Source organism: Diplotaxodon limnothrissa, linkage group LG7 (assembly GCF_057381915.1).
Source record: "Diplotaxodon limnothrissa isolate DT_005_m linkage group LG7, D_limnothrissa_male_GT1.1, whole genome shotgun sequence".
Lineage (NCBI taxonomy): Eukaryota > Metazoa > Chordata > Actinopteri > Cichliformes > Cichlidae > Diplotaxodon > Diplotaxodon limnothrissa.
The window spans coordinates 49,404,558-49,517,217 of NC_140602.1; the positions used below are offsets into that span (position 1 = coordinate 49,404,558).

General features: G+C 40.4%; 3 protein-coding genes across 5 annotated transcripts; all 3 read left to right on the forward strand.

Annotated features, from left to right (window-relative positions):
• Positions 1 to 24,236: 24,236 nt before the first annotated feature.
• On the forward strand, positions 24,237 to 26,551 carry tmem250 (transmembrane protein 250). Its single transcript, XM_085358329.1, has 2 exons — positions 24,237 to 24,421; positions 24,676 to 26,551. Exon 2 carries the CDS (start codon positions 24,833 to 24,835, stop codon positions 25,250 to 25,252), a length of 420 nt encoding a protein of 139 aa, XP_085214455.1. The 5' UTR covers positions 24,237 to 24,421; positions 24,676 to 24,832; the 3' UTR covers positions 25,253 to 26,551.
• A 5,732-nt stretch (positions 26,552 to 32,283) lies between these two features.
• On the forward strand, positions 32,284 to 65,634 carry nacc2 (NACC family member 2). 2 transcript variants are annotated; one of them, XM_085359816.1, is made up of 7 exons: positions 32,284 to 32,798; positions 57,464 to 57,645; positions 57,753 to 58,523; positions 59,994 to 60,170; positions 61,519 to 61,624; positions 61,853 to 61,950; positions 62,045 to 65,634. In XM_085359816.1, the coding sequence occupies exons 2-7, from the start codon at positions 57,534 to 57,536 to the stop codon at positions 62,566 to 62,568; spliced, it is 1,788 nt and encodes a 595-aa protein (XP_085215942.1). In that variant the 5' UTR covers positions 32,284 to 32,798; positions 57,464 to 57,533; the 3' UTR covers positions 62,569 to 65,634. The 2 variants fall into 2 exon arrangements, with proteins under 2 accessions (XP_085215942.1, XP_085215943.1); XM_085359817.1 differs by lacking the exon at positions 32,284 to 32,798 and adding an exon at positions 57,001 to 57,058.
• A 2,933-nt stretch (positions 65,635 to 68,567) lies between these two features.
• On the forward strand, positions 68,568 to 100,549 carry nup214 (nucleoporin 214). Of its 2 annotated transcripts, none has more exons than XM_085359818.1 (36): positions 68,568 to 68,723; positions 69,416 to 69,611; positions 69,759 to 69,913; positions 70,043 to 70,241; positions 70,335 to 70,405; positions 70,499 to 70,562; positions 70,768 to 70,871; positions 73,207 to 73,313; positions 73,485 to 73,551; positions 74,036 to 74,159; positions 77,329 to 77,487; positions 79,316 to 79,832; positions 79,923 to 80,050; positions 80,167 to 80,255; positions 80,706 to 80,792; positions 83,355 to 83,504; positions 83,750 to 83,908; positions 84,043 to 84,146; positions 84,261 to 84,434; positions 84,716 to 84,798; positions 84,903 to 84,989; positions 85,325 to 85,633; positions 85,804 to 85,968; positions 86,315 to 86,426; positions 86,997 to 87,060; positions 87,802 to 87,871; positions 87,993 to 88,077; positions 88,599 to 88,651; positions 88,746 to 90,245; positions 90,940 to 91,007; positions 91,126 to 91,300; positions 91,504 to 91,656; positions 96,127 to 96,298; positions 97,463 to 97,641; positions 98,509 to 98,542; positions 100,081 to 100,549. In XM_085359818.1, the coding sequence occupies exons 1-36, from the start codon at positions 68,682 to 68,684 to the stop codon at positions 100,115 to 100,117; spliced, it is 6,042 nt and encodes a 2,013-aa protein (XP_085215944.1). In that variant the 5' UTR covers positions 68,568 to 68,681; the 3' UTR covers positions 100,118 to 100,549. The 2 variants fall into 2 exon arrangements, with proteins under 2 accessions (XP_085215944.1, XP_085215945.1); XM_085359819.1 differs by having other exon boundaries at positions 80,709 to 80,792; positions 97,496 to 97,641.
• Positions 100,550 to 112,660: the final 12,111 nt, after the last annotated feature.

Consider the following 112,660-nt stretch of genomic DNA (forward strand, 5'->3'; position numbering starts at 1 on the left):
GGGTAAGGGTTCAAAGTTCAAGGAGCAGTCTTCCAAGCAAATTTATTTATACCACTAATAATAATGAGTGGATTGAATAGATTGTTTGTCCCTGACCTTGGTCATCAGGAAACCTTATGCCACTATATCAAAGCGGACAGGCACACACGTCTGTGCAGTGTGACGGCTGCCACCAAGGTAGGGAAGGAAGGAAAGGGAGATGGAAGGAGAAAAGTATGTAGAGCAGCGAGATGAGAGGTGAAAGGGCATCTTCTTTGCATTTTGCATAGAATAAGAAGGATGCCTAAGGATGTCTGAAGGACACTTGCTTGTGTTTGTTTGTCTATATTCACATTTGCATAGACTTCTACGACGGTTTTATACATCAGTTTAAAAAAAAGTGAAAATACAAAAAGCACTTTCTTAAATCTATACACCAGTATGTAGTATATAAAACTTAAAACTCTGGTTTCATTATTTAAAAAATTATATTTGGTTTGTTTTGGTCAATCTTTGGCCAGGATATGGATGAATTTTTATAGGAAATGGTTTTAGTGATTTTAGTCATGGGTTTTTTTGCATATCAGCTGAAAAACTAAAAATCTTCTTGTAAAAACACGTTAAATGAAATAAATAAATAATGCTCATTGTGCAGTTGATGCCGGCATCAACCCGCCAAGCTTTCCCATCAAATAAACCAAGTCATCACAAAATGACGTACTCAAAAATCTCTTCGGCAGTGCATCCCTCTAGAGAGAAGGCCATCGGTTGAATCTTGAGCGTTACCCATCAAACAGCCATCCCCTGCTACATTAAATGTATTTAGATCTTTCAAAGTGCTCCCCCTTGAGTCCATCACTTCTTTAAATGACTTAAGGAGCAAAAAAAGGCAGGAGGGGGGAGAGGCCGGGGTGAACAGGAGAAAAGGGATCTTGGGGATTTACTGTGACAAAATGCCAGGGTCAGGCAGGATGTGTGGCAATAGTATTGATCAGCGAGGCATGCAACGCACACACAGCCTAAACCCTGACCCTTAAATAGCAAATGAATCTCAATCCAATAGACTGAAGTGTCTGGTACAGGTTACACACACAGTAAGAGACGCATAAAACACACACACACCCCACAAATATTTATGTACAAATACACTCTTGGTCTCACTGTCACACAGCGCACTAACCCGGCAACCTCGATCAATACCAGCAGACCATGATTTCCACATTATAGATTGGCTTTTTATTAATAAAAGAAAAGGTTCGGATCTGATGTTTGTGCTGTGGGTTTTGTCCTTAGGCAAGCTGCTGACATTCAATTTCAATTTTCAATTTCAATTTTATTTCTATAGCACATTTAAAAGTCACAGGTACAACAAAGTGCTTCACAGACATTGAGATGGTATTTTTAAATGCCATAATGAAACATAAAGGGGACAAAAGCAGAGTGGTTTTTTCTAAAGATGCAAAATGAGCAGGTTTTAACAAACACTTTAATCTAACAATGCAAGAAGGGGTTAAACTGCTGTTTTCCCTTCATACTCTAATTCCACTAATTGAATAAAAGACCCGCGTGTGAGAAGCAGAATAGCATAACGAGATAATAACATGCACCCACAGGGGCAGGCATGATAAACACACACTGGTAAATTCTGAAGGATTCATTAATCGAACTCATCTACACACAAGTTTTCCTCATTTTTATTAATGGCCTTACAAAAGCTTGAATTTCATGCAGCTTTCTTGAAAGCACATTCTTCTTTTGCATTTGCATCTTTGCTTCACTGTGACGTTCTGTACATGACAAATAAAAACAAATACAGAGGATTAAACACAGAAAACGCATGTATGCGGTGTATGAAATCATTATTACAGTAAACACAGCCATGTTAAACGAGACTAAAAATATGTCATTCTACAAAACACACAACACTCTGATTGCATGCAGTTCTCGGCATTTCGAAATGGTATTATTAAATCCCATAACAAAACGTACTTAACGAAATAAACCACATTTCTAATCTTCACTTATGTTTCTCGGACGGTTTATCACAGCTGAGGTCATACCACATATTTCACATTACTTAGAGTATTAGAAATTATTGGTGTTTGACCTTTATGTTTTGGCCTCATATGTAAATGGGGCGCAAGGCAAAACTCTCCAAACAAAACCCTGCTTGGATTATTCTAATGCCAATGAAAAGCTCTCCTCTTTATTTAATGCCTCTGTCCACTTTGCATTTCCGAGATCTTGATGCTGACACACATTCACCCTCGACCCTGTAAAGTATGCGCAGGCGGGCGCAAACAAACATACGGCGTTGCTAATAATCACTTCTTCTTCTAATCCTAAACCTCATCCACACGTCCACTTGCGTGCAGACACACACACACACACATCCCGCTCTCCAACAAACAAAAAACCCTTTTACGTAATGAAATTACACAGAGCCATACGTTACATCATAGGCGAGAGTTATGGGTACGTTTTACATAAAATTCACATCTGGGGTTTTGTCCGGGATGCATGTGTGCATACGGATTTACATTTTAGAGGGTGTTAAATAAATGAGCAGTGTGCAGTAAAGAACGGGTGGGGAAAAAAGGAGAAGGGGAAAAAAATTAAAAAGCAACCCAATTTCCAGTTCTATCATCTCAAATCCAGACAGCCATAAATAACATGAACACACGCACACTTTCTCTTTTAAAGACTTACACACCAACATAGAAACACACACACACGTGCAAGAGGAAAGAAATCAAAGACGCATCTGTCTGGTGTGTGTTGACTGTCTCCTTTTATTAATGACATGCATTTGTATTTTTTAGCTAAAATTATTTGCACATTTTTTGGCCCACAGGAGTTGAACTAAAATTAAAGAAATATTTAAAAGACTTTAAATTTGAAGACCTCACTGTCTATAAGTATTACACTTTCCACACTAGCCTCTCCATTCATCCAGGGGCATGAGCACCAGGGGGGCACAGCCCAGGCCCTTCTTAATCCAACATGTCTCGCCAGATTCCAACAAGTAAATCTCATATTTCTAAACACAGGATTATTCTTTTTCTTTTATTACTGCTGAAGCTGAAGGAGAGTTTTGGGTTAGGGGGGTGAGGCCGAACTGATGGGATTACCAGAAAAGCCAGCGGACTTAAATTTGGAAGGGAGGGAATAGTAATAACAATAATAAAAATATATATATACGCGTTCATTAAGATGATGACTGTATGAAAAATCTGAACAAAAGAAAGATCAAAAATAGTGATGGAAGGTAAAAGTAGGTCTGGCACAATAATAATCCAAAGATAAGCTCAAAAGCAGTTCAGCGGCGACACAGAAGACAGCACCCACCAATGATTACACACACAGAGAGTGCAGATTTTGCACACACACATGTATGTCTCCAGCACTGGACTGTGCATATCAGCTGAACCAAAGGAGGAAGGGGGGAGAATCCGACAAGTACACAAACACGGGCGCCCAGTTAAACCACTGCTCCAGATAACCTTGTCAATGTGCAGCCCTCTGCCATTGCTCCATGCGTATATTTTCCCCATGTTCACACCTTTATGGGTATAATAACAGCACCGTGCATCGCAGTTACCGTGTTAAGAACAGCAACAAGGGGACAGAGAGGGAGATAGACTGCAAAGATCGAGGGTTGCGGGCGGGGAAGGAGATAAAAATGACCTTGCTGGGAATAACAACAGCAGCCCTTAATGTGTTGCATTACAAGATATGTGATAAAACACTTTTATGTGGGGGGCTGTAAATGCTGTGGTCTCATCACACATGGTGCCCACTCAGTGGCCCATCTTGTGCTTCTGTGTGTATGTGAGTGTGCGTTTGTGTGTGTTGGACTGGAGAGGGGTTGGTGTCCAGTGCCAGAGCCAGTTATCCTAAGCGTGGGGGCAGCAGCACTAACTAATTGCCTTTTTTCTCACCTTGGTTGTGGATTTTTTGGGGGGGTGTTTTTTGTAAATAATGTTATTTCCTCTCCTGAGTTATGCAAACCATGCTGCCACATACTAGTCTGTGTGCTTTATATTGAAGGTTTCATGACAACAATGGGCTTTTAAAATTAGCTTAAGGAGGGTTTGTTATGTTGTTGTGTTCTTTCCTTTTTCTTTTCAGGACTGTGCGTGGAGAGCTGATGAGAAACAAAAAAGAATGTGCACTCAGCGCCACCCCCTAATGGATGAGTGACGGAACAACAGCGCCCATGGATTTGGCATAGACTGGAGGCTGTTTGGACAATTTAGTTATTCAGTGGGCGGATAAATTGAGGCAACAAAAATTAGATCAGATTATCACAATACACTGTTGGAGACACCATAGAGCACCTTTTTAGATTTACCCAACGCACCAAAACCTAAAGATATCAAATCTGCTGTCACAAAAGATAAAGAATGAAAACAAACTGGACCAAAATAAAAGGTTGATTACTTAGAAATCATTTTATGATTAACTCATTTCGAACTTTTTTACCTCTTAACTAAAACAATCTGTTATATATTTGGTGTATTAGATCTTTCTCTAAATCTTTCTTTGCAAATAATCATACATTGCTCCTGCAGTTTTTGTGTTTTTCTCTTCTTTAGAAAATGCAGACTCAAAAGCTTCCCCCATCATAACAATTAAGTACACTTCTATGTGGTTGGTGTTTAATTTTTGCAGTTACTGGTATATCTTCTTATGTTCATGTGCAGATTAGTGATTATCTTTATTAACATTAATGATTTTGTTTGATGCCTCCTGGCCATATCAATAAATCTCTTCCATCAACAGGATGTTAAAATTCAAACAAGTTTTCCTTTGGTACTTCCTTTCTGATACACCAGACACTTCGCTTGAGCTGTCTGAGCTTGCAATTGTTATTTCTCTATTTTTATTTCTCCTTTGCAACATATATTGGATTGTCATTTACTTTATACTTTTAGTCTTTGAAAAAGAAGTCTATACTGCTTCTCACCGTGTTCTTCTTGTCTGGGAGTCTTTCCTTTTATTTTTTTCTTGAGCATTCACCTTTTCCCCCCGTTTGTGGAGCCTGACACCCCTTCCAGCCCTCATATCCAGGTAGTGGAGATGTTAGGCCAGGACTTATCGATCAGACTATAAATTATCCATGCATCACCTCTCCTCTCCTCATTGCGTGTCTCACAAGCCGTCCGAGGCCTTATAGAGAGAAAAAGAGAGGGGAGGGATGGGGAGTCAAGCGAGGAGGGAGAGAGAGTCTCCTGCAAATTGTTAATTAAATACGAATCAATCCTCTGCCATTTATCAGGACGCGCGTCCACTTCACCTTTAAGAGGGGGGCAGAGGAAAGTGTGGGAGGGTGGAGGGATAAGGAAAATCAATAAGGCAGACTGAGGGGAGGGATAAGTGTTTAATCCAACAATCAAACTATATCATGGCCATTATAGAGAGACAACTGGACATTATGGGGTGAACAGGGTGGGTTCGCAATCTTTCAACATCTTTTAGCCTGCTATGTTATGCTGGGCTGGGGCAGATAAAAGTACTTACAGTACATTTAGGCTTAAATGTTGTATTTTCATAAAACACTTTTTAAAGTTTATAGGCTAAAATCTCCAACCTAAACTGCTGAGCACATACAGAAAATAAGATTACAAGGCTTAGACCCAATAGTAAAGGACATGCTTGATGCAAGGCCTGAAATTGGTGGAAGGAGCCACCAGTCACATAATCACAGGTTCATCTTAGACGCAATGAATGCCAGATAACTGAGTTTATGATCATGCAGATTTAATTCAGAGAAATTTCATTAGGTAATTGTTAAAAAAGCACTATTACTAATACTTGTATATGAATACAAGCACTACTATTAGTGTGCATTCCTTCAGAACACGATCAGGAAGTGAAAACATAGGGATCTACCTGCTGTGGCGACCCCTTGTGGCAAGGAAGAGAAGCTTTAGCTTAAAATTTTAATGAGCACTAAAACACTGTGATTTTTACTTTCCACGAAAATTAAATAATTAAATCTGATAAAAAAAAATTCATTTAAAGGTTTAAATACATACCATAAAAGAATTACAGTAAACATATACACAGGTGTATGACTGTGTGTGTTTCACTAAATAAGCACATAAGTGTAACTTACTGTGGAATTTGCGTCTGTGTTTGTATGTGCCATGTGCCCAGTGATGTGTTAATTACACACTGATTGTAAATCTGTACAGACTTTGAATACCAAGGCATCTAAACCCCCACAATCTGGAGAAGAGTGCTAAAGATAGCAGAGGCAGGAAAACATCCCTGATAGGGTTAGCACATTTACATCGACTAAATGTTTTAACACAGTAGGTCATTCTGTAGTTTAAAAAACAGCCAAGCAGACGAAAAGAATGTTATCAGTTTTTCTGCTTCTCTGTTCTGCCCCTTACACAGATGCCTATATCACTTTTGTCCAGGGAATGTGATGAAATGCTTATCCTTTGACGTAACAGCTAACATTAGCATGCTAACGCCCCAAAACTACAAGCTATGTAGGCGCAAAATACTGAAATATCAACATGCTCTTTCTGTATGTCTTCAGTTTACATTTGATTAGGCTTTGTTAGCCTTTCTAACCTTTTGTCATACTTACATGTTTGACTGGCACAAAGCTATTTTCTTAAGTACCGCTAAACCATAGTCAGCTTTCGCTTCTCCTCTCCTAAGAACCCTGGGAGCTTAACAGTCATCCAACATCTGTCTGGAGCCCAGGGAAAGGCAGAGGCCCAGATGTCAGAGAGATTGGTCTTATGGGAGTAGGCTTCTTGGCCCCTTCACTAGGCAGCCGAGTTAGTGAACTAGGATTAGAGTTATCTTGGAGCCAAAGATAGATGAACTCTAACCTCAGATTTAGGGTATATAAATATAAGTAAACCTCAGCTGTTCTGTGATTCTTTACATCACTGGATTAAAAAAAAAAAAAAGATGATATACATATGTTTTGTCCTTTTCTGATTTTCACAAATAAACTCTGTTTTCATGGTTTTCAGTGATTCATTACTGAAGGTAAGATGACCAAAAACGGATTTATATCATTCCTAATCTGGTGTCTTTCTCTCAAAAGATTTTAGAATAAATTCTTTAAAGCAATTTAAAAACTACTACTTTTAAAGCATGTTTTAGTGTGAAGCTTGTATCTCCCAATATCTGTCTGTCTTTTCCTTGTTTTTCCCCGGGTGGGTGGCAGAGCTCGTCCCAGGCAGCTGGATTGTCCTCTATTAGTGCTGCTTCTGTTCCGCCACCGTAATCCTCTCCACCGAAGCCTCGCCTCACTCCTAATCTGAGCCACAATCTCTCCTGCAGATGGTTCTCTCCTTAAGCACAGAAAAAGAAGTGAGCTCATCCCTATCTCTCCGGTTATTCCCCCGTTATCGCTCGACTCCGTCATCCCTTTCTCCCAACATTACACTCTCATTCCTCATCCTGAACACTTTTTTTTTTTTTTTACTAAATAACTACCAAGTTTAGAGCACTTTCAAACATTGCCCACCATCTGTTGGAATGTTTTGATTTGTTTTTAACATTTTTTTTTAATCCTTAAGAAATAAAAAATAAAGTCTTGTCCACACAGTATGTTGATATAGATTAAATTTCAATACTTTACTGACTACATCTTGTCATTATTATTATTTTTTATCTTTATTCTAAAATGTCACATTTGCAAACCACCTAAAGCAATTGCTTTAAGTCATATTTTAAGAAGTTTGTATTCAAGGATTCTGTATAGCATTGCTTTCCCAAACTCTGTGGTTCTTTTACCAACTCAATTAGAGAGTAATCTCTGTCTCTCTGGAGGACTTTTACTTTTTCTTTCATTCCCTCCCAGGAGCTGGAGCAATAGCTCACAACTGATAGCCCACTCTGATCGGTTGGTCTTAATGCTGAGCCAGGAGGGGCACAGCAAAAGAAAGGGGTAAAGGATGAGAGGTGTTGAACAATAAACTGAGGCAGGGTTTCTATGGCAACAAGGAAATGAAGGCCAGGTATGCAATGTGAGTGGAAAGCCAGGAAGCCGGGGCCGTGATCAGGTGCTGTCAGAATACTTGGAAACGAGGAGTGAAGCTCGGGGTGTTAGAAATGGATTGCAGGGCATGATTCACTGCAGAGGGAGAAGCCCAGAAGAACGAGAGAGAGAGAGAGACCAAAGAGGGTGGGGTGTGTGGCTGGGGGTGGGGTGGGCTTGGAGTGGAGTGGAGATGAGAGTTGCGGCACCATTTTTCACAGCAGACAAAAACATTTGCTGGGATATCAATTTGAAGCTGCAAAGCAGTCTTCCCCTCCTGCCCTGCCATCCATCATCTTTTCGTGCTAACCACCACTTGGGCACTCCACCCCACCTATACGCCGCCCCCCACCCACACACATGCACACTTAAACAGCCTTACCCTCCATCTACCAACAGAACACATTTCAGCACACTTTCTGCAAATTCAGGCAGTTGCACAAACCATGCATGTAGGAGCTTGGGGTGCATTTATGCGCAATACACATAAAAGTGTGACCCATAGATGCTGCATGAAAAGAAAATGCAAACTAGAGTAAAAACACAGCACCTTGCTGTAGCTGGGGCTGAAAAGGCGGAGCTGGGCGGCTGCTACAGCGGCCGTCTCTCCTAGTCTTCTCCCATTAACACCAGTAGGGGAAACCCCACCCTCTGGCTGCCCCCTTATTGGCACCTTTGCCTGCACCCCATCACTCATCTCCCAGCCATCATCCATCACCCATTGCGATCAATAGGAGGCCACGCATTCATCAGTCCCTGGGTGCTGATGGGAAAGAGGAGAGTCGGCGGGGGGAGGGGGAGGGGGTGCAGTGAGAGAGCACATGGCATAAAGGAGAGGCGAGAATACACGAAAGTGAGGAAAAACTGAGGTAAAAAATGAGAAATAAAAGAGGAGGAGGAGGAGTCACGTAGGAGAAAATTTGAGAAAAGACAGGGGCAGACTGTTATAGCACCGAGACAGCAAGAGAATTCTGAGGCATCAACAGGAAAGACATGAACATGGTTGGGTGAATAAGATCTAAAAATATAGAGCCACGCTGAAACGTACAAATAAAAACGCCGTCTTGAGAAAAGATGAGAGTCAACACTGCCGCAGTGAAGGTTTGTTTAATATGGCACAGTCACATTTTCAGGTGGCAGTAATGAAGGCATCATAATGATGAGTGGCAGTCTTTGCTCTTTGAAGACTGCAGGAAAAAAATTAAAAAGATCCTCTGGGGCAAAGGCAGAAATATAACTTTAATTACGGGAAAGCAAGCACACAAACGTAAGCACACACTCATATGCAGAGCGGAGATGATGGTGCAATGTCACTGTCAGTCATTCGGCGGTTGTCACTTTCCGGCAAGGCTCTGCACTTTGTGCTGACAGCCCATAAGTTGTGCCGGCACACATGTTGGCTCAGCGGTCCCCACCCCTTCACCTCGGCTGAAGGTGGACCGGAATAGATCGCACTTTAAGATGATGGATGCTCCCTCTGCCCATAAAGGTTAGGGACGGGGCAATAAGTTACTGAGCACCGCATTCAGGGCGAGTCGTAGATGTGGCCAACAAATATACAGTAATTCTGATTGCTTGACAGCTGGGACATGAACTTGTGTGAATGCTGAACCACAGCATGGCATACTTAGGTATAAAATGTTAAAAGGAGGTTTCATTTTGCAATTCCCCGTGAGGATTCATTGATTGTATATTTCATTAGGCCTCTTTTTTTTTAAGTTTGCTGCGTGAAGTAATTTTGGATGTCTGTTGGCATTTGCTTATTATTTGCAAATACAAATCAAACACTGCATAAGAAAAATATCAAGACGTTTCAACCAGAGCAGACACTTTCACTTCAACGCCAGGGGAGAGAATATGCTTATACCAACCACTACTTCTGCTCCATTTAGTCTTTAACATGGAAACCCAGCAGGGGTCAGGGAGAGTTGTGGGTTAGGTGACATGTCCAGAAGAAACGCCACGGCCACCAACCACCTGAAGACATTTAGTCCCCAGATCCCCTGTGTGTGTGTGTGTGTGTGTGTGTGTGTGTGTGTGTGTGTGTGTGTGTGCGCGCATGCGTCGAATGTCACTCTCAGGTTTCGATCCCTAGGTCCCCATCTGCCGGATGCTCTCATTATTCAGGAGAGGCTAAACGCTCTTTGTACCAAGCTGACTGAGACAAAACCCCACCTGGGTAGGATAAGTCACAACAAGCTCTGAAGTGCACTATAGTTGCATGAAAACATACAAGGAGAAAGACCTAATTGTCATGTTGGTAAACAGCTCTGAAAATGTGGCTTCTGGAGGCAAAAAATGTGTAGCTCTAACCTTTAATTACAGAGAAAGAGCTGGAGTCTGAGAGTTTTTTTAAGTTGTCTACGCTCAGGAAACTAAAAGTACAAGCTGATAAAATAATAAAATGAGAAAATTGATGTTCTTTTCATATTACAATATCTTAATTAGAACAAAACAGTCCAAACAACAGCATGCTTAAAACATGCTTAAAAAAGAGAAAGCAGTTTTCACAAGACTTGATCCAGTCCTGCGAAAAATAGCGAAAAGAAAATCAAATGAATTAAGAAGGTACGTAGCAGCAAGAAGCTGTGAATCAAATGCACTTGATTAATAGATCATCAGCAAGTGTGAGCGCCTCTATAGAAGCAGACGTTTTGGCAGTTTGCTGGCTGTAGTATATGTTAACACAATGCCAAAGTCTTCCAACGAGTGGTCATCCCAGCAAGGTCAGACTGTGTAATGCTCAGAGAAACTGCAAAAAAACCCAAACAGCTACATCTCACACTCTCCAGGCCTCAGTTAGCATAACAAATGCTAAAGTTCATGACAGAACAATTAGAAAAAGACTGATAAAGCGTGGTTTGTTTAGAAGCGGTGCCGGGATAAATTTTCTTCACTGTAAAAAGAACATGGCAGCAGAGCTTAGGTTTGCAATGTTACATCTGAACAAACCACAAGACTTCTGGAACAATTTCATTCGGACAGACAAGACCAAAGCAGAAATGCTTGGCCATTATCCACAGCACCGTGTTTGATGGAAACCAAACACCGCACATCAGCACAAAATCTCATACTAAATGCCAAGCACGGTGGTGGAGGGGTGATGCTTTGGGCTTGTTTTACAGCCATGTGACCTGGGTACCTTGCAGTCAATGAGTCAACCATTAACTTCTCTGTATACCAAAGTATTGTACAGTCAAACGTGGCCATATGTCCAGCAGCTAAAGCTTGGTCCAAATTGGACCATGTAACAGAACAATGAACCCAAGTGCAACTGCAAATCTACAACAGAGTAGTGTAAAAAGAATCCAGGTGTGGCAAGTCCAAATTTCAGCCTCAATAAAATGCTGTTGAGTGCCCTTAAGAGTGCTGTGCATAAATAAAACCTGCAAACTTCAGTGAACTTCACAATATAAAGTATTTTGAGGTGACTACAACTGTGATTTGACACTATGTGAGTAAAAATGAATTGAACTGAAGCAACATTGTTAAGAAGGGTGCTCCTGAGAGACTGTCATACAGAAATTGATTACTTCAAGTTAGGCTGAGGGTGGTTCCACAAGCTATTATAGCATCTTAGCACAGTTTTTAGATGCAACAAGTTGGTATTTTCTAGGATAAATAACTAAAACCTAATTGCATGCAAGCAGTTACAGACCTAATTAGCTATGAACAATGTGATTTAGAAGCCAAAGACCAAGAGATTTTCCCAAAGGAGTGGGTGAAGATTTTGGATTAGGGACTACCGTGACAGAATTACCAAGGTGTACTCATAATTTATAGGCTTAAAGGGCTTCAAAAAATTTACTAACCTGAAAACCTCAACATTTAACTTCTTCGTCTTTTTTTTATTACAACATATGGAGTATATCCCACCTTTCACTAAAGTCTTCAAGCCCCTAATAATCAGCATTGGATTTGTTTTAGCATATGAGGTTGCTGTGTGGCTTAAATGAAGTCTAGTCCAATACTGCATACAACTGGCTATCAACAGCTTAGCAAATTAACAAATTAACATAGAAGATGATGACTTCTCCGACTTTTTACTTTTAATTTCAGCTGCTTTCACGTGGGCCAAACAATTCAGAGGCTTAACCAAACCAAACTGGACGTCACATATGCTGTCAGACTGAAACAATCAGAAGATACTGAGAGCTGTGCAGGAGTCAGCTGCAAGATGAGTCAGGCTGCTGGGTGTACTGCTGGAGTCGTGCATGGACTGTTTGGTTTGGTTCCTCATGCTGTCCAGTTTAGTTGTCCATGATGGTGAGTAGCTATGGGCCTTTTTTTTGGGGGGGGGGGGGGGGGGGAATATTGAAATTATAAAAAGCTCAAAAATGTCCTAAAAGAGTGGTATACAGGAAACACAGAATTTGACAAATGTAATAAAGGGTCAGTGTGAATTCACTACAATTCAAACCACTGTCATCCACAATCAAGCCTAAATTTATTTACTAATAAATCATGTAGTTAAAAGCTGCTGTGAAGTGGAAATTCTCACAAATAAATGCTGCCTATTTTCCAGCATAACCACAAAATTCCACTTTACCTGCCTCATCTTTTTTCCTCCTCCTCTTCCTCCTGATGATGTTTACCGCAGGCACTTTACAGGCTATGTGTTTCTCTCCCCTAAATATTTTATTTTGAGCACATTCATTGTCTTTCGTTCACATGTACACACCTACACACATGCACATTGCATGACCAAAGAGAGCGCACATGCACATGTGAAGGCACATACTTGTGTGTGCGCACTTGCACGTGTATCTTGCATTATCTTGTATGTGTTCCTGTGTAAATGGAGACCAGTTACAGATAATAGATGTCTGTGTTTAATATTGGAGGAGTTTGAGGTAACCGCAAACCTGCAAACCTGGGGTCACCGTGTGTGAGGCTGGACACCTGATCTGCAGCGCTGCTGAACAGCTATTGTAAAAACAGCAGACTTGGTGACTGATATCCTTAACCTGATTTTTGTTTCATTTATACTTTTTATGTCTGTGTGTGTTTTATTACCAGTGAGTACTGCTTTTACTATGTGTCAGAATTTATTCCTTAGCATATGCTAAGGAATAAAATGCAACGCTGTACCTGTCTTTCAATAAATGGCATACACGTTTGCGGGAATCCCATAAACACCAACTGACTTTATGAGTCAGCAACTAAAGAAATATGAGGTGCTGCTTACATCTGGAGCAAAAGATGGAGATGGGTGGGAGGTGTGGACAGCTAAGAAGAAAATAAGCAGTTCCAGCCAGGTTGAGGGATTAGTATACACATATAGTATAAACATCTATATTAACAAGCAGCTGCAGCATTTGATTTTTAATGCTAAGCTTATAAGAACGTAAAGGTGCCATAGTCCATACTTGCATGCATGTTTTTTATCTCACTAGATTTGTTTTATGTTCATGTAGTTTTTACTCTAAACCTATATTATAAGTCTAACTGCAAACAGGAAACTGACCTTTAATAGTCAGTGAACCAGATATTTAAGAATGGGTGTAGACAACATGTAGATCAGACTTTGCAGTATTAGGTTGAGGTTAGCTTTGAGTTAGGTCACCTGGTTTCATGACCCTTAACTTTTTGACCCTGGCATCATGTCACTGGGAAAAAGGTGGAGGTATTTCTTTCTGATAGCCCAGGCTTTCTGGGTTTGGCCAGTTAAAGGAAGAGTGGTATCCGAGCTGGGGTACTTTTGTACTTGCTGTATCATTAATGGGCCGCAGATAAAGATACGCAGGACTCCTGGCACTTTGTTACAGGTTAGGAGACGGGCTTAGAAAACCGATGCGTTTATCTTGTCCTTTCTATCTAGGCTTCGTTTTGGTCCAATTCACATGTGGGCCTGGCAGTAACCGATACATCAGTGAAGTTAGAGATAGTTGTATGTTTTGTTTTGTTTCTTAAACCTATCTTAGAAAGCTCACACATAAAATATAATATTTCTTACTTACTGAGCCTGGTTTCAAAAATCCAGCACAAACACGCCATTTCAATGTCACATCTCATGCACTCGTATTTTTTCCACTGTGAAATGATTTGCGGCATAAATCTTCTTGCATTAAAATGTTTACACGAGCTGGTCAAGAGGCTTGACAAGGCAGCACAGTCCAAACGTAAATCAGCATAAGTGATCGGATAGATTTTTCTGCAGTAATGTATCGTAGCCTTGGTATGCACAATAACTCAAGCCAAGGGAGAAGGAGCAAGTGTATCCAGCACCCAGCCCTCTGTTTGCCAAGCCAATGTGGTTGGGTCATCAAATCGACAATGTGATTGACCCATCAATTGACCCCGATGACCTTTCAGGCCAATCAAGCTAATGGTGGCTAGTGGTCCGAGCATTACTTTACTAGTTTCCTTTCACTTGAACCATATATTTGTGAGTCTGTTTACACAAAAACATGCAAACACAGGCTGACATCCAGTCAGATCACACATCCTGGGTTTCTAACCCATCTCAGTTTGTCTGTATCGACACATCCCCAACTCAGGGGCTCTCATTAGTGCTGACCTTTTTCTCTTTGCAAGCCTGTTAAAATCAAGAAGCCTTATGGCAGTTTGCTTTATGGCCAAAGACTGTTCCTCTGATTTGAAATCATAATGTTTTTTGGTCTTTTTAACAATTCCCAGGCATATGGGTGTTTGTTCATATTAATCATAACAATAATAATGACTCCCCACATACAATCCAAGCTACCTCATCTGGATCGATATGTCCCTGTAGACTAAATCTCCATAAATCAATTATATAGTAAAATTCTTAGACTGGGTGTGTCCAAATTTGCTGACTGGAAGTGGGAGCTGTATTGATCTGATCCAGTATGTGGTCACTGTATCAGGTTTCCAATTATTTGATGTAATGATAGTGTATGGATTCTTAATTGACAACAGTGTGTACATCAGAGATGCCGATGTGTGGTGGACAGGCTTGTTGACTCAAGTAGGGTAACAAATGGAGACAGTTCTAAAGAGTCAGTATAGATGGCCTGTAGCAAGAGTTTAAAATGACTGTCACCTCTTCACCACCGCCATATGACTATTTCTGACACTTCTACTTTCCATTCTGGTGCCAGGAAAGCTTCATTGTTGAAGTGCGATCCCCACAGATTAAATAACAGCCATATAGCACACAGTAAACAGAGTTAAACAGCAGGCAAGGAGGAGGTAGGAGACATGTGGCAGTTATACTACAGTCAAACTAGGGAAAACTAAAGCAATTAATTTCTATTAGTTCTGTGATAAATTGACAGAAATTGCAAATCTGTTGCCATCTACATACTAAGAAATTCAAATATCTACATTAATTACTTAGATTAAGAGTCCAGACAGAACCTCATAATTTTGAAAAAGAAATTCACACGCAAATAGTGACGTAGAGGCAACTACGTCACTGTGGAGGAATTTCATAGTGATTTAACTGCAATATGACATAGCTTCTCAGCACCTCTGCATTTATATAGGAATCTAGCTAGAATACAACCAGCTGGAAATCAGTTGAGCTGAGTCCCCTCCTATAAAGGGGTATGTTGTGGATGATTTTTGTTCATCATTGCAGATTGATACAGCAGTGTGTTGAGGATGTGTCTGTTTATAAATTCAATGACAGGCATTTTGATTTTGTTTTATCTGGACATGCACTTCTTGATTTTTGTAATCTGTCATGTTGTGCCACTGCTAGAGCAGCTGGATTGAAGACACAAGTGCATGGCTGTGTTAGGTTTTACAGCCCTTTTAATGATGTATCATTAGAGAAGCTTAGAGATTCACAGAGAAAGATGTTACAACAGATTGAAAACACGAGACTTTATGGAAAAAACTTTGAAATACAAACACTCTGCAACGTAATCCTGTTTTAACTTTTTCCTTTCATATATCAGTCCTCAAGTGGTGGTATTGTCTTAGTGGCAACACCTATCATTTAGGGGAGTTCTGCAGCAGCTTCCACCTGAGAGCATAAATATAAGTCATTGCGTGATGACGTTAAGGCAGCACGCAAAAAGACCAGTGCGAAATGTATAATGGTGTCCTAACAGCCTTAACCTTAACCTCAGTCTGCAGCCATACAACTCTAAGCATGTGTTGCCTGAAAAAAAAAAGCTGAAGATGGGTGTGGTAGACACACAGTGTGAAATCAAATCCAACCAGTTTTCTGGCTAATTTTAAAATTTTCGTTATTTCTTTCTTGTTTTAAACTGTTCTCCTGACTAAAAATCAATTATGACGTAAACAAAGGGACTCAACATATGCTCAAAATTACCAATCATTTATTTAAACCAGTCATTCTTATGTTATTTCTGCTTTGTCCACCTTCAGAAGCCAAGAGGGTTCACACAACCATTACAAGTCAACTGTTGGCTATAAAAATAGATACATTTCAGTAAAATAATGGCCATCACAAAATCATCAAGGATATTGTGGCGAATGTAAAAGCCTTGTGATAAGAAAAGCTCCCAGTTTAACTTGCTTTTAAGTAAAAGTAAAGTTCACCCTACATCAGCATCTCAGCCCTCACTGTCCATGCCAATCAATTCTGTCTCTCTCCCTCCCTCTCTCATATCAGCTGAAATGAACTGCACATCTTTTCCAAACAGAGCAATTTCTCTGCCATCTGTTCTCCAACATAAATCAGGGCTTGTTGATGTAAACCTCCTCCTTCCTCAAACTCTCCCAGTATGAAGTGAAGCGGGTCTAATCCCTCCAGTCTCCCCTGCTCTCTAAATCATCCATGCATATTTATGTCTGTGCATCACAAGCTAGATAGAAATGTCTCTATATGCTAAACACAAACCCCAAGGACATGGTCTCATTGAAGGTTTGTGATGAGCGAGGACAAAAACAGATTTTTTTAAATAGATGTGTATGGTAGAAAACTGGTAATATAGTTTGATTTGTAATATGCAAAATTTCAACATTAAAACATCCTTTTTTTCACTTTGGCTCTTACAGTTATCCCGATGTTTCCAGAAATCTGTTAGTTCACACAGCAGCTGTTAGTTCACTCAGCATAACAACACTGGGCTACCACACCACTAAATTTATTTCATAATATCATCTAAACTAGCTGCTTATCTCATGACGAGATAACAGTTAACATCATGTTAGCTAACGATTCCTTTGTTTCAGCCATTTCATTAGAACTAGAGATGGACCGATCCGATATTACGTATCGGTATCGGTCCGATACTGACCTAAATTACTGGATCGGATATCGGAGAAAAATAAAAAATGTAATCCGATCCATTAAATATCACAAAAGCACCTCACAAAACTTGCAACACGCCGTAACTCGCCTCAGAACGTTAGCACGTCGGAGCAGTATGCCTCACGTGATAGAGCGGCTGTGGCATGCGGGACCTGTCGGTGGTCTGGATAGCATGTGGAGCTTCGCTAGCAACCCGGCATTTCATCTCCGACAAAGTTATCCCGAGAGAAGTAAAGCAAGTGTGTAAGTCCATCTCTGAATGTTTGTAAAGCATTCCTGCGTTAAGCTTAACAAACGATATATGGAGCGACTGCCTCTTCTTGCTGCTACTTCAATCATGAAACTGCTTAATGATCAGCTGATCGGCTTTTCTGCATTTTTTTTTCACACTGCATCAAATTAAGGTTGATTACGTCGATTAAGCATCATGAGGTGGAGTGTGAGGGGTGGTTCCCTATTTTTTATTTATTTATTTTTGTTGTTGCTGGGAGTTGGAACCCTATTAGTTAGGTTGCTTAATATTTACGCTAAGTACTCTTTAAAATACCAGAATAGGGAGGATGGTGTAGGTTTGAGTTTATTAGATTGATCAGTATTGTTGAACTATGAAATTTTTTTTTTTGCATACAGGTATAACAGAATAGCTTTAGTGTAGTTGTTGTTTTAAACTTGAGTATGAACTTATACAAAATGCAGCAAGATATTTAAAAAAACAGTTTTGTTGATTAAAAAACACTATATCGGATTCATATCGGTATCGGCAGATATCCAAATTTATGATATCGGTATCGTATCGGACATAAAAAAGTGGTATCGTGCCATCTCTAATTAGAACCAAATATTATTTATACTATACCTTGTACAGCTTGACTAAAACTTTAAAGCATTTGTGTATGTGAAATAGATTTTTTTCCTTCAATTAGACTCTCAGCTTGTGAATAAAGGCTGAATGTAGCCACAACAACCACTACACCAAGAATCCTTGATCCTACTTTTAGAGCAATGGCATCTAGTTATTTTAGAGTAAGAAGCATTGACAAAGTGTTGTTAACACAAAACCACAACAAGTATGCAAAATAGAAACAGTGGGAGGACAATCAAAACCATTTTTAGACTTGAGGATGCTAATTTATCAGCTAATGCTATCTTATTTGGTTAGCAAGATGCATCCACTGATAGCATGTTCATTACAAAGTTACAATATAAGAAAATGCAAGAATTATACTTATCAAAACTGTAAAACACACCTCCTTGTATGTGTTATTTGTATTTTCTAAAAGGTACCAACTTCACAAATATGGTGGAGTGGTCCAGACTACTTATCTGAATTAGCTGAGGTAATGCATGGGCTAGCAAACAGCTATTAGCTTAAAGTAGCCACCTAAAAAAACTACATGACTAATAATGCCAGTGTGTAGTGACTAGTGAGTTAAACTCTACTGTTATTACAAAGGTGGGAAATACTCATAGAGACAAAATCCATTTTTGTGCCAGTTGTAGACATGTTTATTGCTATTTAGAAAATGGATGCATGGATAATAACATGGACTCTGAACCTAGCCTTAGGTAGCTATTTAAGGAATTGCTGTTCTTTGCCCTTGCAGTCAGCTATATTTTTATCAGTTGTGGTGATCAACAACTCCTTCCTCATGGTACATTAGTTTTCATTCACGCTGTCATTTTTGTCCCAATAATTAATTAACACAGAAGCGATTCTACAATCTGATTCTCACTTTCCCTCCACACACACCTGACGTAACTTCTGGTGCTGTTTCACCATGCCCCCTGCAGGTCATCATACATGCAAGAGAGCCCTTTTTTTCTATGTCTGAGCCTCCTGACCCTCTCAGTCACCCATACAGATGTTTCCACATCCGCTCATAATCCAGCCTAGTACACACATGCCAAGGATTAACACCAGCCTGGACCAATCCAGCCACATGTGTCTGAGGACAGAGAGCAGGACAGGACAACAGAAAGGTGTCAAAGTTAAACAAAAACACTGCTTCTGACACATTAACTTTTTAGTGGTTGCGTTTTGGATGTTTGCTCCAGTGGTTACGAAACACAACTCACACAACTTTGAGATACAATAGTTCAAAGTAATATCTGGCCAAATAAATCTGTACCGCAACAGGAGCAGGTTTTAATGCTAACAGATGGTTTGACAGGATTATGAAAGACACAAAGGATGCATGCACTTAAGGGACACACATGCACAAGAGATGATGAAACACCGAACAAGCTTGTAGCTCCTTGCTTAATAGTAATAATTCATCTTTATATAGCAAAGCAACTTGGAAGCAGCCGTGTGACCCAGCTGCGTGTGTCATGTTTTATTTTAATTGGTTTAATTGGGTAGTTACTTTTCTCTCTCTCTCTCTCTCTCTCTCTCTCTCGCTGAAGCTTGGCATCCTGTACTGTCCTGGAAGTCGGTCGTTTGTTAGGGCCTTTTATCACATTTTCATTTATTACATTTATTTATTTATTTATTTATGATTTGCATTTTTCTAGAACTAAATGATTACTCAACATAAACACATCCTCAGACCAAGGAACAACTGCACACACATTTTGTCTATAATATGTGGCCAAACTTTCATCTGACAGGCCCAATAGATCTTTCTATAGAAGATCCAATGAGCTTCTTCATAACACAGCACAGTGCAAAAAAATGGCTTTGATTAAACTTTCACTAATTAAAGTCTTCCTCATCTTATAGGCCCGACTAATTGATTTAATTTGTCTTAGCCCAAACTATTGGCTGTGACCTCTACTTAGTTAATGAATTAATTGATTTAGACCAAGAAGTCAAAGAGGATTTTTGACATGTTGCCCCTTTAATCTTGCTTACTCTGGACACTCTTTGGGTCATAGAGGCAGTGTATTGGTGGAAGGTTTTGAGGGTGGGAGGTGGAGGGCGGATAGCTTCAGCTGTGGATTATTTTTTCCACTCCACCAGGATGCAATTACAGAGTAGATTGGGCCTTCTGCAGTTTGTCAGTGGATGAAGGAGTAGCCAGAGCGAGGACATTTTAAAAGCACCATCCCTCAGGTACTTGTAAACTTAGAGGGGGGGAAGCAGAGAATATTACCCCTGACTAACCTCCCTCGTGAAGAAGAGGCAGCGCTCTACCTCTTCTTCGTGGTTTGGAAGAGAAAAATATGAGTCAGTAACATTGCCATAATGCAGCAAACATACATTACAGAGGCTTTTGAATGTCCTAAATCAGTAGCATCTACTTTATTGACATCATTTTTCTTGGTAATGGTAAGATACATCGGAGCTTCCTCAGCACATGGGAAGTTATTAACCAGATGCGGGGGGAAGCCAACATCTGAACTTGGCACCATTTGGTGGGTGGCATTTGCAGCTGTAATGGCACTAAATGTACTAATTTATGAAAGAAGGCAATAACATAGGAGGTGGGTTTGTTCAGAAGAGCCTCGAGGAGGAAAAGAAGAGATAGCTAAGTGCCGTGCCCTTTAGTCAGCCATGCGAGGGGAAACCTGGAGAAATAGCTCCCTCCAGTGGTGGTAAATTAAAATGTTTTCCTTCTTCGGCTGAAATCCAAGCTGAAAAGTCTCATCCAACAAGGAATAAATGTTTCAGAAAATAAAAGCAAAGGAATGAAAAGTGTGACACACATTTATGTAAAATGATCAAAAAAGGTTTCCAAACTAAAACTCTGCTTGCTCTGTTTAGTTTGATTTGTAGTTTAAGTGACTGATATCAATTAAAAATAAATGTAAATTGCATAAGAGTGAGCTGAATAAGATTTTGAGAGCTAGTGAATGTGTTTAAGATGCAGTATACTTGGTTTTCCACTAATGAAAGTTTTATTGTTTTCATATTTATCTTATTCTGCACTTTAGTTTTCACACGTGTCCCTTTCTACTGGGCCAGTATTATTTATACCCAAGAACAGGATATGTCTCTTTGCTTTCAAGACCTTTTTTTTTCTCTAAATGTTCACAATTTATCTTTTAACAAGAACCAGAGAACCAAAGCGCATTAAAAGTTTAAGTCTCAAGAGGAGTTAGGGAGAAAGATAGGCAGGAAAGTTTCTCACCAAGTGGAATCAGTCCAATAACCTGTGCTGCAGGTTTTGTCCCCAAAGAGATCCAAAGACCCATTTCAAAGCTTGGTAAAAAAAATAATAAAATTTTTTTTAAAAAGCGTGTACAGCTAAAGGCGAACTATTGGATACTTATATGACTGGGTTGTGATAAAATTGTCCATGAAGAAAAGTGTGGATTCAGCCTCTATCCCTAATGGGAATAACATGCAGATTTAAGGTTCACATTTCCAGGGGGTAACATTTTTTTTCTATTAAAAATGAGAATTATCCTTGTTTTTCACCTGAAGCTTGCACAGAAGTTGTCTCTCGCTAAGCCAAAGGTCACATTTATACATTAGCGCTAATGATTACATGAGCAAATGATGATGAAATGCAGCATTCAAAGCTTCGCTTCCAATAAGCGCTACGGCAACGACCCTGAGCTTTTAAGAGCTCTTTAAGAGAAAACGTTCTTGGTAAATATCTCACTGAAGGAAGCAATATAGGCATCTGTAGAATACAACAATACTGTCTGCAACATATAGAATATGAGTGGGTTTAAAGGCTGCACTAACTTATCTATGCCCACACACAGTTGTGATACAGACGGAGATTATACACAACAACTGAAATGCAGGTTTTGATAAGAACAGATTTTATTGTAATTACAGTGTAACTTTTATCAAATATGCGCACCATGGCACCTTGAAGAGTGTGCTGTAAAATGTATGGTGCCGTTTTAGATTTATTAAGTAATACAGAGAAAAATTGGGGGAAAGGGAGATCGGCGAGAGACATTTTTTGATTCAAGGAGTGAAGAGAACCACTACAAACTTATAATGGAAAGCGCTCCGATAACATTTTGTGCCAGTGAGCACAGAAAATACTAATTTTAATAAGTATACGGCCGTTAAATTTGTAAGGTCAGAGCTGACTTCAGACTTTGGCTACCACTCAAATTATTATGCTATGGCTTTCATTACTAAAATCAATCATAATGCAAAAGAAAAGCACACAGATTCATATATTCAGCCTCGGTGACAGCTTAATGTTTGTTTGATTAAATATTATAGGTTTGTTTTTCTAATGTTGCATAATACACCTTTAAATTCTTAGCAAAGTGACCCAGATCCCTATTAACAACTGTAATAAACGCCTTTAAAAAAATTTAAAAAAATACCCCTGCATTTATTATGACTTATGGTCACCTGCTGCCATCTGGCTTGCTGACAGATACCAGAGATGTAATCCTTGGGCTGACCAATAAATCTGCCCAGTGAAGGTTACGTGATATACAGAGAGACTTGACCATGTTTATGTGGCACACAGCTTATGAGGACGTCCAAATGGACACGCATAGCAACAGTGTGTTTGGTTTGCAGACTGCCCTTTACAGCGTCTTTTTACTAAAACGGCCGAAAGTCACAGGACTCCAATTTGGCTTCTCTAACACACACGTAGGTTTAATAGGTCAAGGTAAACTAATGCAGTCTAATGCAACAGTCCTAAATGGTAGCTTTTATTGCATTTGGTGTGGTAAACAACACACCAATCAGATGTTATTGTGATTTTATATATATATATATATATATATTATTTAGCAGTATTCAGAAAGGCTGAAAATGCTTTTTTTAATGCACTAGCTGTGTTCTTGCAGTTTTATATTTTCATTGACATTACATTACTCACATTGTTATAACTTTGATTATAATAGGGGGGCATTTGTCAAGGGCAAGATTTAAGGAATTCAGAATATTTGTGAACGGATCTGATTAATGAGACATCCAGGTGACTGTGAACACACAGTTAGATACAGCATTTCTTGCAGTTTTGCTCTATAAACCACCACAGTGGATTTCAAATCATACACTATGTGACTGTGATTGAAGTGCAGACTTTACGTGTTAATTCAAGGAGTTTTATGCAAAATTCTGCATGAACTTTTTAGAACTGCAACCAGTTTTATACACAGTCCTCCATTTTCAGATGCTCGAATTTAATCGGCCAAACTCACATCAATGTTTATCTCTTATGATCATTTTGGTGTTAGTTACTCTGGGTTTCATCTGTCCAAAGTTTGTTTGTTTGTTTTTCAGAACTGTGCTGACAACGTTTCCGACAAATACAATCTTACCTACTTCCTTCCTAGTCTTGAGTGTAACCAGTGGTTTGCACTTTGCTGCAAACCCTGTGTATTTCCATTCATGAAGGCATCTCTCGACTTTAGGCATTGACAATCATACGCCTACCTCCTTGTAGGAGTTCTTGACTTGTGCAGTTGTTTTCCTTAACCATGGAAAGAATTCTGTCATCATGCACTGTAGTTACCTTCTGTGATCTTTCACACCTTTAGGCATTGCTGACCACTTCTTGAGGATGTACTAAAAAAAATTTAAACTTGGCCACTCCATATATATATTTTATGTAAAAATAAAAAATAAAAAAACACCTTGAATTAAAACCAAAACACTGCACTTCAATCACATATTATCATTGCTAATTTACAATCCATTGTGATGGTGTACAGAGGCAAAACAACAACAAAAAAGAAAGAAAAACATAATAAAATGGTAATGTGATATTTCCTGGATCTTATTTGCACACTGTAAGGACTGAAACATATCCAGGAACTGTGTGCTGCTTTTCTAAACGTTATTCATGCTGAAGAAATGTGGTCTAAAGGCCAAATGGTTGTGAAACTCTGACCCTTGAAGTTAGCTTAAACTAATACTATTAGCCTTCGAGTTGTAGTAGGCCTACACACATATCTACAGTCGACATATTACGCAAACCATACGTAATACTTGCCTAATACGCGGTTGCTAAAATAACTGCAAAGCAGCTGAACGTTACATACGAGCAAACAAGCACAAATCTAAACCAAGCTCCTTTTCTTGAGGAGCACTTCCCCTTTAAGTCGGCTTCTGCCGTCACAGCAGGATGACTCGTATATTTTGCGACAGGACGTAAACGCGCCGGCTCGCTGCCGCCTTCACGGTTTATCTTGAGAAAGAAAAAAAAAAATAGGAAAATAAAGCTTGTATGCATGTTGCTGGAAAATTTAAATAATGTGACGCAATCCTCTGGACGTATGCGAGTCAAACAGCCTTGATATTTTGTTTCGTTGTGGAGGAAGACGTCTCGGTGTTTCATGTAAGATTCTGCACTGTTACTTAGCTCTAGACCACAATATGAAGAAAGGATGCTTTGGGGTTGCATATACTATGCTGTGGCTATGTTTTAATCATCCAAAAATGATCACTAGCTTAAGTTTTTTAAATATACATAGGTCTTTTTCAACGTGCATATCTATGGGTATTGTTTGCATAAGCTTGCCTTTCTTGTAGGTGTGTGTGCCGTTTGAATGTGCATTTAAAAGCATGTTAACCATCTTAATTTCTCCACAGAGCCTTGTTCCATTTTTAAAGAGAACCCCTGACTGACAGCAGAGGGAAGCGAGCACCCTGGATCCCCTCCCCATGAAGCTGACTGCCTCCCCTGAAGCAGCTTTCACATCTGGATCAAGGACTCCAGTGCACTTTGTTGGGCTCCTGTAGCCCATCCATGCCTGTGATCCCCATCCCACGGCGGGTGCGCAGTTTCCATGGCCCCCACACCACCTGCATGCACTCAGCCTGTGGGTCGGCACACACTTCCAAGCTAGTGCGGACTAAGTACAATAACTTTGACCTGTACCTGCGCTCACGCTGCATGTACAGCTTCCTCCGCTTCTTGCTCTACTTTGGCTGCAGCCTGCTGACCTCTCTGCTCTGGGTGTCGCTTTCTGCGCTCTTCTTCCTGCAGTACATCAGCGTGCGTGTGCTCCTGCGCCTGCAATACAAGCTGTCTGTCATCCTGCTTTTGCTGGGGCACCGGCGACTGGACTTGGGTGTGCTTAATGACCTGATTATATACAGCATGCAGATCACCATGTTTCTGGTGGGGGGACTCGGCTGGTGCTTAATGGTGTTCGTGGATATGTAGCTCTGTCATGAGAAACATGAGAAATGTGGCATGTGATTGGAATGTTTTGCACTCAAATACTCTGTTTTATATTTGACTCTGCTGTAGTCAGAAAGGTGCAAAATCTCATTTGGTTTATTGTAGATAAGGTTACAATCCAATAAGAAGCATCAGAAGCATTGATGCGATCTTTAAACCAGCCTGCGTGGCTTAAACAGTTAAATAGTTGTTCTTTTAAAAAATGTCAGTCCTGCATACTTCAGAGAAGTTAGAAATGTCAAAAATGAGAGTGAGACTTGTGACTTTATATAAGTTATTGTTGTATTTTGTGCCATTTGTAAACCGTCTTAATGGACTTTAAAGGACATCTCGTCTAGGAATGTGTTTGTTTAAAGTCTGTTGCATGGAGGAGTGACTTAACAGATGACTGATGTGCATCGTGACTGTGGATGCACGTCAGTGATCTGTGCCACAAAAAAGTCATGCTGGAGCACAAAGAGGATGTCATGATACTGTGTATGAATCAGTGCATTTAAATGATGTTGTGTATAAATAAAAATACAATGTAAAATAGAAAGCACAGTTTTTAAAAAAAAAAGAAGTTAAATGACTCCACCTGATGAATAAAAAAAAAAAAACTTCCCTGGATTCAAATTTGGCCACTGTCTGTTGATTTGGTGCTTGAAGCCTTTGCACACTCCTGTGATTTTTAGAATGCTCCCTGGAAGTCTTGTTCCCGCCCGAATCTGGGATGTGCACTGGATCTTCTTCACTGTGTCAAAACAGTGACGCTTTACTCTGAGTTAGAGTTTAAGGAAGTGTTCAAAGTAATAAAAATCCAAATCTGGTGAGGAGGGCAGATGGAAAGCCACAACTGTGTTGGTATGACCAAAAAAAAACCCCCAGCTTTGAGGTCGCTTGTGCTGAATGTCCTCCCTTAGACAGTCTGACTCCTGGGGGAGGGGAGAGGAGGCGAACTGATGGTGCACAACCTCGTGAGCGACAGGAAATAAGCAACACCTGTGCTCCTAGTTGCAACCAGCCTTCAGACTTGGTCTCATAGCTAGATGACAGATGATGACACAGGTATTGACGTTCCCTTTCTGCGCGAGTTTAAAGCCCGTGGAGGGGGCAAGTGTTTAAAACGTAGGACTTCCAGAGAGCAATCTGAAAATAGCAGAAGTCCTGTAAGTGATGGAGAGGTGAACAAGGAGATGGCAGTGGCCAAATTAAAATCAGGTAAGATGTTTTGGGAGTTTTTTGCCTTGAATGTGCTGCATCGGAAAGTTTTTGTTGTGTTTTTTATATGTTTTGGGCAAAATAGGGCAAAGGGTATAGCCTGAGTCACAAACATTTTTTTTTTAAAGCTGTTTAATAAATTCTTTTTTTTCCATGAGCTGGTTTGTGCTTTACAATGCATGGCCAAATGAATGTGTTTACTGTGTAGTCTAACACTCATGACGGCATGCCTCGAGCTGTGTCATAAGAGTGTGTGACAGTTCAAACTGAAAACGGCTTTGGGTCAAGTGTTCCATCAGTCGTTCTTCACATGGTCTTGGAGCTGCTCTGACAGACTTCTCTGTTTAGCTTCCTCCAGCACGCAAACACCAACCACAACTAGATCCTGCTGTTTGTGCCAAGCATAACAATGGAGATGGCTGTGCCCCAATCACCTTATATAGCCTCATTTTCACATACTGTGAAGTATGCCTTACTGGAACTAATGAAGGCACTGAAATGAGCACTTTAATTCTAAACCTGGGTTTGCTTTGAAGATTTTAACTATTTTTTGTTCTTGTCATGCACAAGCATCAGGTTGGATAGCTATGATTAGGAAAGCATGCAAAAGAGGCTGGAAGTACAGAGCGCCAACTTTAGATTTGAACTTTCAACACAGTGGCTGGTGGGCTGACTGAGACATGCTTCAGACCCACAAGGCCTATAAATGGCTAATCAGAGCAACAATAAGCTTTTGTTCATTGGATCAACACATCATATGCCTCATGTTCTGAGCCAGGTCAGTGTGACAGCCCGAATTACACAGAGAACTAGAGAATATGAATTGTCCCATGATGCCAACATACTCTTTAGGTGGGCTTGATGATTAAGTCATTCGCTGTTCAGTTTCATTTCTTCATTCTGTATGAAAAGCTGATTTATTTATTTTTTTTGCTTAGACTGAATGACTTCTCAGTTTCGCCGACATTTGCATTTGTTTCTATTTTTTCAGCTCTTATCTTGAACTTTTAACCCGGCCTTTGTGAGAAACGATAATATGGAAATGCGTACGAAACACAAGATCGGGTTTTGTTGTCGGTGCAGAAAGTAAAATATCGTGTTTCAACATTCAGCTTTGCAAAATGACAGTTTACTGGAGCAAACAGCAAAAGCTGTCATTTAATTAGGCTACACTGAACAGGATGGAGGTGGACCCCTGCCTGGTGGCTTGGATCTCCGACTACCTCACCGACAGACCACAGTACGTCAGGCTGAAGGACATCACGTCTGACACAGTGGTCAGCAGCACAGGAGCACCACAGGGAACTGTGCTGTCCCCTCTTCTCTTCACCCTGTACACCTCTGACTTCTGCTACAACTCTGAATTATGCCATATTCAGAAGTTTGCAGATGACACGGCCATCATGGGGTGTATCTGGGATGATCAAGAAGAGGAGTACAGAAGTCTGGTGAGGAACTTTGTCGCATGGAGTCACACAAACCACCTGCAACTCAACACCTCAAAGACTAAGGAACTGGTTGTGGACTTCGGGAGGTCCAGAGAAGGTCCACTGCCAGTTCAGATAGAGGGGGAGGAGGTGGAGGTGGTCAACAAGTACAAGTACCTCGGGCTGTGGGTGGACAATAAACTGGACTGGTCATGCAACACAGAGCACCTGTATAAAAAAGCCCAAAGCCGACTGTACTTCCTCAGGAGGCTGAGGTCTTTTAACATCTGCAGGAAGCTCCTGAGGATGTTTTACCAGTCAGTGGTTGCTGGAGTACTTTTCTATGCTGTGGTGTGCTGGGGGAGCAGCACAGCAAAGAGGGACTCATCCAGGCTGGAGAAACTGATCAGGAGGGCTAGCTCTGTGGTCGGCATGAAGCTGGACACTCTGGTGACAGTGGCAGAGAAAAGGACATTAAAGAAACTGATGGACATTATGGACAATGCCGGGCATCCTCTGCACACGGCCATTAACAACCAGAAGAGTCCGTTCAGTGACAGGTTGCTTCTCCCAAAGACAAGAACTAACAGACTTAAAAACTCCTTTGTCCCACACGCCATCAGACTGTTTAACTCCTCTCTGGAGGGGAGAGGGAGGGGAAACAGGAGGACAAAGGAGGGGGGAACAACTAAGCTGTAGTGCCTCTTCACCTCACTGTGCAATACCTTTTGTGCAATACTTTTGTAAATAGTCAACAGTGCAATAGACCTCAATACTTGAAATGTGCAATTCACTTGTATTTTTATTTTTTATTTTTTATTCCTATTTATTCTATTTATCCCCTTTGTATATTTTATTTATATTTGTCTCTGTATTTATATATGTGTGTGTGTGTGTGTGTGTGTGTGTGTGTGTGTGTGTGTGTGTGTGTGTGTGTGTGTGTGTGTGTGTGTGTGTGTGTGTGTATATATATATATAACAGTTCTGTAACTGTAACTTTGGTCGTTGCTGTGCTTTTTTTGGAAGTCGAATTTCCCAGAGGAACCCACCCGAGGGATTAATAAAGTTCTATCTTATCTTATCTTATCTTACTTAGGGCTTTTACTGGTTTGGCTGGGCAGAAAGCCACAACTGGGAAAAACAAAAGTCCTTGTAAAAATGAATGACAATAGGTGTGTGCTTAAATAACAAAAGATCATTATACCCCTAACCTTAGGAATATTAAAGTGCTACCACAGACTTTTATAACATATATAAACGTATATACCTTTATGCTGAAATAACACAGGACTAAGTTATTTGTCATCATGGAATAAGTTAGTGTATGTAGCAATGATTGTTAAGGAAACTAATTGAAATACGTTTAAATACTTACACTAACTGTCCTCTTTACTAGCTAAATCTTGCTAGTGCTAGGTTGGGCCCCGTTTTGCCACCAGAAAATGTAATTCTTCGCAGTACAGATTCAACAAGGTGCTGGAAACATTTCTCTAACTGTCATGAGTACAGTACAGCAGTCATGACTACTGCTCTATTGTGCTCATGAAAGTGAGTACAGTGAACTCATTGTCATGTTGAAGAAACCAGTTTGAGATGATCTGAGCTTTTGACAGCGCTGGAAGCTGCTTCCAGCAGAAAATGGATACACTGTGGACATCATGACCAATAATACTCATGCAGGGTGCATCATTTAAAGCATGCTCAACTGGTACTAAGTGGTCGGAAGATTGCCAAGAAAATAACCACTGCCCTGTTAAACCACCACAATTTATACATGATAGGATAGATCCATGCTTTCACGTTGTTCACGTCAAATTCTGACTCTTACATCTAAATTACAAAGCGAAATCGAGACTCATCAGACCAGGCAATATTTTTCCAATTTTCTGCTGTTTAGTCTATGCCTCTGTGCTTCAAGGTCTGATGTGTTGTGCATTCAGAGATGCTCCTCTGCAGAACTTTGTTGTGACAAGAGATTATTTGAGTTCCTGTTGCAGCTCCCTCAGCTCGAGGCAGTCTGTCCCACTCTCCTCTGACCTCTGGCATCAACAAGGCATTTTCACCTAGAAAGCTGCCGCTCGCTGGATATTTCCTCTTTTTCAGAACATTTGTGTAAACTCTTAGGAATGGTCATATGGAAAAATCCCAGCGGTTTCTGAAATACTTAGACTAGCCAACAACTACGCCATGTTCAGAGTCTCTTAAATCACCTTTCTTCCCTATTTTGATGCTCAGTTTTAATATGCCTAATTATACATGTCATGTGATTCGCTAATGACATTTGCATTAATGAGCGGTTGTACAGGAGTACCTAACAAATTGGTATATATATCTATATCTATATATAAATACATACAATACTATCCCGTAAGAAAGTGAAAATAAAAAGAAATATCAAATGTTAAATTTACAAAATGCCTGCATGGATAAACATAAAGAGTTGGGTTGATAGAGATGGGCAAAAAATGGGGAACGGGTAAGCTGATTTACACCTGTAGATATTTATACAGCTGGAAAAAAATGCCCAAGTGCTGACTAATTTAATTAAGTGTACGTTTTTGTTATATAAGTATAGTGTAAGATTTTACAATTAGTGGAATCTGGTCAAATGAAATGTGCCTGGTTGGTATTCTTTCAGGTTATAGCAAGCACATTTTCCTTAATGATTTATTATTGAAATAAATAAACCTTTGGTTTTCTATGTTTCAGGTGCATTTTACTCAAAATTATAGTTTAATGTTTATTAAAGTTGACAAATCCATTTTTGAGGGCAGCAGTTAGATATCTACACTTGTTCTATCCAGTTTCACAAAGACACGTACAACTACTGCATTAATATTTTCTGTTTTTCTGTCTTCTGACCTCTAAAGATAATCCAGCCAACCTATAAAATTAATTAACTGGTTGAAAAGGGAGAAGAACGACTGACTCATATGTATTTTGTAAGTAAATGTAAACTCATTTTACATCATACAGCCCTCTTTGAAGTGGACCAGATCAATAAAACTAAATGATGGTGGTTGAATTGAGGAAAGAGAATATGAAAAAGATAGTTCCAAGTAGTTTGAGATATTTATTCATGTGTGGGTTATCTCTCTCATGCTACAGAGGAAATACAAAAGACACAGCCTCTCCACATTTACATTTGTACCCGCTGTTGCTCCATAAATCTGGTACCACAAAAGGTTATCTCACAGAGAGCCTCCTCTTTGCTAGGATCCTCCTGACCTGTACTCTCCCAGTGATGCTGGTGCCATTACAGAAACAAATCTGTCATGTATGCTCACATACAATAACAGCTTTATTACAAAAAACAGTACTATATGTTGACCCTGCAAACATGGCCAAAGATAGAAGCTCTTCATACGTCCATCGGTATGTGCTTGGCTCACATGTGTGTTCAGGCCTGTGTCTATGCTGTGTTTGCTGTGCCTGTGTGAGGTTATGTGTGTCATGTCTGTGGAGTGTATAGATGAGGTGCACGTCTCGGTGGCTGTGTGCTCATGCCTAGATGAGGTTATATATGTACCTGTGTGTGTGTGTGTGTGTTTATCTAAAAATAAAATGTGAAAGAAAACTCATCCTCATCCCTTTCCACATAAAGGGTTCTGGTAGATCACTGCACAGACTAATTATACTATCCTGTAATTATAAATTAATATATAAAGTTTTCATTAACTCACAGAAATGTCCTTGGCAATCGGTGTGGGGTCTTTATCATTAGGAAAAGCTGTAAAACTTGTGAAAATACAGTTAAAAGTTCAAAATCTATGCAGTCCTTTGCATTTTCTAAAGAAGTCTAGTGGGCCGGATTGTAGTCTGTGCCAGGCCAGTTCTAGCCCCTGTGCCTTATGTTTGACATCCCTGATATATGTGTGTATGTATAAACTACAGTTAAAATCACTAAAATGCCCGGTAAAATCACTGATTTTAATTGCTATTGCAGTGTGTAAATTTACAAGTGAAAAGTAAAAATGTGATTGGACGATCATAAAATAACTCAAATCAACAAGGTAAATATAGTATAACATTGTGAAAAAATCTAAATAAACGAATATGGCGATTTCATGTGGTAGACTGGAGGCTCCTGCAGTGATTTATCGTGCTGTGACACCGTGATACAGGCCTGCAGTAAAGAAAAGTTGACTTGAGGTCACACCGCCAGCAGTTGGCGCTTATAATTTAGCAGAACGGCACACATGCGCATCATGTAGCCCGGACTGTCATCGCATAATGACACGTGAAGTAACCACACATGTAGACGACACCGAATGGGGTCTCACTGAGCCGTGCAACCCTCCCCTGCCCTACTTATAGCCCCCCAAATGTGCTCCCAAGTGTGTTGTCTTTTCAGGAACACGTTAGTGGCGGGGTGGAGGCGCGCGAACCTGTCCGGTGATCTCGTTAAAAAGTGTTCCGCAGCAGTCTACACCTTTAAAGCCCGCAGAGTGCAGCGAGTTCATGTGTCCGTAAAGGCGCACGATATGACCAACCGCTGCTGCCGACTGCCCGTTTGCCGCGTAGACTACAGTAGGACAGAGTACCTACAGTAACCTGGCGGGTCCAAAAATGTCTGTGTCTTTAAAAAGAACTATTTGCCGAGTGCTGCATGATGTCAGGCTGAATGCAGTCCGTATACTGTTCATGTGAGCTGCGTTTACTTCCTGCAAAGGGACAGAAGCGGGCAGAGAAAGAGAGAGTGGGATAGAGATGGGGAACGAGCGGCCGGAGATAAAGTGAAAGAGTGAGCCAGCGGACGAAAGGAACCGGGGCCTGCTTCTTCTTCTTCTTCTTTTTAAAAACAAAACAAAAAACAAACGCCTTCCAAACTTTATAGGCTATAAGAAGAAAAAGCCTGCCACATCTGGGCCAGCTGATTTTATGGAATAACGACGCATCGGGTAAATATACACCCCCCCCCCCCCCCCCCCCTTTCTGTGTGTGTGTGTCTCTCTCTCTCTCTCTCTCTCTCTTGGCTTTATATTTACTGAGCCTGATTCGTATGACGCATAGGTTTTACCATGCAGTACTCCCTCGTTTCCCCCTCTCTCTTCATAGCTACATTTAAAAAAATATTTTATCTATTTATTTTTGCCAGTCGGAATTTCAGTTATTTCGGCCACCTAAAACTAAGTTAGCGCCTTAAACTTCAGTCGGAAAATGTGTAACCGTACCACGCGCCTCTGAAGGAATTTAATCAGGTTGATAGTAGTTGTAGTTTTTCACCCTAACCTCTTCTACACCCCCCCCCCCCTCCCTCCCCCCAAAAAAACCCACCCAAAATTTGCAGTCTAATGATAATTTTGGCCATTGCTTTTAACCACAGGAACTGGTGTTGTCATTAGTTTCAACTGTACTGAGTGGTGAAAGTGGCAAGATATTATCGGTCTTGCGTCACGATGAGGTAAAAAAAAAAAAGGAAAAAAGATAAATCTCCACCCATAGTGCATCTATTGTAATGCTATAGATTTGAGAATCACAGGACGGATCGAGGTACTGGTGTTGCAGATATGATTTTATTGGTTGTAGTCGCTAAAGAAAAAGTCTATAGGATATCAGCTTACATTTTCATGACTGTTGTTTCAAGGTTTTCTTTTTGGGGGTTTATTTTTCGGGTACAGTCTGGTTAACACTTGGCCTCTTTGGCTGACTGGCTAGCTTAGAAAAGTACATGGCTGTTAAAAAAGGTGGGGATGAGGGGGCTCTGAAGTTTATGTTTGGCATATATGGATTGAAAAAAAATATATGTTTATATGTTATTTGTGCATGCTGTTGAATCAAATCTGTCAGCCGTGGTTCCATTTACCTTACTTGAACCCCCAGCAGGAGCCATCTGGCTATACATACAAAACAACACCACCCCCCTCTTCTCTCTCTTCTCCTTGTGTACATGGGTGCAGTGTGTGGCTACCCAGCATGTAGCTTGTGGTAGTTTTCTTCATTTCCTGTCACTTTTCCTCCCCCAGTACACACGCTTTCTCTCTGTCGCTGTAATTATTATTGTCTAGTCCACTGGTGAGTCAATTGTTTGTTTCTTAAGAAGACAAAATGCTTTTTTTCTTCTTTTAAAAAATCTTAGATACATTTTATCGTACTTTTATGGTAACGTGGCAACAAGTTAAGCAATGCAGCCTACTTCATATTAAGCTTCCATGTCCTCAACAGGTGACACTCAGGTGGGGTTATTAGGTGAATGAACCCTTTCAAACTGCAGTGTAACTTTATGTTTTAACACCCATCTGTTTCTGTGTATATATAAATATATAACCTGTGGATATAAGAAGGTGTGAAGGTGCATTGCACTAATTTTAAGCTGCCCTTTTAAATCATTATGCATCCATAGGTGTACCTGGTTGCCCTAAGACAACACAGAGACAGATTTTTATGAGGGCAGTTCATCATACCCTCCCTTCATTACGAGGAAATCGGTTCACAGTAATGTTAGCTCACGCTGACAAGTTTTTATGTCCAGCCTTTAAGATAACATACATGGAAAATGGGAGTCTCCCCCCCCCCCCCTCGTTCTCTATTTCTCTGTGAACGGAGGCCCTCCGACACCAATGGTCTTTGATTTGGGCATCTGCCAAAGGGTTCTGATGGCTCTCAACAGCTGTATTTGTCTGTGTGTGTGTGTATGTGTGCATGCGTGTGTGTGTGTGAGAGAGAGAGAGAGTGTGTATGTATTTGCGTGTGTCAGTGAGTGGGTTAGTGTATGTATGTGTGTGTGCCTCTGTGTGTGCTCTAGCTGTGTCCCGGGATGCCCTTCCTCCATAGGCCTCTCTCTATACAGCATTCCACAAGGGGGCCAGGGGCTGTGCGGGTAGGGAGTGTCAAGGAGACAGCGAGAGAGATTCAATAAATAAAACTGATGTGGACACGCTGGCAGAGAAAAGGCCGAAGGAGAGGGGAAACGGTGAGACTGTTTCCTCATCGCTTGTCAGACCTTTAAATTAAAAGGTCCTCTGCAGCAAAGTAGACGTTCCCAGTAAATTCTTCTGTAGATTTGCAAGAGATTTGGGGGTGGCGTTAACTTCATCACTTGATCAGTGTGTAAAGCAGTCGTAGAAAGCCACCTGGAGGTGATTTCCCCTGTTATTTCTTACACAGCAAATATTTAAGTAGGGTTAATCCCAAATGTAATTTACAGTAGCACGCTGGCTGGCTTTAAAGATCATCTTAACTGCAGATTTGTACCCTGGCTTTAATAAAGAAAAACTAAACAAGGGCACTGTCGACTACATGAAAAATCAGCAACCATCTCTAGTGCGGCTTCATTTACTGTGTGCGTGTGCGCGTGTTCACCCTCATGCTTGGCGCACTTTCCTCTGTATATGCGTGTAAACTTGTGTGGGGAGTGTGTTTATGTGTCTATGATTTTCCTTTCCTGAGACAAGCATGAGTCATTGCTGATGGTATGCGATACCAACAGTCATACATTGTATTCTCATAGGTTACTTCTGTGCTTTCTTGGTAACACACATGCTACTTGTTCGAGTTAAACCCTGATGGACGAAAAAAACCTGCTCCTACTGGTATGTTCAGGCATGTAGGCTGCTGTTCATGGAACTGAGGTTTAAACAGTTAAGAGTAACTGTGAAGACATGGCATTTCTAGTAAGCGTTCAGGAATTCTGGGAAAGATACGCATCGGGTGGTCACATATACATTTTTCCTTTAGCTGAATTTATCTACATACACCAGCACATGGTGACATGAATTAAATGTGGAGGTAAGCTTGTTTGTGCTCAGACTTTAACATTCATGCATGTATTTGGATCTTTCTGGGGAACATGCAAATATTTTTGCCATGTAGTTTCTCCTTTTTGTGGTGTTTCTAAAGAATACTGGAGTAAAATGACTCCTTCCTCCCTAACCCAGTACTGCTAACACTGTAAAATTGACTTTGGTGTTTCTTGCCAACTAGATGTGCATGTAGAGGGTAAGTGAGGAAAATAATGTCCTTATGCTAATAGTAAGTGCTTTAAAATAAGCAGTCCCTCACACTGATTCAGTAAGGGAAAGCAGTGGTCTATTTAGGGGCCGGTTAATCCCCCCCTTTTTTGGTTTTTGTTCAGATTCCCTATCTGTTTGGTAAGTTTTATCCATACTTGCTCAGGAAAGGAATCGCCTGTAAATTGTTGGTAGTTAGATGCATCTTATGTTAGACTGCACCCCTTCCTCATTGTCTGACTTAAGATTTCACCCTTGATGCTGGCGGACCTTAGCAGGCTCCTGCTTTCAAATGTAAAGCCTCAATTAACGTTGCACACTCCAAATGCAAATTATACCTCAGCTAGGATGACGGCATAAAATGTGCTGTACGGCTAAACAATTTAAATACAGTAGAGGAAACTTAGCATTCGCTGACTTCTGCAGAGGCAACTGCCACATGGTAACTCGCTCATTCAGTGTGCCATCCCTCTGGTTTTTAGCTCTGCCCTGATACAGCTGTCAAAAGCAGCATGGGTGATTAAGTCAAAGCAAATAATAAAAGTAAGCCTGTAAAAACAGGAATTGGGGAAAGACGTGGAAATTCTAAAAATACAGGCAGGGCATGTATGATTTGTAAAGCTACGTGTATACGTAGTGTGAACTTTGTTCAGACACGCCGGTGCGATCCGCCAAATGCACTGATTGTATTGCCACTCTGGATCAGATGACACCATAAGATGTGAAACTTCCATCAAAGACGTGTAACAGCCTAGCCCGTTTTGACATCACGACCGGCTGGAAAACAACACGGCTCATTCACAGGCACTCCTAATTTAAAGGAAAGAAGCACGAGGGACAGGATTTTTTTTTTCTTCTTCATAGCTTGTGGGTATGTAAACACATGTGTATGTGACAACTTATATTTGCTAAAAAGAAAGCGGGTTATGTTCTCTTTTAGGGATTAAACAGAATGGCAGCAAGGCGATGGAGCCAGGGTTTATGTAATGTGCGCAACTAGCGCAGATAGTGAGAGTAAAACGTGCCGTCACAGTCAGCGCAGACTCGAATGACACAAATAAACACTAGAAGTATACATTCTGAGTTCACGAAAAGCAGGTAAATGCTAAGCAAATTTGTTGGCCCCAGTGACCAGGCTTTGTCCGCATACTTCCTCATCGGGGAGAGAGTGAAGTTGGGAGTTTCATACATTACGGTGTGTTTGCTGTTAGCTACAAAAGGCATTTGCTTAAGTTGTTTTTCTCGTTATGTTCGCTCCCAGTGCATGTGAAGACCTTTAGACTTCATGCTAAAGTGGGCACAAGAAGGTTCACATTTCTTGTCTTGCTTCACCGCTGCTGTTTTACAGCTCAACTATTAGAGTGCCACACGTTTGCAGCACAAAAGGTATTTGCCAAACCCACTAAACAGGGTTGGGCAGTTCCTCGAATCTCCTGCTCATTTCATATGTAATGAGGCCAAGTTTTTTTCTTGGAAAACACCAGTAGGTTTGGCAACCTTCCTGCCTCTCTCGAGGAAAACAGATTGACGGATAATATATATCTTCTGGAGGTATGTGTGGCGTTTTTCTTTCTTTTGTTTTTCTTTTGTGCTCTATTACTGTACTAAATTTATTTTGTTATTCTCAAAGTGCACACAGAAGTAATAATGCAGCTGAGAACATTTTTCCACACCTATTGTCATTTCCTGTGAAATTACACAACATGCATGTTCGCACAGGGCGAAATAATGCGGGACCAAATGAGAGGGAGAGAGGATCAGCGAAAGCCATTAGGAATCTTGAAATGTTAGTGATTTGGGCTGCTCTGGCTCACTAACTGCTTTTCAGGAAGCCTTCCAAGAATTTAGACAATGAACAGTAAACATGGCATGTTCCTTAGAACAATTCCACATTAGATCTCAGAGATCACGTGTCTGGTTTTTTCTCAGAATCGACTGCCCCCACACCGCACTACACTTGCAGATAACTGTAGCAGCTAAATCTCCTGCTCCCTGTGTATGCACTGTACTTACACTTGACAAGGAGCTCTCACAAACTGACAAATGTGCACAATTTCTCCCTCTCTCCCTCTCTGTGTCTCAGAGATTTCTTGTAAGTGACATGTTTGGCCGTTGGCATAATGCCTAGCAAGATCACATGGCATGAATGTCGTGCTTGTGTTGTGTATATGTGTGTGTGTGTGACAGAGAGAGACTGTGCATGTGTGTGTGTGCATTTGTTCTTGAGTAGAGAAAAAAAAAACCCGAAAGGGAGCATGTGCACATTTGATTGTTCCAAGTATTTTCAGCATGAATAGAAGCACGTAGCCATGGCAGAGAATTACGGAGTACCAAGAAGTATGACGAGGATGTGTTTCTGAAACGGTCATGGGATCACATTCTCAAATAGGATGGAGAATCTGATTTTTTTTCCTTGATGGTACTTCATAGTGGATGCACTTTTTCACTTCACTTGTGGCGCTGGGCCGTTCAAAATTCATTAAAGCTGCGTAGCCTTGTAGGGAGGCTTGTGTGGCGAGACCACTTGTATGTTTTCGCTTACAGTATCTCAAACTTTTTTTTGAGCCACCCCACCACCACCACCCCGAAAACCTCCGACCCTAAATTCTCTTTGAAAGTGCTTCATTATAACTGGAGACGGAGACAGTAGCAAAAAAAAGGATTGAAAAGGATTAGAGCAATTTTGTCAGATTCTCAGACTCCCACTGAGGGTACATTAGACTTGCTGTGAAAGTTGAACCTGTAATTCAGAGGGTGACGTGCGCGCGCACAGTCGCATGCATAAACCCAACAGAATCACACACTCGCACAGGAGTAGACCAGACTGAGAGAGGGAGAGCCAGCGAGAGAGCACCGTGGATGGCATTTATCCTCGCAGCCCCCCACCCTGCACACACACACACAATTTTCCATGCTCTTTCACTGTGTGCTGCGCATAATTAAATTGCTGCAAACTTCAAGCCTCTCTCAAGACTCCTGCCTGTAAACAAAGCTTGCTAATTAGAGCGCAAGGTAATAAGCGAGGGGGAAAGCACCCCCCTCCTCTGTAGTGATGACCTGTCCTGCATGTGCTCTTCATGTCTTAACAGTCGGGACCGAATCCTGGGAGGGGCCAGTGGAAAAAGACAGCAATCCGAGGCGGGTCGTTTTCACAACACAGCCCACCCTCACTCCCTCCCTTTTCCAAAGATAACATGTGCAAGCAATTACTGCTAAATCACAACTTGACTTACCTGATGATTTCACGACATTGGGCAAGATGTAGAAACCCACTTTTATTTCTTGACTTTTTTTTTTTTTAGGGTTTCAGCTCAATTCAGTTCAGTTGTATTTATATAGCACCAAATCGAAAAAGCAGTCACCTCAAGGTGCTTAATATTGTAAAGTAAAGATGCTGCAGTAGTACAGAGAAAACCCTAATAATCAAATTACCCCCTTTGAGCAAGCACTGGGAGACAGTAGGAAGGAAAAACTCCCTTTTAACAGGAAGAAACCTCCAGCAGAACCAGGCTTAGGGAGGGGCAGGCATCTGCTGGGACTGGTTGAGGGTGAGGGGAAGATTGTGTCAACTCTAGGAATTCCTCTTGGCTTGTGCTTACAATGACTGTAACGATTAGCCAGTGTTGGGAAACGGAGTGTTAGAAATAGCCGGCTTCATTTTAAAAGTCCAAAAGAAAAGGCCATCCCTTTGCATCCGTAAAGGCCAATCATCATCATGTTTAGCTTGTTTTCCGTTCATACAAAACATGGGACCATCATCCAGCACATTAGCTGAGATATATATAAGAGCTTGACTTTTTTTTTTTTTTCAAATGTTCATTGAGTCAAGGTGACTATTTCCTCATCTTTGGCCTTGCCAAGCAAGACTCTGGCATGTATAGCCTCGACCTACCAGAGTGGTTTCACTGATTGTTATCTAAACCTCAGCAAAAAGCAAATGCTCTAAGCCCATTGGTTCTCACAGCGTGCTCTCTTAAAGCTGCTGCAGGTTGGCTGCAAGACATCATTTGCTGCAAATGGATAAAACGGTTTAAGATAAAAGTTACAATCAAATATAACTGATACAGTTGTTACTTTCAGAACTAATAAAACAAAGGCCTGGGGTTTTTGTTACACATTATCCGTCATTGCTCTTGTGTGATCTACAAGTGTGTGTGTGTGTGTGTGTGTGTGTGTGTGTGTGTGTGTGTGTGTGTGTGTGTGTGTGTGTGTTTTTTAAAGTATAAAGTATAAATTGTCAATCAATTCAGTGTTACACCTTAGTTTTACTTAAGACCAACACATTAACACAAAATTTACTCAACATTTTACATTTTAGGGCCACCAGACCTTCTTTACAAAAAATAAACCCTGTTTTTTAGCGAAAACAAATTGAGAAAATTAAATATTTAATTGTTTAGATAATTTTGACTATCTGAATAACTAGAGAGTGCTGTATGTTGAACTTTAGTGAGAAAGTTTTTTTTCAAGCGTTTGAAAATTTTTAATGGCAGCAAATAATCACACTGGTGGTCCTCAGGGGTCAAAAATGTCCCCACTTCATTTGACTGTTTTTTAAAGTAAAAAGTATAAATTGTCAATCAATTCAGTGTTACACCTTAGTTTTACTTAAGACCAACACATTAACACATAATTTACCCAACATTTTACATTTTAGGGCCACCAGACCTTGTTTACAAAAAATACACCCTGTTTTTTAGCGAAAATAAAACAAGAAAATTAAATATTTAATTAAATTAAATATTTAAAAAAAATTTTAAAAAAAAATTAAAAAAAGAATTCTCACTAAAGTTCAACATACAGAGTGCTGTATGTTGAACTTTAGTGAGAATTCTTTTTTTGAACCATTTATAAATTTTAAATGGCAGCACATAATCACACCTGTGGTCCTCAGGGCTCAAAAATGACCCCGTTTGCTTTGAAGCAACAAGTATAAAATATCATCCATCTCTGTGTTTCAAGGTTTTATTCAACTTTATTCCAACTCATTGCCTGACAGTTTTCTATATTTTGGCATGGTAGGAGGGCATGAGTCTGAGTGAAGGCAAACTTTCATGAGGACAAAGGCGTGTCCATATTTGACCCAAGTGCAGGAGGAAGCTCAGGTTTATTCCTCTGCACTGGTCCCATCATGGACAGCATTCTTTCTGCAGTTGCAGGCCAAGGGGCATATACAGTAAACAAGCTGTTACAGGTGATTGTTTTCTTTTGGAAACCTGCAATGTTAGGGACAACTCGTGTCCTGACTGCAGGACAGACGGTTTGCCATCGCACACGAGCATGTTCCATGTACAGCTGGACCTGCATCACATGCTGCCCATGTTTTTGTCTCAAAGTTCCCTGGTTTACTTGGATGTTCTGTTGGAGGGGACAGAGTCCTCTGAAGGGGACTTGGTGCTCATACAGTCAAATCAGTACCAGGATCTTACATCACAGCAGGAGGAACACTCACTTGTGTTTCAAGTCAAGTCAACACCAACACACATCATACACCTCAAATGGGAGCACGTTTGTGTCATGAACGACGATCATCTATTGTGTCTTTATCAAGAAATTATGTCCTTTTTGTGCTTCTATGATTAATCTTGTGTCAGCATGAAAACTTCTCTACCAGACTCAGGATGTCATAAACTGGCCGTAGCGACTCTACTGGATGCACGGCAGTAAGAATCAACACACCCACATATGCCTACAGCTGCATTCGGTCCATTTTTCTTCCTCTCTTGTTGTCCCTCCTTGTTCGTCATTGAGTTGGCTGTAGAGCAGGTCATCTGCTAATTGGATGGTTGTTGGTTCAATCTCTGTGTGCTCTAGTCTGGAGTTCTTACCAAGGTGTCCTTGGGCAAGTTACTGAACCCCAACTTGGTCTCTGATGCATCCATTGGCATGTGAACGTTAAAAAGCAGAATACAAGCAGAATACACTGTGTGTAATGCTTTCAGTACTCGAGTAGAAAAGCCACTGAAGGAGTATGGGACCTGGCACATGTGCTTGGACTGTGGTAGATCATCTTTCTCTGAGGCACATGAGAGAGTCATGCATCGTCTGTCACTGGGAAGGTTAGAAGACCAGATCAGTGTTTCCTCACGTTACTGCAAATATTCCTCTGTCTCAGCTGATTCCTCTTTCCTGCTTGATTCTTTGTCTTCATCATAATTGAAATGGATGATGTGTAGTCCTCTGACACATCTTCTATTTCAGTTTCACATTCTGAAAATTCAAGAAACTTCAAGAAGCCCAGTCACTTTCTCTCCAAGCTCCTCAGACTACCATGTCCTGGATGCCTGGTCATTGCTTTGCACAACATGGTAAAAAAAAGTATGCTCATCAAAGTATGCAAATCTCCAGTGCAATGGAGGCTTTTGAGGATACTTTCTGTGTATGTATTATTGTAGAGTCTACCTTACAATACGAAACACTTTGATGCGGCTGTTGTTGTGATTTGGCGCTGTATAAATAAAATTTCATTGAATATAGAGCACCTGCCTCCTCATTGTGCTGCCTGTTGTGGTTGTTATGACCAGTGCTTGACCCCACACATCAGTGATCCAAGATCAAAGATGTTTGAAAACAGTATGGTGTGAAAATACGGCTCTTTGCAACACTTTGTACTTTGGGGTCATTTTTGTCCACGAGGACCACCAACGTTATAAAATTCAATAAAAACCACATAAATAAATCAAATTACTTGAAACTTATTCCAATCATTCATAGTATAGTAATGAATAACTTCTGTTATTTTCAGCCCATTTGATGAATAACAAATACATTTTTGATAGCAAAAGATTTCTTTAGAGGACAAAAATGACCCGTGGACAACACAAGGGTTTTAAAGATCAAACTAAAACTGCTAAAACGCAACTAGTCTGGTGGGTTTATTGAGATTTCTAACTGGGCTGCAGGATTGTGAAGTTTGAGAAAGGCTGATCTAAGGAGGAGAAACACTCTCTACTCATTAACAAGCCTCATGTCCATTAACATTGTGAATAACTGGGCAGACAGAGAAAAGTATTTTGAAGAAAAAAATTCCAGATATGATTTTTCTTTTTCTTAACGCTGTCTCGAGGAATTATATAACAGCATGGCAAAGGACCCATGCATCAAAAGGCAGATCAAACTGATCGGTTCCTGGAAACCTTACATGATGTAAGCGCATTTCCTATATCTGCGTGGCCAACACCTATGCTTCTACACACATTATGTAAACTCCAGGGGATTTTCATGGTTATTTCAACGTTCTTTACTCATTTCTTGCCTGAGACAGAGATAAACAAGCGTAGGATCAGCCACAGCCCACTTCAGTGCTTTACTAGTGCGATGAGGTTACCCAAGGTTACATGCTATTTGAGCACATGTGTGCTAGGCTTGGTATGGTGCTCACTGGAAGGTTCTTAGGTCACAGGAAAGTGTGTGTGTGTGTGTGTGTGTGTGTGTGTGTGTGTGTGTGTGTGTGTGAGAGAGAGAGAGAGCGAGAGAGAGATGTTTGGTTGGGGAAAGGGTGGATGGGGAGGGGGTTGCGTATAAGATCTCAAAATAAACGTGTGCTGCTGCTGCTAGACCAAACCATCTTTTGTGATACACTTTTTTTTTTGGCATGACCTGTGGCCTGTGCTTGGCTTTCCTGATTCTGTTATCAAATGCATTTCAGTCCCCTGCTGCTTTATATATTTATTTTTGCCTCTTGTTTGTTTTTTGGTTTTCTTGTTGTTGTTGTTTTTTTTTTAAAGTTATCATTCGGTCTGCTCTAATTGAAAAATGTACTTGGGGCACTCAGTCGTTGCAGGGACTGCTTTCTCTGTATGCCTTTGTCTGCGTGGGTGTGTTTGCGTGTGCATGTGTGAGTTTGTATACTCCTGTGTGTAGACAGTGGGGCACTGATGCTGAAAGATGCGTCCTCATTTTTGCATTGCACTGGGCTCCTCTGGCAGCCATGTTGGGCTTCTCTGATGTCACACATGTGCCACTGTAGTCAGTCAGCTCAGACACAGCAGAGCAGTGTGATCAAGAAGCTGTGTTTTGGGGTTTTTTGTTGTTGTTGTTTTTTTTGTTTTTTTTCTCCAACCCTCTGTCTACCTTTGTGTCACTCTCTTCCTGTCACTCTGTGACTCGCTGGTTTGCTGGGAACTTTTTTCTTTTTTTCTGCTATCGAAGATCCCTCGTAGATTACAATTTTTTATGTAATTGTTTTAAAAAAGTGGTGGTTTTACTAGGTAGGAGGTTTTTTCGTTTTTTTAAAAACAACCGCTTTTACACTTAAAGGTGTGAAGAGCCTTCCAGAGACCTGATCGCGTGTGTTTTAAATTTCTCTCACTTTGCATGCCCCTGTTTGATTGACACCCTTGACGCAGCTGTTATCCACAGTTTTTTTTTCTTAATATGTGCAGAACCTTTTCACTGAAATTGTCTTATGCAGTATGTCGCTTGTTTCCAGCAAGTTAAAAACCAGCCTGCTATAACCTCTGAAAAGAACATTTATTTAGACCCTTGCAGACAAGTTCATATTTGAAATCTGGAACTGGTCCTCAACCCTTAAATTAGAGTCTGGATAGCGAGTTGTAATGTCAATAGCAGACCCTAAATATGTCCACATTGCTTCTCATTTATCTTCAGATGATCTTGGTGTTCAGCAATGCTTGGATCAAAGATTCATTGATTCTGTTGCATCAGTTCAAACACTGTATTTGTATCTGCTACTGCGCTGAAGGCCAAAAAAAGGATCGTAGTCAGTAGAACCAAAAGGAGTTCCTTGAACTAAAACAACAAATACAACTCCTTTTTTAAACCATTTGGCTTTGCTGACTAAGAATATTTGGAGACAAAGATGATAATAATATATGTGGTTTTTTTATTTATTTAGTCAGTGAGATGTTGACTTTTATCTGAATTACTGTTAAAAACAAGATAAACGCCTACAGATTGAATATGAACAGACACCAAAAAATAACATCTGCAAGTGATGTACCCTCACCGGCCACTTTATTGGGTACACACTAACTCCTAATTAGGGATGGGTATCGTTTAGGTTTTATCCGATACCGGTGCCAAATCGGTACTTTTGAAACGGTGCCGGTGCTCAAACGGTGCTCAAACCGGTGCTTAAAGAATGGAGAACTCAAAATTGGTCCAAAAACCTCTCATGTTCAGCTGGTTTTTGTAAAAAGATAACAATGTTAGCCTTTTCTGCAGCTATGGGGCATATATGGTATCACTCTTGGCTGGAAGCAGTGCTTAAACAATGGAAAAAACACAAACTTTATCCAAAAACTTCTCATGTTTAGCTGTTTCCCACTTTTTCTTTGGTCATTTTAGCCTTTTTGGCCAGGGTGAAGGGAGTATCTGCCATCAAACAAGAAGACAGCCGCATGTAGCTATGATGATGTTTGCTAGTTCACCTTACATGCATTAATGTAATAACGTGGTTAGCCTACTCAACGTAAATTACACACGAACAACATTAAGCTACTCACGCAGAGAAGAACGGCTGCTGCTGCATCATCCTCATCATTTCTGCTACACTGGCAGGGCTAGGGGCCAGGACTCTCCTCTTCGTGTTTTTGGGGATGTTGCTAACTCCGGGTCCGATAACAGGCAACCCACCCGCAGTAGATGTGCTCGGTGTAAGGTCTCGCAGCAAGCTATCAAATACAGCGCATTTCTTGGCTTTTAAAAAAAACGCTATGCGTCGCCAGGTGTTTCATCGGATTCGAGGTGTTACCTCCTTTGACAGTATCACGGTATCAGCTTAAAGCACTTGTTGCAGGCTGCTGAGTTTGCATATTTTGCTGTGAAGTACAGCCAGACTTTTGACCGCTTCGCCTTGAGCATTTTTAATCTGTAGCTCTGCTCTAAAAGAACATACGTATCTGGGCCCGCCTACTATCCTCGGAAACGTAAAATGATTGGCTAGAAGTGTATCACAGCTCAGGAAAAAAAAGCACCGAAATAAAGCACCGAAATAAAGCACCGAAATGTGCGCTGCTTTTCGGTCTGGTTACTACCGTTTATGTCAGAACCGGTGCCATCATGGCACCGGACACCGGTACTCATCCCTACTCCTAATAATAGGTTGGACACCCCACCACCACCACCTCCCCACCTTTTTTGTCTACAGAACAACCTTAATTCTTTGTGTCATAGTTTCAGCAAGGTGCTGGAAACATTCCTCTGAGATTTTGGTCTGTGTTGACATGAAAGCATCACACAGTTACTTCAGATTTATCAGCTTTACTTCCTGTGAATTAGGGCTGGGCGATATGGCCTAAAATTCATATCGCGATATAATTTGAAGCATGTGCGGTAATGATATATATCGCGATATATTCTTTTCTTCTGTATAATGTATTTTCCACACTATAAAGCACACTTAAAATCCTTTAATTTCCTCATAAATCGAGAGTGTGCCTTATGTATGAATTCTGGTTGTGCTTACTGACCTTGAACCAATTTTGGCGTGCAGAAATCTGTTAAAAATGTTTTAGTACAACTTTAGTAAGCCGCACTGCTTGATGGATTGTCAGAGCATTACGGCTGCCGTAGTGAGGAGCTTCGCGGAGTAATCTGGGTCCAAAACTCCATCCATTTCTGGTCCCAAAGTCAAACGAACACTGAGAGTTAAAAACTGTCTAAATTCTTTAATCTTTAATAAAATCATCAGCGTTGCTGCTTTACCAGGTGTAACAATTAAGTTTAACATCCAGGCATCCATGAAAACAGAATTTATTAAATTTAACGGAGTTAGAAGTTAGCTCGCTAGTTTCCACCTAAACATGACATACCATGTTCTGACTGAGAGATTTTTGAAACTAATTAAAACGTACAGCTCTGCTACCACTTCAGATAAATGAAGACAGAAAACTAAACAGCAGTGGCATTTGCAGGGTTACTGAAGTTGGACTACCTGGTATATAATGTTGTGCTACGTGATTGCTAGCGACACAGCTATGTTAGCATAACATTAGCACAGTGAAGCTGGAGGATGAACGCCAACTTTTTTTTCCCACTCGATAAAAGTTAACGTGAGGGATTCTGGTGGTTAGGGACAAATGCAATCGCATAGCAGGATGCTATACACGGGCCAAACTTCAGTCAGGAGAACAACTGAGATTATTCATCCACAATACGAGGTTAGTTATTAATATACTGCAACAACATGGGAATAGAGCAGCTGCGAGAGAATTCACCATTAATGAATCAATGTTACGGAAGTGGAGGAAGCGCAGTTTTTGGCTTTCCCCATATTTCAAAAGTGCTTCATCTCTTTGCTATGACTGTCGGCATAATTTGCAGTTGATAATGGTTGTAGCCGCTGCGATGCTTTCGACCAAAACAGGCGCAGCTTGATGACATCATCAACATCAACATCAAAATTTCTCTCTGAAATGAATTGTAAGAACAACCGTGTCACATAAATGACATTTTCTTTCCCACTCTGATGCTCAGTCTGATCTTCAGCAGGTTGTCTTAACCATGTCTAATGCACTGAGTTGCTGCCACGTGACTAGCCGAATAAATATTTGTGTTAATGAGCAGTTAAAAAAGCGTACCTAATAAAGTGGCCAGTGTGTGTACATCAGAGTTGCACATGTATGCTAATTTTGTTTGCAGTATATGCAGTGAGTAAAGGAGTACCAATCAGTCATCTAAGAGATACTTTTTTAGCTACAGATACTTTTTTTTTTTAAAGCATTATTGAGCAAAGAAAAAAGAAAAAAAAATTAGCATCATTACCTTTATTACAAAATGTGGAAACAAACCGGAAATAAAAATAATATCTCTCATCCCTTCATTCAGGATCTTTTTCAAAATGTTCAGGATCGCCAGTCATGATCTTTCATGTCCTGCTGTTTTCATTTCAGTATGGAAATCAAATCATGCCCTGGAACAAATGCATAGGCAAGATACGCATAGACTCACAACCATACAGACTTCCTGTGAAATCTAACCTAATAATAGAGCTTGTGTGACAGATGGTGACACTCAGCAGGACATCTTATGGCCAGTGTATCCCCAGACAATGGTCAAGCTAAAGAGAATATCCAAAGAGTATCTAAGGCAAGACAGCTGGCCAGGTGGGCAAAAGTGAATTATGCTGCTTCTTATATACAAGCTGGCATAATAGATTCCCTCTAAAAGGTCCTGAAAATGTCCTTAATATTAAGAACTGACAGGAGAAAACAAATATGTTAACATTTGATTTTGAAATGAGATATGTTTGATATTGATGATTGAATACTAAATGTGTATTGGCCTATAAAAATTGTTCCCATGCCACCTCTAAAGTAGAACTTTCGGAATTTCGGGATATATGAGGAAATACCGAAGCTATCCTCAGGCAGTATGTCAATAACCACCAGTGTACTCAATTATCTGGTGCCTTGTAGCCAGAAGTGCTAGCACAGCAACGGTGGCAAACCTGATTTGTAATTGCACTTGTAAGAATAAATTACGGTATCAAAGCGCTCTCGATGCAGGGATCAGCTATAAAACCAATTAGCTCCTTCAGCCAGTACACTCCCTGCCATGGCACAGTTATAGTTTGTAAATGAGCACATTAGAGATGCCACAAACGCTTGTCCCGAGAGTGAACTGATGTCCTTGTCAAAGCAGAGTCACATGGCAGGGCTACAACATCCCTATTGCGAGGCCAAGGACAAATTGTGTTTCTTTTATTTGGTATTCACTTCTGTGAGCTTGAGCAGCAACACACGCATCTACCTTGATACGCTGAAAAAAAAATGTATTTTTCAATCTGCTGCTTCACTGATAAAGCCAGACTAAGCCATCCACAGATATTGCAAGTTTTAGGAATACTTAGCTAAAAGTAATTGTGTTTTTACTCACTCGTAGACCTTTGTGGACCTCGGTGTGGTAGCTGCCCAGCAACAGGTCCTCCCTTCATGTGAAAACTAACTTTAGAGTTATAACTTTATAAACTTAGACTTATTGCTTCCCCAAAAAGTCAGATTACCCTTCCTTCAATCAAAGAAAAAAAACTGTTTTTCTGAGCAGTAATTGTCCGATTGTCTCTAATGGCGTTTTTAAGCTGTAATTGGAGATGATTTGCATTCCACGGTTGACACCAAAGTCACTTTGTTCTCTGTCCATTGACATTTTTCCTGCAACGTCTTGGCAATCGATGAAATCACCAAACAAGACAGGAGAAGGAAAAAAAAAATCTGCCTGAGCCCATCAAAACAGACACTTTGTTGGCAGGAGATCAGTCTGTGCCAGTGTGACATGACGTCCCTCGGGCTCATAGAAAACAGTCCCAACAGTCACACACTGCAGCTGCAAACCACTCCCAATGTAAAGGGTTTCTATCCCAAAGACAGAGATATCACATGATAGTCATAAGCGCAGTATACTCTATCCTAGCGTTTACACATTCAAGTGTTGTGACTTAACAATCTCACACTGAATCATTTCTTGCTTTGTCGCGCCCTCACTGTCTCTCTCTCTTCCCTACTTTCTTCCTGTGCTGCTTACGTAGCTTCCTTTTAAGTTGGAAATTGGGGGAATTTTTGGTCTTGTGTCAGTATTTGGTCAAAATATCTCCGTCTTGCGTGAATATAGTTTCCTTAGCACACTAACGTCACACTTATATGTTGCTCTAAACTGGAACGGCCCGCGGGCTCCTGTGGTTGTCTAATATGAGTTTATTCTAACTGGAAAAAAATCCAACCTGCCTCTTTTTCTTCCCTTTCTTTGTCATTTAAGGATTTACCTTGCTAGAAAATGACAGTCTGGGAAGCTTATACCGTGAAGCTGACATTTTAGAGTGAGTAATGTTGAGCGAAGGTCGGATCTCTTTGGATTGGAACAAAGTGACAGTTTATCCATATGGCCTGGCTTTGTCTGTTGCCCTGCTTGGAAAAATCGGGGACCAAAGCGCATGAAATGAGATTACACAATATGCTAAGTCTGCTTTATGGCTGTCACAGTTTAAATGGGAATATTAATATTACAGATGATCAAGTCTGCTGCTTTTTTTCCAACTTTTAACTTTTCGTATGCCTTTTCAAGTATTCTGCAGTTTTCTTGTCAACTCGAACACATTCTCTTTTCAAGCTTTACATTTCTGTCAGTTTAGCTCATTTCCCTATTCCTCTCTTTCCCTGTGACTGTGCTTTGTCAACTTCTCTCTTGTTCTTTTGCATCTTTCACACACTCGCTCTATCTCTCCCTCTCTCTCTCTTTCCTCTCCCCTTTTATTCATTTATCCCCTCACCCCCCGGCCTTTTATCATCTCTTAACCTAAAACGCCGTTATGTACCCGTCAGTCTGCCATATTTATCTTTCAAGCACTCCTTTATATATCTATAAGCAGTCCATGCAGTCATGTATATTCAAGGGTATGTGGGTTGATGTTTGGTATACACAGCCGGTCTAGTGTGCTAGTCACCAGAGTTTGGTGTGATGTAGTAGCCACTGCTACTGTTTGTTTGTTTACCTCCCACAGCCACTTGGAGTCCATTAGCAATGCCTTTGCCTCAGGAGGATTACACACACACACACACACACACAGATACTGTATATTCTCTCTCTGTCTTTCTTTCCCTCAGTCTGTCTGGTTATCACAGCGACTACAGGCTAAACTTACAGGTATCCCCCCCCTGTTACAGGAGTTATTTGTCAAAGCTTTTTCCTTAATACTGTGCTCAACCACTGGGAAATGTAAGCATTAACTTCATTCATCGCTGGCATCTTCCCCTGAAGCGGTGCACATGATTAAGATATGTACATTTCTGCGAAGGTGTGTCCGTGTTCGTGTTTACCTCCCTTGATGAGAGTCGATTATAATAGATGGAGTTGTACTTATCATAATTGACCCTTTAGCTGTTAGACTCTGGAAGAGAGTAAACAGTATCTACTAAATACAGTAGCAGCCGGGAATGCAGTTGGCAGGCTTGATCCGTAGATGCTTTCATTTTGTCTCTCTTACCGATTTTACCCGTACTTAATTTTTCAACAAATGCTAGCCACAACAACCCTTTGGGCAGTATGTTTTTTTCTAAAACCTCTAGTCTAAACAACTGACAGTTAGAGCCATATGTGAAAATTTTTGAACACACCTCATTACCTAGAACTCCTGTTGTTCAGTCCAGCTCCAGCTGCTTTGCATTGGCTCTGATCTTTTTGACAGCAGTTGTCAGCATATATTTGTGTTTCCAAAACCCCAGAAGATTCAGAATAGTCTCACCTTTTTGCTTTGAATTTGGTCTCTACCATCCCATTAAATGTCTGCATTGTGGTGGAAAGATGGCGGAAAGATTTTAGCTAATTAAGGCCTCACTTACACAGGCTTAGAAACTGGTTGGCAACTCTCTGGCAACCTCCAGGTGCTGGGGAAAAATGTGTAAAATGTACCAACCAGTTGCTGAAAGTTGCTGGCTGTTGCTAGATGAAATCGAAAACTGGGTGCTGGACCAAAGACCTGGTTTTGACTGCTAAGATCATTAGCAGATTGCCGTTTGCATGGAAGACATCGATTTGTCTGCAGACACTTGCTAACTACTAGATGAGCAGCAGTGCAACTTTAAAGTGCGATGTGGATTTTCGAAAGGCACAACTTTTAATTTGAAGGAAAATGTTTCTTTGCCACTTGGAGAGTAGTTGCAGAGTGTTTACTGACATGTCGGCATCTTTCACTGGCAACCGCAGCAGTGTGCTAGCAAATAAAATAATTATAAGCAGCACCATGTACCACAACAACCAGCAACTGGTCAAGAAATACACATTGTTCCCAGTGACATATCTCTTGGCATCACTGGGGCTTTAGCAATAAGTTTCAGAGCAACTACCATCAAATTCCAGCAACCACCCACCAACTGGTTGGAGAGTACACATATCTCCCTCATGACCAGTTGGCAGATGGTTGCCAACTGGTCTCTAGGCCTTTAGCAGACCAAAATAAATGACTGCTTTTGTCAAAGCAATGCTGTGAGTAGGGATAGGGGACCAAATGAATAGTCTGTCTGTCACTAAATCTAGTAATGATAACAGTTATTAGATTTATTTTTCTCTTTTTAGACACATTAGTGCATCTTTACTGTAAGTGACAAAATGTGTGTATACTTCAAATTCTTCCCGTCATGGTAGTGTTCAGCAAATCCAGTGTAAAAGGGACTTTACTTTGAATACAAAATCATCCAACCAAAAAACAAAACAATGATTATTAAAAAGCAAAGTGCGAAAAAGTACTTTTTAATATTTAATTTGACCAAACAATTGTGATATGTTATATTTGGTTACATCATCCCACCCTCATATGGCTTGTTCTGTGGGACTTTTTGCTTCACACTATCATTTCTGTGCAGACAACATTGCAGTTAAAAACTGGAATTCACTGCTATTTTCTCCTTCGTCAGACCACAAGTTACGTTATTAGTGCATATTGAGTGAGTACAAGTGGAAAGATACCAGACAATATTCAGCCCACAACAAATCATTTCATATTTGTCTCTTTGTTACGTAACTACATGAATCATGGGGAGATTTTCTTTTCTTCTTCTTTTTAAGAAAAGATGATTTTGATCCTGACTATGTGCAGACAACTTCACCCAGCGGGGTCTGTACACAGAGAATGATGTTGCATTATAAGCAGTGATAAGCAGCCTCTCTCTTCCTCTCTCTATTTCTCTCGACATCCCATAATGATACTCAGACAGACTCAGGCAGACACCCGCTCATTCTCGATTGGTAGAACTGTTGCCAGGGAGCGTTGCTGTCTCAACGTGGATAGAATCTGTTGTCTGGTACACTTTAAACATGAGAACAACTGCAGGATCTGAATATTTATAACGAGGGGACTGTTCATATTGAGATTGTATAGTGGCAACATAAGCAATGGAGGACGGATGTGCTCCTCCTCGGCTCGTTTCAAATTTTTGATTTGAGTTTCCTTTTTTTTTTTTTTTTTAATGAATTTCTTTACTTCCAAAAACATGTTTAGCAATGGTATTACTTCTCTGTGCCTTGACGATGATGCCGGCTAACGTATTTAAGTGAGGATTTTTGTGACTTGCATCATGTGAACCAACTTCACTTTAAGCTTAAACTGTTCCACAAAGTAATAAAGGGTTAGTGCATTCAGGGTTGTTTGTGACTTTGATGGTTTAAGGTTTGAATCTTACAGCATTGTCATTTGGTAGAGAGCTCTAGTATAAGTAGTAGTTAAAATCGGCGTGTGTGTGTGTTTGTTTGCCATCTGGCGAATCGTCTCATTTCTTCATATTATTCAAATATGCCTGGACCTGCTGCTACAGTTAATAACACTGTGCGTAGGTATGAATTCTTGATTAAAATGGATGTAACACATTCCAACAAAAAACAGACAAGCGCCATCAGAACAGCATTCGAATCTCATATCTAAACTCACAAACTGTGCCTCACACGCACACACACAGACACACACATGCGCCTGATATGAAGTGCCAAAAGTCACAGTCGGATATATTATGATGACTATAAAAACACGCCTTGGTATGCAGGAAACTTTGACATGGAAATGCAAACATACGGTAGCAAATGAGGACACAATGTACGGAGAAACACACACACACACATAGTGACTCGTTTGGCAAACAAGTTGAGGGAGTCGGTGCCTTATATTTTTTTCATCAGTGATGTGCAAAGTCTATATATAAAGCAGCCATAAGGAGGTTGGAATTTGCATGCATGTTTGTGTGCGAGTGCGTGTGTGTGCGTGTGCGCATTTGCATTTCTGCATACTTTTGGGCTGTCATGATGCACATGTATGTGTGCTGTGCCTTTTGTTTCATATTCATTCGTGCATACATTTTCACAGACATGCGGCTGTGTATATGTGCAGTGTGGCACTCCACCGTCCTGTCTGCCTGACTCAACATATTCTCCGCTCACTCTCTCGCCCCCCTTCACCCACCCACTTACCCGCCCTCCCTCTTCCTCTTTTCCCTCACTCTCACCCCCTCCTCTCCATCCCGCTCTGCCTGGCTGGCACGTACATGCATGTCTGTAGACTCTGTACTGTGCTTGCTGCCGTGGCACGCGCCAACCTCACTGCAATGCAGCCCTGTGTGCATTAATTGGCAGAGAGACAGTGGGTACGTGGTATGCAGGGCGGGAAGGATAGAGAAGAGAAAGAAGGGCGGGGGGGACGCAAGAGGCGATGTAAGGACACAGTAGTTACAATAACCGGTGGATGGATGGGCCGGTGGACAAGCAGTCTGGCAGGTTCACAGAGGGACAGACAGACAAACAAACAGAATGTGTATTGCTGAGTGTGCACAGGGAGATTACCTGTGTGTGTGTGTGTGTGTGTGTGTGTGTGTGTGTGTGTGTGTGTGTGTGTGTGTGTGTGTGTGTGTGTGTAAGAAAGCAGGAGAGTGTTTGCAGATTTGTTTCTCCTGCGTTTCACTGTGCTTTTTTTGTGTGTGCTCACTCATGTGTGCCTATATGTGCCGTGCAGATATCGCACTGCTGGGCCAAAGCTCTGTAAACCAAAGTCTGACTCACTGCATTCAACGCTTTGTGATATCCTCCCTTTCATATTTCCGCTGCAACTGAAGAGTAAAAGTTTGCTCAGTTTAGCGCAACTTTCTCCACTTGAGGTTTCTTTGGCAAAGAATTGAGCACAATGTGCCTTGATAGTTTTTGTAGGGGGGGAGAGAGACGTGCTCACTTTCAGAAAACCTCAGCATCAGCTTGATGTTTTTTTGTTTTGTTTTTTTCTTTAAGATAAGCGACATGCGCTGAAAGGATGTCTTCATGTCTCGTCACCTATAACACAGCACGGCACTCCGAGAAAGCTGTCTCCTTAGTGTTATTTGTTGTTTTTATAATTTTTTACTCTGACATGTAAAAATTACACAGCATTCGTTCGTGTGCGTGTGTTTATATGCACACACATACTGTAAAAAAAAAAACAACCCATTTTCCTACTCATCCGTTATGCATTTATACCCTCCCACACACATCTTTCTGGAACTTATCCTCTCTGGTAGCTGTTGTCCTTCTTTTAGCGGTTGTCCTGTCGCAGGCAGTGACATCTGGCTCCTGTCCTCCTTCATCCAGATCAAGTAACATTTAGGGAAGCGTTCTATGGGCTGGCCAAAAAAAGTACCCAAGAGAAAGCAGAGAAATGTCACCTGAACAAGCCGAGCCACCGAAGCGGAGGCGTAAATTAATCATTTAATTCATCAATTCATGTAGAAATACAAAATAGTCTTGCGTGAAGACAGCACTTCTCTCTGTTTATGTGTAGGTGTTTGGCAGAGATGTCCTTGCATGATTCAGAGAAAATACACAACACTTGCTCAAAAGTAAAGCCTCTCTTTTCTTTTCCTTTTTTTTTTAAACTATTGTCTTACAAAGATGGTACGAATAATGGGAAATACCCTGACACTGGTGATTGTTTTTCGATCAATCTTTTCAGTTCTACATTTAGAAGGATTTAAGGTTCACTGCATTGTGCACGCTATAGTTCGAGTTTAATAAAGCTCTGCTTTACTGAGATGTGACGCATTCTTTCCAGACTTGCGTCAAACTGGGCGCTCACAAGTTTCGCTATTCGATGTCTCCTTAATTAATGGTGGATGTGACCCCTGTATGTGCTTCTCATTTCTCTTTTTTTTTCGTCTTAGTCATTCTCCCCCTCATTCTGTTAGACTGTATATACATGTCTGTGTCCAAGTAGCAGAAGTTGCTTCAACCTAATTGTCTTTCTCTACTCGTACTGTCCTCAAATGACTTTCTCTCTGTCTCAACTCTCCCTTCCCGCCCTCCCTCCCTTGATTCTCTTTAGCTCTGCCCAGTCTCTGTCTCCGTCTGTAACTGTAGCCTGTGTTTTTCTCTCCCTCCCACTCCCTGCGACGTATAGATACTGCATTGATCAGACACACGCGCGCAGACACATGCACGGGCGTGCGCTTGCGCACACACTGAGCCTCCCACTCCTTTCATCATTGATTCGCTCTGCTCTGCTCGGTTCTGCTCTGCTCTGGCCTCTCTTTCTCTCCCCCCCCATTGTCTTTCTCACTCCCCCCCTCTCTCTCTCTCTCACTCACACACTCCCCCTATCTACAGCGGCACTTGTTGAATTCAACCCTTGGAGAACAGGGAGAGGGGGAGAGAAACACAGAGAGAGAGCGAGATAATGACGAGGCAGAGGGAGGCTTTGAGACAGTGCTAGAGCAGACAGTTAGCAGGGAGAATAGGGCTTTGGAGGGTATAGAGATTGTAGATAGGCCGAGAGAAAACAGACAGAGAAAAGTCAGTCAGCAGAGAGAATCATCTTTGAGTCACTAGGAATGACACTTTAAGTGAGAGAAAGAGTCGACCAGACGGAGTACATCTGAGTGCTCTCCCTCCGTCTCTTAACTGCTCCTCTTCTGTCCTGGTCCTGACTGCTGCTGGCGTGTTTTGTGTGTGTGTGTGTGTGTGTGTCAAGGCTCCATGGTGTGCTTTAACCAGAAGACTGGCTTACTCAGGTCAGAACTGTCTGGGATAACAGAGTGAGCACTCTTTTTGTGCATTTGTGCATGTGTGAGAGACTGTTAGCAGAGGAAAAGGCATGTTCTTGTTTCTCCAGGTGAGTGCTTGCGTGCCAGAGTACACAGTAATTTCCCTGTGCAGCTTTTACTGCATGTGCGTGTGTGTCTTCATGCATGCAGGCTTTTATGTAAGTAAGCCACAGTGCATGCCTTTCTGTATGGAGTGCATGAAGTGGGAGAGTGTGTGTGTGTGTGAGAGAGAGAGAGAGAGAGAGAGAGAGAGGCGGTGACATCTTTTTCAGTTTGTATTCCTGGAAACTGTTCTGCAGCATTGCTCAATAATGAAACTAGTGCGTATATGTACGTATGTGTGGGTTGGTGGGAAGACAAAGGCAATTCTAAAAGGTTCAGGGCTGGAATGAAGGTGCAAATATATCTGGAGAGTGTTACTGAAAAGGACTTTTTATTTGTTTTGTTTTTTAAAGTTGTCTTTCTTTGGATTGTTGTCTAGCTAGATCTGAGAAAGAGAACAACTGCCACGGTGTCAGCGAAATCCAGGAAAATCTATGACATGAAAAACAGGTTGCATTCAGTGTGGGGTTTATTTCTGAGAAAAGTTAAGGCGTACAGGCTGTCAAAGTCCATGCTGTGGGTAAATTGTTCTGGATGCATTAAGAGCAATACATGGAAGGAGTGCAAGGTTCTTGGAATTTAAGTAATGTAAAACAACATAGCCTAAAGGTATTTCACAACCTTCTATGCACAGTAGGCGCAGCATTGTGTTCGTGTTTTTTTTTTTTTTTTTTCTGTGGAGTGACTCCTCCTTTCTCTCTCCTGCCTCGACTCTCTCACCCACTATCTCTGCATATCCATCTTTCTTTCGCACACCTCTCACTTCTCCCTCAACTGTATGCGTGTTCTCACTTCATCGCAACTCTATTTTCATTCTTACTCTTTGCTTTTTCTAAGAGAGAGAAACAACCTGAGAGGATCTATCTCTCTCTTCTCGCCCCTCTGCCTCCCTCTGGCATGTCTTTTCATCTTTCACGCGTTTGCTTTTTGCTCCTTCATTTGTCAGTGCCTTTCTCCTCTCCAACGCATTTACCATACCTTTTTTTTTGGATTCCTTCCGCTTTGTTATTACAGATGCCTCTCTCGGCGGCAGAGTCTGCAGTGAATATCTGAAGCCCCATCTTCCTTCCACTCTGTGGCCATCATGTCCCAGCTGCTCCATGTGGAGATCCCAAACTTTGGAGCTACGGTTCTGGGTTCCCTTAATGAGCAGCGCTTGCTGGGACACTACTGTGATGTATCCATACTGGTTAAAGGTCAGTTGGCAGAAAAATGTTAATGTTGCTCTGTTAATCACAGATTAACTTGTACAAAGTGCTAACTGTCTTCGTCAATGTTCTCAACTTCTTTTTCCCTCAACCAGGCCAGGCTTTCAAAGCCCACCGGGCTGTTTTGGCCGCCAGCAGCCTCTACTTTCGTGACCTCTTCAGCAGCTCCACCAAGACCCAGTTTGAGTTGCCTTCCTCAGTCACACCTGCTTGCTTTGAGCAGATCCTCACTTTCTGCTACACAGGGAAGCTAACAATGGCAGCTAGTGAACAGCTGGTGGTCATGTACACAGCTGGCTACCTCCAAATTCAGCATATAGTTGAAAAAGGCATGGACCTAATGTTTAAGGCAAACTCACCTCACTGTGACTCGCAGACAATGGGGTCCTTAGAAGAAACGGTATCTGAGCCACAGAGTCCTTGTAATAATGGCAACGGCCTGGCAGTGGCTGCCCTTCTAGGGACCCCGGGATGGTCTTCGACTCTGCTCATACCGCAGCGTAAGATTAAAATTGAAGGAGGTGAGCCCTTGCCCCTGACTGTACCTTCAACGCCAAGTAAGACTTCGCCTTCAGAGCTTGGAAGTAGACTGGGGAGGGCCGGGCCGCTGTTCTACACAACAGCTGGAGGGACCCCTATCCCTGGTATGCCTGCTTTCAGCCTCCAGGGGACTAGTGGCAGTGGAGCTGGAGGAGGAGGAGCAGCCGGCGGTGACAGGTCCAGCCCCGGAGCTTCCAGTCTGCCCACAACCGACAGTCCCACGTCCTACCAGAACGAGGATGAGGAGTTTGAGGAGGAGCCCTACGATGGGATCACAGAGGAGACCTACAGTCATCTTTATGGACGTTCAGCCAATCCCTACGGGAGTGAGTATTGTGTTAGATGTTTCTAAAGTCCTTAACAGTGCTTATTAGTATATGAAACAACAGTGGCATGCCATAAGGAGCTGTGCTTACAACACACCCCCTGATTTTACAGCACTTCGATCCTTAAAGCACATACTATCAAAGTCCAGGACTCTGATAAAGTCTCAATGGCAACTTTAAATTTGTAGTCATGTCAAGTCTGATTTGGTGCATTACTTTCTCAGCTGCCCTCGGCTCATATGGAGGAAATTAATTTGATAACAGAGCGATCTCAAAGTAAAACTTGAGAGGAATTGGAGAAACTAAATGTGGGGTTTATCCAGACCTCTTATCTGTTACAGGTTGTGCAAAAAATTAAAAAAACAAAACAAAAAAACTAGAACCTGATGCACATTCATTTCATCCCAATTACCTTATTTAATCTTTTATGCATCGTGTGTCCTGTGCATCTTTGAAAAGCAGGTTGTTGTACTTCCAGTGTGTGTGTTTGTGTGTGTGCATGTGTGTGTGGGGGGGTTCTTTCAGCTTAAAGATAGCTTTATGGAGTTATGATTGAAGTGCTTCGTGACCAACAACATCTTCCTTATCGCAGCTACAGCAGCCGGACCGTACCGCTTTTCATTATGGCTTTCTGCCACATTTTTTACACTGGTGTAGATTTTTTCAATACATGCAGGTGTAAATGGTTTGCATTCACATAAACACACCGACGGGGTACCTATGGATAGTGATAAACTCACACATGAGTACACATACACACAGATTTCGCTCTCCTTCATTCTTCACATCCTGCAGCTCAAAGGGAGGTTTGTCAAATTCTAGGGTTTCACATATTTATGAAATCCATTCTATCTGCAATCAGTCAGAGCACCCCAGGGTGACATTGTAGGATATTTGAGAACCATGCACATCTTTCCTGTGTGTGTGTGTGTGTGTGTGTGTGTGTGTGTGTGTGTGTGTGTGTGTGTGTGTGTGTGTGTGCACGCGCGCAGATGTGTCTGCACATACAAATTGATTAATCTACACCTTTCGTTATGTGCATGCGTGTGGCAGTTATTGGATTAATTTCTTTTTGTTTCATGTGTGTGTGCGTGCAGGACGAGTATGCATGTGTATACACTCACAAGCTGTCTTAGAGGTTTTGGGGTGAAAAAAAGAGTTTTTGAATAAGAACCCAACACTCAGCTCTGGATATGTCCCCCCCCCCTCCAAAACTAAAGATGCTGATGCTGCACAGTGACTTGTCTAGGATTCATGAAACACAACAAACTTGTATGAGATTACTCCAACCTGCTTTACTAATTAAATTTCATAGCTTCTATTTTGGTGTGGATACACAGGGGTAGGCGTGGAAAACAACTTTGTTTAGGGTGTTTTTATTCCAGTAAAGTGACGGATACCAATGTGTTTTTGTGATGTGAGATTTTAAATAAAGTTTGCATTTCGGTTCTTTATCTCTTTTTTTTTTAGTCCAAGACAAGCCGGAGATGGTGTCGATGCCCTTGTCCTTGGAGAACCGCAACTGCGTGCTGATCCGCAGGGACCTTGTGGCGCTGCCTGCAAGCCTCATAAGCCAGATAGGCTACCGCTGCCATCCTAAGCTCTATACTGAGGGGGACCCTGGAGAGAAGCTGGAGCTGGTGGCGGGTAGGCACGCACAAAGCAATCACAAGTCACTCACAGCACATTTAGATGCTAACATCTTACCCCTGCAGAATTTCCAAGGATTCGCTTACACACCAAGTGAGTTTGGAAGATATCGAAATTGGATTTAAAAATGAATTTAACTAAATGAATTGAAAGTCATAAATTCAGAAGGATGGAGAGCTCATTGTCAAAGTTTAAAGTTACCGAAATCTTTTTAATGAGACTTGGGCAAAGAGCACCATCTATTAGAGAATTTACCCACAGCCCTGTGACCTTCATTCATAGTGAATGTAAGGGTCAACTGCATGTAATCAGCCCTCTTTGTCCGATATGAGACTCCTACCAGAGAATTACTGCTCATTCACAGCAACTTGACTATGCATAAGTGCTAAAAAAATTTGATTAAGACTGTTTAGTTAAATTATGTTTACAACTCAGTGCCGTTTAATTGAATTCATATTCCTAATTAAAAGGCTGTTTGGGAAAACATAGTCTGACCCATGTTAATCCACGGATCAGGCAAGGGTCAGGAAGCCGGCGCCACGTCTCTGTCTGTCAGACTGAAAGTGCTAAAATAAAGCTGCAAGTTTCTTTGCAGAGATTTAAGGCTGAGACAGAAGGACCATCTCTGCACCCATCCAACCATCTCTGCAGATATCATCAGTCTTTATGGAAGAGTAGCTAGACAGAAGTCACTCTGGAGTAAAAAGCATATGACTGCCTGCCGGGAGTTTGCCAAATGGTCCTTACAGAGCTCTGAGAGTATGAGGGAAAAGTTCTTTTATTTATTTTTTATTTTTTGGTACAATGAGACAAAAATTGAACTCTTTGGTCTGGCTCCCACATCACGCTCTTGGCACTTCAAAGAGAACAGGTACAACTCACCGTGTAGGCAATACAGCTTCCACAAAGGAACGTGACAGAAAACCTTAAATCGATTTGGTGCCGAATCTCTCCAGACAAAAGAACGACATCTGAGTACTTCCCAGCGTAATTCACAGAGAGCTGAGCACAATAATGCGCAAGTCGTGGTGAATAATCCAAAACTCGATTGGTGTAAGGGCTCATGCACTGCTGAGGAAGGGATGACGCTGGAAAGAAAGCAAAACGGAGTCATTTAATAGTGTGCTGCTTTTGTCACCGTCTGTTCCTCTTCTCTAATTTCTGACTCCATTTTGTTTAAGTCCATTAAAGATCTCCTTAAACTTTGACTTCAAATGTAGAAAAAGGCCTCAAAGTGGAGTAAAAGGTAAAAGAAGCAGAGAGGAGGGCCTTCAAAGATAAAGGAAAATGCTGTAATGTCAGCGTGTTTCACACAAGATTTTTTTTTTCTTTGTTTCCCACACAGGTACACAAGTGTTCATGACTCGAGGCCAGCTGATGAATTGTCATCTATGTGCCGGCATCAAACACAAAGTCTTGCTCCGCCGTCTCTTAGCCACATTCTTTGACAGGTGAGCAGAGAAATGTGCAAATAATGAACAAACTGTTTAAGTATTTCGACTCTTAGGCTTGACTTCTGTGTATGACTCCAACACTACTGCTGTTGTCACAAACCAACTTTCACACTCCATCTGTGGCCATGTTGTGCAATGCGGTTTGTTATGTGTGCTCCCATGTTTATCTACTGTATGTGCCTGTTGCTGACTCTGCCCCCTGGTGTTGACTTTGCATCCCTGCAGAAACACTTTAGCCAATAGCTGTGGGACGGGCATTCGCTCTTCTACTAGTGATCCCAGCAGGAAACCCCTGGACAGCAGGGTCCTCAACGCTGTCAAACGTAGGTCATACTTGATAGAAGTAATGGAAGTTTCAAAGAGGGGCAGTTTGTGCCACGCTGACTTTTGCTGTATTCTTTCTTTCTTTTTTTACAGTCTACTGTCAAAATTTCAACCCTAACTTCAAGGAGAGTGAAATGAATGTGATTGCTGCTGACATGTGCACAAACGCGAGGCGGGTCCGCAAGCGATGGTTGCCCAAGATTAAGTCCATGCTGCCCGATGGCATGGATGTGTACCGTGCAGGAATGGGCATGAGCGCTGCTATAGGTCTGGGTCTGACGCTGGGTGCCCCTCAGTCAGGGTTACCCCTCACTTTTGAGGCCGACTTCAAGACCTTAGAGCAAAGGTTGTATCCTGATCGTAAGGACCCTCTCAGGACTCACCCACCCCTGACAGAAGGCAGCCCCGGGTCTGGGGCGGCTGGAGCAGAAGCTGAAGATGAAGGCGAAGGAGCAGTCCAAGAGGAACAGGAGGAAGACGAGGATGAAGCTAGGTTAGAGGGTGTAAACAGATCACTGGGGGCGATCCCAGGAGCCGAGGCAGGCAACTGTGGCGACACGCCGGCTGAGCAGGAAGCAGAAAATTTTGGACACGGTGCGAGGGTGAACGGACAGTGAATGTCCTTTTTAGGCTGTCTCTTACATTGTGAGAGACAGCCTCTTCTCTTTGCTTGCTCTTTTACAACAGCTCGTCCGCCACTCTTCCTCCTCTGTGCTTCCTCAACGGGAATTTCGCTCAGCACAAGAAGCCGCACTCACTGATCTTACTATACAGGAATCTGTCGCACATGCATGCGCACACGTGTGCTTGCGTGCTCCCATAATTGCCGCTAGTGGAAGCAGAACACTGTTCTTAGAAGTAGACACAGGCATGGCATTAGCACTTTGAGAAAGTCGACTCTTTCTGCTCCGCCCGTTTCTTGGTACACTCAGTATATACTCAGTGTTTTGGCATCCGCAGCATTATTACAAAGGCCTGGTAGCAGAACAAATGGCTGTAATGATTCATCATTCAAGTGCAATACAAAAGCAACAGCTGCTTTGCCGGTGTGGTACACTGATTTGTAAAATGATTCCATTTTCTTGGAAAGCTGCATCAGAAACTAACCCGCGTAACCTTGGGGAAAACAGATCTGGAAAGAGCAATGTTGACCTTTATGTTAGTTTACTGTATTTTGAACGTGTATGAATGTATAACAACAACAGTTTTGCAATTTAAGGCCATGTACTGTAGTAGCTCCATTAAACAAAACGGTTTTCTCCCTATTAAATAGGCCCATCATTTAGATGATCAAATTTTTTTAAGCACTCATGTCTATAGTCCACAGTCTAAAAACAACTCTATCACATGGAGTTGTTTATTCGCGCATATTTGCCCATGACATGTTGAATTAGGTTGTCAATGTGATGCCTGTGTCTGCTCCAGACCACTCCTCCCCAACCACACATGCATACAGATAAGACATATTTCCTAACCCGTGGATAATAGCCTTGAATATCTGCGCCAATGTATTCAGAATACATGGTCTATAAAAACAGTGCTTTTTAACTCTGGGTAAAAATCATTCTCTTGTGGAGATACAGAGAGAGACTTGAACATGAACATGTACTAAAAAAAAGAGAGAGAGAGAGAAAGAAAAAATCCGAGCTTGCATGCATTCATACAAACAGTGGATACAAAGAATTCTCGGAAAAAAAAACACCAACAAAGCCACAAACCTGCATTGAAATAAGATAACAGCTGCCGTTGCCTCGAGATACGCTATTAATGCTCAAAGAGGACTCTCTCCGTTTTCCGCTGGACCTGACCGCAGTCTGACGCATGTTAGAACTGATCCGGCTGTGACCCAGGATTTACACAGTAACAGTTGGAATTTCTTGTTGTTGTTGTTTTATTTGTTTTTTGTTTGTTTGTTTTAAACTAAAGAGTGTGCTGTGCCCATGAGCAGAGGAGACTGGATATATGGAGTAGTAAAGAAGTGCACTACACTGGGCAGTAGAAGAACGAATGTTAGAGAGAAGCACTGTTCCACCTCGGTAATGTTGTGGTGGTGGTGTGATATGCACCGATACTACGCAGTCCTGCTTCCTACCTGGCTGTTTGTTTGTTTGTTTTATTGTTTGTTCTTTTTTTCTTTGGGAGGGTGGGTAAATTATTGAATCAAACTTATACGAGCAATTTATGCTGGCTTATTGCATTTGCACTCAAAAGAAGGTAAAGAGCCGAGATGCTGAGGGAGGTAACGTGGACCTTTTTAATTGAGAGGCTGTAACGACAACACCTGAAACGAGTCTCTCTGACAATGACTGTTTCTACGTTTTGGAAGGGGGGTGGGGGGAGCAAAGCAATGTCCAACAGGGACTTTAAACCTGCATTCGTCATACCTGATTTCTTCTTTTGATATCTGTTTTTTGCCACACAGCCTTTCTTCATTGTGCAATGCATAGATCTTCCCTGTATCTTTTTTTCCCCCCTATCAGCAAACGAAAGCACAGAAAAGACCGTTCATTTAAGTAAAAGAGAAGCCACCAACATTTGGGGGAAAGTGGGTTGTGATAGGTTAATTTAAGAACTGCCGGGCTTAGTACTAATACTATTCTCAAAATATATGCTATGCCACTTCATGAGCGGGGCCAGAGTAGTCTCTGTTTCTGCTCTTGTTTCAGCGTCTGTTAGGGGAAGTTTTAAGATGGCCCTGCACAAGAAACACAGGGTTACGATTGCACTAGGTAGTAACAAAAAGGTTCATAGCGCGTTTATTTTCATTGGGAATAAGTGCGATCTGCCGTAGATAAAACAAGACTGTGACACGATGGCTGGGATGATGGATGAATGTAATCTGTAGCACTGCTGTGGTGAGGGTCCAAGCTTTGATTTGAGTATAGTAAATTCTTCAAAATATGCCATAATATAAAATTAATACCGACTGTGAGGCTGGGTGGTGTTTAAACCTAAAGCTTTATTGATATAGTGATTTTTTTTATTTTTTTAATTTATTTATTTTTCAAACTGCGAACAGGTCTTCCAGTGTAGTGAACATCGTTATGTGCAAAACTGAGCAAGGTTCACATGCAGTGCAGGCTTTTTTTCCCTCTGTTTGATGTTTTTTTAACACAGAGATTTTGCAAATTGTACCTTCATATCATATGTTTATTATTCTTACAGGTTTTTCTCGCAGTAAAAAACAAACAATATTCAGTTGTCTATTTGAGCCACTTAAATGTCTGATCACTTCTGGTTATGCCAGTCAGAGTAACAGACTTGAGAAATGAATATGTGTAGCCTTTATTTTGGAAAATATAGAAAGTAGCTGTTATAGCTTCAGAAAAAAAAAGAGAGAGAGAAACCTTTCTACTCAGTTAGTAAACTGGGCAATGAGTGTGATATTCTTTGTATTTAATATTTCTCTCTGTGTGTTTTTGTGTAAAATAAATCTTTGATCCTTTTGAATAGGAGGACTTTCGCAGAGATACTAAATACATGGGGAATATGAAATCAGCTGCAATTAAAATAAAGCAGTAAATAATAACGGGTGGGAAACATGGATGTGTTCCACTGTAGTATTAAAGGGGTGTGGAGCAGTGCCTTAGACTGTGAATGTGTGGGTGTGGATGTGTGCCATTACTTTGTGTTCAGAAGCAAACAGGACCAAGGATCTACTAAATATAGCCAGATAACACTTTTTTTGGCCATTTTTGAGTTTAAAATTAAAAACTAGTAATCTTTTATTCTAATAAATGATATTAATGACATAGTCATTTATTCACCTTACATTCTTGCTTTATGTTTTCCATCATGTTGGCTCACCAGCCCAGTATTACATATTTACAGCACAGCTCTTAAGGAATCTGGTTGAACACCCTTGGAAGAAATTCAAATGAAATCTCATTCGTAGTATAGTCAAGTATAGTCAAATCTGTTCATCAGTTAGTCACATTTAAGGTGTGGCGGGCTTTTGTTGTTGTTGTTTGGGGGGGGGGGGGATCTTTCTTTTTTTACGCACGATTTCCTTATCACGCGCTGGTTTTGACCAGCTCATTCACTTTTTCTGCCCCGCTGCAAAACAAAGCCATCAAAAAAACCCAAAACAGAACAATAATCCTTTAAGACCGCTTGGGGTTTGATCCTTTTCTTGTGCAGGGTAAATGAACGATGTTGCACTATAAACGGAGAATGTCATGGCTAACCCTTGGGAAGATTGACGTGGCCAAAAGAGAAAAGTCCAGTTACATGTATGTCATGTATCGGACGTGTTTCTCATTTAAATCAAACTTTTTGTTTTTCTTGGATGGTTATTGAATAGAAGGTATTTTGTTGCAAATAACTTCTTCCTCACTTTGCATCGGGCTCTGCTCACCCCCACACGGACACTGTAGTTTTTTGTTCCAGTGACTGGCTCATCATGAAAAACAATACATTTATATGCAAAGAGACACTTGTACCATAAAATGCATGCCATTCGCACACTCACCGCAACCCAATGAAACCTCTGATCTTTATGCACCATGTATTTTATGCTGAATAACTCTTGTCAACTGTTAGTAAACAAAGATCGAGGTGTCCTGTGGTGAGCAGGGCTGGATTTTTTTATTATACAACCTGGCCTTTCGCTGAATGTTTGCATAAAGCTGAATTTCTTGTATTAATGACAGCAAAGTAGTGACAAAGAGTGGAATACAGAGACTAAGTACACAGTTCAGTATGTTCACAGCTCAGCACACTCAGAAGAAAATGCACTGAAGGTTTGTTTGTGTATTTACGTGTCCTTGTACATAACGCCAGCACTTTAGAACTACTTGGAAAGGTGAAAGGAAAAACACTGAGAGCAACCGGGTGTTAGGCAAATGAGGAGTAAATGCAACTTTTAAAGCCATGTGTTCAGAGCGCTGACAATCAGAATAGGAACGAGACCCAAAGTGCACTACGGGACATATGGTATGACTTGCTATGTGCTCTTGCTGTTTGCTTTGTCTTTCTTCAGCTTGCTTCGGTCTGTGCTAGCTTCCTTTCCAGAGTGGAGGGACATGGTGATGTTATCTCCAGCCTTCTTGGTTATAAGTGTGTGTCTTTAAAACCAGGACTGAGTCAAACTTTGGTGCTTTGCAAACAGAGCTGGACACGGACCATATCTGTCATGCTCTGGTAAGCATGTTCTGGACGTGGTCCTGAGCCCAGGTTTTGTTGATAACCCCCTTTGATGGACAACAACCCTACACCGATCATGGTAATGTTCTTCACTATCAGCTGGGTTTGGATCAGGCAAACTGGGATGGGACAATTTCAGTGTTGATGCCGCTTTATGTTTCAAATGAAAAAGATGTTTATGCGCCTTCTGACTCAAGCATCAATAATATATACAACAGAAATGCAAGTTGCCACTTTTGATGTAATCTACCTTTCATTCCCATCATATTTGCCATCCCCAGTTTTAAGTTGTATAGTCCAAGAGTACCCAATTTCTTTAAATGCAATACAGAAAAATCTGCTTTCTAATAAAAGTCCTTACTTCACCATATACTGTCTTTTGTCTCTCTTTGCATTTGCCAAAGTACCTACAAAAGGATGCACTTGAAATATATTTTTCTCTGGAAGTTGCGATTTATTGTAGATCTGCATGGCTTCAAACATGTAAGTAATGAGATTCCAGCAGAAAGAAGACAAATTAGTGACAATAATAATTCTCACTGTCTGTGCCACCGAGCTGTGAAATTCTTGTGTCATTAAAATGGTGTTAAATTTTGCTGGATGAGTCACTGGAGTTCCTTCAAAGATGAATGTAACATACAGTATACAGCCAGTTTTATTTCATGAAGGCACAGGTTTAGAATTGCAGGCAACACTGGATCGATCCAAATCAACCATATTAACCTAAGCATTTCATCTATGATATATAAATATATGTATGGGGGGACTCTTATTAAGCTACCCCTCATTCTTTCAATTTTTTAAAATTTATTTTGCTATGAAAATGAGAAAGACTGAAGATGCAGCAGTTTATTGAAACACGCATGATTATATGGTATGTGAGGTGAAAGAATGTGTTCAACTCTAACAAGATTGAAAGTCAGTATTTGGTATAACTACTTTTATCCTCGAACACAGCCTGAACTCTTGTAAATTCTTGAACTAGTCTTCAAGGATAGCTCTCCAGGATCCTCAAAGGACAATCAGAGCTCTCCTTTGCTGGCTTTTATTCCATTCCCTGATAGCCACCAGTCCATTTAGATAATTTATGCTGAAGCTTCGAACAGTAGAATTATAGATTAACTATTAGCCAACACTTATAAGTTTGGGTTAATGGCTCATGGAAATCACTTTGTTGGTGGAAAAAATGTTATTCTATTACTGTAAAAAGTGGGACCTTTTTAATAGTAAGTAAAAAAATGCATAAAAGTTATGTTTTTGTATACACACACACACAAAAACACAACTTTTATGCATTTTTTTACTTACTATTAAAAGGGTAAAATATATACCTTTAATTATATCTAGATAATTCAACCTTTAATTGCAACTCTTAAACATACTCGACTGTATGAGCTCGTGTTCTCTCAAGCTGCTCTGGTATCTACTCGTCATCCTAGCTGGTTTTTGTTTTTTCAACGGAGAAATCGCGCGGCGTGTGTTTAGTTGTCCTGATGTAGCTAACCTAAACTTTCTGTGGTACATACTAGCAAGAAATAAACGAACACAGCAGGTCTTTTGGAAGAAAAACCCTCAAAATTTCACAATGAGTGACGATGCGGACTCCCCTCCTGAGAGGGAAATGAAGGTATGTCTCTGGTAAAGTTGACTTCACAGGTTAGCATGTGTAAGTTACCGTGTCAGTTCACCCTTAATGTAGTGGCTAGTTTAGCTAGCTGGCTAGCTAAACAAGCCACTTGTCGTGGGTTATGTTTTCTGGTTTAGGTATCCTTATCCTCACGATATTTACTGAACTGTAATGACTATTTTGATACGATAAAACATTAAAGACTTTCACAGCGGTTTAAAAGCGTTTCAATTAAAAGTAGTTACTGCAGTTTTATTCATGCCTTATTTTAGCCCGCTACTTAGGGTTAGCACCGTAGCCGGTGTGATGTTGTGCTTGTAAAGTTAAACGCCGCTGTGTTTGGTGGATTCGTCCTATTAAATTATGCATTTGTAAAATAACGTGTTCTAACACACATTGCATTTTTTTTTGTTTAAGTTTTATATATTGCTGTAACATTACAACAAGCCTTGCACCGATTGCTAACACGATATGGTAACATGTTAGCATAGTTCTAATTGAGAGGCATTACAAACATTTTGGCTTTGAGATCACCCTTCAGGCTCACCAGCTGTCTTGTCAACAATGTTTATTTAAAGTGTGTATTATTCTGTCTCGAAGACGCTGCGTTTGCATTTACCGAAGTGGACCCACAGTTGTTAACAGTTCATAACAGGTCACCATGAAATGAAAGTGTTTGCCTTTCGTTTTAGGATTTTCAGTTTCGTCAGATGAAGAAAGTCAGAGTGTTTGACCCCACCGAAGATTTGCCAAAAGACAGATCCAGCCTCCTTGCCATCTCAAATAAATATGGCTTAACTTTTGTGGGGCTTGACAGAACTCTCAAGGTGTACTTAACTCGAGATATTCTGGCTGCTGATAAAGGTGATGGCAACTCCAACGAAATAGGTATGAATACACATGCAGTTTTAATTAAATAGTGCAATGATGACAGGTTAAAAACACAATGTTGTCATGACAGATACACCACATGTTTCATGTCATTAATAATTTTTGCTGTTTCACTGTCCACTAACATCTTCCTCCCTATTTTAGTCAAAGGAATACCAGCACTGACTGAAGTGACCGTGGAACTAATTTTGCACCACGTGGCTCTCAGTTGTGATGAGCTCACACTGTCCATGTGTGGCATGTCTGAGGAAGCTGGCTTGTTGCTCACATTCTATGATGTCCGCACGTTCATGAACAAGGTAGTTATTTCAGTCTGTCTACCTAATGTGTTAACACAGTCGAACACCGGTTGCCAAATTTCACCTTGTCTGGTAAATGTAATCATGTTGTCTGATATTTGTTTTAATTTGCATTCCTTGCTTTTCCAGGGAAAACTACAGAAGCTACCATTTGCATCGCACCAGCCAGCTGTAGCACCTGACGTCTTAGTGCAGGACCTGAAGTGGAATCCTGCGCAGGTGTCTGTGTTGGCTGTCTGCCTCTCTGATGGCACTATAATGATTTTGGATGTTACTGACAGTGTCAATGTGCAGGCCAGGCTGCCTTCTTCAAGTGGAATTACCTGCAGTGAGTGACACTCTTGACATAATTGGTAAATTTATCTGCAGTCCATATCGCTGATGTGGTTCAGTAGTTGTTTACTTGCTTTGTTTACCACAGTTTGCTGGAGTCCAAAGGGAAAGCAAGTTGCAGCTGGAAAAATGGATGGTACAGTCACACAATATACACCAGTAAGTTATAATAAGAAGAATTTTGAATTAAAAGCAAATTGCTTAACAGTCTTTGGAAGCTACAGGAACAGATTTTTCTCCTCTGTTCTAAAGGGACTGGAGGAAAAGAAAGTTATCCCATGTCCACAGTTCTTCACCCCTGGCGAAACTGTAAAAGGTAAGGTAGCCATACCTATGTATATAAAATTAAACTATGAAAATGGTCCGTACACTAAGGTTTTTATCTTGGTGGTGATAGATTAGTAATAGATTGCAGTGATTCCATAAAATATTTCAAGTTGTATAGGAAAAGGAGGAGCTGAGTCTTGCTGTTTTGTTGATGTTCCAATGTCTTGTCTCTCTTTCCTATTTGTCTCTCACAGCTGTGGATGTGCTGTGGCTGAAAACCTATGTGTTTGCAGTAGCATATGCTGCTGGAGATGGCTCACTTGAGACCCCCCCTGAGCTAGTGTTGATCTCACTCCCTGTAAGTATGCCTGGCATCGTTTTATGATTGATTTTTATCTGGGTTTATCAGGTTTAACAGACTGGTTCTACGGTCGAACTGCTGATCATAGTATGAAGCTCAGTTAAGACCATTCATGGGTATCGGGGGGAAAAAAATCATCACTGCAGCTCAGTTATGGAGAGTTAAATTTATTATCCACATTTTCATCTTGAATTTTCCTTGCTTTCGTTTCTAAGTTTTATCACGTAAATTTTAAAATTTATTTATTTATCAGTAACTTGACAGTGATAACAATGCAAGTAACAGAGTTAAACACATGTATCTAGCAGATTAGTTATTGATCTGTGAAGTGTGTGAAAAAGATGATCCAGGTTCAAACTGTAACAATTCAACTTATACTTAAAATATAAATGCACAGCAGTTTTTAAACATTGTTTACAAATATATTTGTGTATTTATGCTTGGAGTAAATACATTTAGATTATGGTTAGGAATTCATTAGAGCTGCTTTTAAGTCTGAAAATCTACAAGTCGTTTGATCACAGTCATCTTTATTCATAAATATTCACATCATCCCCACATGAAGTGAAAGAGAGCAGGAATGATCCAGCAAACTGATCATCAGAACATCTAATTGTTCATCATTAGTGTTTTATGCCTCCAGAGCTTTATACAGGTTTTAATAATTAAACAGGGATTAATACAGAAATGTTTCAGTGCAGAGAAAATGACCACAGAAAAAAAGCAAAGAATAACAGTGTCGATTGTTTTCAATGGTTGCCATTGGCAGCCATGAGTACCAAAAGAAACTTCACAGCATTTTTGCATACAGTATTCCTGTATGCCTGGCACAACCAGTCTGGAGGCATGTCAGTGCAAGCAGGTCAGTCAGTGGAGACATTTCTATGACACATCTGTGAAGGAACATAATTTCCAGATGGTAGAAACAAAGATTTAAAACAAAAAACTTGCTTATTCCTATGAATCTGTGATATATTTATTTATTTACTTCTTAGGCTTCCCTTGGGTTTCAGTGCATGTAGTTCTGGTGCTCTGATGACATCACAGCTGTGCATGCAGTGACCAGTGCTTTGACCATAATTGGGCTTTTGTGCTTTCTTTTCATATTTACACTACTGTGCAAAAGTATTGAGTCACCAGTCATTTCTTCATATTTTGCTCCCAGTCAGCTACACTTGTAGTTTTTTTTTTTTTTTTAATGACAGAGAAAGCGTTATGCAGGCTCTCTGAAGGTATTTCAAGGTTTTTCTTTGGACATTGGCTGCTTTTCCACAATTTTTTTTTTTCCTGTCCAGTCCTTGTATCTGACCATTTTCAGAGGAATGTTTGTTTGTGTAAATTGAAAAAGGCAACACTGTATCAGTCATGGATTGACTTCCTCAGTGCCCATTAACAGTGTGGAATCATCTTAACAGACAATTTAACAAAACGCAACCAACATCCAAAGAAGAGCTTTAAATGGCCTTTAAGCGACTACTTAACCTCCTAAGACCCGAACTCTTCCATGGCATGCATTTTTAATTTCTCTTTGATATTTGGGATGATTGGCACCTGATGAATGTAAAAACAAAGAATTACCAGATTCTTTTTTTTTTTTTTTTTTTTTAAATTTTTTAAATTTTTATTTTTTTACTTTTTGTTTCTGAGAAAAATGAGATCCACATATGAGCATATTTGTTTAAAAATTCAATAGAACAGTGGCAGTATAATGTCCTCGTAAGTGGATATCAGGCCCTTGTAGAGCAAAATGTAGTATTTTGGTCTAGACAACCCAAAATGTGATGTCCATATTGTGGACGCCAGGTCCTAGGAGGTTAAAGAAATTACAAGAAAGACTACATCAGAGAGTTCAGGCTGTGATGAAGAATAAAGGTGGTAATACCAAACTGTAAACCTTCAAGCTTGTTAAAATTGTACAAAGTTTGTTATATGCTGTATTTCCATTTCTGTTTGCAGATGTTCCAATAAATTGCTGCACCTGTTTCCCATGGGTAGCTTAAGGCATTTTAACAGTGTTAATGTCCAATCAGTTTTATTTATAAAACTCAAACTTGTATGTGTGTTAGACAGCTTTACAGTCTGTATACCAAGACTCTTGAGGCCCACTCATCCCCCTTAAATTTGTTTAACAGAAAGCAGATTTAGCACAAAAAACCCCCCCAACCCTGAGACACAGTTTGATGTCACTAGCTGACAGGTTAATGCACATAAATTACTGTATGCATATTGTGGTTCTTTTTCTGCAGCTTACATTTTTGACATAAATTACAGTGCTACTGAAGTATGCCACTTCTCTACTCTAGATTTATTTATTTATTTATTTATTTTACAGAAGAAGGATGAGAAAGTGGAGCCAAAGTTTCTGAACTTTGGTGAATTTGTTTTTGGAAGCTGTACGGAGCGTCAGCACCACTACTTCCTCAGTCACGTAGAGGACTGGTAAGACTGATCCCAACTGATAGATTTGCTCCAACAGTGACCTGAAAGCCTGATTACTTATAAGCTAAAACTCATTGTTTATGCCCTGAAAGTTTTGTGCTTTGTTTGATGTTAAGGTCATGGTAAATTGAAGCTTTGTCTCATTGTTTTTATTTTTTTTCTTTCATCCAGGGACCTTGTGTTTGCAGCATCAGCAGCTTCCATTGAGGTCAGCGTCATTGCCAGACAAGACGATAAGGTAAACGCTAAAATGTGTGAAAACGTTTTAGGTTTGTCTAAATGTAGAGATAAATGAAAGTGGTCTTGAATGTATTGTCATTTTTCTACTTTGTCTTTACATCCGTTTGTTTTACTCGGTTAAAGTAAAATGCTTCCAAAAAATCGAGGAGGGTTGCACAAGTGTTACAGCAGCTTCTAGTCAGTCACAACACTTACCTTCTAAATAATTTAGATTAGCTAAGCTCCCACCAGGTCAAATATCCAATGCTTACCTGACTTTTTTGGTGACAGTTGAGCAAGCTTGTGCTTTTGCTGAATTTTTATCAATTAGGTAAACCAATAATTTTATCTGAGTGCTTCAATGTTTTAGTGAATTAGACTTGATGCTTTTAGGAACTGTAAATACCCCCACCCCCCCAAATCTATTAATTTTCCTTGGATTTTGTTTGAATACTTACTCTCTGTAAATGGTGATGACCATGCCTTATTTTTACCCCTTTTAGATGTGGGAAGTTTGGCAACTAGAAGATTCGAGCAGGGCTGAGCTTCGAGTGACTGAAACAAATGAAGACACTTTGCCCCTTGGCTTAGCTATAGATTACACCAGCCAGCAGGAAATCCACATAAGTAAGTGAATATGACTTTTTATGTATTTAGTTGCTTCACTTGTCTGAGCAGAAGTTAATTTCATATATAAAGATTATTACTGTTGTTGTTGTTTTGCCTTGTTTTTGTTTGTTTGTTTCTCTTTTTGTGGCATAACCTTCATAAGGACTTGGGTTATGATTCATGTTATTTCAGAATATATCAGACTTGTTGACTGTGTCAAATAAGCATGACCAGTCTGCGTACAGTACAATAAAGGTGATCTGTCTGTGCTACAGTTGTTGACAGAAATACTGCTGTCATTTGATTGAGCAAATGTTAACAGACATAACAACTGTAATGCCTGACTCAATGGAATCCCAAAAAACAAAGCAGGGTAGGGCTGCTCGATTATGGCAAAAATGATAATCACGATTATTTTCACTGAAATTGAGATCTCGATTATTTGACGATATTTATTTAACAATAACAATGTATTGAATAATGGCTTTAAAGATTGTCAAAAAATAATATAAAATAGTGTGCAAATACTGATAACAGTGCAAATGTTTGCAATATAAAAAATAAATGGAAAATGTAAACATCTATGTTCAGTGAACTTTGCAGTGTTGCTCTGTGGTGCAGCTACGATACCGTAGCAAAGTTTACACACTATGTCTACTTGATCCACTTCTGACTCCGCGAACCCATAATGTTTCCACACCACTGAAGTTTTTTTTTTTTTTTTTTTTTTTACCTCCCTTTTCAACCAACGGCAGTCACTCTCCTCTCCAAATAACTTCTGCTTAGCTTTCCGAGCTTCCCTTGGGTCCTCTTAATTGTTGTGACGTGTGTTCGAAACGCAGAGCGGTGCACTCGATTTGTCACACGGAGCAGCGCGAGAGTAAAGCACGAGGGAGGTGCTAATAATCGGCTCAGTCATTTTTAATGATCGTTGAAAGCCCAGATCGTAATTGAGATTAAAATTCGATTAATTGAGCAGCCCTAAAGCAGGGTTTTAAAAAAAATGAGTAAATAAAAAAATCGTTACAATGTTGCCGTCTCTGCTTAAAGTCACTTTGAAAAAACAAAACCTTGACCTCATCTGGCACCTTGCCACGTAGATGTACACCTTTCACAGTGCTGGTGCTAGAAATGAGACCCAACACAGTCAGTGAGATTTATAAATATCATTAAGGATAACATTCAAGTTTAGTGAATAATCATGGATCACGATTTTGACATTTTCTATCATGGTAGTCAAAGCTTCTAAGAATTTGGATCGACACTGTTGGAAAAACGTGTGGATTGTGTGGGAAAAGTAATGCAGCATTTTGAACACTGGCGAAGCAGTGCAGTGTTAGTGCTCACCATGGATTTATTGTGTTTACGCTGTGAATCTGGTGATCAGTAGTGAGCTGTCTTCTAACTTGTGTGTCAGCAGAAAACTGTGGAAATAGATGGAAGAGGAATTAATGACTCGATCGCACCATAAGTCAGCAAAACACAGAGGCTCGTGTTAGTTTCGAGTGAATTTCTTTTAGCAGAGACAGGCGCATTATATTTGGTTGACTGTGGTGGGTGCATAGTTTCTAATTCTTTTTTTTCTTCTTCACCAAGACACATAGTGACAGTCTCTTGTTAAAGAATCAGACAGCTGCGGTGTAAAATAAATGGCCTGTATTTTTTCAATCCAGGGGTGTGAAAAACATCATTCAGCCCTCTTACCACGCTCTAAAGATAGGCGACGGTGCACGTCTCCTCTGCCACCAGACAAAAGTTAATTTGGTCATTTTTAAGTTTAGTTTAATTTAATTTAGTCGTGTTATCTCTTGTAGCGCATTCCCTTGCCTTTGTTTCAACTTTAAAATGTTTTCTGGTGAGAAGTCCCCTAATGAGCCAGTGAATCTTAAATCCGTCAGGTTTCTGTGTGCATACAGCATTCACCGCAGTGCTGTATTGCAGCATGTGTAAAGAATAGTGATAAGCTATCGTCTCAGTACACTGTTTTATCTTAACTGGCCCAGTCTGCCAGACATTCACGTAGAGCTGCTGTTGCTGTCTAGTCACATCTCTTCCTGTTCGCTCTACGATTCCCTCCCTCCCCATTACGGGAAAAAAACCCCTGCAATTTGAGCAACATTATGACATGATTGTAGTCTGATCAAAACCTTGATCTAAAGTTAGACATTAGGTTGGAAAAGCAAAGGGAGAGTAGGAGGGAGTTATCTGTAGGGAAAAATGCACTCATTAAAATGGCTCACACAAGCTAGAGGACCATAACAAACAACAAAGCCCAGACAATCCTGTTGCAGAATGCTGATGAGGTTTACCGTGTGCCTCTCCCGTCTGTTCGCTCCCTCTCACCCTCTCTCTGCTTGCGTCTCTAAAGCTTTCAAACTTTAGTTTCATAACAAAAAAGCATTAGATACAGTCTTTTGGGGTGGGGTGGGGGTGTATGCTTTCTTTTTGTCTAAAACTTTAAATCGCACTGCTTCTTCAAGTGTATTTCTTGGCATTTTATTTGTCAGTGTGGGTGTGTATTTGTGTGTGTACATTGACACTGATTATCATGCATGTAGCTCATGGGTCAAATAGGTGCAAAGTCGGTGGATATTAATGACGCGGTCAGAAAAAGCAACACTTTTTCATGCACTCATGAACAGTTATACTTGATAAATACAGTATTTTTAGATATAAAACGTGGTCATAGAGAAAACAAAGAGGACTGTGTGTTCAGTGTACTTTGTTGGCATTTCTGAAATGACTAGTATCAACTCTGACTAATGCATCTTTAATTTGTGTCGTGAATAGTCAGTTTCGTTATTTGAATGGTGGTTTAGACATGATTTGCCATTTTCTCTGCAGCCCACAGCATACTGCGAGGCTTTGGAAAGGGCAAGAAAGTGGGTGTGAGGAGCAGAAAATGTTTCAGGGTTTGGCGAGAAGAGAAAGGCATCTTACTCTTTTACCGAATTACAAATATTAGGACAGTTGTCTCTGTAACTGACTGGAGTATCTTTTTGAAATGAAGACTGGATACTTTTTTTTTTAACCACTAGAGGGCGTAAAGCTCCAACTTCAGTCAGACAACTATAGCGTGAACCTACTGTCTTAGTACTCAAATGTTCTTAAAACTTTTAAATATATTGTGTGGAGAACTGCTCAGTGTCTGACTTTGTTTATATCCAATCTTTCCACTCCCATAAAGCTGATGAGAAGACCTTGCCCCCAGCGCCCACAATGCTAATGCTTTCCACTGAGGGATTACTTTGTCCATTTGCTCTACTCAACCTCAATCCAGGGGTTAAGCAGCTAGTCGTGGCTCCTTCTAATCTGGCCTTGGAAGGGGAAAGACTTCCCAAACCTGGTAAGAAAACCTGTGAATTGGAACCATGTTTGCCTAAAATATTTCTTCAATGTCCTAATGTATTGATAATGTATTGATTGCATAGTGTTTGAATTGTTACAGCTCCTCCTTTGGGGATTTGAAGTGACTATTTGTGCTGTTTTTTTTTTTTGTTTTTTTTTTAAATTAAAGTAACTTATAACGTGCTGTGTATGTGGCTGAAATGCACATAGATTTGTCTCTATGTACAGCTCAGCCACTGTATTCAAAATGTCAGGGAACACAGAGACTTCCACAAACCACTCCTATGTATTTTGATGGATTAATTCGAAGTTTATGAGAATGCACCCGTTTGTTGGAAGACATAATTACACACTAATCAAAGTACATTTGTGAGTACTGCATTCTTTTTTTATGTTAAATAAACTAAACAAAATGACTGACTTAATCTTTAAGGAAGCAGATTTTCTGAATATATCCCTCTTGTTAATTTTGATGTCTTCTTTATGTCTTTAAATGTTTGATAGCTGTAAACTGTGTTCATACAACCACTTAAAAAGCAACCGAACACAAGTCATGGCAGCAACTCTGTGCATTTAGGCATGTAGACATATTGAGCATCAGAATGAGGCAGAAAAAGTGATTTCAGTGACTTTGAACAGGGCATGGTTGTTGATGCGTGTCGGGCTGGTCTGAGTTTTTCAGAAACTGCTGCTCTACTGGGATTTTGACACACAACCGTCTCCCAGATGATGCAAAAAAAGGCAAAATGAGCACCAGTTGTCTGGGTGAAAATGCCTTGTTGATACCAGAGGTTGGAGGAGAATGGCTAAACTACTGCGAGCTGATAGGAAAGCAGCAATAACTGCTTATTATAACCAAAAATATGCAGAAGAGCATCTCTGAATGCACATGTTGAACCTTGACGCAGATAGACTACAGCAGTAGAAGGTCATGGCGCTTTCAAAGCCCTGTCAGCTGAGATACTGAGCCTACAATTCACACAGACTCGCCAAAATGACTCGTCGACTATCAAAACAATCGTTTGGGACAGCCCTATTCTCAACCCAGTTTATCTCTTTATTACCACAGTACAGCCATCATCTGCTGGCTGCTTCCAGCAAACAAAGTTCCATGTGACAAAACTCAGATAATCTCCACCTTATTTCATCCGATCTCTTGAGTTCATGTACTCAAATGGAATCTACAGTCACCAGGAGTGACTCAGTCCAGTATTGCACCATCTGGATGTGGAGGGTTTGCATCATGATTTGACAAATCTGCTGCAACTGTGTGATTATTATTATTATTTTTTGGTCATTTTAATAATATGGGCCAAAATCTGAGGAATTTTTCTGGCATCCTTTTCTAAAAAAAAAAAAATCAAAGTAATTTTAATGGCAAAAAAGGTCCTACCCTGGATTAGCAGGCTGTACCTAATATAGCAGCCGTGTAGTGTATTATTGGTTCTAGTAATATTTAGTAAAGAGTTTATTTCTCTAATTTTTTTGGTTGTTTTTCACATGTTGTTCACTGACATTTGTTAAATGTGACCAACTGTTTTTACCATGCAGTGAGCTTTTACTACATTCTCAAGTGCCTTCTATTCTATGAACAGCTTTTTCTTTTTTGGTTCAGTCAGGTTCACTCATAAAGGGGTCATTTCTGCAGATACCTTTAAAAACTGTCAGAAATGTGATTTTAAAAATGTTTTTTCACCTTTCTACTTTTTTTTTTTTTTTTTTTTTTAAACTAGTAGCTTGTGCTTGTAGACAAAACTCACACTGCTTTAAATGTGATGAGATCAAATAAAAGTAATCTTTGTTTGTTTGTTTATGTTCTTTCACAGGCTCTTTAGCAACCCAACCACCCAAAATTGCTGCCTCAATCCCATCTGCCCCAGCAGCATTTCCAAGCCTTGGTCTTACTCCAGCAGCTGCTTCCAGTTCTCCATCCCCTGCTACTTCTTCTGCCGCTGCACCGTTCAGCATTGTTCCAAAAGCTCCTGTGTCATCAGCAGCATCAGGCTTCACTTTCTCCATCCCAACTACCTGCTCCACTTCAGGCCCTTCAGCTTTCTCCCTGGGGGGTTCTGCACCTTTTGGCTCAGGGTCATCCGGCTTCTCTTTTGCTTCGAAACCTCCCTCTGACACTCCCTCTGCACCTTCAGCTTTTTCTTTCAACAACCTTTCTGTCAAACCATCAGCAGCACCAGCTCTAACTCCTCAGAGTCTTGCTAAACCATCAGCAGCACCAGCTCTAACTCCTCAGAGTCTTGCTAAACCATCAGCAGCACCAGCTCTAACTCCTCAGAGTCTTGCCACCCCTGCGTCCCAGTCTGCAGTGAAACTGAATCTAAATGACAGGTACTGAACTATCACGTGTTTTTCACAGTATTAGTCCTAAGATGTCGATTTTTGTCTAAATGTTTAAAAATTGGTCTGCTTTTTCCAAAGATTTTCAACAGTGGAGACTACACAACCTCCTTTCTCCTTTAACTCCCCACTGTCCAAAACGGTTGCCACGACTTCCAGTAGTTTAACTGCCCCTCCTTCTTTGGCCAGCAAACCACCAGCTATTTTAGGTAAGAAAGGTGTTGTATTTAATGTAATTAAATTTATGTTGTAGTTTTTCTTACAAAGGTCCTCTTGGAATCTTAATTGCAAATGCATGTTGTCTGTTGTTCCAAATGTGTATCAGCTCCAGTGCATCCAGTTCAAACCAGTGTCTCTCCAGCAGTTGTCCAGAAACCACCTCCTGCTGTCCAGACCCGTACCCAGGCTCCACAGGTCTGATCTCTTTGCTGCGAAGAAAGTTTACTGTTCTTATATCAAATAGGTTTCTTTCAGTGATGTGGTAGACTTTTTCGATAGATTAAAAAAAACAACCTTTTAATCACAATTCACCAATGACACAAAATGATGATGATTGGTGTTAAATTTGGTCACTCCCAAAGGAGGTGTTGTCATATAGAGCCCTGGATACGTAAGCAATTAACTAATTGCAGCAAAAAATATATTCACAAATCCTAAATAAAGTAACACAAAACAAACTTCTGTTTAACTGTGCAGTCACTGGTTGCTACTGGCAACAGACTTCAACTAAAACAAAGTGAAACAGACAGATTAAAAGTAATATCAGATGACAGGCATTTTGATATATTTTTTTTAGTTCAGACTGTTTTTTGTGTTTGTTGCTGACAGTGAAAAGTAACTTTTGATATACTTTTCATGAAAAAGCAGGCCGGTGTCAGTGTGAAGGCCCTGGAGAAACAGCTACAGCAAAGGAAAGACTCTGATCCCATCATGGCTGGCATATTGGAGGAGGTGAGACATATCATGTACTGTCGTGCCATGTAGCAGTGGTTTGTCGGGGAAGAAATTTAGTATTAGTATTTATTTATTTATTGTCATTGTCAAGAACAATGAAATTGCGTTTGGGGCTTCCATACAACCCAAAAAAAAAGAAGAAAATAATAAATACCCCTTAAAACCCAAGTGTACATATTTAACCCAGTGTGACTCCAATGCAATAAGACAATCCTTAGCAATAATGTTCGTAGAAATTCAGACAAAGACCTGAGAAACATGACAAAATACAACAATGCAACCCATTCAATATTATTGTACTGTGAGATATGATATCAGATATGATAGTTATCTATTTAAGAAAGAGGGGGGGGGGGGGGCAGGAGGGGGAAGAGAATAAAGATATGATGCACCAATGCAGACCAGTTCATTGCTATTAAGAAGTTGGATATGGTTATTGTCCGTGAGAGGGGGGCAGAGAGTTCAGGAGCCTCACAGCCTGTGGATACAGGCTGTTGGCCAGTCTGGATGTTCTGGCCTGTATAGACCTGTACCTTCTCCCTGAGGGCAGCAGATGGAAAAGGTGGCGCGCAGGGTGATGTTGGTCCCGCAGGATACTGTGCACCCTCCTCAGACAGTGAGTGGGGAAGATATTACTGATCTCTGGCAGACTTGTTCCAATAATTCTGCCAGCTTCTTTCACCACCCGCTGGAGTGCTTGCTGATCGGCCTTGGTGCAGCTGGGGAACCACACTAGAAATCCATACGTCAGAACGCTGCTGATGGCACAGTTGTAGAAGTTCAACATCAGAGATCTGGGAATGTGTGCGCTCCGCAGTCTCCTCAGGTAGTAGAGGCGCTGTTGGGCCTTCCGTACAACTGAGGTGATATGGTTGCCCCAGGACAGGTCCTCGGTCACAGTTACCCCCAAGAATTTAAAACTGCTCACCCTCTCTGGTGCTGGTTTTGTCGTGTGAATGCTTTAAATCTCTAATATATGGGTTCTTGAGCTTGTAGAGAAAAGAAAGTGATAAGATGAAATGCACCATATCAAGTGTGGACCTCAATCAGAATGCTTTTTAATTATATAAACTAACAAATAAATTATATAGAGAACATATAATACTACAATATAATTATACCAAATACATAATAAATAAATGCGACTGAGCAGAGTTGAAGGTGCTATGATTTTCACTGTGAGTAACCAGGAGGAAGAGGATTAGAAATGAGTGTTAGGGGGGACAATTCAGGTTGAATGTGTTACTGACAAAACTGTCCAGTATATCCACTATCTCACCTCTGCACATGTCCAAAGCATCTCAAATGATGTTGAAGACAGAGCTGCCAGGCAGGAGGAAAAGTCCTCAGAGGAGCGTTATAGATCCAGTTAGGGCTGTTCGATATAATGATATATATTGGATGACGATATAGAAACGTCTATCGTTTCATTTTACGCTATCGTTTGTTTCGTTCTGTCGCAAAATAAACTGTTTACGGCAATATTTTTTCATCGTTTTGATGGTCACTGTAGTGGCTATATTAATTTCTTAAAGTTCTCTCTTTCTCTTATTTAATATAACCACACTACAACAACGACGGTAACAGCATCGCGTGTCCGCTTGTTTGTTCCACATAAACCTTTCACAATAAAGCTCAAGATCCTGTTGAGACTTTTCAAAATAAACTGAATCACGTGAAAGAGCAGATTATTTACGGATGAGAATTAAAAAAGAGCCACCAGGTGCTAAAAAATAAACCTTAGACTCGAATGTTAGAACAGGCTTTTCCCCGCAGCACGCCGTGTAATAAATACTCACAAAGAAAACGGCGGCTGTTACAACTTGTGTCTAAAAATGTATAGTTTCATGCATCGGTTAAAACACTCGACTCCAGCTACATGACGCGCAGCTGGAAACACTTCCTGCAAGACGAGCCGCCCGAGATTCACAGAATTTACAGAAAATGTTAAATTTCTGTGATTTATATCGTTATCGGACGATAGAATTCTTATACCGGGATATGAGATTTCGGTCATATCGCACAGCCCTAGATCCAGGGCATCCAGAGCGTTGGTGGGACAGAGTCACATGCTAGGGACAGGGTTAAATGGAGGCAGATCATCTGCTGTATGAACCTGTAAAGCAGCTTGAAGAAAAAGAAGAAATGAATACATTATTTGTTTAATTGAGCTAAGTTGTTTCTTGTGTTTCGGGTGCTATAACACAGTAATTTCCCAACATTTGGGATCAATAAAGTACCTTCTTATTATTCACATTAATGTTATATGGAGGGACAAAAGATAACAAACAAGTACATATTAATGTCATTATTTTATAAGGATACATCAGATTAATTATGTGCAATAATGTGTTTCGATAAATAGAGCAATAGGCATAGGTACATTAGTTGAAAAGTTATATCACCAGCTTTAATGGTGCAGGTGTCTAGTTAGTAACTAGTTCCAAAGACTTGACATACAAAGTTGTAGGATTTACGAAAAGGTAGTGGACTTTATTCAGGACACCACGTGTGGTGTCTGGCAGAACATTACTAAACATGTCTCTGACTTGCCATCAGATCGCACACTTCCAGAAGGAATTGGATGACCTTAAGGCACGAAGTGCAAAAGCTGACTTTAAGGTTGGTGCTGATGAGGAAATGAAGGAGTTGAGGAAAGAGTCGGAAGACCTCCATATTTTCACCCTGGAAATCAAGGAAACTACAGAGGTAAGACAATGATTGAAACGCTGAGTCCTGTTCACAGACTGCTCTTCTTCCTTTTAACATTTGATGTTGAGAAAGCCAGTAAAAATCATTTCGAACAACCTTAAATTCTGCAACCATAAGACTTCAACCACTGTGACTTTAGAGTCCTGTCTGAAGCAGTGTTTGGAAGATGGTGTCACTCTAGGTTGATAAATCATTTAAAACCTCCTTTCAAGCCTTTTTGTGTGTGTGTCTGTAATCTTTAGTCACTCCATGGTGACATTGGCACACTGAAAACTTCGCTACTGGAAGGCTTTGCTGGGGCAGAAGAAGCCAAGACCCAGAGTGAACTGAGCAAAGACAGAAATTACAGACAGCTACTTTACAAAAAGCCTCTGGACCCACGCAGTGAGGAACAGCTCAAGGTGAGAAATAAAATGACAGATTACCCCCAAATTGTTTGCATGAATTGACAGTTTTAAGGTTTTACATATTCTTATAAAAATAATCTCCTTCATCATGTATATTTGATCTTTTTTTTTTTTTTTTTTTAATTCAGGAGATTCGAAGGCTATACCAGTATGTTATGTTCACTGTGGAGGATGTTAATGATGTCTTGGATGTGGAATGGGAGAAACACTTGGAGAAGAAGAAAAAGCAGAAGTGAGTTTTAAAGAAAATGGCAGATAATCCCACCAGCAGTTTGTGTGTTGGATAGAAAGAGAGAATAAAAAATTGGATGGAGTATAATTTGTTATTAAATAAATCTCTTTACAGACACATGGTTGTGCCTGGACGTGAGGGTCTGTTCACTACACTGTCCAACAATCTGTACATCATCAACCAGCAGAAGAACAGACTGGACCAGCTGGTTAAGGAGCTCAATTCACTACGCCTCTACAGCAAAACAACCACTCCTGCTAGAAGTCCTGTGACAGCAACGACAGCTAGGTAAGGCCTGGCTGCAGAATGTGGGGGGAAAAAACAGGGATTTAAGAGGATATTAGGAGTTAGTTATGTGCGGTAGTTTAAGGAAAGACTTAAGTTTTAAGTTAACCATTATCTATGGTTTATAAGTCAGTTTTTAAGTTATTAAAAAGGGTTTTAGTCAGCTTAAACATCATGTATGGTAAAGAATGGTTCCAAGCAGCATTCCTTATAATGTATGGATGTTCACATGCTTCCATTTGCTCCTATTGGATAAAAACACCATGTTTTTGTGTTGTTATTAGTTTGGAAAATGACCTTGAGACTTTAAGAGATGCTCTCCTGAAAACCAGGCTGGACCCTACCCCTTCTAAGACCAAATCTCCAGGTATTGATTTTTTTCCCTACCGTCTGCATAAAAACAGCACAGGATATATTTAATCATTTCAGTATATTTTTCAGTATATTTCAGTATGTATGATGTCTCTGCAGCTGTCAAGATATCACCAGTTAAACAGTCCCAGCTGCGCAACTTTCTCTCAAAGGGACAGATGCCTCCTGTCCGCTCAACTGCACCAGGTACTAGAAATTTATGGTTACATGAAAGTTTTATCCTAAATGTTCAAATGATTGTGGATTTCGCCTTTTGAAAAAGTATACAAAAAGCCTGATTTTAAAGTAAAGGGATGTTAATCAAGCCCTCTTAGTGTGTTTCATAATAAATCATAGTAAATGTGAGTGCTAATTTCATGTCGACAGTAGCTTTTTCCTCACAACTGCAAATGCCAAATTCAACACCCGCTTCATTTCAGTGATATTAATATTGAAATCCCTATGCTGATGCTCATACTGTGGAATGCAGCAGCACCTCACATATTGGAATTGAAATGTATTTATTCATTTTTCTGTTTCAGCCAACCTATCTCGCTCAGCCTTCCTTTCACCTAAATACTACGAGGACTTGGATGACGCGAGTTCAACATCTTCCCTGTCCCAGTCCCTGGAGCCTCACCCGCCTCACTTGGAGCAGGAAGAAGAGGAGCTGCAGACACGGCCCCCTCCCATGTCCTCCATACCTCCAACATTGTCCACCCCCCGCCACCCAACCGTTGTGAGGACCCCCTCTATCCAGCCGGGCTTCGGAGCCATCCAGTCCACCCCTTTATCTAAAATTCAGTCAGGACAGGGTATGGGCTTTGGACTCAGCCCTATTGCCAGCCCCAGTAAGTAAATTATACCAACTGTTGCTGTTCATAAAAAATTACGAGGACGCATTCATGAATCATAAATGACTTCAAGTTATAATGCCATATTTTACTGAACATAAAGTAATGTCGCTAGTCTTAGATGTGGATATTTTTTGTAGATATTGATTACTGCATTAATATTCCAGTTCCAACAAATAAGATCAACCTCAGCGGGGCTGAGAGCACGGCTCTCGCCACAAAGACAGTCAAGCATGGAGCTCCACCAACCGAGAGGACCGCACCCATCACCATCTCTGCCCAGCAGGCTGCAGCCAATGCTGCTTTACGCAGACAGATGGCCAGTCAGTTGGGTAAGTAACATTGTGCAGCAGTCAAAATGTATTTATTTGTTTTTAAACAATGAGGAAGATGTGCACATTTGTTTTTAGCTACAGTGGGCATTTGGGGATCTTTTAAATATTGTTTTGTTATTCCCTCAGTAATTCACCAGGGGGAGACAAAGACTTAAAGAACAGATAATATGTAACTGTTAGCTCATTACCACATCCTGCCTGAGAGTAATTTGCTAAAATGTTTCCATGTAAACAGAGCAGGCTTAAATAAACCTGGAGACATTCAGTTTGATTGCTTCTGTCTCATCTGGTACCTTTTTTTCCAGCTGTGAATTGCTCTAATATGCATGTGTTTATATTCCAGCTGTGATCAATACTTCACTGACAGAGTCCACCTTGAAGACTGTTCCTCAGGTGGTCAATGTTCAGGAGTTCAAAGACAAGGGGACTCCTGTGGTGGTTCCTTCCAACATCAGGTAAAACCTAAAACGAAGGTCACTTCTCACCTTCTCACCCCCACTCCTTTAAAGGCAATTGAGGGAAAGCAGATAAAATGTGTCAAGGGTAAACTACAAATACGGCAAGACTATAGCTTCCAAATAAGATAGTAAACCCCAAGTAGAAGTCTATTTGTTTTTATTTTTGGTCAGTGTTACAAACTATTCCTCTGTATAACTGTAAACGAGATTACTGGCATTACCTAAGACTTATTATTTGTAGCTATTAAAAAGAATCAGTTAGAAAATCAGTTAATAACCAATTCCTTAAAGATTAGCAGATATTTAGACATAGGTGTGGGACACTTGGATGTACTTGATCAACATGTAGTTGAAACATTTTTGATGTATTCTTATTTTAATAATCACTAACATAGTCAGTAATATGGGGGTGATACTATAGCTTAACTGGGTGACCAGGCAAGAGATATGGTAAAGGCTGCTGCGAGGGACCCTTGCCATAAACATACCACTAAATAATGTAAATTTAAAAATATTTTTGTGCCATGTGAAAACTGTGCCCTCTTATGGTTGTGTTGATGTCCCCAGCTCCTCGGTACCAGATCCAGGATCTCAGGTCTTTGCAACAGTTTCTTCCAGTCAGGCCAAACGGGTGAGTAAATCCATCACTCACCAACCTGTCATTTTGTCTTTGACTTTCTTGTTACTGTTACTTGGGTGACATATTAATTCAAATTAAATAATCTTCACAACACAAATCTCAGTTGACTTGCATGTGAAATATTTGAAACCATTTTTATCTATATTTTAAGGAATAAATAAAAACTTTAAATTGAAAAAAAAAATCATGTAAAAAAACTTTACCTTTCATGTGGTTTTGTACTTTTCCAAGGAGTGCCACCACAAACAAATGTCTTCAGTATATTTTTATGTGTCCACGTGCTAAATAGTAAAAGTTATTATAAAGGTATATTCATAGCTTTATGTTCGTCTTCTCACAACTTTCAAGAACATTCAGCATGTGAGAATTCACAGTTTGCTGACAGTTTTTCCTGTGAAGACCATTATCAAGATGGGTGAGAAATGTCCCACCTCCCACCCATGTTGATGTTACAAATTACAGTTGGGTGACAGGGGTACTCCTCGCAGAAATCCTGTTCTTGTCTAGCTCCAAGTTCATGTGCTGCACGATTACCTATAGACATTTGTTTTGTTTTTTTCTCTATATCTGCCTTAAGTTTATGTCTTAGTGGACTTGAGCTTTCACCTGAAACAATCCTGTGTGTTATATTTTTTAAATCGTGAATGCATCATAGTAGTGTTGTTTTTCTGTAAGGTTAACAGTTAGGCTGTAATATTAATTTCATACATGTATTTAAAACTGTCTCGGCAGAATCCTGTCCAGGGTGTCCAAAAAATGCCTGCAGAGACTACAACCATCCCACAGAGCAGTTTTGTTTTTGGTAAGCACTGTTACACACACACACACACACACACACACACACACACACACACACACACACACACACACACACACACACACACTGTAAAATCCTGACATTGACTATAAACTTTTTCTTTCAGGTCAGCCGTCCAAAACTGATGCTTCTGTTGCTACTCCTAGCTCAGCTGAGCAAACCAGCAGCAAGGGTTTTTCTTTCAATTCAGTGTGAGTTGATGTTTATAAATATAATATATTTTTAATGGCCCAGCAGTATTTTATAGATTATACACTGTTTGTGATTATTTTTGTTCAAGTAATATCTATCCACTTATTAAGACTAAATCATTATTTTTGTCATAAAAAGACACTATAATAGAAAATGTTTTAAAACACATTCCTCTAAAGGCCAACTTATTTTGTAACCTGCACTCGGGGGTGTATATGAAATGCATCCTCTCACAAAGGATTTGGGCCCGCTTACTAAAGCTTTCCATCAGCTTACAACTATGCTTGACTGGGTGGTAATAGCTCCTGGAGCAAAATCATAAGTTGTGTACTGAAAGAGTTCTCTAATGTAATCCAAATCTAGCCTAATAGGTGAGCAAGTGTTTACATGGCTGTATTGCTGAGATTGGCTGGTTAATCCAGCATTTTTCACACGTAAATATGTCTTGTTACAAAATATAATGAGCATCTCACTGTTGCTGCATTTAAACTTAAATGGTGTTTTATTTATTTTTTTTCAGGTCCTCAAGCTTCAGTTTTGCTTCAGTTACACCAGGAGCTGGAATGCCACAAGGTACAAATGATATAGCAGCTTGTTAGGATAGATGTAGGAGCTGTGAGATTACTGATGCACATTATTTCTGTTTTTCTTTCTCATGTTTCTCCAGTGAAAGATGCAAGTAAATTCTCTTTTGGTGGAAATGGTAAGATGGTGTTTGGCCAGGCTGGAGAAGAGTCATTCTCCTTTACCTCAAAGTCCACCTCCCCTGGTCTTGGCACTGGGTCTCCCACTTTGGCTCCAAACGCAACAGTTGAAGGTGCTAAACCCACCTCGACCACAGCCACTCTGAGGATAGAGCCACAGCCTCCAAAGACAGCTGGTGGTGAGACTCTGGGCATTTTTTCTGGACTAAGGGTGGGCCAAGGAGAAGAAGCTAAAGATTCCTCCACCAAACCTGCTGTGGCAGCATTTACATTTGCGGACACTGGACTTGGCAAGGGCAAGGGAGCGACACAGTTTAGTTTTGGAACAGGTCTTCCAAAATCTGGAGAAGATTCTTCAGCACCAGACTTGTCCGAAGGGACCCCATCAGGCAGTCTGTTTAAGCCTCCTGAATCAAACGCCAAGCCAGCCTTCTCCGTTCCACAGTCTAGCTCAGCCAGCTCAGCTTTCGCCTCATCTTTCAGTAGTCTTCTTGCAGCTGCACCAGAGACGCAAGAAGAACCAAAAGCTGTTCCTCAGTCTTCAGTACCTGCTTCGCCCCCTATAAAAGAACCTCCCACCAGTGAACCTGAAGTAGAGAGCACCAGTCGTCCTGTGATACCTGAACCTGCAGCACCTGCAACCACCCAGACCCCTGCAGTGTCAACACCTGCTCCTGCTTTGGCCGCACCTGCCCCTACCCCAGACCCTCCCTCGACTTTCACTGCACCAAAAGAAGTAAATCCTCCGGCACCATCCAGTGCCCTGTCCACAACAGAAACCACCCCAGAGCCATCTACCACTGCTACTGTACCCTCTTCAACTGCTGCCACCGCAGCACCTGTATCTCAGGCAGCTCCACCAGCATTCCAGATCCCCACGTCTGACAAGCCAGGCTCCATTTTTACTCAGCCCGCTCCTGCAACTACAGACAGTAGTTCTGTTGGAGTCACACCAGTTATCAACACAGCTGCCCCAGCTGCAGCTACTCAAACCTCTACCGTTGTTAGTAGTGCAACAGTGACTGCTGTGAATAACGTGTTTGGGCAACCTGCTGCACCTCCAGCTTCCTCTGCACCAGCATCAACAGGATTCAGCTCAGCTGGGTTTGGTACATCAGCTGGTTTTGGCAAATCTGTGTTTGGCCAGGTTAGTGGCTTCGGCCAGCCTGCAAGCAACACTGGAACATCGAGTGGATTTACTTTTGGACAGTCTGCATTTGGAGCGACTTCTAGTAGTGCAACTACTGGCGGAAGTCTTTTCGGTGCTTCTACTGCTACCAATGCAAGTTCTTTCTCCTTCGGGACGAGCGGTGCTAACACAGTAAGCAGCACTGGCACTGGGCTGTTTGCACAAAGCACAAACCAGGCTTTTGGCCAAAGCTCTGGATTTGGACAGGGATCTGTGTTTGGGAGTAACACCACCACATCCTCATCTTCAGGATTCAGCTTTGGACAACCGTCAGGTGAGTCCGATTCTGGACGTGATTGGATCAACTTCAGAGCTTTTAAAGAAATCATTGGCATCTTTATTTAAAACTACTGTAAGTTCTGTGGCTTTTTATAAATTGGAAAAATGACACCAAATGTCAGAAAAAAATTGGTATTGAAAATTCTCTCATTTTGCACCCGCCTAACAGAGACCACACTGTGTCACCGACATGATGAAATGATCAATAACCAGAGCTTCTCGGCTGCATGCTGTTCAGTCACATTTGACAGTGATTATACTAACACTGTCTGACAGCTTATGAACTGTGATGTCTGTAAGGTTAGTGGGCAGTGGAGGATGTGCAAAGTTTTACACTCGCTCTGGCTGACCTCCACATGTTGTGGTAAATGTGGCACTTGTGTTTGAAATGGTATCATCTTGCAGGAAAGATTTGTGGTGTACTGTCAGCCTGAGTGGGATGGCGGGTGTTGTGCCATTCCCAAAGCTTCTATAAATTCTCAGAGCAGTATGAGAATGCCACAGCTGATGTCAGTGCATTAACTCAGCAGTTAGTCCCAGCTTGGCATTCCTGATTTCATACTTTATGGGGGGGGGTCCCCACTTTTCACTCTGTAGTGATGACTATAAAATGGGCCTGGCATCAAGGGCCAAATGCAGTAATCTGATCTTGTCTGTGTTAATTGAATTTGTCTTTTGTTCTCAAACAGGTTTTGGCTGCTCTTCTGCCAACCCGGTGTTCGGCCAGCAGTCTAGCAGTGGCAGTGGATTTGGACAGGTATGACCCATCTTTTTTTTTTTTTTCTTTTTTCTTTTTTTTTGTTAAACCAACTTAGGGAATTCAAGAAATTTCCCATTCTTCTAGACAAATTTTTGAATTAATGTTTATCTCCCAGCAGCAGCCGTCATCTGGGAGTCTCTTTGGTTCCAGTTCAGCCAATACAGCAGTCTCATCTGGTGGTGGAGGATTTTTCAGCGGCCTAGGAGGCAAACCAAGCGAGGACGCTGCCAACAAGAATCCATTTGGCACCACCTCCTCCACTGGAGTGTTTGGACAGTCTGGTCAGACAGGTAGGCTAAGATGTAATAAAACTGCAGATTAACTAGAAAATTTGAACTGTAGTTGCCGATTTATGTCAGGTTCAGAAATATTTTCATCATTTTTGTTCAAGACTTTGTTCTGAGTCAGCGGTAACTACTTTGTCAAAGAACAAACCAAATAAACCCAGATCATTTTATTGTTGTGTAATTACATTTACCTGTCCGTCTTCTAGGTACCAACAGTCTCTTCGGTAATAGTGGTGCCAAGACCTTCAGCTTTGGACAGTCCTCCTTTGGGGAGCAGAAACCTACAGGGACCTTCAGCACTGGTGCTGGAAGTGTAGCATCCCAGGGCTTTGGCTCATTCTCTACACCATCAAAACCAGGTACAGCTTTCCTTGTAATTTTAATGCATTTGTTCTTCACTCCCTGCTTTTTAGTCTTGATATATTTTCACACGTTTTGAAAGTTGTGCATAGCTAGTTGTAATTCACAGGTAACGTTTTATAAGATTTATTGCTGCTGAGATTTTAAAACAAGACTTGTTTCTATGTGCTGTTCCCCATTGCTTTGGAAAGAGCGTATTTTTGGTGAAAACTGAGAATTTTTTAGTTATGTTAATTTAAATAGATATTATAGACATGAACACAGGGCTTGAAAGCAGAGTTTAAAAACTGTCAATATTTCATTTTGGATTTGCAGCTAAAAAACATATGTGCAAACTTTAAGACATATTTAGGAGTTCTTGTAAAAGTACAAACATCGACAATAGAAGGATCCTTTCTGTCAGACACACACAGTAGGCAACAGAGAGACAACAATGAAGACATCATGTATTTTTTTTCCCCTGTTCAAGTAATATCTATCCACTTATTAAGGATAGACTAAATCATTCAGTGGTCTTTCTAAACTAGATCATTTGGTGCTCTCCTGCTGGTGGCTGTATTTGTACATGAGTAAAAGGGAAGGTTTAAAAGGCAGTAGTTGGACCTTCTATGATCCCTGGTTTGGAGACGGTGGCACAGGCAAAAGGACAGAAGGCAGACCTGGAGGTAGCAGAGCTGAAGATGCTAAGATTTTGCTTGGGAGTGACAAGGAGGGACAGGACTAGACATTTGTATATCAGAGGGACAAGTGAGGTTGAGCCGGTGGTTGACAAAGTCAGAGAGGAAAAACTGAGTTGCTTTGAACATGTGTAGTAGAGGGATGGTGGGTATAATGTACAAAAGATGTTGAATTGGCAGCTGCCAGATGGGAGGAAAAGATCCAGGAACCAGGAAAACCACAGAGAAGATTAATGGAAGTAGTGAAGGAGGACATGCAGAGGGTTGAAGTGACAGAGGTGGATGCTGGGGATAGTGTGAGAAGATGGAGGCAGATGATCCGTAAAGGGAGCAGCTGAAAGAAAAGGATATGTCTACATTATGTATATCATGATTTAAATGTTTCTACATTTGTTAGTCACACCAGAAATACCAGTTGTTAAGCTAAATAATGCATAACAATAATGATTTCATTTTGTAAAACAACAGTTACCTGTTTGTTCAAAGCCGTAGCCCATCTTTTTCTGTGATGGGAACTTGTAAACAAGTTAGGTTGGAAACTATGTCGATGACAAAAGTGCAAACCAGTGCATGTCTGAAACTTTGATGTAGAAAGTCAGTCACCGTATGTCGGCTGTGTCAAAGGAAACTGACATATAACCATGCAACTGAAGCCGTGTGTAACCACACGATGCACGATTATGTGGACAAGAGAAGAGAGCTACTGATTCTACTGCTGCAAACGTTGGGCGGGGGGAGTAAGCATGAAACTGTGATTAGTTCTTTCGCATTTCTTTCCAGGCCCTGGCTTAAGGGCTCTGGTTCATTGATGTGATAGTTCAGTGATAGTTAGATGACTGCGGTAGAAACGGTTTTAATACTTGGCAGCCAGTTCTTGACATTGCTCTCACCTTTATCATCTGAGCTCTTATCTCCTCACCCCTGAGGACAGAATAAACTATGAGGTTGTCAAAAGCTCCATTGTTCCCCACAGAATATTATGCAGTGCCAGTCTTCTCCATTGCCAAGTCACAGTGTATGACCTCAAAGATCTGATGTTTATTTGAATCGATTCATATTTACGACACAAATGATGCGTTTAATCTACAACTATTTATTTATAATGAAATGACTGCAGTGTCTTCTTTTTTCATGGTAGTGTATCCAATCTCAGCTTCTGCATCTGACATCCCTTTTGATCACTCAAAAGCAACTATATATAGTAACTTTTCATAACTCTTTAACAACTGCCTCTTCACAAACAGACCATTTTCCCAGTGTCTGGACACTGAGGTTTTGCTCTCCCATAGGAAGAAGATGTGTCAGTGACATCACGTCTGTTAAGTAAAGGCAATAACACGTGTGAATAAGCTTTTTGTATAAATAGAAATTTGTTATGGGTGAAAATTTTCCTATAACAAATGAACTAATCCATCCCTATACCATCATGGATGATTGCCTTTGCAGAGTGCTGATTTCAAAAGTCAGATGGTTTCTTATACTCTTTAACCTGGGTACACGATGAGTAGGACTTTGAAAAAGAAATTCAAATTTTATTTTTCAAATCTGTCTCTCAATCAAAGCAAACAACAAAGAGTCATTTAAACCACATCTTAACTGCTCACGCTACCTAAAAACTTTCCATTTCTAAATGAGGAGAAGACTGAGGATGTTGCTTTTGGTCGCCCCGAACAGCTCAGTAACTCGCTCGCACTTTTGGCACTTTAGGGTTTTAACCTTTAACCTTTTACCAGGAATTTGGATCTTATTTTTGACAGTGGTTTCAAATTCGACGGACAGATTAGCTCTGTGGTCAAAGCAGGGTTTTATCAACTCGGACAGTTGGCCAAAGTCAAGCCCTATCTACCTTGAGAGAGTTATCCATGCTTTTAATTGTATTTGCCCCAACTATTGTACCTCCCTTTTTGCAGGCCTGGGTCACTCTGCTATCTGAAGTTTACAGTTAGTTCAAAATGCAGCTGGTCGACATCTTACAGGGGCAAAAATGTGAGAGCACATTGCCCCAGTTTTATCCTGTCCTCATTGGCTCCCTGTCCCTTTTTTTTTTTTCTTTTTGAATTGATTTTAAGATGCTATTGCACACCCCCCCCAAATTTATCTGAGCTTTTAAGTATCCACGCTCCACTTAGGGCACTAAGGTCTTCCAATCAGATGATTTTGGATGTTCCCAAGACAAGGCCATTTTGGTTCTAGGCCCTGTCTTGTGGAACCGCCAACCCCAAAACATCAGATCTGTTTGTAGTGGAGAGACCTTCAAGTCTTTACTCAAAACTCACCTGGTCTTCCTGGCTTTTAGCTCGAGTTGAGTAAAGACATCTCAGTGCATTCCTATTTTTATTCTATTTTTATTTTAGCGTATTTTATCTATTAATCCTTGTGTTTTGTTCTCACTGGATGAACCTCTAAAGCATTTTAGTCAAGAACCATGACCATGGGATAGTTTTCCACTTCTGCTCAATGCATCTTAAATTAAGCTCAGCCTCTAACAGGCAGCACTGCGTTCGACCCTCATTTAGATATGGTTTTTGGTGACTGATCAATTGGTGACTGATCACAGCATTCAAAGGGTTCCTGATTTCCACCCGAGAAATGTGCGCTTCCCATGCTGCGCTGCCTGAGGGCCTGAATCTGTTACAGTGTTAGCACAAAGAGACAACCACTCACGCTCACTTTCACACCTACTTTCAAATTTAGAAACACCAACTAACTTAAACTCATACATGTCTTGGATATATAATGTAATTTCCTGTAAAAGTTGAATTCCTCATATTCTTTGCACTCTTACTTTGAGAAACATTTTAAATGGTTCAACACATTGGTGAACCCCACCATGTTTTTCTTAATCTATCGAGATGATGCGCTGATTATTTTCAGTCAATTCTTGGAGAACTCATTATTATACATTTAAAAGTGGTCTTTATTGTGTAAATCACTTCTGAATAGAGCTGGGGCGCTATGGATAAAAACCAGTGCAGGCGTAGTTAAATTCGCCCTTGGAGGGCTGTTTTAAACCAGGAGAGAAACCCTGTCTACATCACATTGTAGTTTGTCTGAAAACATCATGTAAATTTAAAAACCGATATGCTGATACTTTGCTGCTCGTGGCCATGAGTAGTCATAGTAGTAGCAGCTATTCAAGCTGTACCTCAGAGCCTCTGGGATATTGGTAACCCTCAGCACACTAATTCTCCATCACTGGCCATGCAGGGGGAATGTATTCTTGTTACATTAGCTCAATCAATTATTTACTGGGGCATGCTGCTAGCCAGGCTGTAATTTCAGTACACTCTTTCTCTCCTGCCAATCAGAGGCTTTGAATTGGTGTGAAGTACTCATCATGCTTATAACAGTTTACTGCTCCAGAGGCTGTGCACAACAATACTGTAAATGCCCACACGTGTACTCAGGTAGCTTCTGATGAGTTACAATAGGGGGATATGCAATTTTTTTAAAAAAAATTTTAAATTTAAAACATAGCTAAAATACTTTTTCTGTCTTTACCTAGGAATTTATTTTCCTTTTTGGAAGTGCCAGCACTAAATTCAATTTATGTTTCTTCATATGAGTCCAAGAAGAACTCTAGATTAAATTTTAGTGTTTGCAGTAGCTTTGTTAAAGGGAAAAAACATCTACATGGATGTAATGCCTGATGTAAATAAGCCACTTAGCATATAATGTTATAAAAGTTACAGAAATTGCTTCATGACTCACATTTCTTCTGTATTTTCTTTGTAGAAAGAACGCTGGAAACCAAGTAACTTCCTGCTCTGTTATCCTATTTCCTTCCTACAGGTGGCTTTGGCAGTGCTCCGGTGTTTGGGAGTCCTCCTTCTTTTGGGGGTTCCCCAGCATTTGGTGCTGGAGCATCTTTTGGCTCAAGCCCTTCATTCAGCAGTCCTATTGGATCATCGGCTGGCAAAGTGTTCGGAGAGGGCACCGCGGCTGCCAACATGGGAGGATTTGGGTAAGCAAGACGAAGTCTTTTTTGAAAGGTTTGATATGGAAAAAAAATCCATCGTTGTGTAATTAAAGCTGACTTTAGAGCAACCTAAAGGTTCAGCCACTTTGATTCAGGGTGGCTGAACCTTTAGCTGAACTTTGTTTATAGAACTTCTATCTGCATCTAGTTTGTCTGTAATCTATTTTCTTTGCCTGCTCTGATATTCAAGCGGAATTAAAGCGGAAAATATTTTCAGTAGAACAACCTTTCATTGACAAAGTAGTGTAACAGAGAACTGTTTTTTTTCTCAACCCACTGTTGCAGACAATGAGTATTTGAAAATGTCATTGTCATCAGGCTATTATTGTCATAATAGGCGCCTTTCAGTGTTCTCAGCACTACAAGACAAACCAGCTGAAAGCAGCATTTAACAACACTATTAAAAACCCCATTAACATTTAAGTGTAGAGAAACAAAACATTTTTATTGGTCTATAGAGTTATATGAGGCAAATTTGGGAAGTGAGGCTTAATTTTATTACTTTTAAACACACACATTTCTATCTAATCTAATTCCAGCAGTTCTGACTTCAGGCAGGATTTCCTGATTATTATGTTTTTTAATCCTCCCCTCCTCCTTATCATTTATACTCTAATGATTTGCATTAACCTCTGGTGTGTTCACATGTGCATGTGTTTTGATACCAGCAACCATGGTTGCCAGCACAAAACAAACCCAGCTCTGTGCCAGACTAGATTATTCCCTCCAGATAATCTCAATCTGGGGTCATGAAGCCTGCAGATTAAACTGACATGCTCTCTCTCTCTCTCTTTCACTGTTTTGCTTATTCTTTTTTTCTCTCCCTTGGGAGTGAGCGGGCATTGGGTCCTGTAGAAAGGATTAATGTATAAATCCCAGCCTGTCAATCCTCACATGCCAAACAAGTAAAAAAATAAAAAAATAAAGCTAAACAAATTCACATTCACTATCTTGAATGTTCTGCTTTGTTTACATGTTTAACTAACCAATAAAAACATCTTGGACAAACTATTTGCCCACATGTATGTGTGTTTAATTATGAATTTATGACTGTCAGACCAGTAACCTAATATTGTCAAGCATTTTGTCTTACCAGCCCCATTCAGGTGTGGCTGTCTTTTTTTCAGTTGTAACTTTTGCGTTTTACAGTATCACAACCTCAGCACCTGCTCCGGTTTTCAGGTTTGCCCCACCTCCTAGCACTCCGTCCTTTGGTGCGCTAGCCGGTCAGAGCGCTCCATCATTCGGGAGCCTGGCCCAGCAGGGACCTGGGTTTGGAAGTCAGCCCAGCAGCTTTTCAGGTTTTGGACAACAGCCACAGCCAGGAGGTGAGACTACTACTTTACCTGAATTATTTTTGTTTTTATTTTTTCCCCCTTCCTCATCATCTTCAGCTGCCATCTTGCCTGCTATCACTCTAGTTTATTCCCTACAGTGAGTCACTCAACAGCGCCATTCTTCCAGCAACTGTACAATTTTAGCCATTGTACAGTGTTTATCGCAAGTTTCTTTACTTTAACTGTCTTTCAAACTTGAAAAAGGAAGGTGGCTTTATTGTTGTGCAATAGAAATTTCCTGAGTATTGCGACCAAACAAGTGTTTTGTTGTGTTAATTACACTTTTAGGGTAGATTGTGCATCACATGAAGATTTTAAAGTGGTCAATTTCCTCATTTGGCAACACAATGCAAGTTTGTGCGAAACATATCCAAGGAGTACTTCCCTCTCAAACATGATAAAGACAAAGGATGACAAAGGATGGATGAATACATTTTATGTTTCATGGGCTAATGAGACAGAAAGGGGTTCACTGTAACACACTGTATGGTGAATTTGCCTGTCCTGCACATCTATAAACTTTCACTGCATTACAGCTGTTACAGGTTTCTTTGCCGAGATGACTGGTGTGCATCCCTCTGAGTTTTCATGCATGCAAGATCCAAATTATTTTTCCATGCACTCATTTCTTTGATATTTCTCTCCTTTGTTTCAGTCCTCTGCTTTATTTTTTTTCTGAAGTTTTAATGGTATTGTGGATGCACACTATACACAATATGCATACTGTACATAGGACTGTCCACTAACCCACTTCCAACACATAGGCACACAGATCATGTGAGACTTCCATTAGTCTTTTTTTCCCACTTGCAGTAACAATTACCAAATTAATCATGTATTTATTTTTTATATTTTTAGGATTCTCTGGAAACACCTTTGGGTCTGCAAACCAGTAAGTGTGGTCCATCCATCTAGTTTTAATTAGTCTTTTTGTGTGGTTTTTTTTCTTGTGTGTGTTAATGTGAACTGATAAGTAGACAGACCCACATTTCTCTGTTCCTCGCTGGCAGCACTGCATTGTGCCTGTGGTATTTGAACTCTGCTGAAGCTTCCATCTTGCACCGCAGTGCTCCCTATAGAACCTTTCAGGTTTAATACCACCTCATCTAACCTCATTTCTTTCCTCTTTTCCATCTTCTTTCTTTCCTCTGTTCCTCATAATCGCTCATATTCACCATTATTTCACTGCATTGTCTTACAGTAAATTTTGAAAGCAATTATTATAGGAAAATATTGTTTTTAGTCATATTTAGAAGATATTCTAAAAACTACCCAATGCTGCACTTGCTAAATCTATAGCACATGAAGGGTGTGTGGGTGTGGCTTTTCATTCTCAGCCCCTGTGAAGCTGGTGCTCCTTACTTGGCTGTGCATGGTTTAAATGTTCAAGCAGAGCTTTCTTACTAATTAAACCTAAAACTAATTAAAGTGATTATTTTTTCCTTCACCTCCTCTTCTCTATCTCCTCTTCTTTCCTGTCATCCTTCAATTTCACTTTCTACCTTTTTATACTGCTTCTCGCTTCATTTTCCATGTGTCACATGGCAGCCAGTGTTTCCCCGGGGTGTGTTCCAGTGGAATGCACTCTGAAGTGTGCAGGAGTGTGTGAAGACAAGGCTTAGTCTATTGGACACATTCACATTCTGTTAATAATCCTTCTCTTTCAGTCTTTTCTGCTTTTCTCTTGTGTCTGCCTTCAAAACTGTATGCATATTACATTCTTTGTACAGACAGGATTGTTGCCAAGTCAAAATTGCCTTTACTTTTATTTCTCAAATCTACAAGCGTTATAATTTTTGATTTAATAATATTAACAAAAAAACCCTCTACTACAATGACACTGGGGAAAAAGCCTGAATTAAAATGAAATCCATTCATGATTATCAAGAAATTATTTGTAGGAACCTTGGATTTGTGTTTAAACCTTAAAAAGAACGAACAGAAACATTCCAGTGTTTTTATTACCCTGTGCTGTGAAAAACTAAACATCTCCATTGACAACTCTAAAACCAGTTTTGAAAAGTGTAATCATTGCTAACAATAAATCATAATCCTACAATAAAATATGGCTCTTAACAGCAGCTCTCTCCAATGTAAAAACCATTCATCATGTGCACTTGTCATTGCTGCCAAGACAAAAGGCAAATGCAGGAGTACAAAATCAGACACTTTCACTGAATTCAACGCGTTTTTTCATTTGATTTATTTCACAACCTGCCTGGAAAAATGCTGCGGAAAGCAATTAGGACGACATGATGTCAAATCTATAAGAACACTGGGTGGGTGCGTGGGTGGACAAGATGTCATGGTGTCTGTGTTTTGATTTGCTCGTTAGAGGTCATTTTAATAGTCCTGCTGCTGACTTTTTAAACATTCAAAACTCTTTCTCAGTAATGTCTCTCCCTCTCTCTCTCTGATCTCTTTTTACAGATCAAATTCTCAAACATTTTCCAGTTGGAGAAGCTAGTTTTTGTCTTTTAAACCACCTTGAGCTACTGTAGATGCCACTGCGACATTTCTTCTTCTTCACTTAAAGCTCTCTGGGCCATACATTGGGAGAAGCGCAAGGCTGCATTGTGTTTGGGTTGGCTGCTCATAGAGCAGACACATGTTATAACTTTTTGTGATCTTAATATTTTCTTGGACACAGTTGAATCAAGTTTTGACATGTTTACAAGTAAAGAGTGTATGGTTGTCTTCATTGTCACAATATACACACATCAAGGGTTGTTGCCTTACAAGTACAATTTTTGCACTTTGAAAACATGACTTAAAAAAACCCCTGAGCTTTACTTTCACTCTTTAACTTTGTAAAGCTGTTAAAACAACATCCAGTCTACTTTTACGTTGCTGCCAATGCAGACTTTGACAGATTAGGTATGTGTGAAAAATGCAAAACTTGGAGGTGTGTATTTAATAGCAAAAACTGATTTTAAATTTTGACTTGTTGAAATAAGACGTTTAAAAAAAAAATTGTTTTTTGTTTTGTTTTCCCCCCCACTAAATCCATCCCTCGGATGTGTATTTTTACATGGAAAACTAAGAATAAACCAAATATTTCAAGTTTTTTTTTTGTCTACGCTTAATGTGAGCACTGGTAATAATTTGTCTTGCTCTGTTTTCCCATGAAAATAACTGTAGCTGCCTGGATAGAAATCTTTGATGTAAGGTGGTTTCAGTGCCATTGCTAAAGGTGTGTAAAATCGAGCACCGGTCCATGCAGCCTGCCTTTTACAAGGATTTGTGAAAGAATGTGTGGCTCTTAAGAGTGTGGTGCTGTAATAGGATTCCTTTATTTTAGGCCCTCCTTGATATTCCGCGATATTCGACTTCAAGTACTATTGTTACAAAGTAGAATCGTTAAGGAGCTACAGAACCCAACCATGAAGTGGCAGACTACATAAACTTACTGATTGGAGTCACAGAATATCTAAAAGTTGCAGCGCTTTGCTGACTCAATCTTCTGACATTAACATCGGCACAAAAACTGCACCAATAGCTTAATGGCATGCGTTTCCATGGATGAGCATCTTCTGTAGGAGTAATGTACAGGTGGCCCATTACTTGTCTACAAATTGTAATATGATTATAGCTGAGAGGAACTTTCCACTCTCATGCCATAAGTATAAAAACAGGCATCATCTGAACATCGGTCTCTCTGCTCAGTGACGTTCATTGACGTACACTGACCACAATATAATTGTGAGGAGAAAACATAAAGCTACACTTTAACACGAGTGGGTGGCATGAAGAACAACATTAATTAGTGAACCATGATATGTACCTTATTTTCTTCTTTGCTTCTGGAAGGATTCCACATACAGGAGCTGAAGGTGGCTGTGGGCAAATGTTGAGGGAGGTATCAGAGCCCTGATGTTTGTGGCATGTGGCCCCAGGAAGCAGAGTAACATTGTTAGCTTATGGCTGTGGAGGATGTCACTGTCACTCTGTCAGCCCTTATCTCTCTGCAAACGGATGGCAGAAGTCCTGGTGGGCCTGAAGTGGCATGGGAATGTCAGTGTCATGGCATGTGGCCTGTAATAGACACCTGCTAAAAAAGAAAAGCCCATATTCTGTCCTCAATAGATAAAAAGAGCAGGCTGGAGCCTTTGATGGCTTTGGCATCCACAAGTGAAGAATAAGTAGCTATAAATGGATTTTATATGCAAGTAATTGGTTAATGAACAATTGAACAATGAAGATCCAAAGAAAATATTCAGCAATTACAATTTTATTTTGAAGAAGAATTCGATTATCAGCATTACACACATGATCGCACCGAAGCCTCTTTGACATCTCAGGTAAAGATTGATAGTTGGACACGATGGCAGATTACAGCAGCACACGGGCTGTTGCAGAGCCTGAAGTCTGTAATGCTTTCAGCTAAACCGGATGAGCTTATGAGATTTTCAGCACCCACTCCACAACTGGCCTCAATGAAAGCATTAAAAGAGGAGCCTTTATTGTAATTATTATTATTTTACCACATGCCTAGCCGAAATACTCAGAGGTGGTGTCTAATGTCATTGTTCCTGGGGATAAGGAGGGCAGGAGAGTCTCACACTCGGGAGGTTGGCAGCTGTCTTCATGGAATCCGGATAAAAATAGTTTAGTCCAAACCAAACACCCACCCATCCCTCCCCCAGCCCCACCCTCATTCTCTGTTGTCTCCCAGCCCAACCCCCCATTCAGTGATGATTAGCAGCTCCTGAGCACATATTCATCATTGCTGCATGAGCCTCGGTGTGTGCTCGTTCGAGTCTTTAGGCATATCTATGAACAGAGTGCTATTTCTACAGTAAATGCTGCTGATTTCGGTCACTAAAGTGGCCCAAGTTGTGCATATTTTAGCAGCTAGCCTGTTTTGAGTCCCTGTTTTGCAAGGTTAGGGTTAACCAAGGCTTTTGTGAGCAGCATCTCTACTGAAGGAGAATGCACAATATGCCCTAATGGGTAATCGTGTTTCTGCAGATAATCCAATAATCCACTAACAGACAACAGAGACCTCACTTCCTATTTCTCCTGCCTTCTGCATGCTTGCTGACTTTGTGGTGCACAATGGATTTATTCCTTAACTATGCTATTGTGAAATATTTCAGTATTTAACAGAGAAACAATCAAAAACAGACCACTTGGACCATATTCATTATGTTATGTTAAAGGGGATCTGTCTGTAACGGCTGTCATCAACAGTTCGCAATGTTGGTGTGTTAGTCTGACATTTTGTTCCACACTAAAATATCTTGACAGCTATCCAATGAACAGCCGTGAAGTAGGGCACAGATATCGATAGTACTTTGAAGGGATTCAATCCATTCCAATCTCTGTGGTGATTCCTTGGTATTTTCTCCTGTGCCAGCAGTGACATAAACGTTTTCATCCATAGATCAGTGCCAAATTTTTTACAGACATTTAGGATTTCAAGATAAATCAATTCAAGTGAAATCTCATAATAACTATTGGATATTTTCTTTTTATAAAAATGCATTTTAGGCATGTAGACATGGTCAAGGGTAGTGTGCCTAAGTTCAAACTGCATCAGAAAGGTTGAAGAAAAGTGATTAAAGTCACTTTGAATGTGACTTGAAATGATTGGTGCCACAGGTCTGACTACTTTAGAAGTTGTGTGTGTGAAAATGACAGAGTAGCAATCTGCAGGGTTTACAGACTGGTTTTAAAAAGAGGAAACATCCAAAAACCAACAACATTGCATAAAACTGCCTTACTGATGCCAGAGATCAGAAAAGAATGCCCAGACTGCTTTCTGCTGGAACATTCAGATGGTCAGTTCAGAATTTGGTGTAAACAACATGAAACATTAGTACCAGTTCATCATTATTTAAGTGCTTCAGCCTATGCGAGTAATGCTGCTGACCATGCCCATTCTTTTACAGACACAGTGTGCCTATCTTCTGATGGCTGCTTTAAGCACAAAGCTCAAATCATTTCAAAGTAGCTTTGTGTAGATGGTAAGTTCGCTGTACTCAAATGGTCTCGACAATAACCAGATCTCAATCCAACAGAGCACCTTTGGGATGTGGTGAATCGGGTAGATTCGGATCATGGATATTTACCTGACAAATCGGCATTATGTTATCGCGCCAGTATGGATCCAAATCCCAAGAAATGTTCCCAGCACCTTGTTTAATCTGTGCCTTAAAGAATTGAGGCAGATATAAAGGCAAAAAGGAGCCCAACCCAATAATAGGAAGATGTAGTCTGTGTAGGGGTGTGGGTTCTGAAACTCTGCACATCTCTCTTGTATACTCAGGAACTGCTATCTTGTACTCCAGGGTTTACTATTTGTATTATTAGATTGGATCTTTTTTTTTTGTGTGTACACCCACTGGTACTCTTATACTTATGAGGTGGGAGTGTATGTTCCATATTGTCTTATGTTCTTCAAAAAGAAAACGGCATATTGTTCAATTTGTCTTTTGTAAAAGTGGATGCAGAAAATTTAATAAAAATATCTAGGGGGAAAAAATAATGGTAAATGGCCTGTATTTGTATAGCGCCTTTCTAGTCCCTAAGGACCCCAAAGCGCTTTACACATCCAGTCATCCACCCATTCACACACACATTCACACACTGGTGATGGCAAGTTACATCGTAGCCACAGCCACCCTGGGGCGCACTGACAGAGGCGCCTAATAGGAAGATGTACCTAAAGAAATGGCCTGTGATTCTATAAAACCTTAAACTTAGTTAAAAATGTCACATCCTGATGCCTTAGTTTGTGACTAAATGTCTGAAGATGATACAATTATATTTGTACATGTAACAATTTTTCATTTAAATCTTGAAGCCAGACGGACTCAACAGGGCATGGTTACTGTTACTGACAAGGGACTTTGTAAAACCAAAATAAAGACTTTTTCTGAAATCAAATCAACCTGTGACTAAAAACTGAAGAAAAGACAGCATTCTGTCAGAGATGCCTAAAGCCAGAATTCTCCCGCTAGCGAAATAAGTTGGTGAATATAAGCACTAAAACTTGTTGAAAAGTGCAAACTCTCAAAGCTGCCAGCGTGACTGTAGGCTCTTGGTCTTGTTTAGCAGCTTTTTCTGCTTATAGCTGAAAGTTGTCTCATTCTTTACCTAAATAAGTCTTGCAGTCATTGATGTAGACTGCAAGAATGATTAAGCGTTTTTTAAAAACATCTCACTGGTACAAGCTCAGCTTTTACTTCATACTCTGATTATATTAGATATTTTCATTTTTTCTTGAATGTTGTCACAGTTAAATAGTTTGAAGCGTCGGTGTGTGGAGCCAACTTGTACACCACTGAACACTCTACTCTTTGTTTCACTCTCATCACCTCCAGATGTTTTTGTCCTGCAGTTGCGGCAGAAAGCAATGGTCACTTTATGCCTATTTCTTAAATGCTAACAACCGCTTTGAGCACTGTAGCAGCACACCGATGAACAGAATGAGTGATAAACAATATCTGAGCCCCCCCCCCCCCAACCTCTCAGGGTTTATCTCTTTTTGTTTTTATTACTTCCCTACTTCAGCTCCAAATCTCCTCTCCTTTTTCCCCTTCTCTGTCTTTAACTCATTCGCAGGGATTATGCAAGGCCTGTGTCATCGCTTAATCGCTTATCTTGATACTTCAAAGGATTTTTTTCCTTTTTTTTTTTTTTTAAATTCTCCAAGTTCTAAATTCATGCAAATTTCACTTAGTCTTCCAAGTACATCCAAAGTATTCAGGCCAGCGCCTTAGCCGAAAAGATCAGTAACATGTGAAACCACAATTTCAACACTTACACTGCATGTGAGTGGATTAGTGAGGAAAGGCTTTAAGCTCTTACCTAATAGACATGATCGTGGATGTCCAGTGTTGCATCAGATGTTAGAGGCACTCAGGTTTTTCAGAAAGGCCAAAAGGCTTGTAACGGCTACTTATGACAGCTGCTGCAGTGAAGCTTTCTGGTGTTCCCCTTTAAACATCATTTTGACCTCACCGGTTTTAATATATGAATGTTTTAGAAATATATCCACCAAAAAGTATTCTTTATTTTTGGGTCTTTCTCACCCTCTTTTTAAAAATCCTAAATAGAATCTTAAGATATTTTGAGGAGCCACTGCAAGTGATCTGGTGTTACAGGAATTTTTATTTGGAGCATATGCATGGATCTATCAAAATATGACCTTCTCAACACCTTTATTGAAGTGTATCACATGAAGACAGGAGAATTTTTTTTGGTGAACTGGATCCTCATCAGATCAGCAGACATTACAAATTCATCTTCGAAGAGTCTAGAGTTCACCATTTCAGTCAGAGATCCAAAAAAAGAAACCTGAAGACCATTGTTACTCTCCCTGGGCACCCAAAATTACTTCAGATTACTCCAAGACAAGAATGTCAATCACTTTACATCTTTACTTTTACACATTTACTTTTATGTGAAAAGCTTAACTACACATTTAGTCGGTGAGAGATCTTCATCTAAGAGCAATTTCAGCAGCATGTCTCCGTTTTTCTACATGATAAAGATGAAAGAAACCTGTCAGCATGACTCTTTGGGCTTAAATTGTAAGACATAAATGTGTAAAATTATCGAAATCAATAATTTAATGACCTTGGTTTATTATGAATGGACATGGGGGAGGTCCTTATCAGCAGGAAAAGCTGTAAAACCTGTGAAGATACAGTTAAAAGTCAAAAAATGATGTCTTCCTTCCCCTTTGTCTAAAGCCACCCAATAACCAAGATTAGTCTTTGCCGGGCCAATACCAGCTCATGGATCTTATGTTTGGCACACCCACTTCAAGAGGAAGGTGTGTAGATCTCAAAGAAAACCAGGGTTAATTGTAAAAAGCTGTAGGCCTCTCTTAAAACACCAAATGTATGTTTTGATGGGGCAATCATAAAGAGAACACTAAACGTCTGTCATTCATACAAAGCAGAAGGCTGTTGGGGAATCGTTCTTGAGCAGATGAGACCAAAACAGAGCTTTTTGGTTTCATCAGAACTTTATACTTGAGGAAATAATATTCCCTCTAATGTATAAGGTGTTGTGTTGTTCCAGCCGGTGTAATAATGGTATTATGTAATTCTGAATTATTGCCAGCAAATACTAAACAAAGGTCACAACGTTATTCTGTGACCTGAACTTTAAAAGAGAGGACACACAAGTCATTCAAAATCGGCTCTAAAAAAGATTGAATGTTGTGTAAAATACACATAAAAACAGAATGCAGTGATTTGCAGATCTTATAAACCCATATTTTATTCACAATAAAACTCTCTCAGGCAAGCTTTCTTGTAATTTCTTTAAAAAGTCTTCAGGAATAGTGTTCCAGGCTTCTTGAATTATATTCAAAGCTCTTGTTTGGATGTCTTTTTTTTTTTTTTGGTCTGTTTTCTGTCTCAAGGATCTAACACAGCCTCAATAATGTTGATGTCTGGGCTCTGGGGAGACCAGTCAATGTCTAATAGTGCTCCACCGTGTGTTTTTCAATCTAGCTTTGCTGTTACTGCATTGACGGTGTGTTTAGGATCATTGCCATGTCTGACTGGCAGTGGTGCTATGAAAATTATGCCGTTGTTTTCCACATGGTCCTGCATGGTGGATGTGTACACTTTTCACATAATTTGTTCAGTTTTGACAATAGTCCACTGACCTAAAATTCAACCCCAAACAACACACGTTTCGCTGACAGTTTAAACCAGAAGTCATATATTTGGATTCATTGCTCCATATGATCTGTTGCCACCGATTTTCATTCCAGTTCTTATGTGAGTTGGGATTCCTCTGCCCTTTCATCCTGTTTCGTTTCCCTAAGGATGGCTTTTTGACAGCCCCCTTTACACTGCTGATGAGGCTTCATTGTAGATGGCTCAACTGAAGAGCCAGATGCATCTCTCAAGTCCTGTGTTGGGTCTTTGCCTGTCCAAATGTGTTACATTTGTCATGTTTCACAGATTTAACTGAAGAGTGGGACCAAATCATGTGTTTTTGCAACAGGCTGCTAGTAACAAAATGCCTAAAGATAAAATTTAAAATTGTCTTTGCTATCCAATGTGCAAAGAAAAACTTTGAAAGCCCTATTCACCTTTTGTATTTCTCACAATGTTATCAAGATTCACTTTTGTAAGTACTATAATAAACTGTACAAGTCCTATATATATCATTATATAAATTATTGTTTCTGTTATTAAATAATGCATTATTAATTTACTGGTTATAAATGAGCAATCTTGTAATAAGACCTCTCCAGACTGAGAGTCATTCCTCTGAGCGGTTCAATCATTTATCTTGTGGCGCATCGTCTATTTATTAACTGCAAATGTTAAATTAATTTAAAAATGAACGTTTCATCAGTTGAATTTTTCATTAGAACATTTTAATTGAATTACTACAAGGTAGAAAAAAGCCCAGGCCACTCACAATGTGCTGTCGTTTATAGTTGTTTATATCACCTGCCTACTGGATTTCCAGGCCTTCTGTTGGGGTCAATGAAGTTGAGCTACCGTGAGGAGAAAAATTATGACATCAAAGCGGAGCGAGTCTCGTGTTTTATTAATGTGAGCTTAAGGTTTTAATATTAACAGAAGTTAATGATGGACATGTCTGATGAGGTGTTTAGAAGTTGAACTCGTAATTGCACAAAGGCTCTGGATGCATTCCCTGCTCGAGTTTACTACAACATGTTGGAGGTGTGGGGTCTGTCACATGCTGTAATTACACAGTAGACAGTTAAAGCTTGCCCTGTACTTATGTATCCCTGCCTGGTTTATTTTATGCGATGTTCAGCACTCAAACAGCATCATTAATTTAAATGGAAAATTCCACAATGGTGTATGCTAAGCAGTAATTGTCCTCATTCAAGGCTCAGCTGGACAGCCCAGATGTACATGTTTATAAATCAATCTCTTACATAATTGTAGGGGTTGCAGTGTGTTTGTCAGGGCTAAAGCTTAGCAGTGATTTATCTGCTTTGTTGCAGCATTTTGTTTTTAAATAGATGTTACGTAATATTTTCTGGATGGTTCCTGCAGGCACTGAAAAGTCTTAAAAAGTACTAGATTAAGCTTCCTCCATAAGGGTCAGCTATATGCTTTGATGTTGCTAGTAGCAGCTAGCAGACCCCGCATCTTAAAGTGATAGATTAAAAATAAGCCAGTATTAATTGATGCTCACAAACACAGCTTAGGTTTCTTGGCATATCTGGGTCCTTGTTGTGTCTCAGCTCCTCACCCTGGAGCTTTTTTAAATATTAGGTATATCTCCAACCGTTGCCCTTTGTTGTGTAAAGCCGTAGCTTTGTGGGAAAAAATCCCAAGTAACATATAACATTTGTTTTTATTTGTATTTTTCTTTTATTATATATTAAATCTGTGGTTGTTTTTCCTTAGATAAAGCCTACTTTGTGTGAATAGGACATGTTTGAGTGTTCCAATAGAGTAGAAAAGCATTTAGTGTGTCCAAACCATGAGAATCAACATGGTGCAGTTGTTATAAATATGTACACCAAGCTAGGACTGGCTTTGATCCTCTTTTGCCTTCAGAACTGCTATAATTCTTTGTGCCACAGATTTAACAAGGTGCTGGAAACATTTGTCAAAAACTTTGGTCCATATTAACACGACAGCATCACACAGTCGCTGTATATCAATGATGTGAATCTTTCATTTCACCTCATCCCAGAGTTGCTCTATTTGTTTGAGATCTGGTGGCTGTGGTGATGATGCTCTTCTGCATACCTTGGTTTTAATAAAGCATTATTTGAGTTATTGTTACCTTTCTATCAGCTCAAAGCAGTCTGGCCTTTCTGCTCTGACCTCTGGCATCAACAAGGCATTTTCATCGAGAGTACTTCCATGTGTTTGTGCAGGGACGTCTCACTAAATCAGCAGTTTCGGAAATACTCGGATCAGCCCATCTGGCAACGACAACCATGCCACATTCAGAATTGTATTAATCACCTTTCTTCTCCATTCTGATAGTCAGTTTGAAAATCGTCAGGTCGACTTGACAATCTCTCCATACTTAAACGCTGGCATCGTTGGACTATTAATAGAAATGTCTGGTTCCAAAGATAAAGCGATGCAGTGATTATTTGGTATTACAAATAGGGACAGGTGGATACTGCAGCACCCTCACAGAGACTCTGAGCCGTGTAAATATAGCTGTGAATGTGCAGTTCAGGAATGCGACCGGGATAGCATTGACAGTCGAGGCTCAAACTGACTCAAGTAACTGAACACACACAGAGGCTGCTGGACAAAACCCTTTTTTTACACATGGCCTTCCACGCGTCACTCTGGCGTTTCTTTAGTCTCCCGACACCGCGTGTAAGATTTTGTTTCGTAAATGGACATATTTTGTTATTTTAAAGCTGGACAGTCAGTGTCCTCCATTGCAGAGGTGGTTCTGAGATATGGGGTCACAAGCGATGAACAGAAAATTAAAAGAATCCAACAAAGGGCTGTGAGATGTCCTGTGAGACTCGTGGCGGAGGTGAGAAGGGGAAAAATCCATACTGTTCAGCATATGTGTCCTCTTGCATACAAATTACTTGACTAAACTCGCACATTTTGTGCTCATGGGATAGAAAAATAATTCCAAATCCAATGAGAGTTTTGAATGTCAGAATTTAAGTTGATTATTTCTCTGTTAACTGTTTCATATGCTTTGAAGATGAAATCCTTTGGAATTTGGGTTATGTCTATGCATATATACCTCCAGTTTGGATGACCGAACACATAAATGAGTAAGGGTGAAGACAAAATTTGTCTTATTGACACAAAAAAGAAAGAAAGAAACCAGTAGTAACTTTTACCTGCATAGCCGACGCAGCTAAAAGCCCCACTTGTAAGAGCACTTGTGTGAACTCTGTTGTTGCACTGCATAACACTCATTCTGTCCTTGGGCATTATAGTTTATTCCAAGTCAATCCCTCATGCTGCAAAATCCTCAAATGCACCAAATATGCATTAATAAGCAACCAAAAGTAGTCCCTAACCAGTGCACTTGTTTTTCTCCTATTTAAATAACATCTTTAAAAAAAAAAAAAAAAAAAAAAAAAAAGGTTCCTAGCTGTTCTTACTTATACAAATGCAACTATTTGACAGTGACCCATTTTTAAAGATTTGTGTGACGCAGACAGGAGAAAAGTTAAAAAAAAAATAATTAAGAGATGGCATTGACTGACAAAACGAAAAACACAGATATTCCCAGCTTAATATTTTATAACTGAAAATATTTAAAAAGTGGGTTTATTCATTCATTTTGTATCTCAGATTTCTAAATCCGTGTGCAGCTGTGGTCTCCAAATCCAAACAGTCTGCATCGGAGAGCTTTTGATCTGCAACGGGAATAAGTACGATGTATACCCCTGCACACCATTCATGTGAAAATATTCCTATCGTTTTATGCAGTTTTGGAGTCTTTCCAAAATTCTTTTTGAGCTAATATTGTGCATACAAAAAGTTAGAAATATGCACATGGATTTTTCTATAGGATACATAGAGCAATTTGTAGAAAGAGCTCTCAACTCTGCAGGCTGAGAACAAAGTCCCCTGCTAGAGGTTAAAAAAAAAAAAGAAAAAGCATGAGCTTCATGCACTAAACAACAGTAAAATACAAAATGGCTTGAGAGAATTTAGTACACACTCAATTATTTACAATGCAGTTTGTGATTTGTAAAATTCAGCATATTAATATGGATGATTCTGTGTACACAAAGTATTTGTGAGGTAGTTAAGAACATTTTCGACCCACTTTTTCCTCTAAATACCAGTATACGTGTGGAAAAAGGCGTACACTGGTTTTTGTGTGTATTTGTGTCTGTCTATACATCTGGCCCCAGGTGTTCAGTAGTTTCAGCTCTACTGACTGCAAAGAATCTACAGAAAACATTTGTGTTTGCTGCTTTCTTAAATCAAATTCAAGTGAAAATGATATACTGTCTGAGCACACGAGCCCATGCCATATTTAACTGCATTCTTGGACTTTATCTTTTTAAATCACTTCTTGTCCTTTTTTTTAATGTCCCATATTTACTTTGCTTTACTGCCATCAGCAAAATGTGACATAATTGCATACATAAAGTAGTAATATCCATACCAGTGTTACAAGAATCTACTGTGTGCTCAGCTGTGTATGTGAAGCCTGGGGGATTTGTGCGTATGCATGCAGGCTTTCAAGATTTTTTTCAGTTCAGCTCTTAAATTCTGCCGTTCTTTGTTCTGATTCAGAGCATGCTTGGTCCTTTTGATTTGTACACATTGAAAGAAAACACCATCCATCATAGAGAAAAACACCCCGAAGTGACACACATGGATGAATGTATGCTGGGCAGCAAGGAACCATCAGCTCAGTGGTCTACTAATAAAATCAATACATTTATCAGTGGAAATAATCAGCTTCTTTTTTCTTTCATGGTAAAAAGTACAAGAAACTACACCCTCTTTGAAGTGAAGGTTTTTACATGTGAGGACTGAATACAAATAATACTAGCAGGTCTTATGATTATGGAAATGCAACCTGAGATGAACTACAAAACTTATGTCATTACTTATTTAACAAAAAATAAATAAATCCTGCAGAAGCATTGCATTACTTTCATAGTAGGGGCCAGGTGCTGCAAATCAAATGCACTTGATTAACTGAACCAGTGTATGCATCTCTATAAAAGCAGAATTTTGGGGACTTTGGAGTATTCAGGAGTGTGTTAACACAATACCAAGGAGGAAAAACATCAGCAATGATCTTGAAGAAATAGTTGTTGGTGCCCATCAATCTTGGAAGGGTTATAAGACCATTTCCAAACAGTTCGACGTCCATCATTCTATAGTGAGGAAGATTATTCACAAGTGGAAAATATTCAAGACACCAAATTTCCCAAGAGATGCAGGCCTCAGTTAGCATCTTAAATGCCGAAGTTCATGACAGCACAATTAGAAAAAGACTGAATACATTTTTTTATTTTTTTTGTTTGGAAGGGTTGCCAGGAAATGATTCGTTCCTCCAAAACAAACCCATCTTACAGCTTATG

Coding starts and splice junctions, on each gene's coding strand:
- nacc2 (XM_085359816.1), top strand. CDS start 57,534: ATGTCCCAGCTGCTCCATGTGGAGATCCCAAACTTTGGAGCTACGGTT. Junction 61,625..61,852: donor TTAGCCACATTCTTTGACAG/GTGAGCAGAGAA, acceptor GCATCCCTGCAG/AAACACTTTAGCCAATAGCT. Junction 61,951..62,044: donor GGTCCTCAACGCTGTCAAAC/GTAGGTCATACT, acceptor CTTTTTTTACAG/TCTACTGTCAAAATTTCAAC.
- tmem250 (XM_085358329.1), top strand. CDS start 24,833: ATGCCTGTGATCCCCATCCCACGGCGGGTGCGCAGTTTCCATGGCCCC.
- nup214 (XM_085359818.1), top strand. CDS start 68,682: ATGAGTGACGATGCGGACTCCCCTCCTGAGAGGGAAATGAAG. Junction 88,078..88,598: donor GGTTTTTCTTTCAATTCAGT/GTGAGTTGATGT, acceptor ATTTTTTTTCAG/GTCCTCAAGCTTCAGTTTTG. Junction 91,008..91,125: donor GTGGCAGTGGATTTGGACAG/GTATGACCCATC, acceptor TTTATCTCCCAG/CAGCAGCCGTCATCTGGGAG.